Consider the following 144179-nt stretch of genomic DNA (forward strand, 5'->3'; position numbering starts at 1 on the left):
GTTACGCTAACTTCAAGCTGCACTAGCTTCAACTTGAACGTAGTTTTTTAAAACTCTTGTTCGTAGATGACTTACTCGGAATATCATACACCCTGAACAGTATCGAATCAGATGCGGGTAAATGTATTCGTGCAGCTAAATGTGGTATATATCATCAAATTGATCTTAAAGTCCGCCAGCCAAAATCAGTTCTCCAGTGCGATTTCCAATAGACTACACTCTATGGCTCGCACAGCTAGTGTAAGACCTAGGGATAATGCTGTGTTTCTAAGCTTAAATGCTCCTTATAAGGCAGTTGAAGCTCCTACAATTGCTAGGATTCTAGATGATGCTAGCAGGTTTGGGAGGCAAATATACTGCAAAAGACTGTAGACCTACTGCGGCTACAGCAGCCATTGAAGCCAACTTTGATCCAGAGATTGTTATGAAAATAGGACGTAGGAAAACCAGATCAGTTTTCTTGGATCACTATGTACATAGTAAAACACCCAACGACTACACGGACCAAATGTTGACCTCATGAGACAATTGGACAACTAGAACAGAATGAAACTCTCCACTTAGGCATTGTAATATTATTTAATGTATAAGTTCATTAAAGTTGTTTATTCACACGTATAGTGTTGAGTGACGTAAGTTTACAGAAACTGTAGTCACGCAACACAAAGGGCGTACTCATGTGACCCCAGCAGGTCACATGTTACTTCATATTCTTGCTTGGTGCTAAAGACTATACACACATTTAATATACAGTATTTTGTGAGTAATATATCATGTATTGGGGAGACGTGTTAACTAAGGATATAGGCATTCTAATATGATTTAATGTTAAAGTTCATTAAAGTTGTTTATTCACACGTATAGTGTTGCGTGACGTAAGTTTACAGAAACAAACTATAACAATACAACCCCACTGCACTGCTGCACCCCCAGCCACAGCCACACCACCACCACCACCCGCAAACCACCAGGGCAGGATTCTGCAATAATTTGCCTGATTCGGTGTCATTTAAATGTCTTCTATTTTCTGATTTATATATATTGAGTGGTCGCTACACTCTTAAATTTCACCAGATAATGTAGCGTTCATGACGATATCATAGACCGCCAACATTCCTTGGTAGGTTTCTTCTGCCGTTGGCAAAATTTGATCCTCTGGTAACAGGAATCCGTATTTACCAGTATCTCGTAGTTCGGGTGTAAATGTATATTTGATCCCAGCCGCACCATATCCCCAGTCTACGCTGATTCCGGCAGCTATATCTGTTAGAAATCGACAATATGATATTGATTCGCATTATAAGTTTAACTATACAGTGAGCGACAGAGCAGGGAAATTGCAAATTTCATAAAACATTTCTATGGATAATTTCTGTTTGTTATAAATGTCATGAAAGTTATATCTCTCTTGTATAACAAATATTTTGGATGCATAGGCAAAAAGTCTGAACGGAACGAACTGTGCCTACGGTATACAAATTACAGCGTTGTGAGGACGCATGCGCAGTCGCAACTATTGAGAAATATTGAATAGACAACATATGGCACTGGGCATTGATTGGGTATGTTATATTTAAGGAAAACAAACAAAAACAATATTTTTAAAAATACACCAACTCTGGCATATATACATGATGTGATAGGAACGACAATATCGTAATCTAACCGCACAAGTCATTGTATATATGTAGGGAAAATTGATTGTATTAAAATTTGTTTACGTACGTACGATAATATTAATATTGAAATACTTTTAAATTTGTTGTTCATGTCTGCCATGTGTGTCAGTGCTAACGTATTTTCTTGTTGTGGATTTGCCTGGTTACTTGTTTATGCATGTTGTTTGTTTGTGTGTTTGTTTGTTTGTTTGTTTGTTTGTTTGTTTGTTTGTTTGTTTGTTTGTTTGTTCATAAAGAACAATTAAGCCCCGGGTGCCTATGGATGAACACAGAATAATGAAATTAATCATTTCTTCAAGAGTTTAGGTCGAAGTAGACCGTGAATGAAATTTCAACTGTGTATACCTTGTTGCTTGATATCAGCTGGGTTCATATGACTTAACGGTTTCCCCGCCGACATATGAAATGTACCACAGCTATATAGAAACTTCTAACTTACATAACAAATCGGGAGTCGTTCCATATGTATATTCAGTACCGTACACTGCTCTGACAGCATCGGAAAATGCTTTACCAACCGCCATCTACGACGAAAAAAAGTAACATTTCAGTCAAACGTAAATTGGCTTAGTCCGTTAGTATAGAGAGGGTTTACAAAATTTAAAAGCCTCCCCGACAGTCTCCGTCTTGAATTTTATGTCACTGATTGTAATATGCTTCTGTATTGAGGGCATGTTGTATATGTTGCTATATTTCTTCTTAGGTATCCTTAGAATACGTTATCCTAATTACTGCAGTATACTTAGGCCAAAAAAATTGTTTGGTTCCATTAACCCGATCCAACCTAGTTTTTTGTCTTCCAAACCTACACTTTTTTACAAAAAAAAAATCGAAACAAATTGCAAAAGTCACGCGAGAAATAATGAGATTTGAAGACGTCATCACCTAACGCAAAAAACATATGGAAGGGCTCTAGAAAAACAACAGAAAACCTGAACCAGACCAGAAAATAGTTATAAAAAATTAAACAAATCAAAAAAAATTCCTACCTACCCACCCTATTTTGAAATTGGGCGTTATTGGAACCACACATTTTTTTTATTTGGCCTTAGCCATCACTTGTAATTGATAAACCTGGTATTCAGACACAATGTATAAATAATTCAATGATATTAGATTTAGAATACGTACGTGTAGTAAGACCTGATTAAAATCTGACGTGGTTAAAACGGCCCGATTTCGTTATTTACCTCTATTTCCTTCGTATATTGTCGTTTGTTTTCGACATTGTTGTTCCGAGAGACAATGTCTTCTTCCAAATAAACCGAGCCGTAATTATGAATCAGATTTTAATTTGATTGAATAGCAGACATAGACTTTAATTAAAATGTCGAGGAAACCCCTATTAGATGATCGAGTGTGCTAACAATTCCATTGTAAAAATTTTTTTTTTTTAAAGAAAAAGGGTGTGCAATGTTTGTTATTGTACCTACAATGACAAACAGTGTACACAATTTATTAATATTTTGCAATTTATTGGTTTACAAATAAGGACTTGGCATATCTTGTTTCACATTGATTTTTCAAGTTGGAAGCCATGCTAAAATTGTCTTATTAATGAAAAATCCAAAATTAAATACCAAATCCTCATCCATATGGCCACTTTCATAGAAGGGGCGACAATTCGGATATACTTACGTGGTCGTCATAATCTTTTGGGTGGTCATAAGTGTAACCCCATGGACCTAGCCACATCTGTGAATAGCTGTGGATATCCATGAAAAACTTAAAATCTTGAGTCTTTGATTTCTCGTTTACGAAATCGACAACTTGTTTTACTTCTATTTCAGAATGTGGAAATTCTCCGCGGTAAATGTAGGAACATGGATCACTGCTGGTACCGCCACCTATGTGTAAATTAAGGGAATGTGTTGGTTTTAATAGGCTATCTACTATATGCTTTATCATCCCTCTGCCGACCTTCTGTCGAATTTTTGTGTTCTTCCATTCACTTCCACAAATTTTCTCTCACCACTATCACTGATGTCTGACGACTTCCTTTATCTCTCTCTCTCTCTCTCTCTCTCTCTCTCTCTCTCTCTCTCTCTCTCTCTCTCTCTCTCTCTCTCTCTCTCTCTCTCTCTCTCTCTCTCTCTCTCTCTGTTTCGTTCTCCATTTCTGTCTGTCTCTCAGGCTGCCAGGCTGTCTGTCTGCCTGTCTGTCTGTTTATTTCTCTGTCGCTCTCCCTGTCGCTCTGTCTCTATCTGTTTCTTGGGCGCTCTCTCCCTCACCACTCTCACTCACTCATTCATTCATTCATTCATTCATTCATTCCAAGCATAGTTAACTGTATTCCAAGTCAAGCCTTACCTCCAAATTCGTAACCCCAATTTCTATTTGCATCTACTCCGTAGCAATCAGATTCAGAGTTCAAATTCACAGATCTTGTTTTTCGCCATAGTCGATACTATTGAAAGAAAACATTATCAAAATTGACCAACCTGCACCATGAGGAATATGATTTTAAACAAAATTAATGCATTTGTTAACTTTATTTATAATACATTCATTAATTTTGTTCATGAAGAATGCCTCTGATTGATACTAAAACTTATATTAGCATCAAGTTTAAAATAATTTGTTGACGTACCACATCCCAGGTATACTCGTATCCATCGGGGTTAAGTACCGGAAGAATATAGATATCAAACGTATCCAGAAGCCTGGTCACCAAGTCATTCTGACCGTAGTCTTGTAGCATCTGAAATAGCGTGCGGTAAAGACGAGCGGAGATGAGTAGAGCTTCCGTACGAAGGGAATGCCCACAGTATTGGACCTTCGTACGTAGTGAGAAGTTGCTTTTTTGAATGTGTAGTGAGGATGGGATTCATTAACCATACTAATGGTTTAGATTTAACATGTTGAACCATAGACAGTGCTCCACTGTCTATGGTTGAACAGGATACCAGTACTCTACTATTCTTTGTCAAAAATTGCAACCACCTGTGGCAGAGCTTCCAGTCTAAAGCTCAAATGTGTACGTGTGTATGGGGCTGTGGTTCAGTTTTAATACTGATTCATGTGCAATATCCAACCACACTGTCAGATCTTCGAACATAAAAATATAATATGAATCAACGGATTTCGGACTTCAACTGTGCACACATAGTACATTAAATAAAAGTAACATTTGGTTCGGAGAACCCCACATGTGGCATTATTCATTTTAATTTGGCTTATATACATGGTACATGCTTACTTTGTTGGTCATCCATATATTAGTGGCTGGTGAAATCCATTCTCTAGCATGTATACCACTGTGGATCCACATAGCGGGTTTATTGCTTTTACCGGTTGAATTACCAACCTAAAACAAGATTTAAGTTTTAAAAAAACATCGCAAACAACAAGCAACTTTTTGAAATTATTCGTTATCTCTCGATCGAATGTGTTCGATTTGACGAGTCTATTTTTGTGTATTGTACGTGTTGGGTATGAGTACCGTTTTTGATAGTTAAAGAGGTTTTCGATTGGTACGACCTTCCAATCGTACGAACGTCACAGACCATTCCGCACTAGTACATCACATCTCGTGTAACAACATAAATAAGTTTAATGGTTTCCGCCAGACATAACCATTAAACAAACTATACACAGCAATTTTGTCTGTCGATCGAACATAAGTCATACCTTTAATGCCCTCATTACTCGCTTCTCGAAGGATTTACCAAATATGAAATCTTCCGCCAAAGATGGATATCTGGCCGCCGTGTCTCGAACCCACTGGTCGATCTGTGTCACAAATGGAACATTTGAATTTGAGGATTTTTAGTCAAACAAGACAACTTCAAATATATGTTTTTCGTTTGTATGTACAATATTTAAGGCTGGAAGCCAACCTGTGAATGTCATTTACTTAATAATACGATAGATGAGTGAACGTGAAATTTAATAATGCCACAAAAAAGTGACCCTCGTTAGTCCACTTCAAACACTAAATTTAAGACGATCATTTCACAATACACTGAACTTCGGCAGCAATCTACACGGTGCACATCAGTTGATAAAGACTTCAAAAATACTGAATACCAATCGTCAAAAACAGTGTTGACGTACATTAACGATACCGAACTCTTAGAACTTGAACACCTACTCACTACTTTCTCATTTGTCATTTAAATATTATTTTTTTTTTTAAAACAAAAAAACAGGAAATACGGGAAACGATATTACGAATTATACAGCCCATAGTAAGCAATCATGTATTTAAGAAATATTTTTTAAAGGAATCACGACCTGGGAAGTGGGAAGATATTCTCACCTCAGCATAACGATGATACTTGGTATAAAATTCATCATTTGGGTCTGTTGTAAGTCCTTTAACCGTACCATCTCTAACATTAAACTGATTGTCAATCAGTGTCTGGACATCTTGAACCCAAATCTCGTGTTTCATCTCGTTCTTCTCCAATATCTCGCGAACTTCTGTGACGTCATCTGGTGTCACCATCAGATCAAACGGAAATTCCCAAAAGTCAAACTGAAAATTAAAAAGGACGTGTTAGGGTCAGATACGAGTATATGAAGATGGAATATACAGGTTTGGGGGCCAGACCACAGAAAATTATACAGCCATTGATCTGAAAAATAGCTTGGTAGTTGAATATTTTGTCATAATTACCAATAACACGTGACACTGTTAACGTTTGTCTAAACCTACAATACATTATTGCGCATGATTAGAATTTGATTACCATGATACTTTCTTCATGATTTAATCGCAATGGTAAATTGACCTTGCCCAAAATGTCATACTGGTACCCACTTTATAAGTGGTCGCACTTCATGCACTTATTTTCCGTTTCCCATACCCCAATCTAACCATTTTTCAAATATAGCGCCCTCTATTGACGGATCAAAAAGTGCCACCGGAGCGTCACCGTTTAAAGTGTCGGGAATCGTTGAGTGTCGACACATACTTCCCATCGTATCCTTCTAGCTTCAAATTTGTCATTTCTAAGGCATTCATCAGACTGTTAAAAAGTACTATTATGAATATTGACAGCATCACGAACATGTACACATACAATAATGTACCCTTGTCGGATCCCGTTTCCTTGTATAACCAACCGCGATCGCGACCAATCGCCACAGACCCATCACAAGCACTTTCACTAGTGTTACGCTTAGAAAACTAAAAGTAAGAGAGATTCATGCGTACGTCCAACGACAGCCTGTGTTTGGAATCCAGTCGTGTGCGATTTTTGTCTCTCGCCCCCCCCCCCCTCCCTACCAGGAAAAACTCCAATGTAGGAGAATAGGAAAAGTGAGAGACAAATCCACGACAGACACGACAGGCTAGCCAAATTACTGGCACTCATAAATGTCTTGGCATATACATCGTCCGATGGGTGTGTATCAATAACAGACACGCTACTACATGTATTAAAGTAGTAATGGACATTGCAGTCCGGACGCGTAATTCCAAATTTGCCACAATTTACAGTAATGGCGTAGCAGAGTGTGTAACTGCTAGGCGCTATTTTTGAACTACGTGCAGACATGTTTGATGTATATATAATATAATATTGACGTAAATCTTCGCATCATGCAATCATCCAACAATCAATGGTACGTTCCTTTATTCGTTTACATACGCGACGACAGTATTTGATTTCTAGGATCAAATAAACTTAGATTTGTTGTTCGTTAATTCATTTTCTAAAATCACAATGATCATGTATAGTTTATAACAATGTTATTAACATGTACACACAAGTCACCTATACAGCTATAAACCTGTCCATCTGGCTGTCTAATATGTAACAGTAGTAAATGACGTGTTAGTCAGCTATGAGTATGATCAATGTCAAGTCCAACACGGTTAACGATCATACTATTGAACTCAACGAGCAAAAGATATCCTTACCCTTCCAGAGTTTTCCAAATTTTCCATGGTTTTGAAATCCTTCTCCGACTGAACCTTGACTCTCCATACCTGATACCTGTCGTTAGATAATCAGTGAAATCACTATTCCAATAAATCAACTTATTTGCCAAGTCTCATGTTATTGACAACGTCAAGCTTAGATTATTATGATTATGGAAACAAACTTGATGTATTTATTTTACAAGCGAAGAGGAGCTTATTTACAAAACGTCTTCTTTGAACTTTGCATGTACAACTTCTTCTTTTGGCTACGGTTTGTTAAGACTAGACTGTAGTTTATAAAAACGAATTAATTTTGATGAACCTTGTTATAAAAATGAAATGTTCTCGGTCCCAAATAAAATTTTAAAATTACTCAGCTTACGTTACTTTCATTCATAGCCTTACGCTTCTACATATGCGGCCTAATATTCTCGAAGCTTTGTATGTTATATGTTGTTGATGTGATCACATCATAGTGAGTGTGTGTTGCAACAACTGTGATGACACATTCGTATGTATGTAATATATATGGTGGCCGTTTCGTACGCTGTAAATATGGGTAGAGTTTGTATAAGACACGTTACTGTTTTGCACGTTACGTAAACATACACACACATGTATGGAGTATTGTACATATAGAGACACGGTAAAATTTCACTCACCCATCAAGACGTCTTTTTGCCCCATCACATCGACTCAGCAACACACTTGCAAACACGAATACCAGTACATACTGGAGTGAATAGACGTTCATGTTTGATGTGACTATTACTTCACACGGTTGTGACTACCAGTATATGATGTCAAAACACCTGCACAATGTGCGTGATTGTGTCACGGTGACTCAACTTGTACTCGACTATCAGTGGGTCTTCGGAAGAAATCGATGATACTCGAAGGCAATCACAGTGTTCACTATTCAAATCAATGATAAATATGACTTTTGACCCCAATAATTATACAAATGTAGATATGGTAATTGGTGGCAAGCCGACATATATAGTGATACCATATGCATGTGTGGCGTTCCAAATCTCATACATAAGTCATTCATCAAACACATAATTACTGCATGCGAATTTTTAATCGTGCACCCAATAGATTTCAAGATATTAATAAATCGCAGTTGGCCTTCCATTTGAAAAAAAATGGAAATAGAATATAAGAGGCAATACAACAAATAATTAGTCTAAAATGTCATATACAATATACACATGACCAGTAGAGAGAGAGAGAGAGAGAGAGAGAGAGAGAGAGAGAGAGAGAGAGAGAGAGAGAGAGAGAGAGAGAGAGAGAGAGAGAGAGAGAGAGAGAGAGAGAGAGAGAGAGAGAGAGAGAGAGGGAGGGAGGGAGAGAGAGAGGGGGAGGGAGGGAGGGAGGGAGAGAGAGAAAGAGAGAGAGAGAGAGAGAGAAAGAAAGAGAGAGAGAGGGGGAGGGAGAGAGAGGTAAACAGACACACAGAGGCTGACAGACAGACAGACAGACAGACAGACAGACAGATAGACAGACAAACAGACAGACAGACAGACAGACAGACAGACAGACAGACAGACAGACAGACAGACAGGCAGAACGGAAGGGCGGACGGACGGACGGACGGACGGACGGATAAAGAATGGTGAAGATAGCAATATGTGACTACACGACACACCCTGCATACTATGGTCAAAGGCGATATCCGTTTTAATCACACACACATATATTTGCCCATCTTGAGACTTCAGCAATCGATGTAGCACAATCTATAGTTAATGATTGTGCTATTATGCTCATGGCACCGTTAAGATACTAGAGATATCGGCAGTCGTAACCAGGTTACAGAGTCAGCAGTGATTGTATCGTTTACACAATTATATAATCTAAATGTTCCCATGTTATGAAATTGTGTCCGGAAAACGATCTGGGAAGGAGTGCTGTCCCGATAACGTTGTGACTTTGAGTAAATAGTAGTAGTCTGGATGCCAACGTGGTTTCTGACTTCACGTGGAGGCTAGGTGTAAATGGTTATCGATACTGTGCAGGAACTACACTAAGTGAAGAGTGGCATTTTCACGATTTGCTGCATACGAAATGTTACATGTACTGTGGTATTTGTCTTCCTTATTGGCAGAATTCAAACTGATATTTTACATGGGCATATGTTATATAAGCGATAAGCTGAGTTCAAATGTATTACCTTCAATTCACCGACCATATTCACAGACATGTTAGTAACGTGTGTGGTAACAATGCTGGAAAACAATTTTACAGCGATGCCTTCGAAAGCATCATGCAGCAGCCATTGACAATTTAGTCGATCAGTTTACTTGCTGTATTGTCCCATCCAGGAGTAAAAACAACTTAATATAAGTTTAGTAACTCTAATCTAAAAAATGTAATTGTACCATTTTAATGACACAGGAAGATTTAGATAAGAAACTTCTTGAATTTTCCCGACCACGAATTTTTTCCTGACTATATACCATATCAAAATAGAAGTAAAGTTAAATGGCAGAATCGGAGCCATGTGTTGAAAAGCCTGACAAGTGGTATATCATTGTGTATTTTTGTCCCATCCCTCCTAAAATCACAGTCTAGAAGCTACCCGTCTGCTCACATGAAGAGAAGTCTTGAGATTGGAAGCCACGGATAGCCCCTAGATAGACTTTAAAAAGTACGATATACTACAGTAATTGATACAAGTAGGTTTTTTTTTAGGATTCTCATCTTTTGTTCAGTGACTTTATAATTAAATGATGTAGCCGCTGCTCAAAACCTCTCGAAATGAAACTTTAGGTTGATAATTGTACCAAGACCATGATATCCTCAAGAATTGATGACACAAACAATACTGCAATTTGATATTGATTGAAATATTCATTATTAAATAAGACTGCAGGTTTGACCCATTGTGTCCCCACACAACAATCAAAAGCTGATACAATGAAACAAGAATAGGTTTGTGAAGTAGTTGGTTTGATATATACTGGTACCCTTTGAGTTGTTGCTATAAATGTCGATGTCAACACACAAGTCGTCGTCATTGTCTTCCCCGCTACCAATGATTAAAACAACTTCATCAGGAATATATACACAGGTAGGTGAAGAGTTTTATGTGAGAATTTGTCCACTTTCAAAATGTCAACGGTCGGGATGTGTCTAATAACATGTTTCATATTACAATGAACAAGTTCACTACAATTTAAATTTCGCAGGTAAAATTTTCAGAACCTAATAGTAAACGTTTGTGTGTGTGTGTTTTAAAGTGATGACCAAAATACTTACTGTCTGTTCTGGTGAATATATTTGTACATTAATTTCTTTATAATCCAATATTCATTACATTTCAGTATGTCAAAGTTTTCTCGTACTCAACGTCATGAGAATAAATACTGTCAGAATGTAAAAAAAAATAGATTTAAAAATACTTTTTCGTAAAACTTCACTAGTTATAGCAACATATACACGTTGTCGCATTAATATCTGAAAATGTGAATGTGCTACGGGGGCAAAGATTAAGAGAATCAATCTGAGACTAGTCTAGTTAACGTTCCTATATAGTATCGTTGCGATTTATAAATTCAATCACTGTGTTTAGAAACCACCAGACTAATCTGAGTCGTATGAGATAATACCGATATTTTTGTGTCTGTCAAAACGACTGTTAATTGTTTTGGCTTACACATAAATACAGACCCTCACATGATAGCACATAAGTACTCATAAAAATGATAGATTTTATCTCACGACTATAAACAACATTGATAAACATATTGCCACACAGTCATACAGATACAACAAAATGTATCATTTTATGATATGTGTTATACTAGTGTCTGTGTTTTATTTATAACCTTAATATTGTAATTTGTATCTCGTTGTAACTGAGAGCTATGTAAAAAGGTATTGTGCTATAGCTAATCAATTCTGAATCAGTAAACCCACACCGTTTCCTTAGTTACTTGGAAGCTGTGTAAATTCTCATCTCATCTAAGCCGGTCAAATGTTCATAATCACTGTGTTCAAATCCACTGTTTTTTGTTATAGAGATTTGTTAGAGATTAACAAACTAAAGATGCCAGCAATGATGAGAGCGATTATGATCAGAGAATACGGTGGCCCAGAAGTGATGAAATTGGAACATGTAGAAATCCCAAAACCGAAGACTGGGCAGGTAAGCAGATAGGTAATAATGCACTTCACAAAGTTTTTTAAAAAAAATATTCATACTTAATTGTGAGTTCAAAAAATAAATTTAAAGGTTCAATGCCATCTTTGTTTACAAAGGAATTAGCAACCGTTATCATTGCCCACAGAGTTAACACAGTAAACGGTGGCCATGTTGGAAGCTAAAATTACGAAATTTTAATATCAATTTGACTACTATTTCAAAAAAAAATTCTAAATTTGTCCGTTGTACCCAGATACACGTTCTACATAAACGTTCAGGTTCCTTTTTCATTTTCATACATCCTATTCCACACACTGTTTTAGGTCCTAGTTCGCGTTATGGCGGCTGGTGTGAACGCCGTTGATATTAAACACATTTCGAAGACAATGCCAGAAGTGACCCTCCCGCTGCCTTTCACGCCGGGAATCGATTCGGCTGGCATTGTTGAAGATATTGGACCCGGTGTCAGTAAAGTGAAGGTAAGAGTACCATTAATTATAATGTGTGCTTCGATTGATGAGAGAGAGAGAGAGAGAGAGAGAGAGAGAGAGAGAGAGAGAGAGAGAGAGAGAGAGAGAGAGAGAGAGAGAGAGAGAGAGAGAGAGAGAGAGAGAGAGAGAGAGAGTGTGTGTGTGTGAGTGAGAGAGAGTGAGTGAGTGAGTGAGGAGGGATGGAGAGAGAACCTTACATAAATATTTTAGGGTAATTTTAAGCTGTATCTATAATCATTTTCAATACATTTGAGTAGACACTTAATATATTGCTAAAATGACAAACAATATATTTACTTTTCATGATACGTTTGTCATCAATCCACGTGACAATGTAATGTCCTAACTAGCATCGATAGATCAAACAGAATGCTAAAATGATCAGTGCATTGACATAGCGTTACAAAGTTCTTTACTGATTTAAACAACACTGTAGAGAATAGTTGAGTGGGAGTTATTTTAACAGTCAAATAAATGATTTTAATATGTGTTGCTAAAACAGTTAGATCTTGAAATGCGCTTTATTTCGTACAGTCACTTTAATTAAATGCACTTCAGCGAAAAAAAACCTACCCCTTACATTAACGAGAGAGGATGGGGGGGGGTGGCGGTTTGAAAGTGTTTACAATTTAAATATGAGGGCTAAAGCGTAGATGGACAACACTTTTTGACTTGTTTTCTGATAATGAATTCGAAAAATGTGTATGCGAACTACAAATTTAACTCTTTGACCTTGAAATACAACCACTAATCTTTATTAGACATAGTTGTTTTTTTCCAAATGTCAGTTGGATGGATAATTTTCTATGTACTGGCGGGAGAGTAAACGATTGAAAGTATGCCTGTTTTTTGAATGATATGTGCATAAAATTGGTAGAAAAAAAGATATTCAATTCAATCTGAATATTTTATGAATTTTTCGTGATTTAAAACATTGTGTGAATCAAGTTAAGAGTCGTTGAATGCATCGAAAATAGATTTATTATCGGGATGTGATGTCCAGACATGTCGTGAATATTGTTTGACATGTGCCATGTTTGTCCTTATTAAACAGAGTTTTGGAATTGTTTCACCTCATTCCCCACCGTTATTCCAGAACATAAAAAATAAATATGTTTGAACAAAAAGTGAACCAATTTAGGTGGTACTCGACCAAATATGTGTATACGTAGGTATGTGAGCAGACATTCTCTGCACAGAAAATGTGAATGAAATACGCAGTTTTCCTTTGTCAGTTTGCATTATGACAATATGTTTGCACAATTCAATAGACGGCGTGTTTAGCGACAAACAAATCTAGATTCCCAAATGAAATGAAAAAACTGATGGTTTCAACAATCACGTTATGTTATACAGGTATACAAAAAAAACATCCGGACCGGACACGTTTGCTATATACTAAACCATGTAAATTCTGATTTAAAGCTACATTTCCTGTGAGTGTTGCATATATACCTGTCATAATTTCGAAGGGACACACCAAAACGTATAAATAGGACATTACTATGGCATAATTTGGCAAGGTTTCATATTTAAACAAAATACAGACACTGATAGTACACATACATTTATCTCACAGGGAAACAAATAAACATCACTACCAAAGATCCCAAGTCAAAATGTATACCTTTATGAGACAATAAAACATTGCATGGAATCATCCAGCAATCCTACTGCGTTTCACAGTAATCTTAACGATAGTTCTATTTACAGCCTCTAGAAATTGCACATCTTTTAGCCTTTAATTTTTATCACTGACAGAAAGGTGACCGTGTTTATGCTACATACGCCGGACCAAACTCCCTCATAAACCAAAAACGACCTTACGCAGAGTTTGCCGTGTATTCCGAGTTTGCTGTGTTCCCACTCCCAGATAATATCACCTTTAAAGAGGGCGCTGTCCTAGGTATTCCATATTACACAGCATACGTCGGTCTCTTTTTGAGGTGAGTTGTTACCGACTGAAACCTTCCTTATCTGTTGTTTCCTCAACCAAATATTGCATGTCTACAAAAAATAAACTTCAAAATGACTGTATGTACCTCTTAATCCAGCGACTTGAATTGTCCCGGTCTTATTATCTCAAACCGTCCAAACTTGGCTTGGAAATATTAATAAGAACACAAGTCTCTGGGCTAGTCCCTCTTTTTATTTCAAATTGTCTATCAAATGTCTGCACAAAACTTGGCAGAGCACACAGACATGATGGGTAGCCCCCATATATGGCTATTGGTGACTTGTGAATACAGAAAGCTCTCTGAAAATTTGCCTCTTTTTCAGATGTCGCGCAAAACCAGGTGAAGTGTTTCTGATGCATGGTGGCAGTGGTGCTGTACGTATTATTACTGTCTTATTTGTGAAGTTTCTCCTGTATTGTTAAGTCTATAGCTTGCTCTGAGTCAGATGGATAAAGCCGAAAACAAGATCCTGTCAAATGATTTCCATTATTCACGAGCAAGTTTTCGACCTTGTTCACCACAATGTAACAAATAAGAGTTAGTAGCACCGTGAGGACTTTTTTGGCAAAAAATTATTTTTCATTTTTTTTTTTACATTTTGAATTTAACAACTCTGTATAGATTGCAACCTCTTTCATGACTGAAATACATAGTTGTGCGTATTTTATTTAATGACTACGTAATTGTATTTTAAGAAGGTTGAAATTAGTGATAAAATAAATTATGAGGCTAATAAAAAAAAATGTTTGGGTCCTGGTTACCCGACCCAACCTAGTTTTTTCCCGCCGACCCTAAACTTTTTTTATGTATTCGAGAAAAAATAATGAAATCGCGAAAATCGTGAAGTCTCGCAAAAAAATAGTGGATGCGGGAACTGACATCATAGACTATTCTTCCAATATGTAATGGCTGTATATCTGATGAGAAGAAACCAATAACACAGAGACCATACGGAAAACAATGGAAAACATACAACTACCTGAGCTAGACACTCACATATGAATATATATAATAAAATAAAAGTATCTACCTACCCCACCTATTAAAAAATTGGGCGTAATCGGAACCACACATTTCTTTTTGTTAGGCCTTATTGAATATAAAATTCCATTTTCATAGCTAGCTATAGCGACGAAGGGATGTATGCAGTCGGTGTCTGACTGTAAATACAACCTGTGTATCGTAATATTATTAACTTTACATTCCATATTACACGTATATTGTATCACAGATTGGCATAGCGGCAGTGCAATGGGCAAGATCTCGTGGACTGACAGTAATCGCTACGGCTGGTACAGAGGAGGGTCGGAAACTTGCTGAAGAAGTCGGCGCTCACCATGTTCTGAACCACAAGGACAAAAATCACATGCAAGAAATAATGGTAAGAAACTGATATGATACGGCAGTGGGCCATTAGTTGAATACGTTGTATTACTTTTATTAAGGAAATCATTTCCATGTGGACAAGTGGTTATTTTTGTATTAGGGCCTACAGTTTTAAAAAACACCTCATCAAATGTTGTCCTATGATTATTTGTTTTCCAATATCTTTTTTTAGCAATGTATACATCAGTCCTATATATAAATGTTCTTCTCTCATACATAGCTACAATATGGTGAAGCTGTGAGAAAGTAATGCGCCACGTGATATTTGTTGAAAGTGGTATGCCTGCACAGTGTTTATCATGTTTTTTCCTCGGGTGAAAATAATTACAGAACCTCGATTAAACTATTCAAATTTATGTTACTGTGCCTTAAAAATCGTCTGATAGCTGATAATAGCGGTTTCCTTGGCATTTTAGTATACGTATACTAAATTACGTCATTGAATTTTTATATATACTGTCTGAACTGCAGGTATAAGTTCTGTCATGACGTGATTGTTAATATTTAGAATATGTACTTATAGTGTGTAGCACCCTCAACGCTGATCACCTTATTCCTGCTTTTCAATCACATGTTGAGTGTTTCTAAAACTCATTGTCAGCAATCGAATTCTGAAATGTCTTACAACCTCAGACCCAGGGATCAAATAGTGTCACATTCATGGTCATGGTTATGTATGTGTCAGTCAGTCAGTAAATAAGTACAACTATTGACCATACCTTATATACAACATCCCCTCCAAAAAAAAATTAAATGTATAAACTCGATCAGCTTCAGCAAATGATGGTTAAGACTGTTATGAAAAGTAGAATACGAATCCCCCCCCCCAACATCAAACTAAAACAAACAACAACAAAAGTAAACGTATAGACATAGTTTGTGCACCTTTAATATAATCAAAATTATGCTAAATGTGTATGTCTTTGACCTTGACTCCTGTAGGAATTGACAGGTGGTCGTGGAGTCGATGTTATCCTAGAAATGGCACCAAGCATTAATCTGGCTATAGACTTAGAACTCGTTGCCCAGAATGGAAGAATAGGGGTAAGTACTCGAGTCTAATTATATTTATCATTGAGTTATATTTATTGAAATAAAAATAATAAGCTTAGAATGTTATATTGAGGCGAAGACGAGGTTGTTGACGCTACAATATATTATATACCATAACAATAAAACATTGTCAACTAAAAACAACAAAGTCAACAAAAAAAGAGAAGAGTAAAAAGTTTGGCAAAATATGACATTCTAATAGCAATATGGCTAATTACATGTAACATGTTCCCAAGATTGGAAGTAGATAAAATCTCAAATTTACCTGCATGCATACTATGCTCTGCTAGGAAGGTATTACTATATAACAACGGTGCATATACTTTTTTTCCACAGGTGATAGGAACTCCTGGGCCAATTGAAATAATGCCACAAAGAACGTATGCAAAAGAATCGTCCATAAATGGAGTTGGAACTATAGCCATAACAAAGGTATCACTTAGTATCTAATATGTTGGACTAAATTGTTGACATGTCGTACAGACAAAGACACACAGGCATGCATGCATGCACACACACACACGTGCGCGCGTGGGCGCACACACACACACACACACACACACACACACACACACACACACACACACATGGGTGTTGTGTGTGTTTGATCAATAAACCCTAATGGGTGGATATCAATTCTGTTATAGCAATATTATATGCCAAGGTTAACAAAGATTTCATTTTGCTATGGTTCATATTCATGAGTTGTATGCACTTTGTAATACAAAAAATGTTGTGTTCTTTGTTTTATCAGGAAGTCGTTAAAGAAATCTCCTCCTCCCTGTATGCTGGTCTGGAGTTAGGATTCATCAAACCAATTGTCGGTTTGGAATTTCCTCTTGAAAAAGCATCGGATGCTGTTCTAACGAGGAATACCAAACGTACTGGCGCCCTCGGACAATTCATTCTTACAACAAATTGAATTTTATCACATTTACTGGTAATGAAATAAATTTTGGAACATAGTACATGACAATAACAATTACATTATTTGTATGTTAGAGGTTTGAAGGATGTTTTTTTTTCATGTTTGGTTTATATTAATAGAAGTCCAGGTCAGGCTTAGGTCCGACAATATAAATCATGAATGGGTAAAGTCACACCTGAATCATACAGTACATTGGCTCAAGTGGTGTCGCATCAGATTGTGAGCTCTATTATGCAAAAACTAACGACTGATATTTGGATTTGGCCTCCCCAAGATGAATGTCAGATTGGATCAAAGTAAACCTGTATACATTAGTGTGTACTTTGCAATTGTATATTGCCCTCAACGTCAATACACAATTATTCTCTTGTTTTGCTCTGTGTAGTAATGTATCAGCGCAAGAGTATTTATATGTTGCAGTACTTTTATTCCTTGACACTGCGAATATAACTAATGTGTCTTAGATGGTGACATAAAAGAGGCTGTGGTTTACGAGGATGCAGTATTTCATTATTTTAATGTCCAGGACTCAGTATCGTACAGAACCTCTTCCTATCATCAAATTATTATTACGTGTTAGTTGAATATATGACTAGTGGGATTTGTCCACAATCTGATTAAAATCTGATGTGGTGAAAGCGGCTAGATGTCTTTATTTACCCCTATTTTCATTACTTTGTGTCGTTTGTTTTGTTCTGGGTGATAGCCATCTTCCCACCTGGAAGGAAAAAACGACAGAAAGCGATGGGAAAAAGAGGTAAAAAAAGACATCTAGCTGCTTTCACCACACCAGATTTTAATCAGATTGCATTTGTCCACTGTTAGACTGACATACAAAGTAAACTCAAATAATAATACATAACCATTTAGAGACTGGAGGTTAGGTATGGCTTTCATTATCAATATATATATATATACATTCACAGCCAACAGACCACACAATATGTACTACAAGAGATTTATACCTGAAATGTGTTGTTGGACAAAAGTTGATTTACAACTATTATGAGGAGGTGTGAGAAAATGAAATCTGATGACAAAGTCTACCGGAAAAAGCATACTAGATTTTTCTATTTCCTGAAATCTACTGTGCCTGACACATTGTATCACAAACATTACATTCTTTTCTTTGAAGTTCTGCTTTTGTCAGCTTTCATTTCTCTTTTCCGCTTCAGAGATTTCATCTCACTTCCCTTGACGTCACGCACATCCTTGTTTCCAAGTTTCTTCATTGTGCCACTGGATGCCGGAATGTGAGCTATCCTGGTAACACACCACCTCCATACATCATGACACATCTCATTGATAATTTCCTCACTTTGTTGACCCTTCACCTTTAACCCATGATCTCCACCATCAATCCATGTCATTTCATGTTCACAGGTCAGCTCATTTAAAACACTGTCAAATAAAGCTTTGGTGGCAAAAGAATCTTTTGTACCACTTAGAAATAAGGTGGGGGTTTTCAACTGTATGAGGATGTCTTTACGGAGATTAGATAATTTGCTTGGTGGATGCAGTGGATAGGAAAGACAAATTACTCCACATACAAAGTCTTTACTAGACATGACATTGGCTAGCATGACAGCTGCTCTAGCACCCATCGAACGACCTGAAATTGACAACATACACAAATTACGAATAGAAATTGACAATTTATACAAATTACGAATAGAAATGAACATCATATGCAAATTATGAATAGAAATTGACAAAACTGTAAATTATAAATAATAGAAATTAGCATATTTTGAGTCATACTAACAATGATCAGTTCTCGTAAACCCAAACCACAACCCATAATAGAAAACTTATGCATTTTGCAGGAGTTATAAAGACAATTTCAATGATAACAACAAACTTAAATACTGAACGACTTAGCCTAATCCATGATAACATAAGTTGTTGGTATTTGATGTAACAATCACTGGTTGGCTATGTTATAGCTGTTTAGTATACATCTGCTCTGATTTTGTCCAATAGTACTCCCAGACAAATACAGTTTAATTTCTAGTGTCTAATATTTGTTTAATTTTAGTAAATATACTACCAAGGTATTTCCCATTTATTTTTTGCACAGCTACAAAGTCAGCAATGAAACCATTTACAAATAAAGAAACAGATTGTATATTTTTCATTTCCTGGTCAGATATAAACAAATGGCTCACCTGCTACAAAACATCCTTTCAGTGTGTATTCTTTGCTTGTTTGTAAGAATTCCTGTTCAAAATAATGAAGAGCAACAAATGCATTAAACATTTCTGTATATAAATCACTTCAGTGTATGTCTGTGTTACTTATCATACACATATTTCACATGATAAACTACATCAATTTCTTTTAACTGCAAGGGTGTATTATGATTAGAACCAAAAAGTAGAGCTGTACAATGAAAACACTATAACTGTTGGATGTTATTCCCCAATATATTTCTTCTTTCAGCCAAGGAAAAATGAGTGAAGGGGCCTTTGTCACTATGAGTTACGAGACAAGTGATGACAACCCCTTCGGTCACGAGTATTTTAATTCCAGCTGAATGAAGAAAAATATTGGAGATAATTATACCACCACCAGTAATATCAAAGAAAAATCAGACAAAGCCATGGTAATTTTGAATGTTTTGACTCATATTTCGAACACAGCAGAACCAGTGCCGCAGACATGTGTTGTTGTGACATCAGTAGACATACATTGTCATGATGCAGAATGACAACAGTATGAATTCTATATTTTTGCTTTATGCATGGTATAATATATGGCATAACCCCCTTACCCACCTTCTCTCAACACATTTGACATAAATTTACAATCAGACACAGAACATATTTGTCACACAGCCTGTAAAGATCCACTCATCGGGGGCATTCCTATAATATCGACAACAACACCACAGTGCCCGTGAAACACAATCACAAATATTCTTTTACAACAAAATTTATCTTTACCACAACAGCTTTGTAAGCCAGCATTCTATTCTCAACCTTTGGTGATCGATATGTAAATCTTAGACATAGAAATCCCTTCTGTGTTAGATAATTGGACAATGCGATAAGGTGACTGTGGTCCATATTTCCACTGGCTCCATGTGTTAGAATGACAGCATAATCAGTCAATGTGTCAGAATTTGGACAGCACACTTTGGTCTGTATTTCTTTCTTTCCAAACGGAATGATTACCTGGTTTAAAATAGAAAATGAAATTAAAATGATAATTTTTTTTATGCCTTGTTTAATCTGACTTAGGGAGCGTGGCGGTAATGTTTATTTGTTCCAATTTGTTAATTTACATGTGTTCTAAAATATACAATAAAAAGATTACCTGAGGTGGTTTTAAACTGATTCATTAAAATCGGTTGAAATCAGTTTTAACCAGTGCACAGGGGGACGGAAGAATATTGAACAGGGGAATTGACTTCAATTTGATTTTGAACTAATTCACAATTCCATGTTGCAACCTGGGCTTATACTTGTGCATGCTTGTACATCCACATGTAGACTTATCTAAGCATTGTGAAAATATTCATCTTTTTCTTAATATCTTTTTCTTAATTTTCAATGACATCAAATAGCAGGTACAAATGCTGACATCACATCAGTGAATCTTTGTGATTTGTTTTCAAAAGATTATTTTTGACTGCGAGTAGAAATTTTCATTTATATGGTTATACCACCTGCATTAACAATAATGCTATAATATAACACTGGCTCTGATGTACAAGCTGTACTCATGTGACTAGTTGTCTGGTCACGAGTTTGACTGGAATTGTCATACCACTGTTGCTTAGTTGTTGCTCAATATTAATGTGAACCTTTAGCCTGTGTATATGGTCCGATAGCCAGCCATCATCAGTCCATCTAAAAGAAATCCCATATATCAGTCAATTGCATGACCTGCTTTTATTCACAATGAATTGCTCTGTTTTTGTTGAGTACACAGTGTCATATTTTATGTGACAGAGAAAGTGTTATCAAACTGAACACACCCCCTAAAAATCCTTCAAATTGTCAAAGTGTGTATACTAATCAAAGTACATCATTGGGTTGACGGTTCAAATACTTTGATGTTCTCATCTTAACCTTTGCTCTTGTTTCCCCCGGTGTTAAACAACCTTTAATATACAAAAACATAGTACAATCAAATTTTTAAAACAAAATTACAAATTCTCAAAAAACGAGTTTCCATAATAAAATATGAAAAATATCCTAAATGAGAAAAATAATTTTCCAGTCGGAAATACCTCATGATACTGTTACAATATTTTAGAAGATTTATTTACATGGGGAGCGATACAGAAAAAGTTGTCACATGACCTTATGCTAATTGCACGCACTTTATATATACTGTCACCTGTGTGTTTCCTTGCACACTTGTGAAATCTACAATCACAGGAACAACAATGGCTCGTCTTATTCTCCTGTTTCTTTTGGCTGTTTCTGTCTGCTGGGCATTCCCAAGCGACCCAGAAGTATTTGCGGAACCAACTGGGGGAGTAAATTGGGCTCTCATTGTTGCTGGCTCCAATACATGGGGGAACTACAGACATCAGGTAATATAGTTCTATGGACTTTCGGTTATACAATCAAATTTAACATGTGTCTCATTATTAAGCTTCATTATACAGTATGTGCACATGTGCTGTCCATTGGAATTAACATATTCTTTTATTTTATTTTTTTAGCAAACTTGACTTAAATTTTCTGTCACCAATAATTGATGATTGTTTGATTTCCATCTCTACATAAAATCCTTTGACCACACTATAGATATTAAAGTGACTACAATCGTTGGGTTTTCAAGAATTAAATAGATTTCCAAATTTTGACCTCCATGATGTTTGAAATTCTAGTCTTTCCATGGTCAGTGCAATCAATGTAAACAAAACAGATATAAGCATATATTTCTCAATGCTACGACGGTAATTTGTGTTTTCATTGTTGTTTCGTGTGGACTTTGTGATATTCACTGAAGATCAAACGAAAGATTGTACAGGTTTAACTACCCACAAACAGTTCGTAACAATACTACTAATAATAATGCTTAACCGCTGATAATTATTTAAAATACGGATTGCAATGCTATGAGTTTGGGGTCAATGAACGAGTTCTCTAAACAAGATATTGCATACAATTTAACCTGAAAATACAAACTCACTTCAGATATCTGCAAATCGTTCATTGTGACTGCAAGGTCGTGTTCCCTATATCGGATCATCCAAGGCCACAAGGTAACCCGTGATTATGATAGGAGATAGTGCACCTGCACTCATCATGTCAAGACGATCCTGCAGTTATATGCAAATATAAAGTGACCCACACGAGAAACGACAGGTCATTCAAGTCCATGAAATTTCTTCCGTGACTATAAACTATTAAAATATTTCATCCATATACGATAAATATATTAGTGTCATAAAAACGGCATTTTGTGCTAGGATTTCTAGCGTAATAATGCGACCAAGTTAGGTTTATCATCATCCCAGAGAAAGTTTTCTGTCACGTGATGGTATGTTAATTTACAGTATTTGTTAGCTGAGCAGCTGATCAGGTCGATCGCGGTCGTAGTCAGTGCAGTGTCATTGTACAACCGAGTGCCAGTGTACCATTCTGTACAACAATGGTGTATATACTTCTGCTAGCATTCCTCTCGCTATTTGGTAACACTTTTGCCTTTCCGGACCCAAAAGTGTTAGCAGAGCCATCAGCTGGCGATACCTGGGTCATAATTATTGCAGGATCGAACGGTTGGTACAACTATCGTCACCAGGTATGATGCAAAGCAGACACAGTCAATGAGTCACTATGTCGATTTTGTCAACAACTTTATTGTTCAAGTGTCACGAGATCAAAGGAAAGGAAAGTTTTGAGAGAAATCATTCAGTCATAAACGTCCAGCCTCTAGTAGTATTAGTGGTACCGTATAGTTCAATGGTCGATTGATATTTCCACTGATACAATTACAACGTGTCCTTCATCGTTTTATAGTCGCTCCGATTTTAGGTTTTAATTTTGTTGAGAATATTATTTTTTGGTTGAATAAGTTTTGGTTTCGATCTACGTCTGCTTGCTTCTGTTTTTTCGGCTACTTTCTCCCAATTTTCAAACAGGAAATAGATGATTGTGCGGGAAGAGTCGAGTCATGTGACACATCTTGTGTACATGATCAGATGTACATGATCTAACCGGGATGTACAGCCATATATAGGATCTAGGAATACATGGGTGATGGCTGATGTCTGCTGCAGTCTTAGTGACTACAATAACTCTCACCAATATTCAATGTAGCTATCGCAAACACAGCTCAGCGATGTAGACTACCTATTTCAATAGCAGCATGAGTTTGCAAAATGATGATTTGAAATTATTGTCCAACCTATGAGATATCTTTAATTAAGTATAAAGTTAGTTTCTCCCTAATCTAGTTCCTAGACACCATGTGCACAGTCTGGTCATCCAGACTAGTTTCTCCCTAAATACATCCATGATTTATCCTTGTATTTATTGAATTGATAAACACATATACAAGAAATTATCAATATTTACTTCCAGATCCTTAAACATCATGTGATGAAATGTCTGGTCGTACCTGAATAGTGTCATAGGGAAATACCTGATTTTTAAACATAAGTATAAAGTTAGTTTCATATTCAGAATCAGATTCACATTGGAGGACATTATGAGGCTAGTCTCATACTGCACCTCAGATTCAGCCTTAAATAGTCTCGTATATACGGAAATCACAATGACACCCAATGGAAGCTTTCAAGCAAGAAATAATCCCATAGGGACCTACAGGAAATGTCCCACTTCACTCTCACCATAAAATATTACTTCTACAGACTCTGCTTTTGAATAAGATTAAAAATCTTTTTATAGAGCAGGAATACAGTACATATACATTGGAATTAATCTGAATAGTGCACCTACCAACAAACACATCAGCTGAACTTTAAATTTGACATCTCTCAAATGTCTTGTGACAAGCTTTTATCTCTGATTTTCACTTCATATTTTCCCGTACAAGCTGAGGTGTCCCCTCTCCCGTCAAGTGAGTGTGTAGGGGGAACATTTCCTGTAGCCTCAACATTATTATATCTAGTTTGACTGATTTTGTTGAGGGGGGGGGGGGGGGGGGGGGTAATCATGATTTTTCGAATCTGGGTTGAATCTGAGGCTGAATATGAGATACTCATTCAAGTGTACAGGTAGGCCACTGCACTGTTGACCTTTTCCCCAACTACAAATTATGTAGAACTCATCATATTTATTAAACATAACATGCAAGTATGTTAATTCTTAGATGAGAGTTGCAATAGTTTGATGTGTTACTATTTTCCTAAATGTTAAATTGCTATCAAAGTTTTTCAAACAATATTCCTCAAGCTGATTATTTTACTAGATTTAACAGTAATGAGTACATGTATTCATGAGTGCATGACATCATGACGATCTGACCAATCAAAAACAGATGTTTCAAAACATAAGTTCTGTGGTAGTGTAAAAGCATGTTCTCCGTGTATATAATAACACCAGTGTGCCCTCTAATGATAGCCAAATTTTGTTGTTGCAAGTCAAAATGATAAAAAAAACTGAGGGCACACTGTCTAACACTCATCAGCAACTAGTTATTTCTGACCTTTCACTGTAAACAAAATAATTGACTTAGAAAGATGTCTGTTTAAATATGACTGTTTACTGGGCAATTCCCTTGAAACAGCAGTATTTTCTAACTTCATATTATTAAACAAGGCCTAATGGGTAATACAATTTACCATGGATTTATTTTAGTCAGATTTCTGGTGCATCTGTGATCTCTGGTGATTTAAGTTCACAAACAAAGTTGACTGCCAAGCTTGATGCCTCTGAGTCATGACAGTCAGACACCTGGTGAAGACTTGTCTGATATGTAATCCAATTTATGACTTACAAGTAGTTAAACTGTTATTACAAAACAAATAATGACTGACAGTTTTATTGTTGTAAATACTGATATGATGTAAAACAGAATCACTGTAGATCTGATAAAGTCAGTTATAAAATAATAGATTGTACAGAAGGGGAGGGGGGAGGGGCAGTGCAATCTCAATGTTTGAATAATATGATATTTTCAATCCAGACAGCCAAAGTCTATCGACTAAGTATCCTCCCCCACCTCACCTCACCTCCCTACTTGTTAGGTTGTGGACAGAGGAAGGTCAGATTAGCACACTACAAAGATAGTCATTATAGTTATAATATGTCATAAAAACTACTACAAGGAGAAGTACATATTAACCTACAAAAGTGGTCAGACATTCTGGTTCTATAAAAGTACTCCATATTTAGAAAAAGTTGAGCCATTTATTGCATTACACTTACAGCATCTCAGGAGTAACTTGTGAGCTAGCACCACAGACCCTTGTAAAATCTACAATTTATACACATAATTCAAAGACAACAATAATATCTATCTCGGTCTTGTTTGCTTAGGCAGTCTCATTTGTCCTCACCACAGCCTCTTTTAGTAACGACACTGTCCAAATCGCACCAGGTATCAATACCTCAAGAGGTATTGGTATTTTACAGTAGCACCGAAGATATATCTGCTCTGGTTTTGTGAGAATGGTCTCATGGCATTCATTGTAATAAGTATAAGGGGTGGATATTGACACCTAGAGCTATTGTCAACATATTTCACTTTTCATTGCTGTTTATAAGTGAATCCAGGCACCTGATAGTACTCCAAGGAAGATAACCAAAAGTTTTGATTACTTTAAGGGGTGGGGCAGGTCTACTCCCACCACTCTACTTTCAATGGATACCAATAAATCTAAAAGTGTCAGGATCACCTGATTGGAAAGAGTATGATGACCTTGGCAATTTGATGAGGGATTTACAGCAGTGTTGTATTTGGCAAATGTAATTTGTCTCACATCCATGACAATGTATGAGGTGTCCATCATAATTGATTTGAATAAAATTTTATCTGTCACTTTTAATTTTAAAACTTTGCTACAAATCGTACAGTTTACCTGCAATATTTTTTACAATTTTAAATGCAGTTTGGCAACTAACTTTCAAATAGTTGTAGCAGTTATGTGAAAATGTCACTGGCTTTGCCAGGTAATCTAGCCAGCTCACTGTACTGACATTTCGTCTCATTTAATTGATAATTTAACAACTACTACCTTAGTCAAAGTAAATGAAAAAAAAAAAGGGCATTTACAAACCCGTAAGGATTGCAAGAGAGTCTAAATTAATGTAAAAAGTTCCTTTTTTTCTGGTTTGTTTTATATATTCTTCATGAGGACTCTTGAGTGTTAGCCTGGAATCCATGCGGATTGGATTTTCTACATTTGTCTTACCAATCATGATTCCAGGCTATCAATCATTCATCCAATCTGCAAGGATTCCAGGCTATCTGAGTGGTAACTTTGAATTTCAAAGATGTGTGTACATGTATGTGTGTGTGTGTGTGTGTATGTGTGTGTGTGGGGGGGGGGGGGGGGGTAGCCATGAAGTGTTACCCTATTTATACATGTCTAATTATGTAACTGCCATGTAGTAATGATGAGTAAAGCTCAATAAATTCACTTTACACTTTCACTTTCTATTCTAAGCAAACATGTCAAGTATCGAAAATATGCATTCTGTGGTATGATTTGTAACATTTCAAGCGGGCAGTCTTAGCTATTACTGTTTTATGACGTGCTTTTGTTGTTCTCTGGACTAAGTGTCTGTAATAAAGTTTTAGAGGGCATACTGCCCCTTGTTACTTTACTTAAGTAGAAAACTCAGCATTGTACATATATTACATGAAAATCAAGGCTTGCAAAAGACTGACAATGGCAGTTTTAAAAAAGTTCAATCCCCTGGGGTCTCTTCTTAATGCCATTTTAGTTTACAGAATGCACTTTGTAGGTCACATCACCTGACCCTAATCTATTTCAGTCACAAGACATGTCATGTGATATTATCACCTGAGTGCACTCAGTGTGTATAGAAACTGACATCATTGTCATACTACTCAGCCTTGCAGACAAAAAACAACATGTCTGCCCATCTATCTGGTTTTAGGGGTCAACTATCTTATGTTGTGTCCTCCCAGACCTTGTATATTTGTTGATTTGTGATTAGATAAATCTTCAGTGTTACATTGTTCTCTTACATATATTGTGTATCATAGTTCAGTATTAAGGTTAAACATTTAGAATATATAAAAACTGTAAGGTAGAGGGAGTAATTAAAGAAGAAACATGATAGAAATTCTAGTTACTAGTCATTTCAAGTTTTTAAAAAATTCTGCCATGTTCATTTCAGCTATATTTAATTACTGATGCAGTACATTTGGTAAAATATAAGCTAACCCTGTGATACATTGTTTTAATTGATCAAGTTAAAATGAAGCACTTGGAGGCCAGTGGACAGTACACAGGAGAATTAAACTTGTATATATATTATATTTATTTTAAATTTGAAGTACAACATAGTTGAACTATGTGCAAACAATGAGTAGATTTTTATTCATTGTCCAAAATTCATTGAAAGATGAAGTTTTATTTAGCAAACCGTTTGCAGTTGTTAAATTAACCTGTGTGTGAAATTACACTGTGCTGATAACAACATAGTCTGGATGTGGTATTGAATCAGCTCTAACCCTGAAAGAGAGGATGAAGGATAGCACTAAACTCATAGTATTAGTAATAACACTAACAGCATTTTAGATGTATTACTTCATTCATAGTTTAGTGAAAAACACAAGTTAGATATGATTTTCTGTGTCTATTTCGTGATAGAAATTATTCCAAATATATATTTTATATTTACTGGTAGTCACAATTCATACAAATTTATATACGTCGCATTTGATGTTATTTTATGTCATGTATTTTGTAGGCGGATGCATGCCATGCTTACCAGATTGTCCATAAGAATGGTATTCCAGATGAGCGTGTGGTCGTTATGATGTATGATGACATCGCCAACAATCCAGAGTAAGTCACAAGTTCAAATACATGTACAGTATCAAGAGTACCCATTCCTAATATCTTACCTTCCTGTAGTTTGATGATGTAGCGACAGACATTGCCATATCTCACCCCATATGTGCTTTGCAAAATGAATTCAATATTTACCCTCTTTTTCATTGAACTATCACAGCCAGAAATTAAGTGCAAATTGTTGCTGGATTTTTGAATTTACCTGTTGCAACAGATAACATTAGTTGCATTCCTACAAACACGAGGACACTCAATGAGAGGGAAGGCACTCCACGATGTCAGTAAACAACCAATCACAAGGGGAAACATTTTCTGGTTTAATTCAACCACACTACATTATAGTCAGTAACTAGTAAGTGGTTGGACCCATCACTACTTGACTTCATAGCTGAATGTTGCATTTTTTAAACTTTTTTTTGTAAACTTGCCTACCAAACATTGTAATTTACCTACATACTTTTATCTTTTATCATCAAAATAAATAAAACATTATCAAAAATAATTGATATATTTAGAGGAATGCTTCCAGTGCCATGGGCAATTCAAAATAATTTTTTTAAAAATCATATCTTTAAGTAAACAATATTTTTTATTTCATGACAGGAACCCGACACCAAACATCATCATCAACAGACCTAATGGTACTGATGTGTATGGTGGCGTTGTCAAGGACTACACAGGAATGGTAAGTGATTGGTCTCAGTTTTTATGTAGCTACATTATAATTATTGATTTGTTTATCAAGGGGAATCAGGTATATCGCCCAGTCACTGGCACCCTTGAAAGTTCTTTGAAGTAAATGACACTTGTGTTGGTACATTGTGTTTTGATGACCTTGGAAGACTGGAGTGATAATCTGATAATCACATTTTAATATCTATATTTGTCATTCAGGGTTTACAGTGGAAGCAAGGCAATGGGTTTATTTTGAATATTATTTTCATGGTTTAGAGTCAATATGGTATACATTGTAGGTGTAGCTTTTAGGATCAGCTATTGTTGTTAATTTTTTTCTCACCCTAGATGCAAATGTATACATTTATTATATTCACGGAATATTACAGGTATATCAGTATAGAATTAGATGTAAAGTCATCTAATTTGTACAGTATATTACAAATCTGATATTGGAGCAGTTAGGTGTTGCATTTGATATTTGAAGTTATGAAACTTATCAAAACCAGAGATTGCATTTCACAAAATGACTAGTTACATTACCCCACATAATTTTGATTATTGTAATAAATGATTGACATTCGTTTGTGTTATTATGTCCGTAGGATGTTACTCCTGACAATTTCCTGAATATTTTGCAAGGCAATGCAGCAGCCATGCAGGGTATTGGCAGTGGAAAAGTTATTGCAAGGTTGGTAGAAATCCTTTGAAAAAAATGTATCCATAGATACAGTTAAAATGATAGGGATGTATCAAGTCACTGTCAGATAGATCGTAATAACTCGTCCTAACCTTTGGAGACTTAGTGATTACTCATAGATACCTATCACATCAGTGAATATAGATGGCCCTCACTGGACTTCTTGGGAGACAAGTGTTTATATACTTAAAGAACTATCCAGTATAAATAAAAATTATTATTATTTAAAATTATTATTATTTTACCTGAAACAGAAAAGAAAAATTTCAAGGTACACCCCTATAATGTTTTATTTATTTTGTACCATATCGTTTCAAAGCATTCTTACAAGTACTTTGACAAGTCTGGACTTTTTCGGCTGTGTAACATAATTTTCATATAATGACAAAAATTTTCCATTTCTGACTTTTTTGTAATTTATAGTGGTCCTAATGATCATGTATTTGTCAATTTCGTTGACCATGGAGCACCTGGTATTGTAGCTTTCCCAGCTGGTGGCGAGGTAAGTTAGATAGTACTTAATACATGTACATCATTATTATTATCTCATGGTTGACAATGCTTTGTTGTATCGCCATTAGTGGCATTGTTTATTTCTGAGCTGGCCAGAGCGGGAATTATTTTTTTAAGAGCGTTTTTTTGTCAGCTGACAATCTATTCTAGAAAATTTGTGTTCGGTCGAATCATGAATAACAAAAAATAAGTGAGGCCACACGTTTTGATGGCCAATCATGGTTCTACTAAATCCTGTAGTATTCCTCCGCTTATTATTTTGTGCTTCATAAAACCTACATCGATGTTATAATATTTCCACATTTTTTGTTCAAATAAAATCTTGTGAATTTGAAATTAAAGTGATATAGTATCAATGACATGAAAGTTGGAAAATAGACACACTAAACATGATGATATTGGCATTACTGTACATGCATCATTTATTTGATATTTCTATCTCATCAATTTCTTCCAGCTTCATGCAAATGATCTGAATAATGCCATACAAAGCATGTACCAACAGCAAAAGTACAGTAAGGTATGTATCAAACAATCTGTAGACTTTGGTTCATGAAAAAAACGTAAAATGACATACAACTTCCAAAACATTAACAGACATTTGTTACACACTGTCAGATGATGTGATTCCGTGAATATGCATTTTCCTTTTATTGTATAAGTTTGTCCACGGTCAAGTTGATATTGAATAAAAGGGTCAAATATCATTATTTATAAAGCCACAGTAGTGTTCAGAACAAAAAGAATGAAATACGATTTGAATATCTTTGTACACACTTTGACATCAGTCAGGTTAACTCATTATAACTCCTCTCATTTCAGATTGTCCTGTATTTTGAAGCCTGCGAGTCTGGTTCCATGTTTGAGAATTTGTTGCCAGCAAATATAAATGCCTTTGCAACTACTGCATCCAATGCAGAGGAGTCATCCTACGCCTGTTACTACGACGCAAAGAGACAGACTTACCTTGGAGATGTGTACAGTGTCATGTGGATGGAAGACTCTGATAAGGTATGTCATAGATGCTGATCAAACACCGCCCTCAGTGTTTTTGTCAAGGATGGGAAATAACTCAAGTCTGTCTATTTATCCTCACAACTTTTAAGGATACAAAACTATAAGAAATGCCAGATTATCTTCCCCCGATATCTTACACCAGAGTTTAAAAAAAATTCACTAAAACACTATTTTTTTTTTTCTGCTTGTACTTTTTGATAGGAGGACTTAACAACTTGGACACTTCAGCAACAATTCCAGATAGTCAAACAGGAGACTAATACAAGTCATGTCCAGGAGTATGGTGACCTCAGCATGGGTAGTCTGGCTGTCGACGAGTTCCAGGGAAATGTGAATTCTGTCAAAAAACCAGCCAAGATGTCATACAAACCAGTACCTGTAAGTGGAAAAAAAAATTGTTAATGTGAAGAAATACTGTCTTACTTATTTCTTTCTTGGTTAGGTTTAGTCATATTCATGTTTGTCAATGAATTTAAAATCTGTACATGATACTAGTATTTAGATGTTGGAAAAAATCGGTATATTCTATGAGCAGTATTTCGAGCACCAAGGTATTACTGCTATTAGTTGCAGTGTAACACAAAATCTGAGTGCTTTTGCCAACACACAAAGTCTTACTCTGAATAGCGCCCTCTAGTGACTATAGGAAAATGCTGATCGGAAAACCCAAAATCGGCTGTGTTTAACATTTTGTACGGTTTCGGTATTGACAGGTTTTGTCAAACTGTCCATTTGTGCTGGGCAATCTTTTGTTACATTTCATTATAATATTAATTAATATAGCAGTGAGACAGCACAAAAGAACTTTAATGGAAGTTTGTTGTAACTGCAACCACCAAAATGAACGTTTTCACTTAATGATGAATGATCTTTTGAAGGACACGACTAATTACTATCTTAATTCTCTGCCACTAGAGGGCGCTGTTTAAAAAAATCTCCCACACTGTTGGAAGTCATAATTTGATGATTTATACTTTTTGGAGGAATAGGAATTCATTTTCATGTTAATTTATTTCAGTCTTTGTTATCTTTTGACACATTTAATAGTTTGATGCTGTACCTGCACCAGACGTACCCATGGCAATCTTACAACATCGCCTATCAGCTTCAACAACTCCATCACAAAGACAAGAAATTGTCAAAGAAATGAGCAAGTTATTTCAGGTGGGAAGCTATTTTGTTTTTTTTCAAACATTATTTCTTTTGTAATCTGTAAACTAAAATACCTGAATATCTGAGTATGCTGATAAAATCAGCAAGTGACGGCTAAGTAATTTTCGATATGTAGCAAAACTGGTCCTGTAAGAATTTTTTCTTTTTAATGTTTACCATGTAGATGAGAGAATTGGTAACAGACACAGTGAGAGAAATTGTTGAAAGTTCTACCGAGAGCTCTGAACAAGCTGAGAGAATTATTAACACCAGGAAAACCAAACTACAGAGTCACTTTTGCTACAAGGCAGCTGTTAGACACTTTGCAGATCACTGCTTCAGTCTGAACACTGTAAGTATTGAAAGTTGAGGAGAGTAATGACTTGTGTAGAGTTTTAGACAAGTTACTGTATAAACTACTTGAATTAATGCAGTTCATATTAATAATATTAATTATGACAGCCAACTGTGTTTGTTCAGGCTGGTATTTGAGATATTGGTATATACCTGAATTCCTCTGAATGTTTTACTAAGGTTCACCATCAAAATTTACAGTACTGAAAGTATATGTACACTTTACAAAATCACCCCCGTGGTGGGGTTCCAAAACATTAACAAATACACCTCTGTCGTTGCTGATGAGAGGGTTAACAAAGATGTGGGATTCACTTCACTTGACTCTGCTGTAGTAAAAATTTTCATTTCATGATTAACAAAACTCTCATTGAATGTTGGTATTGGTTAACTGCAATCTGCACATTGCATTGTTGATCCATTTTGCTGTCACTTTCGGTTTGTTTTGTTGTGCGCTTTTGGTAAATTTAACTGACATCACACTACAGTCTATCCTGTCGTATATAATTGGGTACCTGGCTGGATGTTATGGTTATGTGAAGGATTACATTCTTGGCATATTAATACTGCGAAATCTGTTTGTTGCCAGTAGAGTTTAGAAAGTATATTGGGTAGTTGTAGTAGTAGTATATACCATTGTAGGACTATGACTGGTTTGATGATGTACAGGTTGTGGAAAAATACTCAAGGAGTCTTGAACTAATTAAATAATCATCACATTATACCTGTATGTATGCGGATGTGCATAAGCTGAACAATTTCTTCTTTAACCCCCAAATCAGAATGAATATCCACTGCGTCACTTGTACGTTTTTGTCAACATGTGTGAAGAGAAAGTTCCAATTTCAAGGTAGGGTTAATTTTCTCATTTATTGCAAATAAAAAAATTATGACTTTTATGTGTTATTTTATAGGACTGGTAATTGAGTCTGCAGTTTACTAAGCTAGGCACAATCTTAATATTGTTCTTTTATGTTGTACATTATACAAGCGGGTGATAGCAGTTATTCTGTTGTGCAATTCTAATCACCCTGTGATCAAGATAGTGTAAACATTGGAAGTCCCAAAAACAACATTGCAAGTTCATGGAACTCTAAATAAACTACTTTTCAGAGACACCTCTCTACCAGCACTATAATTAAACCAACATCCATTCAATAGCTTATCACTGTTGTATCAACATGTTACAATAATGGTTTTAGTTTGTGTCTATCTTAGTAAACCGAAGGCTCAATTGCTGGAGTAAATGTGTGAGTATTATCAATGAATCAAAGTCATTTTAAAACTTGACATGGATGACATAAAAACATCATGCTACTCACTTCATTGATACATTCTGAATTCTGAATCACTACAAGTATAAAAAAGACCACTATTTTCTTTTCCACAGCATGACAGAAGCTATGGACAAAGTGTGTGGTACACAACTGGTTCAGATTGCCAAAGGCATCAACTAAAAAAAACATCTTCAGTGTGACACACGGATAGAAAGGGTGCTTTCAGCATACAACCAATCAACTCCATAAACAGGCTGTTCTGAAATATCAACCCTTGACTTTTTAACCTTTCAACTATGAACTTTTACTAAAATTGAATCATACATATCATTAACAGAGTCAAATCTACAAGTCACATGTTAGAATGACAAGTACTCACAGGAGGAAGGTCAAAGTTCACCACTGTTCATGTCATTCCTTTATTTTATATTTATACTGGATAACCATATAACATATTGGTTTATAATCTTATTCATTTACAATGGTATTACATGTAACGGTTACCGTAATTAATTGCCAATATTCATTTTCTGTAAAATTTTATAAATGAAAAAAATAATCAAGTCACAACAAAAATGACATGCATTTAGTGATATGTTCATTATTTATCACAGGGAGCAGGAGAAATATATACAGATGTTTTTGACTAATTTTTATGTTCAATAAAGATGATACTGTAAATGTTAAGTGTAATTTATCCCCAATACCTGTTTGTGACAAGAAGATCCTCCCATCTACCATAACGAAAGCTAGAAGGCGATTGTATACAGAAGGGATTGGTGTATCGACGCAATTTACACCAAATGTGTATTCCTTGAAAATTGCAGTTGCAACTACAGACAACCATTGCGAATAAATTACACTTAATATTTATAAATATCATCTTTATTGAACATAAAAGTAGTTCAAAACGTGTAAATCTTCACATACTATATTTCTCCTGTTCCCTGTGATACAATCATGTCAACTTTGTGCCAGGTTTGATTCAAATCAGCTTTGTATGTGCATCAGCTGTGTAATAGCTACAATACTAGATAGATAGAGAGATGTATGCACTGATGGGCAAACCCACTTTCTACATGAGTTTGAAAAGATCACGATATGTTTTGCCCCAAAAAAGCCGGAAGACAATGTTTTAGATTAAAGATTTGATACTGTATAAAAAATATTTTTATACTCTGATAATTCAACATTTCGTATTAATATTTTCTGCAAATCAATAATTTTAAAGAGCATTTATATTGGCACTTCATGTACACAGATAAATACATAAATTTAATGATCTTTCTATAATGAACACAAGTATTTCTGTTTGTCTTTTTATACACTCAGACTTGCTTGCTGTCGATAATATTATTCAATTTGTGACATAACCCAGAAATAAATTGTAGATGTCAATGGTCAGTGTTTTTGTATCATTTAGTCAATATATTACAAATTAGATAAAAGTTATCAAAGAGATCATACAACTTTGAACAGTTTATTTACATCAAGAAGATATGGCTCAATTCTCTGTTTTCTGGAGGATGATGGGGCTAAGAGATTCGTACAGATTGTATGGGGGGGGGGGGGGGGGCTCTGTGACAAAAACATTAATGAAAATGTTTTCTCCGGCTTTCCACCCAGCAATAACTTCTACTTGTTTCAAAACAGCAACCATGCATGCAGTTCACCAGAGTAGTTATCTTAAAATGTAGTAACGGAATGGGACTATATGACGTAACCTATGAACAATCTCTCAGTTCTGTCATTTTCACCTACCTTGGATTATGCGTGCGTTGATGACATGTTGTAACTTGCATTTACAGATCTGAAGTATTACATGTCTCTCACTAACATGTGTTCTCTACACTTTTGTGTAACACTGTCATTGCTATCCTCTACTTTGACATGTACTTACAGGTAAGTGCAACAAAACATAACTGGAAAATTTGGGCATAACTTTTGACAAATATTATATACATATATCTGATTACATCAGTCCTCAACTACATAGCGTTATGGAATTTGGAAAAATCTGTTCTGTAGATTCATATCGACGATACTATATGTAACGACTTGGTCTTGCCTATAAATACAGTCTGGTTGGAAGGGTTATGTTTCTTAGAGTTGCTCCATTATCGTAAACCACAGCCTCTTTTACGACACCATCCAAGACGTACATATCTGGCTTGCGAGAATGACTTGCTCTCAGTGGTATTATACTGGGTTTGACATCACACGGGACTGTAGCATCTAGCAAATTTGGGTTTTATTATTGGGGCGGCCTGAGAAAACTTTAAAAAATGGGAAGATGACACTCCTGTTGATTCATCTTAGTAGGCAGTCCATTTCTATCTTGGAATCTATTGCATTTAAATTTAAGTGTCACTTGGCTCCACAATCTTTGCGAATTGTTAGTGTAAATGGTTTGTTCTAATTAGGGCACAACAGTATGTAATGTCAGAATAATCATCATCAAAACACCCATTGTTACACGGTATATGTTTAGCAATGATCTGCTATGACAGAAACTCACATTAAGAAAATTTTAGCAGTGTTGGTAAGATTTTAGTCGAGCCCAGATGATGCGGTTTCAGATGAAATGGTTTTAATTATTGTGAGTCATTTTGAATGGAGCAATCAAATATGATAGAATCAGAAATGGTGTGTGTGATTATAACCATCAGTAACTTGGCTTTGGATAGACTAAGATGTGTCGTGTCGTGTCGTTCCGTCCTTGCCCATTGACCGATAATGTGTGAGAGCACCCCATCACAGCGTATATTACAGCCTAGGCTTTGGAGGATCATGAAGTTGGAAGACTTAATTTATCTTCACATTCTACTACTTGTCAGTGTGGACAACTTTGTATCAAATTGTACTATAGTCCCGGTAGTAGCAGCCATCAATAAACGTAGGGCAAGTTTACAAGTTAACAATCCTTTGAGTGTACAGGAATTGGGAACAAGTAATCAGAGATAAAAAAACAACAACAGAGACACAGTTTCTGAGACAGTGACCTTTATATCAATATTCTTTTTTGACACAACATACAGCGCATTCTGTTAATGAGTTGAGCTGTGGAACAAAGTTTACAATTTGAATACAGAGGGGAACACATGGGAAGTCCACTTATTGCAAGACATGCATTAGATTAACACATCAAACCAGTGAAGAAATCAACATAAACACCACTGAACACAACAAGTATATCTCTTACATCAGACCCCCAATAAATTATGTGAATTCCCAACATATCTGTTCCCTCTTTTCAAAAACAACGTAAGATTCAGAAATATAATGTAATTATACACAATTCATCTGTCTCTATGATAACTGAAAAAAATTCATGAGAACATAGTTTTGTACATAAATTCCAGCACTATCTGACTGGATTACTTTTTTTGTCAAGAAAGTTGAGCACGAGCTGAGTTTATGCATTTTATGTGGGGTAATTTTTACTGCATTAAAAGGTAGGTACCTGTAATAATGTATACTCTCTAAAGCATACTCGTTATTGGCAAAACTAAAACCCAGTATTCAGGCATTACACATACATGATTTCATGACACAGTTCAGTAAAAGTTATACTGAAAAGTCACTGGATCATGCCATCAATTCAACTGTGAGTGTGAGATGTATTGACATTATTACCCGGCTGGTAGTTGAACCTTCGGTTTTCTACTATAGACACAAACTAAAACTATTTGTCACATGTTGGTAAAACAGTGATAAGCTATTGAATAGATGTTGGTTTCAGTAGGGAGGCATCTCGGAAAACTTTTAAGAGTTCCATGATCTTGCAGTGCTGCTTTGGGACTTCCAATGTTTACACTATGTTGATCACAGTGTGATTAGAATTGCACAACAGAGGAACTGCTATCACCCACTTGTGTAATCTACCGTATTGACGAACACAGTTTGCATGTATCTTAGTAAACCAAAGGCTCGATTATCATGTCATATTATACTAGAAAAGTTTAATTTAGGTTTTACGCAAGTATTTTAACCCATTAAAAATGCTTATAAACTCAGCTTGTGCCACTTTACTCCTTTCTGGACAAAATGAATGAAAATAAAATGGTGTATCTGCTACATATATAAAGACCAGTGAAATCACCAAGATCTCTGAAGTTCTTCACCCATCTTTGAAGTCTTTTCACCAGGACATTTGGCATTCTCTTATTTGCTTTTTATTTAAAATGATGTCTTTGTAACAAATGGAAGAGCATATTTGTTTTATATAGATGGGTTGAGCTTCGGTTTAAACAGCAGTACACAAAAAGTGAAACTGAAGTGTGTTGTTAATTTTACAGTTACTTCTAAACTCTTTAAAAAATGTGTGTATTAATTAATGAAGAAAAGCAACAAATTAATACCGCTTTGATTAATTTCAACGGTGATAAAATTATCTCTGTTAATGAGTTAGAAACTGAACGTCACTATACACAAAATCACTAGGTTGAGTCAACTGAAAAAAAAAGTTTGTTTGCCCATCCTGTGACTTCAATCGTTAAAACTGTTATCAATTTAAAAAAAAAAAAAATCCTGTATGTACCAGAACTAAACAAGTCTCCCCTTAATCTTTACCAAAAAAAAAAAAAAGTTTAATACATTTTAACAAAATTAAATGCAATGTTTTTTTTCAATTTCTGCATACATGATTTTTTTTAATTATTAATAATGCATACAAAACCAATAATTTACTCTCTTAAAATATACAAAAATGACAAAATATAGTTAATATGTACTATAGTAAAAAATACCAAAGCAATGGTTATTATAAGGGTTGACGTTTGTTATTACTTTTATAATATCCTATTTACTGGTCCAAGATAGAAAAAGAAAAGAAAAGAAGTAGTTTGGATGTAGATGGCACAGGAAATGTGTAAGTCAAAGGACAAAAAGTAGAAATAGAAAGGAACGTGGAGAGAGAGAGAACAAGTGCAGAGATATAGAGAATGGAATGCTGAGTAATAGACGCTATTGGCTGACATACAATATTTATGATATACAAGGGACTAAGTACGCTTTAAATTACAGACATTTAATATCCGCATGTAGTTTTCCTGCAATCAGGTTAAAATTTTGAGGCACACAAAAACATATAGTGGGTCTTTCCCTTTGGAGAGCACTCTGGGTAGGATTCTGGTGGTGGAATACATAGCTACCCCCCCCCCCACCCACCCACCCAACAGGTAAGGTAAGTCAGCCTTCAAGCATGCTTCACTTACAAAATACCTTACTCATACATATTTCTATCTGTGCTGCTACATTCACGCCCGCTGAATGCAGCTGCAAAGACTATCTTTTTTTGGCGTCGGTTTCACCATCCATGTTGCATTTTTGTTGTTGACATTTTTGCATGTTGCTCAGTCACGGTATTCAGTTTATATATAATGTTCTCTTTTCAAATAAATTATCATGAACCTATTCTGTACATCATAGTTTTTTCTTATCAATAACTTTTCAACGCCACTGCTAGTCTCTCCATCTTAATTGCATTGTTATGTAAATTGGGAGGTATGCGAAGCATGCTAGAAGTCTGAACAATACTCTTTTTTTCCCAAGGCTAAGCTATGGATGGAATAATGAAATTGATGAAACCAGCCTCTCTGTATCTATAAACTCTTATCTAGAGTATGATGATACTACAGTATGTAGTATAAGAGGGAAACCAAACTGTGACAATAATGCTTGCCTTTTACCAATCTATGTCATACACCAGAATTCATCCATAGAGGGCGCTATTTTGGGGAAAGTCCCGAGTTACACACGAAAACTACATATTTGACTGCTGGAATCACCTGACTATACATTTACACACTGGCTTTACATGTATATGAGTTGCTATCCTTATAAAGCTTTCAAAGTTAACTATAACATTGTTCTTTCTACTAGCCAAGCATTTCTGTGCTATGGTACTACCTATATATGCTGAAGAGTAGCGAAAGCCTTCTGTATAATCAAGCCCTACAATTTTATCCTCTTTACTGCGACACTGTATACATTAAACTTTGAAGACTCAGAAGAGCTCTACATGCTCACAAGATTACTTGCATTCGTTACAAATCTCAGTATTTCAGAGTTTTACCAGCTGACTGAATATTGCATAGCATGCATTACGACGGAGGGAGTAGTTTTAACAACTACACCATTTATTCACACAGCGGTGTAGATTACCGGTAGACATTTCACTACAACTAGATTTTGTCTGTACCAAGCTGTACAAAGGACACATCAAGCAAGCACGTTTTGTGATATGCTTACAAATCTAAAAACAGACTTCAACTGAGGTATATGTATTAACATACTACTTATTGAATTAGCATCGAACTTGAATATTAATTAAATCATGATGTAAATTTCCACATGATTCCGATACCTGGGGTGTTCTGCATACCAGTTAACATAATAGGTATCTTCGGTGTAAACAAATAACAAACAAACAAAAAGTGGACAATTCAAAACGTGTAATGTTGTACGACTAATTTTTATCGTCTCTTGATTTACAACTGGATGACAAAAGAACTCAATATAGTAATGATAAGTCTATACACAGGAGAATGCCCAAACCCAAAGCCTCTAAATAATGTACATACATAACACTGATGTAACACATCAGTTTTATTAAAACATGACAGTTTTTAGTAAGGTCAGTTTATATTGCAGTCTCATGTAATAATGGCAGTTATATAGGCCTTTCATGCAGTGTAAGTACATTTATACAAGTACAAATCGTTTTATCTTGGCACGGTCTAAATATTTCCAGTGCAGAGCACTGTTAAATAAGGGGGAAAAAAAGTCAAATTTGGCCAAAGACACTTCTCATCAACCCTCTCCCAAATAAAATACAGCCATTTTTTTCATATTTTTTTCCCATACATGGTATATGATTATACCATAACATCCCCAATCTAAGACAATAAGTGGCATGGAAAAGTTTAATATTGTTTTCTTTTTTTCCAAGCACATTTCACTTGTCTCACTTTGATGTAAGCTTTACACAACTTATAAGTTTTGTTGTGAAAATAATACAAGCACAGTATATACTCTACATCAATGAAACAACAATATGATATGTCCAAACTCCTTGTTACTCATTTCCTTCTCCTCTACAAACATTTTCTGTTTGCTGAGATTCACTGTTGTTGATTTTCACCCACACAGGTTTACTATATTGCAACTTCAGGTACACATTCTCTGGGGGTAGAATTGATTTCTAATTGGCATCAGATTTTGTCTCAAAGACTCAAATGTCTAGTCAGTGTTACTTTCCTCTGCCAATTTCCTCCCACTGGATAGTGTTTTAATAGCATGTTGCACATATCATAGCAAAATATTAGTAATCAATATTTTAAAAGTCACAACACAGCGAGCTCACAGGCGGCTGGGATGTATATAAATTAGAATTTCTTTCCCGCTTTCATTCCAACTCTTTCCCGGCTGTATTCCGGCTTTTTGCCATGTCCTAGACCTTGGGGACCAACGGGACGTTTCCTGTTCTTTCTCAATTTTGCCATGTCTTCACCAAAGACATCTCCAGTTCGTAAGGCAGAAATAAGGTCATCAAACTCTCCCTGGTCATTCTTGCCTCCACGGTTACCCTGTTTGCCTTGCTTGCTGGCTTTCCGCTGTCTCTCCTTTTCAAGTCTCTGTGAATGATTAACATTTACAGTTTTAGAGCTCATCTCACAGTAAGACAATAATCCCACACCAGCATTAACACTGTTTACATAGCTTCAACCTCAGATAGAAGTCAGTAATTTTTTTTTATATCTGCATAAATATGAGTCCATTCTGAAACACTTGGAACTTTAGAAACTTTCAATTTCTACAAGAGATATACTGTCCTTTACTTGTTTTGAGTTGGTACATGCCACTCACTTACAACAATAAACCATTTCTCACCTCCTGTTCAATCTTTTTCCTCTTCTCTTCTTCAGCCTTCTTCTTCTTGTAATTTTCATTGTCAAGCTTTGCCTCACTAAAAGATTGCAAGAAGACATCAAAGATACCAAAGAAGTCTTCAGGTGTGGTTTTCTGATCTTCTCCAAAATGCTTTAAAACTCTAGAATACTGGAAGGAGAGAAATGAAAAAAAAAGAGAGTTAATATCATAATGTGCGTTAATCATATGACAGAAACACTTGACGTTGTGAAAATAAAAGCAAATCGTTTGAACATCAGAGTAGTCCTGGTACAATCTAGTCTATCAGATATGTCATTTAGGGGGAACTCTCATCCCTTTGTAGTGGTGACTGATAGGTTGTGGTTGCCATGTTGGCACAATGTACCTTACAGTCTAAGAGCAATCCTGTGGATATCAATCTGAAAAGTGTAACTATGTGAATTTGATTGCTGTCACCAGGGAGAATAAGTAGTAATTTAAAGGGACAACTCAAAACTGTTGGAGCAAGTTGACTATGGAGACATGCAGATTACAGCTGATTACCTGACTGTCTTGGACATGTCACTTGCATAGCCCTACTAGCAAAGTACTGATACACAGAAATAACCCTGTCTGAGTTGCCCCCTTCATGTAGCCAAGCTCTACGAATGACACACTTACCCTATCTTTAGCATTCACCATTATATCTTCTAACTCAGAGAACCTAAGACTTGCTACTGTCAGGAAGTCACTCATCACTGACACAAATTTATCACCACGTGCACTAGACCTGTTTTTGTGAAAATCCAATTCCTACAGATAATAAACATAGAATTATACAGGTTAATATATAGAGAACATTAAAATGGTGTTGACCTACTCGATATCCATATTACATCTACTAGGTGCATAGGGTTTCAAAACATGGTTGGTGATTTAGATGGATATAATCACTCACTAATACAGCCACCCATTTTGACAGACAGACAGAGACAGACAGACTGACACACACATGCATACATGCAGACAGACAGAGACGGACAGCCAGCCAGACACAGACACAGACACACACAGACAAACAGACAGACAGAGAGACAGACAGAGAGACAGACAGACAGACAGACACACACACACACACACACACACACACACACACACACACACACACACACACACACACACACACACACACACACACACACAGCAATAACATTCACTAAAAAAAGTTACCACTGATGTGATACATCATTGGTGCCAGCCCCCTCTTCTGTCAATGCTTTCCTCACAGTATGAGTAACATGGCAATGTTGGTCAAATTATGAATCTATTAATAGCAATCTAGATTTTTTTTTTACCCTTTCGCATTCTTTGAGTCCACTTCTCATGACAGCTATTTCTTTTTCAAGTTCTGCATTGCTGTGGACAAAGAACAAATTTCAAAGTCACACAAATGTGTACAACAAATCTGAAAGCCGCGTACCTTACATTGGTCACACATAAAATAAAAAAATATTGGTCACATTTTAGTTGTTAATTTGGGTATTCAAATCTGTGTGTGAAAACATATCTACAAGTAACCTGTATCATCAATGAATTGTCCAGGTGGAAATGAAAACAACTGAGTAATGTGTTCACAGATTAATGATCCAGAATATGTAACTTTCCAAGTATCAACTTTGGGTTTAACGAGCTGTTGTTTGCCACATAATTTTGATGCAGAAATATTATTGAATGTGTCTGTCATTACATATAATGGACAGTGTCGTTTCACTGCAGATGATACAATTCATGATGTGTATGCTGGGGGGTCTAACCCTATTCCTGTCCCTGTCCAAGCCTGACCCCCCCCCCCCCCCCCCCCACTTTGATAAAATGGTTTATGTTCTACATTCATGCCAACTCTTACCTTACTCTAGCAGCTTCTCTAACATGAGGAATTTCATCTTCAAGTTTGTAAACATCTGGAAGCTGTGGACAATGGTTTAAAGACAAAACATCATTAAAATCGTGTCTCATCATCTTGTACATATAAATAAAGTTGTACAATCAAACTTCTACAAATCAAAACACCATTAAAAAATACCAAGCTCTCTCAGTTTTGTATTCAATATAATTCAGAGGATTGAAAATTCACATATTATTCACCTTCACAGTATAGCATTTCAATCACATGAATAATAAAACATAAATATCTGGTCTGTTACCATAACAATCAACACTCTGGAACACATTGTAATAACAAATATGGAGTAGACATTTGAATATAACAGTGCAAGGTCTGCAATTCAACACCCAAAGTTTACCCAAAGGCAATGATGTACTCATACTGAACCAATACACATTAGCGCCCTCACTTGGTCAAATGTCAAGTGCCTTTGTTTGAAAAAAAAGTTCGTGTATACAATGACAGGTAGAGGGCATGCTTACCTTCTTTTGTAAGGTTTCTAATATGTAATGTAAGAGTGTAATATTCCTATCTACACTGGACTTGGTATCTATAATCTTATTTAAACTAGATATTCTGAAGCCTGATGCATTGCCTCTTTGCCCACGGTTCATGTAATTGCCTATAGCCAGCACCACTTCCAGTAGTTTGCGTAACCGTTTACTCCTTTGAGTTTCTTTAGAAGCATGAAGTAAAGCTGATGGGGAAAAAATGTAAAAAAAAAAAAAAATGATGTCATATGGTTCATCTACACTTAAATGTTAAGTTTTTGAAACAAGAATGGTGGTATCAATACTGCTACACTGTATTCAATTTCATCTTTTGCAAAACTGAGTTACAATTGTCCCTTACAGTCTTAATTTCAGCTTGTTTCACTGGGAATTAGTGCAAGCTTCACCTGACCATACACCCTCCACATGTGGGTGGAGAGTCTATGGTCTGACATACACTAGATGACAAGTGTGAGAAATGTACCACAACAATGACTGTAGCCAAGCACATGGCTTCAAATTGCTATAGATTTGACTAATAAAACATAGAACTCAAAAGTCTTCTGATAATCTAAGTACATTTTATAGCAAAGTTTGATATGGAAAATGGAATATAGATATTTCTTCCGCCAAACAAAACACAAAAAGATTGGTTTTTGGAACATAAACAAGAAACCTTTGCAATGATGAAAAGCATCATATAAAAGTACATGAAATGAACAATAATTACTCGTCATATAGTATTCTCAGTATTTTCTTCATTCAGATGAGTAAAGGGATTTTTTTTTTTGAGGTTTTTTTTTGGCTGACCCTTACCTTCTACTTTGGGTTTACATTCATTCATTCTTTCGCCAAACTTCTTCTTGTAAAATAAAGATTTCAACCTCTGTTCATAATGAGTTATTCTGCAACGAACGAAAGAATCAATATTAGCCATAAAAGAACAACTCTTTTGAATATACACACTTTATGCAATTCTTAACTAGTATTTTTAATCAAAACACAACTGTAATAAGTTAGCAAAATGCATTCTTTATCAAACAAATCTGTTTTCCCGCAATATGAAACGCACTCTTTGAAGTTACGGTGTTCAGATCTTGGCTGTAATTATAATAGTTGTGCAAGATGACATGTAGATACTAAATGCTATATACACTTACTTGCTCATTTCATAGAGAAATCTGTCTGCCCTAGCCATCTGGTCTATATCATGCTTGTGTTCTTCTAACAGACTCACTTCTTCAGGCGTTGGTACAAACTTAAGTACCTACGTGGGTGTCAAAAAGTCACAATTGTTAGTCATTCAGAATGATTACGTTTACAGAGGTTAAACAACTTTTATGTAAACTCTGTAACACTGCATTCCTTACTATAACTATATACCATGGTTCCTGTAACAGCATACAGCCAAGCCATTAATTTGGGGCTTAAATAAAAGAAAAAATTCAAAATTCAGTACAACTGCACCATCCCTAATTTTGACTTCTTAAAACAAAGAAAAACTAAAACTGTTATTGCGGTGTGTAGTAGGTTACATAAATAAAAGATACTATATGTGCCTTGGTGATTAGATATAATATAATCATCCCGTCACCAAGTTCGTTTAAATGCTGGAAATCCTTGAAAATATACAACAGAAGGCTACACACATAAAACTGAATGACAATGTAAAGATGTCCATTGATAGATTCTATCAACATGCCGATTGGTTGTGTAACATGAAGCACTTACAAGACTTATCCTGATTGGCTATGTGACCTAACACACTCACAAGATTCACCCTGATTCGTTATTGACCAATAGCCTCTGCTACAAGTTTTATTCTCACAACATAATGCTGTCATATTGTCAATGAAAATGTATATATGTGTTTGATATTCCTCTAATTACGGTGGCCATCTACTTCCAAGACATAACACACGAGTTCTAATTACCTGTTCTAACATATCTTTTGTTAGATCTTCCTTCTGGTCCATGGTCATGACTGACTTTGATATTTCACTGTTGGTCATTTTTAATTTGGAAAGTAAAATGGTGCAATTTTGAGCCCTTCTGCCATCAATGACAGAGAGCTCTTTTGCTCTGGTTTTTATGATTGTCATTTCTTCATCATCTCCCTTGGCCCTCTGGAAGGCTGAAAACGTTTTATCAAAATCTTCCAGATCTATAACCTTCACTGCCTGCAATCAATGAAAGAAAACACATTGAAGTCAGCAAAATTGTCAAAACGTGTACATTAACCAACTGAAACTGATCACAGTTTACAATATTTGATACAATATTCCTCTCTACATGGTGTTTAGGAATGATGAGGTCTTGACAAAAATGATCAATCTCTTTGCTCCACACCTGCCTATGGTATAACCTAACACAGTACCTCTGTCTTCACTGCTAACGAAACTGAGATGTTAGTTGCTACTATGCCCTCTAGTGGCAGTGAGTGAACAAAGCCAGAGGTTCTAGCCAAAAGTTCTCCTAAATGCTTTCGTGTTTGCAGTTACATGAAATTGGATAAAAATAACCTTCAGATGATACACGTTAGTTTTTATTGTCGTTAAATGATAGTAATATTTGAATGTATATTTTGTATACTGATGCAGTTGGCATACAATCATTGGTATTTATGTATAAATGCATTTACCATGGAGAAATCTACAATCATATTCAGGAATTTGGACGATCCAAGGTAAGTTATATTGTGAAGGCTTGAGAGCAGACATCAAATAGAAATATGTTACGACTTACCACTGCATCATTCACTTCTTGCCAGACAGTACCTTGTACTTGCCCATCTGGTAATTTTGCCCAGTTGAAAGACTTGAGAGGATTAGAAGGTTTTGGCAAGTTTTTCCTTCTTTGTTGTGCGGCAGTGTCAATTGCTGTCATTCCTATTATGGGTGGTCCACCTGGGGGTGGTGGTGCTCCTGGGAATGGACAATAATAACAATACAGACTATCTCAGTATAATGATGATATATGAAGTGTTTATCTAAAGTCACACTTTTCAATGTGAATCATTTGTTGTACATAATATAGTCTATTACAATAAAGCACACATAAAGCAATGCCAAAAACATTTCAGATGAACTTAAATCTCTTTTCATACTGTCGTGTTTACCTTTTTAAGTATCCTTTCTGTATGATACAGACTAAATGAAAGCATGAGATTGTAAGTTCACAAAATAAGACCAAGGACCGAGTCTTACTAACCTGGTGGGGGTGGAACATTCATCATGGGAGGTGGTGGAGGGGGTGGTGGTCCACCCGACAATAGCATTGGTGGTGGAGGTGGTGGTGGTGGTGCTGAACCTCCCATAGATGGTGGTGGTGGCGGTGGTGGTATGCCACCACCTATTTGCACGTTACTTTCAGGTAATGGTCCACCTTTACTTGCCTGTGGACAGATTGAAGTAAAATACATGTACAAGAATGTCATGTTTGGTATTAGAAAAAGAACAGCACAGTTTGCACACAGACAACACTATGATAGTGTACTTTGCAACTAATACCAAGGCTATTTCATTTCTCTGCTTCACTGGCTTTCTTTCTCATTAAATTTGTCAGAGTTGATGCACGTAAAATATGTAACACTAATATTTTATTTGCATAAAGGTACAAATTAAAGCATCTTTTTGGATCTTTGAAAGCACAGTGCACAGGATTTATATGTATTGAATTTTGAAATACAATTGTCTCTGTACGTTTTCTTTTCCCTTCTTTTTTTTCCAGTCATGTGGATTGTCATTGTTGTCATATTCAAAAGATCTTTCATGAAGATGAAAATTGTCTTTATTATGTGATTATGTAACATGTGTGCACTTAACAGTTTGCTAGACATCATTTGACTTGGAAGAAAAGTATTCAAAAAAGCAGTCAGTTGCAGTCGACATCAAGACAAAATGTGTACTCACAGCTGCCCTGACATTAGAAAGTTCATTGGACAGCAACGAAATTTGTTGTTGAGCTTCTATGAGTGATGCTGTCTCCCTTTCTAACTTGGCCTTCATTTGGTTTAGTGCATTCATCAGTTCTTCCTAAAATGGGTGAACAAAAATTCAAAAGAAAGTTAGATACCCTACCACAGACAGACCATCAGGAGTGTTTGAATAGATGACAAAAATTGAGAATCGAAAAGATGGACTTGTAACAAGGTGGAGCTTGAAAAAGGTCTCTGATTCCACACACACTTGGTGAACTTGTGATAGTAAGGGGCTTACCTCCTAATCAGGAAATTACACAGGTTATGGATCGGAAGGAGAAGTCAAAGGGTAAATAAAGAAAGAGAAAACATATATGAGTTGAAGTGGGGGCATTAAAACCGTCACCATGGCCAACTTGTAATGTATGTAGGTTGTATTGGAAGAGGGAGAACAGTTACTCGTTATTTGAGGGAAAGATGTGTGCGCTTGTCACAGCTACAGCTAGGGTTGGTGATAGGATAGCCCAAAAACACACACACACACTCCCAAGGCATAACAGTGGTTACTTCAAATGTGACTGTAAGGAAGGCTCGTTAGATTCACACAGAAACAATCACACAAACACCATGTAAATGGTATTATCCACTATGTGAAAGCCAATCTGTTATTCACTGCAGATGAAAATGATGGATGAATGTCAGCACATGATCACATCAACGTGCAGAGTCTGTATAGTTATTAGCAAAAATGTGGATGAGTAGTTTATTATGGCTGTTAATTGCAGCTGTTAAAGTGATGATTGTTAGCACCAGTAAAGGAACATTGCATTCCTACATTGAATGGAGGGCATCATTCAATTACCACTACAAGAGACAACCAGCACACTACCAGCATTCATGATTATCTGAAACAAGTCCTGGCATTGACAAAACATAATGCAATGTACATGTGGACCAAGTTAAATGCAGGAACAGCATTCCGATTATAGTTTTGCAAATCATATACTTGTGTGTATGTATACATTGTCATAGCTAACAGCAGCTAAATGGGGATGACTATGGCATTATTTGTCAATTTTCTTTAATTTTTTTTTCCAAGAAGACCTGTTATGTTGCTAAATTCACTGAAATCCACAGGTCTAACATAACAAATGTAACTAAGGGAATATATAACATTTCTTTAGTCAAGTGATGGGTTGAATTTCCTCTATGTACGGGAAGCTCTCGTTAATCAAATTTGGTCTGCAATCCTGTGTGCATCAAAGACCACAACTTGTACTTCAACGAATTTCGTTCTAGTTATTGACAACAAACAATGCCATCCTCATCTGATACAAATACAAAATAAAAATGTAATCTTAACTTAGGCACTATGCTCTCAATGTAGCATACATGCATATTCTGTGCTTGATTTAATTTACTATTTATAAATAACAATTCTAGCTGCAATAGTGCACATGGCATTCAAGCAGATTCTACTACATTTGCATTTTTATATAATTATATTTCGGGCAAAATAAACAGAAATATTTTATTTGATCACTGACAGCGAATAAATTAAAACTGTTATATATACTGTTATAAGTTCCTCTTGACAAAGAATTTCAGAGCTATTAGTTTGATGCACATTTCATTACCAGTGATACGGATTTCACATTGTGGCCGTATGACTTACTTTAACACAGACACATTGCATACTAAGTGAAACAATTTGGATCATACCTTTTCTTCTGCTTTAGCTTCACATTCTCGTTCTTTTCTCTCCAAATGTTGTCTCATTTCTTCACGTTCTTTGAAGTAAAACATAGCAAAATGTACATGAAACGGTTCAACTTAGGAAATATCAACTATACATATTCCTTATTATCAGACTTGACATATGGAAATCACAAACGGTCTGTTTTTCTATCATTTCTACCATCAATAACACTAGAGACATTACATGTAGTAATTTGAATATAATGTATAGTTGGCTAGACAGTTACAGTATTTAAATTTATCATTACAGCCTACTCTTGCTTATTTTTTGACATTTCCAAGAATTTATACAATGAAATATGGTTTATAGAGATACTTCCATACTTTGTAAACTCATTAGACTAGAGAGGATATCATTGTAAACCATATTTTCATTACTAGAAAACTTTGCAATTTTATAGTCATCAGCTAGTTCTTAAAGACTAACTTGTACTAACTACCAGACTGCTACATTGTGTTCACATACAAGAAGACATTGTAGTCACTATTTATTTTTGCGTTCTTGGTTTTAGCGAAATTAGCGAAAATAAATCATAAGCAAAGATTTCCAGGTTTTTATAGTAATATTAAAATATGGTATAATTCCATTAATATTTTTACAGGCACAGGTTGAGTTAGAATCAAAATTTGGATGAGAAAAAAGTTGTCTGACATATTTACAGAAACAGTTGGTCCTCAACAAAAGAATAAATATTATTCAATCCTTATGAATCCCGTAATAAAACAGTAGTAATTCCAGACTGTGGGATTCAAATATTGGGGTTTAAGACTCATTCCAAGAGAAGTCTATTAGATAAAATCCTTTACTGTGAGTTTAATATCTTACCTTTTTCAAATTCTTCATTTTGTTTTCGCACAAGTTCATCTTCATTGGCCATATGTTCCATCATCTGTTTGACATTTAACTCTACAGGGGCTAAATCAGGATTCTCCCCATTCTCATACTGTAAGACGACTTCTTGTATTAGACGATCTATCATCACCCAATGGTGTGGATTTGTCTTCACTCCTGTAAATTTAGACAGTCAGTATTCAACGCAAGTACACATAAATATTGCAGATACATCCCTGTAAGCTTGGATAATGTAACTTTTAAAACTAAAATGAAGGAATCGACGCAATGTGAAACATTTTCTACCGAGTAGCAACTAACTATTATCAGGACATCATATTGTCAAAGTTATATATTCTTTGGTATATAAAAGAATGATTAGGAACCTATGAAATATGATCATTTGCCATATTTGTTTCACAAAAATCAACATGACTACAAAAATTCTGGAAAGTTAGAGTCTGATAATTTCATGGAAAGCTAGTCCTGTAATATCATGGACAGCTAGAATTCTATAATATCATAGACAGCTCGAATTCTATAACTTCATGGACAGCTAGAATTCTATAACCTCATGAATAGCTAGAATTCCATAACTTCATGGACAGCTAGAATTCTATAACTTCATGAATAAACAGAATTCTGTAAGCTCATAGAAAGCTTAAGTTCTACAATTTCATGAAAAGTTTAGAGAGCTGCAGTGTAAAATGCACATCAACTGGCCCTACCTGTACGTAGTACTTAAATTTGTAAATACAGTTCATAGTGCGTCAACTACACAGATTTGACCTATCTTACATGTACATCATACTCTCTTACAACAACTTACTTGGTAACAGTAGGAAATGTTGTAGAAGTGATAAGAGATGTGGGTAGGCAGTTGTGTGAGATAATTTCTTCCTAAGTAATTCAAACATACTGGTTGCACTGTGTGTATCTATATGAACCTACAATGGAAAAAAAGAATAAAACTATGGGTGTAAGTTTAACATTGATTAGAATATGGGTAATTATAATATTCATTATTGTGCTTACAGTTAGTCAAACCAAATTTAATGAGTGGAAGGGCCAAATGCTGGGAGGGTCTGTATGTCCTACTATATTGAAACCCATGCAGGTTTTTATCATATATCTTACAAAATATTAACATGTTCAAAAACGATAATATACAAATTTGAAGGGAAAATTAACCACTCTTTAGTTGAAATTGAGAGGTCAGTCCTGACTGTATCACCAAAAGGATTGATATGTACAATGTCCTCATTTGCTTACATCATTCACAAACCTACAGAGCACAAACAATGGGATCAAACAGCAAAGCTTTCTGGTCATACTTAAAATATGCCATTTTTACTAGGTAAAGGTGGTATGATAATGCAATTACGCCAACATTTCAAACTTCACAATTGTCATTATACTTCTTTTCAATACATCACCATACTTTGGTGACACCCCTTTCAATTACACCTGTGGTTATGAGTGGAGATCTTGCAGGGGCTTTATTTCATATCTTATCCATCTGTTTGGTGAATCCAATATGGGGAGCACAGAATTCTAGATAAACAATCACTTACTGTATCAAATCTTTTTGCTATTTCCCTCTCATCTTCATTTCGAACCATTTCAAAGAAATCTAAATGTCTGTAACATAAGACCACAAACTGTTTAGAACAAGGAGAAAGTGCCACATACAGTGGGACTTACATATTGCATATTTCAACATTTTTTAAAGAACAAAAAAAAAGGCAAATGCATTCAATAAAGGCAACTCACTCACTGTTTGAGTTGGCTACTAGTAGTTCACCATTAATCCCAGAGGAAAGGTAAGGGAATAAGAGAACAAATACACTCAGAGGTAAGGAATGAGTAGTCAGTTCAAACCAGCTGCCATACTGTACATGTCCACAGGCATGACATTTTTGGAAGCGAATGAAGTGAAATGTTGCGTTGCTTTTATTGAATGATCATGCAGTCTGCCACAGCAGCCATACGTATGACACTGTTAATGACAAGCAAACTGTACAACAGTGACCATATGAGCTATGAAATTTTGAGTTCAATTTCATTCCCTTTTTAAGCACACCAGCACGGAAACGGAAGAATTTTCCAGGCATTTGCAAAGCCAGGCATCAATGCAGATGGAAGTCATGTTTTTTGTCTTCTCTTCTTTTCTTTCTTTCTTTCTTTTTTTTTTTTTGAAATTTGGGTAATCTAAGGGTTCTACAAGTGAGTTTGAACAGGAGACATGGTTTCATGAGTTGCCAAATCAAGAATGCAGACTGCTAAAAAAAAACCAAAGAGATGCTAGCTACATAGAAGTATGTTCTATAACCTTTCAGGCATGAGGTACACAGACAATAAGTATGAATGGTGCTACTGGAAATCATATCATTGTTAAAGACATAAACATAAGTTACGCAAAACATACAAAATACCAAAAGTAAAACATTACATGTGTTTTCCTTTCTATCAGTCAGTGACCATACCTGTCAAGTGTAGCATTTTCATGTGTCCTCAGCTTATCAATGACTGGCTGTATACCAAGCATCAAAAACTCATATCTGAGATGAATTCTGAACTCTAAGTTATCCTGTATAACGAAACACACAAGTTATTAAATATCTGAATTCATTAGTCTGTTCGAAAATGAATTCAAATCTTGAGGTATAGAAGCCTTGTTCACATATACTTTCATTTTATGTATATTTTTAGAGTTTCCTTGAAATGGTGAGCCAAAGGTTCTTCTAATGCAAAAACGAAATTCCTGATTCACGAGTATATCTGACTGAAAAAGCTTTCCAAATAAAATTATCAACAGGGTATACATAATGTACTACAATGTAAAATGACAGACATACACTGGTACATAGTATATGCATATACTCATCGATGTAAGTAACCAAAGCCTTCTCAGTTCTATATTGGTAATTTATCACTGGCAATAAAAATAGAATTATCTGAGATCAGCCATGAGAGACGACTGCTCCAATCCTTACCTCTCCAGCACCGTATTTGAGAGCAGCGTTGATAAACGACATAATGGCAGTCTTGAGGTTGACTTCGTCACGGTATCTTCCAGTGCTTCTATCCAAATCGTTGATTATTGACTGAGACAAGACAAGAGGAAATATCCATTTAAAGTAAGTTAGATCCCACACAGGAAGTCATCAAGCATGCAGAGTTGAAACTCCTCATAAGGCTACCAGTTCCTTTTCTACCTAGAAGTGTATACTGCTGGATTTAACTGGACCCATCCCATTGAATCATTAGTCTGCCTTTGAACTATGCACACCTGATTTGACCTTTTGGGAAGATGCCATTTTTTGACTGCGATTTGACAATGTACATGATATATGACGGTCAATCTATTGATGTGTTTATTCCAAAATGTATCACTTCACTCTCACATTTTCAATTTTGCATTATCATAATTTTCATATTATCTTTACACTTTTCACATGGAGTTCTGCATGGTTGCAATTTGTTTATCACTCTCCAAACTTCAGTTTCTCCTGAAAACCATATCAATTCAGGGTTTGATCCCGTGATTTACCTGAAACCTGGTTCTCTCCGAGGCATATTTCTGATAGTGAGACATGGCCTCCAAGATCTTCTTGTGACCACCCGGTACGAGACATACTGCACCCAAGATTTCCAACACTGCCACTTTAGTTTTGATGTTTTCAGAGCTAAGGGATTGAGCAATGATGTTGATACCCTCTGGATGTGACAATACATGTTGGCGGCCATGCTATAGCAGACAAATAAGAAAATCATGTGAGATTTAGTGGAAAAACATACAGTTCATTACACGGCAGTTCACTGCACTCACATTCTGAAGTTTATTGTCATTGTGGTGGGGTTTGACAGACATCACAGGTGCTACGGATTTCGCTAAACGGTCTTGTTGTTGTAGGTCTTGTTGTTGTATACATGATCATATGCTGACAAGTCACCGTGATGGTCAGTCAGTCTGTGATGGTCGATCTGTCTGTGGTAAAGTGATTTATGATGCTATTGCTGATTACCTCTACTTTGACACTGTCTGAACTTCCTGAAAATACCTCCACAAGGTCAACAATGTTATTTTTAGTCAAGCAAGTTCAGATCAGTTCACAGTCAAAATTACAAACAACTACATACATGCACTTTGATTTCCTAACTCTAAAAAAATGACAGCAAAATGACAGCACATGTTATTCTCAAATAAGGCTCAGATAAATCTTGGACATAAAGCGACCCAGTCAAACAAAACAACAGAGAAATGTGTTTTAAATCTATGTTGCTTTGCGTTGGCATCTGTCTGGAAGCCTTGAGTGAGTCTCTAGAAACATCCACGACACTTGTGACCCATTTTTCCAGACAATGCGCATCACGGAAGCACATAACGACATACTGTAGCGTCTATTTCTGGTAACAATTCTGAGTTGTCTCTCTTTATAATTATTATATCTCATTTCGTCATTCACTTTTATCATTCCCAGACACCCACTCAAAACATTAATGTGGCACATCTAAATGAATGCTAGTGACCACAGAGACAATGACACTTAATTTGAAACTTCGGTCCAGAAACATGGTTCAAAGAAGATTATTAGACCAGAAAATTATTACTTTTTTCAATTTGATTTTTCACTTCTTCCTCATCACAGACAGACAGACAGACAGACAGACAGACAGACAGACAGACAGACAGACAGACAGACACACACACACACACACACACACACACACACACACACACAGACACACACACACACTTTAATATCACACTTTAAGAAGATGACTGGTATACTTCAGCTGCTGTGATTAATGAATGTTTTGAAAACATGTCAACATCGACAACTAGTAAATTCGTTGGTTTGTATACTGAAGCTCAGTCCTATTTCTAATAGTCACATGAGAAAAGGGAATATATACATTATACACATTTTTTGAGGTTTTTAATCAATGTTTAGAATCCCATTCACAGAGTGACGAGATGTGCAGGAATTCATTGCTACTGTGTCAGTTGTTTACAAAGTATATTTCCTTCAAAGATATCAACTGTGATATAGAGTATCAAAATAACATCAAGTCGAGAAAAAATGTTGAGTTTAAAATCCTCTTTCTGCTATTTCTTTGTATACAAGAAAATGCAAGTTGGGAAAATCAGGATTAACAAACAATTTGATAGTAATATACTGAAGTATAGTGTACAATCCAATGTACGTGTGTGTGTGTGTGTGTGTGTGTGCGCGTGCGCGTGTGTGTGTGCATGTGTGTGTGTGTAGTTGTCAGAGTTGTTCCTCTCAACATACTAGTTACAATTTTTTACCTTATTGTTTTTGTTGTAAATTGTTCTTTAACTTAATTGAAAAGATACATAATATGCAACCTAAACTCATTCCCACTGTGAATCTTTGTATAACTGTTTCCAAACTATATAAACACACACTGACAAGACAGCTGGCACTCTCAGATTCCCACCATATTTAACATTCCTACAATATAAGCCCATCAAAATACTACATTCACATTCACATCTCCAGACCACATACTCATGAATAATTCATTGCATATTTCCATCAGGCTAGTTATCCTTCATGTACGGTGCTAAAGACCGGAACAGAACAGAACACACCACTGTCACTGTGTCAGGCATAATTCAAGTTTCATGAATACTTTCTAGCCATGCCTCAATAATTCCTACATTACTCAAGTATCATATAGTACCCTTTTCTGATTAGTTGACTGATGGCCATCTGCCAGACATATCAACTGACGCCTGGTGACGATCACAGTACTATGAAATCTGAGCCATCAATATGGTATACGATACAAAAGTATGAATACTTTCATACTTGAACTATTTTCAATTGTTTTCACTGATCAAATAATTAGCTTTCATTTCTTATAATTAATCTTTCGCATTAATGCATACACAGTTACACCGTTTTATGTCCAATCACGAACTTCTTGAAGTTGAAGTAAAAATAGTTTAGTAAACTGACATACCGAAGACAATGTAAAAGTCTTCTAGAAATTATCAATGATTAATATTTCATTCTAATGCCTTCCCAGGTTAATTCACTTTTGTTTGTTTAAACAATAAGCTCCATACACTCCTTGCATTGTAATTTGAAAGCAATATTTTCAGTTATTTAGTGGTTTTTAGAACTTAGAGTGAGCCACTCAGATCTCAAGGTAGCACTGCCGATGAAACATCATATATAACATTGACAGACACCTCTTCAATGGATGAAAAAACAATTTACAGTATTATCACCCCCTCCCCCTAACTTTTAGAGAAAACGTATAGCACAAGTAAGTGCCACACCCACTTTTATGATGACCACTGACTTACACATAGTAGCAAAGTTATTCAAAATTAGGTACCCTGCTAAAGTTTTGATCTGTGGAAAATACCGATATATCTTATTTTTGTAATTGCGAGAAGTGGAAACAAGCCACAAGCGTGGCACATGCGATTGGTAAACACTCATAATAATACATCTTGCAAAAAATTGACAGAACTTACAGAATTGTTCATGAGGGCTTTGATACAGCCAATAATAGATGTGTGAATTGGACTCTCGATTGTATCATAATCCATTTTACTCAGAAAATTGAGTAGACAGGTCAGACCATCTAATTCAATGAACCGCATCACAAACCTACAAGTGAAACAAAAAAGAAACATTTCCTCAGGTAATTCTACTAGGCCTTAGTCACACTTTGTTTTCATACTCATCATATTTCAGAGTCTACTGCCCTCACTCGATGTGTAATTGTAAGTTTTTCAATATCTATGTTTGCTGTTTATTTTCATTTCCTGCCCCAGTGCTGCATACAGATGGAGTACATGGAAGTCGGGCATTGATTCTGATATAGTCCCTTTCCATTCTCCATCCTGCCAAGAGCTGTACAATACATCTCAACTACCCCAGCAGTGCCCAAACTCATACAATTAACAGGCACAGCAGTCAAATATTGGCAATCAATTGAATATTTACTTATTTGACTCAATAGTCCCCCTCTGATGACCGAAAGTCACCAAGTCAGAAATTTTCATGAAAGGAGTAAAGTAGATAGTCGATCAATCACGAATGTTTGACAGTTAGGTTTGATATTTTTTGTTGACAGTAGGAATACGCTTGTTACACAAGTTTTCGCATAGTCTAGTTCTATACGGTATCATTACGATATACACCTCCATTCCCATTAGAGACCACGTTGGCATCCAGACTTGGCAGGACAGTGAAGGGACAATGTTTCTAGTTTCCTATATGTGTTACGATCACTACAATCATCTCCATGTGGAGAGGCTAGTGATCACAGAGAACATCAACAGGTATAGGTTCTAGACTATGTCCCCCGACTTACTCCACTTGCAAGCATGACTATTCCTACCCCTAACAACACAGTACGAGATACAATCATTCATTGTTTTCTTCTCACCTCATTGGCTGTGTTCTCAGAGCTGTTTTCAAGCTATCAGCTAGCTTGGTACGAACTTCAATTTCTTCTTCATCTGGGGCAAATACTGTCAACTAGTGAAGAAATAAAAAACAAAATTTCAGAAATTTCAGAAAACTGAAAATAATGGGACTTACACAATGACGATAAAAATTTGAACCAAATATTATCAAGATCAAAATGAGATTTTAGAAACAAAGAACAGATGTTTTAAAAGTATGGTATCCAAATGTCAAGGTTCTTATTTGCTGCATACTTAGTACTACTACAGATTCCTTTGTATTACACACTGTAGATCATACATGTACATGTAAACTTACTGTTGACATTGAGTTCAGTCTATCTATGTAATAATCAGGCCAACTGGTTGAACTTGGGTCTTCTTGTTCCTACAAAGACAGAGAAATCAATACATGTAATCAATACACCAGGCTAAATTACATTTATTGCTGTCAATTTTTTTTTTAATTTCGCAAAATATTACTAGTATAATGACAATAGAAAGAAATATAAATAATAAGTGTGTGCACAATATTCAAGATGATCTGGAGTGCAAACTAAATTTGAACAAACATTTCCAAGAAGTGTGATTTATTTTTCATTTTTTCTTGGGGGAGGGGAACAACTTTGCTTACTGTATTTTAAAATGCACATATAAAAATAGTAATCTACTCTTAGGTCACTTAGTACCTTTGAGTCACTTCCAGAAGAGAGTTACCTTAATGTTCATGTACATGTTTACAAACTGACTTTAGCTACAGGTGTGTGTCAATTATTTTCTATACCATCCCCATGCTGAGAAGTGTCCTAGTTTATGAGTAACACTGACAGTTTCCATTGAATGTGTATATTACATGTAAACCATTTACTGCTCATTGCTTTTACCTCTTGGAAATATAATTTCCTCTGACAATAGCAACATCAACCTCACATGTTCCACTAAAATCACATGGTTATTTCTGCTCTTTGGATATTTCTAATGGACTGTTTTCCGCTGTCTTTGCCAATTTTTTTAAATGAAATATGTGACTTCACAAAACTCTTGGTCTAAAAACATACTGTATAGTTGAATACTAGATTCAAATGCGCACATATCCTGAGGAACAAGTTAGTTGTATTAAACTTAGCAACCTTGTGCAAGCGCTAAGCAACTCACAACTGAGCATGAATGGATACATTACACTGCTACGTGACAATCCACATGACTAATTTCTTACACTATTTCCTTCTGATAGGATAAGAATGTTTTGAGATACTGTTAGCAAATACTTGCAGGGTATTACTATTATACACCATGATGGTAACTTTTGTAAACTCTGAAATTCTTTGCATTCTGGAATTTAATAATTTATTATGGAATACAAACTTGAAAGTTTCAGTTGTAAAACAAATACATATTTTTTGGCTTGCTTTCTGATCATGATCATTCAAATTTCATTATCTGTTCTTTTTTTCTGTTTTGGATGTCGACACCCTATCCCCATCCATTGCAACACTCTGAACCATTCAGTGTTTTTTGTTTAAGGGTGGTAAGCAGGTGAAATCTACCCGAGTTCCCCTGTCATTTTACTGGGGTTCCCCATCAAATTCATGGTACAATGTATTGGAAACTATGCCAGTTTTACCATATTCTCCCTTTCTGATACCGAGGTTTCTCAACCATAGCAAATACACTGAACATACCCACAGACAGCACCACACTACACGGGTAATTGTGTAATGTATGTAACTCTTGTTGTTCATCCAATTTATAATAACAAAATGTACTTTTTTTCAGAGAGCATATTCTCTTTGTAACAAAGAGTAAGTGATAGATAGCCCACATAAAACCTCACTATTAAAATGAACAAGACTGAACTATTGAAGTTATGAATAACAAACGAATGTAATTACAAATCTATTTTCATATGAATTTTGCTAGTCTCTCTGAAAAACCATGTAATTTCCTGGATTTCCTTTCAGGTTTGCTTGCTTTTCAAACAAGTTCCTTTATCAATTAAATATGTCTGTAAGCATAAAATAGCACATGTCTGAAGTCACAAGCCCAATCAAAAATCCATTCATGGAGTTTCCCTCATTGGAATCAGCAATCCTTAACAATTTTCCCCCTGGAGAATACATTGTACATACATTTATCATTGTTCTAACTTTCCATTGAAGTGCATATCCTCTGATGCAGCCAGGCTGTGTACAGCTGCAACAGTCTTGTGTAATACCACAGACATAAATAAGTGCAGATCTGATGATAGGATGTGAATCTACTGTGCAGCTGGGTATGGTTTTCATTTATTTATCTTGACTTCTTGTCTAAATTAAAACCACTACTTCACTGGTATAGGGGCTTTACAAGATTTAGGCAAAAGTAACTCAATCTCCTCACAGATGTGAACACTGACTTCACTTCTTGTATCTATTACATCAGAACAGGAAGTCATCTCATATGGTCTGATCATGTGATATTAGATGAACTATTGACCTTGTGCATCATGTGTTTATTTCAAAATAAATATACTAGTGCACATTGAATACCATTGAGTATTGTAAAACAACAAACAAAACATCCTCGATTAAATCTTAGTCTTGTGTGCAAATACCTCTTTGGGCTAAAAATAATTTTTTTTCCAATCTGGAGATATTGTGATTCCACCAACCTTTTTCTTGCTGCAATAGATTTGCCATTTTTTCTCATCTGGTAAATTGAACATGGCTTCCCTGTGTGGGGCTGTCAAATCCAATTCATCCTGGAATAGATAGATGTAGGAGTTGGTGAATAAACAAGGTACAATGTTACATGTAAAACACTGATACCAGAAAAACAAAGACTAGTCCAGTGCTACCCTTTAATCAAATCTACAGATCTCACTTTAGAGATTAGAACCCATGTTGGCATCCAGACTAAACAAAAGACTGACTTCGGACAAAAAAGTAGTTTTTCAACTCTAGTTGTGATGCTCATAATATCGCAAAACACAGTAGTAACCATCTTTGATCCAAAAATTTGTTTGTATTATTTTTGTAGAAGAAAATCGAGCCCAGAGACGAGTCTTAGAGTTACAATCTTAAGAAGCTGGATTGATGTGGAAAGCTTCTTACAAGTTGCAATAGTAACACCAGGACAAGTCGCAGGACTAAAGGAAATCATATAGCGTCCATTCTTGCAAATAAATCTACCTGGAAATAATATTCTGTTGACAGTTATAGAGTAGCAGTGTGAATAAATAATTCATATCATAATTTATTCAATAAAATTATCAAGAAAGTAGATTTCACTTGATGCTCACAAATTTGAGAGAAAAGAAACTTCATTACCAGGCTTAACAGAACTTTGGTGGTTATACTTACAACCATATAATTCATGTAGGAAATGTCAACACTAATAAATAAATATGCTTTTATTACATATGATTAGTGCTTACTTAAGATTTCTAATGATTCCATTTTCACCCTTATTTAATTGGACACAAATCATGTTTAAGTTAAATGGGATGAAATAAGTTTGGAGCCAAATATTATATGCACAGTATCTGCAGTAAAGTCTGGTATGTCATTCACAGAAATGAGTATAAAAATTGAATTGATCAGTTGTGTCTGAAGTAGTGTGGATTGCTCATGTACATGTAAATACATGTATTCATGACAGTTATACATGTGTCCTACTTTCGTAACACATGGATATGGAGTTCGTATGACTCAAAGAAAAGATCTTGCACCACTTACCACAAGTTCTGCAAACTTGGCATTGAGTTCATCTGGTGGCGGCATTGGTGTGGCCAGCTCCACTGGTTGTAATGCAATGCCATTGTCCACACCATAGGTGATTTCGGGAACATCGTCCCCTCCACCAAAACAACCGCACCACCCACCTCGTCTTTTACGTGGCATGGTGACTTCACTGGATATTCTTCACATACAGTCTACATCTATTCTGTAATCATACAAAAGACTAACTATTAGTCATTTCATACAAAGTAAAAAGTGGTATAAAACATGTATACACAGTAGGAATCCTTTCATTGCAATTCACATGGTCAACAACAGTATCTGCTTGGATATCATGTCCCAAATACACAAAGTCAAAGCTTTAAGTTTTTGAAGTTGAACACACCAATACATATATTAATTATTATTAGCTGTCTGAGCTGCACACAATCAGCTGAGTCTTTCCGAAAAGATGACATCATCATACATGTATTACTACTACACTGCATTCATCCATATATCTACAAAGGTCATACGTAACTTGTAAGCCAACTCCTACACAACGCAGCCTGAATGCAATTCTAAGGTAATACATTTGTACCTTCTGCACACATATACAGGTACATTGTCTACTGTACTTTTGTGCATACATGTACATTTGTATGTCTAATTCAAAAAGAAATTGAGTTCTTATTCATAAAAATAAAAAAGAATGTGTACAATACATGTATACAGGTGAATCTACATGTATATGGAACCAGAGTTTGTTCATATATTACAAATACTTCAATCGAAAACAGAAAATAAACCTCAGATAACTACACATTACCTACAATCCAGATAAACATATGACGCTACGTACATTTTGTACCTACAGTAAATGATGTAAAGCATGAACGTACATGTAAAACCTTACTGCTTAGATATCGGCAGAAACCAGACAGAACTGTACAGTGTCTGCAGCTGTCCTAATCAACACACATGCAAAACTGAACAACATTGTATAAGCTTGTAACAGGAACTGAAAGCGTCTCCCATGATTTCCTGGTCTAATTCATGACAGAATATTACCACCACCTTTCTATTCTAAACAACTGCCTATCACATAAATTATCAGTTACCTGTATTTGAATACTGTGTCACATGGTCTCTATGATTCATCATGTAAGCACTACTTTGACAATGCAATAATTTATACTCTCATGGTGTGATTAGCTTGAAGCAATATCAACAACATGACGCCATAATATTACAAAATATTGGCTATTCTGAGAAATTTGCAATAAATAATAGCAAGTATTAAGGGTAGACTGTTACAATACATTCAAGTTTAAACCAATACTGTATATATCAAAATTAGCAGTAGACAGTTCATTATTTTCACAGAATTAAACATGAAGATATAGTGTCCTTCAACTACCTGATAATGATATGATGTATGTATATACATACATGTATATATATATATGGTAATACAATATACTTTGAGAGTAAAATTTCATCTCTAATTATATGTATTCATTCTCACAATCATTTTTTTCCTTGCATGTGGACACAGCTGTCAATAAGTGCCTGTGAAAAGTGGGCTTTCAACACAGCACATTGTGTACATGTACATGTACAACTTCAAGTGCATATACATGTACTTTGTTCAATATCACATACATGTATGCATACAGTAGTTGTATTTTCAGTAAAGTTATAAAACATGCATGTATAAAAGTGTTTTTGTTCATCAGCATTAAGTGGCTAAAACATACATTTACGTTGTACCTGAGTTCCAGTCTGAAACCTTGCAAGTACTACCATCACATGGTAAATACTATATCATCACACAGCCTGATTTAATACTACACAGAGGAGATTCTTTGTTAGCTGGTTGTTCTTCCTTGGAGAATACTGAGAGCTACACTAGTAGGAGGTACGACCAGCTAATGATGTATCTCAACAGTGCAGTAAACAGGCTATAACACATCATACAGTGAACTCAAATATAAACTGCACATACCATATATGTGAGTTCTATTTTAGATTTTACATGATGTGTACAGGTGTGAGGTGCTTATCACAAGGCCTTGACAGACTAAATCACTGTACCATAGCAACCATTTTCATATTTATCTACCTAGGCAATATCATCTCAAATGTAGTTTCTTCAAATAGTTTCACATGTATTTTGTACTTTAGATTAATCATGTCAAGATGTCAACATCCACTACAGCTATAACAATGCTTTGTTTGATATAAAAACAAAACAAAAAAGCAAAAATGGAAATACATGTACAATAAATGATCAGGCTATTTAGTTATAAATACATTTCTAGATATGACTACTATGACAGAAAAACAATGGTTTATTTTCCATGGCAAATACACATGTATCATTAAAATACCAACTTGCTGTTCTGAACTTTACACACGCATTCTTCAAGTCATTCCTTGCATTTACACATTTTGACTTTATAATGCGTACTGGCAAAATTGTTCAAAAGTGTTCATGATAAAGTTTCTATGGTGAGAAATACCAGCCAGTAATAGTTTTATTGTTTTATTTCTTTCAATTCTGATGTGGAACTGAAACACAAAAAATAAACAATAAGTTAAAACTTTTTTTCAAGTACTTCTAAGTCTGCACCCATTTTGACAACATATATTTGGTCTATTAAAACGTAAGGAATGTATCCTCCTACAGGTCGTGAACTGTTTGCTAAGATTTATACAAAACTCTATTAACGCAGATTCCACTAACTGACTTGCTTGACCTATGCTATTATTAAACATGTGCAATATAGTTGAACCGTAGAAAACAGGAACAAACTATAAATTATCTGTGTCCACTTATCCATGAAACAAAGTTTGATTGCTTTTTTCTTCCAGTTTTCTTTTACCTAGGTTACCTTGCGTGCCAATGGATTGGTCCAATGAACACATGTAAATTCAATACCGGATTTCCATGGTATACAGATAATGAATGATCATGACCAAGATAAATAAAAGACTGGTAATTTTGGTGACTCCCTAAAAATCACTCCCTGAATATTATTGGAAAGTGTTGGTTTTCATTATGCAATACTACATGTATACAGGCAACTTCTTAATACCACTATATGTTTGGCTTCACTTCCTTATTCTCTTGAAGTTGTACAGCTAGACTGTTCTTTTACACATTCCATTTCACATTCTAGTACCAATTGTAAGTGTGATGGTGAAAGTGTGAACAGTTTCCTAATATTTCACTGAATTAAACATTGTATAGATCTCTGAAGATCCAAATGGCTTCACTTCCTTATTTTCATAAACAGAACTTCATTCTACAAACTACATTGTATAGTAGTAAAAGTATGAGTAAGTGTGAATAGCTTCCTTTATTTTTTTTAACTGGATTAAACACTGCATATATTTCTGAAGATACAAATGTATGTATACAGCTACTTAAATATCTGTGAACAGCTCATGTTTTTAGCACCTTTTCTGTTACAAACAAATGCTCACGGGGAGGCAAAAATCCACACGTACATATAAACTGTTACCTAAAATGTGAGTCACACATCTTTCAGTGTTTGCCACACTCCTAATATCACTAAGTTAACACAGCATTGAAAACATCTGTACATTATAAATCTAGTAACACACAAAAGATTATAAATGTCAGTGACGATTGAAAGAAACTAAATGTAGAGTACAAGTAATGCTAAAACTATGTGACCACTCCATCAATGTGACCCAGCTGGCAGTTTGACAAAATAAAAAGTACATGGATGATGATCCCCTAGGAGTAAGTCTCTATCACATATGCCAAGGATACCAGTCTGCCCTTCACCTTACACGACCTCTGTAAATTATCTAAATCATTCCAATTCATTTCCATGGCCATATTCACTCAACATAATCATAATCACTGCGCTTGGTTGTGTTCGATACACATATGTAAATTGTAATTAATCTTCTTGACCAAATAGTAACACCAGGAACAAAATAACAACTACCTAAAATGTTAAATCCTTGTACAGGGTTACTATTGATAGTAACAACAATGTAACTCTGTCCGTTAGTTCACCTAAATGATAACAACCTATGATATCTAAAGATGAGTCACACATTTGAACAAAACTGCCATTATGTGTATTAAAGCAATTCAATTTACTACACAACAATCATGAAATGCATTTCAATATATACACATGCTGGTTCATTTCTTTATCATCTATAAAGAATTAAAGAGATCTTGGACGGCATGCTAAAATTTAAGTTATTCCTAGCCTACTGTGCAACTGAGCAAGTTCCAGAGAGAGAGACAGGAAACACCCTTTACTGTTAATATATACTGCAGAGTGGCATAATCAGTACTGAGCTCAGATGTTGAACCATTATTGTCTATTGTATGTTACAAGATACTTCAACAAAGCCTTTGTTGAATGCCCTACTCTTGTTTTCACAGTAAAAAAACACTGTATTCTTAGTCAAAAAAAAGGGAGATTAGTGATTACATGTTCCTGCTGAATAAGCAGGGTCCTTGTAATCATATGCATAGGCATATAACTGTGAAACCCTCTCAATTATACCAGGTCACCTACCGTGAATGTTCTGGAAATAACCACACAACACTAACAACCTGCAGTTGTCCTGACCATTCTTCCTTTTGAAAACAGGACGAACACACCAATAACAACTGACACTGGTGTACCATTAAAATGAGCACAAGTGGGATAAATAGCCCAATCCTTGTATTCAAATTAGCAATAACAATGCTCATTTAAATGCCCCACTTAGCTATAAATCAAAAGCAAGCAACCTCCCAACTAATTAATCATGGTCAAAATTCACCAACTCTCCATTGACAAACAGAGTGTGTAATATGATTGCACTAGTAGTACTACTATGAGAGTTTGAAATACATGAACCTGATTATACTTCAAAACAACACTTCAAGTTCAACTAAATACAATGAATTTCAAATGTATCATACATACCCAAAATAAATCTTGAGTACCTCAAGACATTCCTGTTATGAGGTGGAGGGGGCAGCTCACACAACAATTTCTCACCTGTGTCCATATAACATTTTTATGATTCCCAGTGACAGAATACTTATTTTTATCATCTCACCGAGGTACATGTACTTGTGCCCTATTGAACACAATAGCCTGTACATAAAAGCCCGCATACCTTCCTAAGGCTGCATTCCTTACAACTTACAAGCACAGAGACACAAAGATGATCTCATTCTCATGCATCTCAAGCTCCTATAAATTGTGACACAGGACTAACTCTGATATTGAATCTGTGGAACTCAATTCTTATTTCCTCCTTAGAACTACACACCGAAGAACCACTGCCAAGAGGCATTCAACCCTATTCAGAAATTCTATAGGTTGTAAACAACAAAACATGGTGCTACTTGTTGTGAAGTTTCCCTCATAAAAACCTGGGCTTCTCTCTCTAGCGTCATTTACAAGTTACACCTCAGAAGTCATTGTTTGGGAGTCCTTTAAAAGCAAATCCCTTTTACCTCCCCTACTGGTCTTTCATTGTTTGTAGCTACTGATGACTTCCATACGGCCACTTTAAAAAGAATATTTCACATCAAGAACACATGTGTATGTACTTGTTGGTGTATTTTAAACCTCTGGACAGAGCAGACCTCCTTGCTAATCTTTTGTACCCGTGGCACCAATCTGCCCTGTCTGACCACTGTAATCAACCCACTCCAGACATGGCAAACATTTAGTCAGTCTACCCAAGGGATTAGGTAATGATCTGCAGCAATTACTCAATAAACTGAAATTGCTTCTTGAACTCACTTTCCTTTCTTCTCCTCAACAAAAAACTTTTTTGGGGTGTAGGATTACAACTAGTACAATACTACAAAGAAAGTGAACACAACAAATTTGGTATGTATTGTGAAGAAATCCTAAAATAGATCATGAAAGATAAACAAGTGTTAAATTTCTTAGTATAGAAATGACCATTAGCGAAGTACTGAGTACATTGCAATTCAATATATTTTCATTATTTGTGACAATAACCCAACATCATCCATCAACAAAATTCAAAAACCCTGACTTCACTGCATTTAAAAATGTAGTGTTTTTCTATATGCAACAGAACACTGCTTGGATAACAATTTCTATATGGCGAGTCAATATTGACTGAGTTGAACTGATATGGTGCTCTGCTCTCATGATTCAGCATACAAGAGGTACACATGCACACTGATGTTACTCACTGTGATCTAGTACATTTGCCAATAACCATAGACCCAACACAAAATATTTTGTGTTGGGTCCATGTCTACACCTACATGTAGTCAGGAATTTACCAAACATGGGGACATAAACATACATGTATATACATGCAAATTATTAAACACAGTATCTATTGCAGATTACAACTCAACAAATGTATCATAGATAGATTTAATATACACACAACAACATGCACTACATTGTCTGAAACCTACATGTGTATTTTTTTGTACTCCAATTTTTCTTCAAATTCCATGTTATATAATTTATTTAGCCTTGCAAAAGCAGTTCATTGTAGTCTGATGACACTCTCAGTAGCAGCATACCTTTATATACTATAACAAATGATAAAACTATTTTGTTGCTTTTGTGCTACTAGAGATATACAAATAATACATACAGATAAAAAAAAAGACTGGAATTCAGAATTTGAAATAACAACTAACCCTACATGTATATAATCGTACACAATGAAGAAAATATTTGGGGCCAGGGCATTATACAAATAGTTGCCTTTTTAGTTTTATGCACACTTGAATTGATAGCTACACTTGAATCTACTAACTGTATAGTAATTTCCACAGTGAGTACCAGCCTTTTTATTTAATCACTGCATGACGAGATTGATCATACATTTAATGGCAATGTCTGCAATATGTGCTGGTACATGAAGGACAAATGCAAGTGTATCATCTACATATGCATAGCACATAAATAAATGGCAATCATATTTATCAATCAACCATGCACAAGCTAAGTTGAACAAAAAATATAGAATATAAGCTGGTCGTTCTATGTCACAACAACAACGCATGTCTGTGTCATGACAACGTGTGTCTATCTGCCATCAATTTTTTTGATTTTTCTTTCATATTACTGGCACTGGTATAATAGTGTCATTCTCCAATATTTTCTTCCATTCAGTTGAAAAATATGAGTGACCTAAGGGTTGTCACTACTCATCTAGCAACTGGTAATGACAAAGGCCCCTTAGGCCACTCATATTTTCCTAGGCTGAACAAAGACAAATATTGGGGTATAACATCTAAGTATTGGCAATACACTGACTGAAAAAAATAATGCCATATGATATTATACATGTATGTCAGATTCAAGTATAAAATTATTCAAATACTGGACTGACTGTAGCCAGCTGATGCAGCTATATGCAAAATAGTCCACCACTAGCAAGCTAAATGGGTGTTTGCAATAATTAGCACAGTTGTTATTACAATCCTACTGGGAACATAATTAATTATGCAAACAGTTCATTGGTGTCAACAACACACACCAAAAAACTCACTCTTTGTGAATGAAAAATATCAATACAAAATCAGCCACTATATAAATGTATTATCCTTTACAGCATATTTGAAAGGACATAAGTTGCACAAGTGAAAACACTAATATGTTTCAAAATTCCATCTTTGAGGTCTAGACAGGAAACATTTTACCAGTTTTGATCATTTATTTTATGATTGATAATCGTTTTGTATTATGAAAATCTACATGGGTGCATGCTCACATACTATAGATTAGTACATGTGTTCCAAAATACATGCATGGCATCGATAATAACTTAAAGTTTTCAATTAAAACATCATTATCACACTGTGGGCATTATGGCAGAGGATAAAAAAATTGAGCATTGTTCTCTGACAACCGATTTCTTTGCAATCATAATTACATAAGTCTAAAATATTCAATTTCTCTGTAATTACATAATCATGTGCATATAATCACATCTCATCTTGGATAATGATTAGTGTAGGGTTCGTGCACCCTCAGAAGGATCCATATCAATGACAGATATTGCAGATAGATAGAGCAGATCTTGACATGGGTCATGAAATGTAAACCTGTGTTCTCTGGTTAACTACTACTATGTCTGTGATGGCCCACTCACATGAAAAGAATGATGAGAGTAATGAATGCATGCTGACTCTCAAAAGATTGATATCATCTGATCACATGCAGTCCCTCAAGGAAACTCATCAACAAATTTACACAATTACCTTCTCTGCTGACCAGATTCAGTTAAAGCCATCCTTGTATGAATGTGTCCTACCAAGCTGTGTGGATTTACATAAACATGAAACTGAAACTCTACACTTGAGAGTAGGCTGTTTCATATTTGACTGGCAGATGGCTTTCCTGCCTTATGATAGCCCAAATACATAAATCATACCTCATAATCTACATGACAAAAAGAAATTATGCAAAGGACAAATGGACTGATTAGCTTCACTGGGCATTACTGTCATTAGACATCATTAGTTGCTAATGTAAACACTGTCAGACTTTCTGGATGATTTCTGATAAGATATATAAACACAATGTAACTCATGAAATTGAATACAGTGACATAATTTAACTAGCAACAAAGAATATTCCTGTAATAGTGTTTTCTACATCTACTTCTCCAACTTCACTCATGCTGTATATACATGTAAAGTACAACAATATGTTTATCAAAAAAAAAAAAAAAAAAAACAGTTGGAGGCTGTCCAAAGCTGACATTCAAAATGTACATGTATTTAATTTTCAATTCCTCTTAACAAAACTCAAGAAACCCAAACAAGTAATTATCTTTGGATAGAATATCATCAACATATACATGCAAATATCGTAAATCGTGTGGCATCCGAAAACAAGTTAACCCAATGACCATTCTAAAATTCCAAGCTACATTATAACACAAAGAGAACTCTTTGGTACATGAAAGTTAATATACAATGAATCCACAAATGAACTGGTACGAGTGTTGTATGAGCAGATATTAACCAGAATTTTCAATTATTATTATAGACTATATCTAGTATTTGACATCAAAATGGAAATTGAGACTATGTTTTGTATTTAATTAATTATTGAGTGTATTATGTTCACTGTACATTGTGATTGTAATGCAAGTGCTGCCTTGCAGACATACAAAACAGGCATAGAAGCCAGACCAAGACTTTCACCTATAATGTATACATACAAAAGGCTACTCTATACAGATCTGTGATTCCTCTAAGTCTTCATGCTCCATTGAATTCTGTACATTTTCTGACTGCCTTGCCTAAACAATTATTCAACACTTACAATGTCTAAGTAATTAACACATGTGGAGAACTATTAGCAAAATAGTATCATGTTTCCTCAGGACCAATCAGAACTTGGATTAGAGAAAATATTTACTAAATATTTATCATGCATTGCTACTGATAACATTGATATTTTGGGACTTCTAAATTGCAATTTAGTGATGAAACCTTGTCTGATTCAAAACCTCTTTTACACATGAATCAACCAACAACAACCATGAAGTGCACTAGTGCTGCTATGCATAATTACGTGTACATACATCCTGTGTTGTTCAGGGTGGCTCTTCAAGGAGCATTTGGAATGTCACCTGGTTGATTATGCCAGAAAATGTCAATATTTTTGAGTTAGCCTTTGTATACAAGTGTATGACATGTAGAGGTAGAGGGTGGAGGAGAATGTTGTGGAGACAATCTGATGCTTTACATGACTGTCCTTCAAGTACTTCAGTTACTGTCTGATTCTGACATGTAACTTACTACTGCAGCTTAATCCACCACATGTGCTCCACACCCACAAGAATGCTTATTGAATAATCTTATCAACATCTCAGCTTTCCATAATATACTTTTGTGTTATGTTACTGTACATGAAAATTTTAATAAGCTTACACAGCTTTTCTTGCTGTAAATATTACATGGCCAACACATGACATGGGAGAGAAATTCCAAAACTACTTAACTTACATTTGTAGTAATGAACCTTGTTTGTTTGACAGAAATAACAGAACACAACTACAGTGCAATGTTGCCAGCAACCAATGCTCCTTCTATCACAAGTGCCTGCCCTCTGGCAATGTTGGCAAGTAAAATCAACAAAGACCATATCGTCCAGTGCACAGTCATCTATGTATCAGATAATTGCACTGTTGGATTTACTTACATGTATATCAAGAAATGCAAGAGACAATAATATCAGATAAATCATATCCCCAAAATACACCAGTACAAAATTAATGTAGCTGTTGTAACAACCACAAATGTGCATGTTACATCTACAGTAACTCCCATGTAGATCTGACCATAGACAGTGGAGAAGATCTGACCATTGAGTCATATTAGTAAATGTTCTGCCAACAATTTTTCACGAAAAAAAACTGAAATTGACTTGTACACGCAATTCATAAAATGGGGTTTAGAAAGTGATTTCAATTTCAACAAGAGGGTGCTACATTTGTACCTCAGCAATAACAAGAGAGCTTGGCATCATTTTTACACCTACTTTCTTCTGAGATAACACTATTTACAAATAGCACTGTAGGTATTGCGATGACTAATCCCACTTTCAGACAAATGAACCAAAAAAATTTAATAAGAAATAATTGATAATGGATAATATTTAGTCTCCACGGAAAATGAATAAGAATTACAAATAATAACCCTGTCAATACACGAAGAACAGTGAATAGGTCACAAAAGCTAGAATTAAACTGGAAGCTGACTTGATACTACTAGTACCATAACTGTGTCTTATAGATGGTGTTTAGTAGGTTTGCTAGTACAATCATAAGTCCTGTGTTACAGATGTGATCTCCATTGTGGATTACACTACAAGTATGTCCTATCACATTCCTTGAACAATACTGTTATTGTCTCCAAAATTGTTTAAGAATTTAATTGTTCTAATTATAAAATTAGCCCATGGGACACACTCCAACACTGTGGTCTTCAACTTATAGTCAATGCACTCACTCTGTTTGACAGATCTGGAGCAATGAACAACTTATCTCAGTGGGGCTACCACTGAGTCTGAGAACATCCAGACAGGTTCCTGCTGATGACTGATCTTAAAATACTCAGTTTTATCATTTCTTCCTCTCAAAGTGTTTACAGAGAAAACAAACCAAGCCTCTTTATTATATGGGGGCCAAAACACACAGGAACACTTAATCCAGCATACTATTAGCAACCATACTGAGAAACTTGGAGAGAGTAGTTTTAGACAAAGTGTCACTTCCTGAAACTAATACCCTAGTCAGTATTTATCACTGTTTGCTCATCAAGATGATTGTTTCCTCTCCTATTAAAGTATAGTACAGTTACAGTCTTGACACAGACTACCTTACATGTAAAAATCAACGAAATCAAACCACATAACGGATCACCCTGTGTTTCATGGAAAAATATCATCACAACCATATAAAGGAAATGTGTATTCTTTACTAGTATGTTGAACCAAACCATTCAAGCAAAAGTCAACAATATCTTCATAACATGTAGCAATGTTCCTTCTTCAGTGTACACTGTTTACTACTTGTAAACTTACAAACTCAGACTGACTGTTGATTTATATAGTTTAGTGGAAACTTCAAATGTATCAAGGAGTAGGTATGTACAGATGGATAAAAAAGAAAGAAAGGCAAGACAGGCCCAAAATACCAAAACAATACTAATGACATTACCAAAAACAAGAAACCCCTATCATGTCCACAATCTACCGTTATTTCTCTGATGAATTCTGAAATGGGAAAATCCAGAATACCATGACAGTAACGGTGCCGTGCATAATTTGCACCTGTTCAATTCTGTTTAATAACAAGCTCATAGTTAAAATAACAATGTCATTTTACATCTGAAAGTTCTATTCATAAAATACCAACATTTGAGAATGAAACTATTTTTCAATAGATTTTTTTTTGTTGAATGGACTTCGACTTTCTAAAAAAAGTGAATTTCACATTTAGGAGAGTGTCCTACATTCTAAGAATTTGTTTAATTTCATGGAATCAATAATGGACAACATTCTTTTTTGTGCCCATTCCTACTTTACAACAGTCAACTTTCGAAAAAATGTAAATGACATTTTTTGAAAACATTAAAACGGTATCCATTCAATCTGAAAGGGAGTGTTACAATGATATGTACGGTAATCACACTGCAGTACGGTACAGTCTTGTCCGCTCTCACACACGGCATGAATGTGGCGTCTGTTGCCTGGAATATATTACAGTTGTTGATTCGTGAGCAAATAAAGCACTATTGAGCTGATCCAATATCTACATGAACAGCCATCATCAAATCTTGTTGAAAGTGATAGCGGCTGACATCATCACAATCCAAATGTCGGTCGATCGCGAGCAAATCGGATCGATAGCACACCCTTTGCAATATTTGTATGAAAACAGCGAGAGATTCACAAGAAAGAGTAACGTTTTCAGGTTATATGTAGTATAAAACATAACAAAATAAATTTAGAATACTGCATGCTACGTACGTAAGAGTTACTTACCAGGTTTTAGGTCATTTCACGAGTAAGTACAGAAAACACAAGTCCGAAAAGCTTCCCTTCAGGTAATTAGCATAATAAACCGGAAGCTGGAACAGACTATTTCCGCCTCTTTTCGGGTAACTTCGGTGTTAGTGTTCTGGTTCGTACACGTGAGGGAAAAATGAAATATCTTTTTAAATTTTCCTCAATACTACGTATTCAAGTCATGGGAATAAAATATAGATTGCTATTGATGTGAATGCGTCAGCCAAATAGGAAGGAAATACTCTTCCGGCAAATTCGAAAATCTTCCGAAGATGACATCATTTTATTTATAATGTAGATTCTGCGCATGCGGGAAATATTTTAGGACATTCAAAATGGCGTCCTCTAGAGATAGTTGTTGTTATGTTGCAAGTTTGTATTTTACGTGAAAGGGCGATTTATGAGCACTTCACCTCAATATTCTACACCTAAGAGCGTTTAAAAATGGTAAAGCAAGGTATCAAAATATTCTGTCGCATAAAACCCACGAAGGCAAAGACTGGGGTATGTATTAACTGAATAATGATCTTCAAGTTATAGCGGTTTCAACTTTCATGACAGGACATGACCATGTTTACAAATAATACATTGCACAATTTTTTATTTCATTCGATTGTCTCCGATACACCATTCAGTAACTGCTTCTTTTTAATAACATTACTATGCCCACCAACTAATTTTACAGGGAGATTATTTTCTCGTCTCAATAATGTATTTCCAAATTCCAGTGTCTTGAGTCAATGACAGTGAGACTGTCCATCATAAAACATAACTTCATAAGTCATACCATAAATTTGTTAAGTACATGCCACACATAAATTGCGTGGAACAGTCGTGACTGACTGTGCTATATGTTGGTATGCTTTTTTGTCATTCAGCAGTATTCCAATGGTAACTTCAGAGTAAATGTACAAATATGATATCAATCACTGAATCACTCAATCTTTATTGTACATGTACATACACACACTACATCAGAGAGTGTGGTATGGTACAAACCTTGAAAAACAAAATGAAATATCCAGGGGTCATAATTGATAATCATAAAAAATATACAAATTCAACTTGCTGTATGGAGCTACTGGAGGGGTCAGCATATGTACATGTATGCTGTCTTTGCAGGATGTGTACAATGTACTTTATTACCCTACATCATGTTATGGGAAGTATTTTTTACTAGTTTGTAGACAAAATTTAATTTTAAAGAAAAGAAAATAACCATTCACTGATTCAGTATTGGAATTAGTGGTGAATTTTAACAGTTGACGTGACAACCAGAATTATCCCTGTTACATACATGCATGCATATATCTGCACTGCTGCATATAACTGGAATGAAGAGAAGTCTTCCAAGGCCTGATTATTGATATCATCAGTGACATATTTAGACACTTCACACCGATACATATTCATATACCCCACATTGCATTGACACATAAAAAAAACATTGCAACTCTACCTAAACATATAATATATAAAGTTTGATGGATATCTCATATGTTAGATTTTTTACCATTTTTCAGTTGTATGACACAGAGGAAGAAGATGCTACAGGTGCTGAAAGGCTTACATTCGTGGTCCCAAAAGATTTAGCTGATGGTTTTATCAATAATAAAAAAGAGCAGTATAAATTCAAATTTGAAAAAGTCTTTGAGCAGCAGACAAAGCAGGATGAAATATTTGAGCATGTAGCACAAGACGTGATTGACAAGTGAGTACAACATGTGATGGATTGACGGAACTGTACTGACAATATTAAAAGCTAGCTAAGCTATGACTTCACTCCTAGGTTTTTTCAATAACTCGTCATTTTGGCACCTGACCATTTCAGCCCTAGATGTTTCGGTCTCACCCCTAGACTTTTCAGCACCACTACCCAAGACGTTTCGGCACTGTACCCAAGAGAGTTTGGGTTAGTGCTAGTTTATGAAAGAAGAACCACAACATTTAATTAGTGGTGCCGATTGTCTTGGGTAGAGGTGCTGAAATGTCTATGGCAGAAATGTCTAGAAAATGTTTTGTCAGCTTTGTGTCATGGCTATATGTATAAAGGGACATGGGCCATCTTGAGGCATTATTTTTATCTAAATTTCATAGGCATACTGGTACATAAAAGTTAAAACCCATCGTGTAATGTATCATATTCATGTTGATTTTTGTTCTGAAAAGAGAGAATATAATTCAACAGGTCTATTATACATTGTTCATTTATTCTATGATCCTGAGGTCGGTAGCAATATTTGTTTGCACCCAAAAAGTACCTCCTCGTATCATTTATTTGGTTCGGCAGACTTAGTGTGTTATGCTATAGATAATATGGTTACAGGTTATGATCAGACATCTTTTAGAAAATACAATTACATGTAATTCTTCACATGAAACAAAATGTCTCTCAGAAAAATGTTCAGATCAGGTGTATGTTTCTTTACTTTGGTGTTGTATGATGGATATTTTCTTCACAATTTTACATCACTGGCAAGAGAACAAGAATGTTTGACGAGACAATAGTTTTGTTTATATTAATTATTGTAAATTCATAAATTGAATATCAGAATTAATTTGATAGTACTGGGCACTCATATCATTTATCTTTCTATTTTTCAGTTGCTTGTTAGGATATAATGGAACTATATTTGCATATGGTCAGGTATGTCTTCTATGATGTAATGTAATGTATGGATATTTGATTTATTTATATATTTATTTGTGTGTGTGAATGTGTGTGCGTGTGTCGTATAATGTACCATGTGGTAATTAAGTAAAAGGATTACCCCCCCCCCCCCCCCAGTTATTTTCAACTGTGAATTTGTATTTAATTTTCAAAGTAAACAGTGTTATTGCTGTATTCGCATGCTGAACATGTGGCATGGTAGTGCTGTGGTGTAAGTTTGCAAGGTTTTTACCTAATTTATGTGATCATGCAATTCAATGTTTTCATTGTAAGAAGTAAAAAGGTAAAATCTTAACTAATGTACCTATGTTTTTGAGTCATTTGGTTCTGCATCTAAAAAAAACCATCACTTTAACGTTGTCCATGTCAGTCATATTAACAAAGCTCTCCAGGTCTATCACTTTGTTTCTGAAGCAACCTCAACAAAACAAAAAGACTAAAATCAGGAATCCTGTAGAACTTCTTTCTTGAATTTTGTGACAATAGATATTACTGAATTGTAAATTTGATTTTTTTAAAAATGTTATTACAGACTGGAAGTGGAAAAACCTTTACAATAACTGGTGGCGCTGAACGTTATATAGACAGAGGTATCATTCCAAGGACTTTGTCTTACCTGTTTCAGCATTATGAAAAAGTAAGTGTAATTTACAAATATGCCGTATTCTGGTTACCAACCATTTTGCATGTACAGTAAGGATTGCAGAGGACACCCTAGATTTGACAAAGTTAGGGCTCTTGCCACTGATCATATCACAGTACACAAAACTGAACAAAATGCATGTAAAAGAACTCTGTAGTGGTTATGCATGTTTTTGATTACTAGTAGTCGCTAATAAAATTGTATACCAGGTAAGACATGGATAATGAGTGGTGACTTCATGTCTGCTGTCAGTACACTACAATGCTCAACTATTCCAGCCTTCACTTCTACCTAAAACAGCTTGCAAACAGCACTCCTAGTGGCCAAACCAGGAAACCTTTCATCTGTCTAAAAACCAGAATTATCCAATATGATGTTTAGTACTAAGTAATAGAGTAACTTGATCCACTGAAGAGTACATTTATGTAAGTTTTTGATAAATAAAAGATGGATACCCCTTAAAGGAGAAAAATGTTTGTAATAAGAAATATTATCTCACAGAAGTGTACACAAATGTATTTTATTTTATCTTGTACTACAATAAATATATGAATACTCACACCACACATACACGCAAAAGTGTAACCTTCTGAATATTCTATTCATTCTGTGGTCATATGACAGCAGCATGTGTCTACGCAATTCTCGCTATCTGCAATACAATTGTATGCTTCGCTAAGGCGTCAAATGGAACGCAGTCTCGCTACCGCGCTTGCATTTGTCGACACCTACACTTCTGGTTGCCTATATCAATACACGTGAATGTTTCTTCCAAACAGTTTGATTTGTAACAAATAAGATAAACGCAAGTTTTAAGCTCATATAATTATGGAGGTGGGAAATTTAAATATGTACAGTATCTTTCCAGAGCAAAATTACAAGAGATGTCTACAACTGAAAATGGGAAAGAAACATTCCTTTGTATTAGCATAGCCGACCGGAAGTGTAGTTGTCGACATTAGAATGCGTTGTCACGCATCTTCGTTCCATTTGACTCCACAGTGATGTGTAGAATTGTATTGCAGGTAGCGAGAATTGGTGCTCAAACATGTGTAAAAATGTTCATAGACACCAGTATTTTCCCCCAATTTTTCAGTTGATTATACTTACGCAGGTATAACAATTCTCCAATATATTTTTTTCACATTCAGCCTGAAAATATACATGATCATGACTCGTAGTGTCAAAGGCTCCTTTGGTCACTCATATTTTCCTTGGCGTAAAGAAGAAAATTACTTAGGGAATAATATCGATAATTGTGTTTTTGTGTACTTTATTGTATTATCAGAATTCAGAGAATATATTCACTACGCATGTGTCCTATCTTGAGCTTTACAATGAAAGTGGATATGATTTGCTGGATCCCAGGCATGAAGCCACAAAACTTGAAGATCTACCGTAAGTTATACTTTTCTTCAATATACATGTAAAGATTGAGTGTAGTTCCTTTTCTCCTAAAGGTTTTTTTTCCTGCAATGCTGTAACAGTTGTACAGGTTGAATTCATAAATTGGTACTCATGGAGATGATAAGACACAAGCTTGTACTGTAGTTTACAAATAAAACAAAAGAATATGATGTTTTGTCTGGTGAGGGCGCTAGATACTGGACAATCAGATTTTTGTCACATAATAAGCACAAGTACACAAGGGTCAAAAATGGCCTTAAAAAGTAGTGTGTGCACTTAAACAGCATTAGGTTAACTTGTTAAAGCTGCACTAGCTGCAACTTGCATGGTTACTTTGTAAAAAGAACTGTTCTGTTATTAGATATATATAGACTTATTCATAATATCATACACCCTGAACAGTGTTAAATCACCTGATGGGAAACATATTTCTGTAGCTGTACATACTGTATGTTACTACAATAATCAAATCAAGCTGATTTTTTGGTCCCCACCCTGTTTTGTATGAACCTATATCTACTGCATAATTGTACATGTATTGTGGGCCCTCATCAAATACATAGGGGTATTATTTGTTGACGTGTTACTGCGATGCATCATATGCAATAATATGGAATGTCAGTAACACATCAACAAATGATTAGCATTATGTAGTCGATGAGGACCCACAATTATTCGGTAGATATTGGTACATACAAAACAGCTTATAGCGATGCTCCCAGGACTGGTGAGAGAGTCTTATGCAAACTGTACCAGACACAAAGTACAGTGAAGATTCGTTAAATGTGGCCATATATGAATTATGAAAATGGATTTCTTGAAAGGGGATGAAAGAGTCCAAGAGATCTGTCGAAAGCTGACAAAATGCCTCTATTCAATATTTTCTTGCAACTTTGTGTTGAAATTTCCAGGAAAGTGTCACTTATGGAGGACAGTGATCAAAATATTCACCTGAAGAATTTATCAATTCATCCAGCCAATAATGAGGAAGATGCACTAAATTTACTATTTCTTGGTGACACAAACAGAATGATAGCTGAAGTAAGTTGTCTCTCGATACAAAGACTGAATTAAAAGTAATTGTGTTAAGTGATTTTTACAAATTGTAGAATGTTGCATCATCTAAGCTTTCATTAAAAGTGGCAATATGGGTGAGGATTGGGGTATTTATTTTAGATTTTTAATTTATAAACAATTTGATCATGGCTTCCAAGAAAGAGCAAACAAATTGTTTTCTGGTTAGTTTACCAGGAAAGTGATACATAATATGAAAGAAGTAGTTGTAAAAACTTACCCAACTTTCACAGACATAATTTTTGGGTACACCCAGAAATATTCATTGGCGTCAGGATTATAGAGAAACAAACTGTTATTATAATTTTGATCAGGTTTGATAATGTCATATTTTTTGATATTCTCCCTTCACACACAGACACCAATGAATCAAGCATCCACTAGATCACATTGTATATTTACAATTCACATATCGGCCAGAGAACCAGGATCTGCTACGATAAGAAGAGCTAAACTTCATCTTGTAGATTTAGCTGGGTAAGTTTGAAAATCAAGTCATGTTTTGCTATAGTTTATACCATACTGATATTCTACACATGAGATAATATTATTCCCCTATATTTTTCTTCGTTCAGCTCAGGAAATTATAAGTGACCTAAGGGGCCTTGTCACTAAGAGTCACTAAACAATTAGTGACAAAATCTTCGGTCACATCAAAGACCCTCCACCAAGTCTGTGGTCACAAGTATTTCCTAGCTGAATGAAGAAAAAATTTTAGGATTGTACCTCCTGTTGTATAATTTATGAAAAAACAGGAAAAATAATGGGCAATTTTGAATGACTCATTTTTCAAGAACCACAGAACCAGTGATGTAGACACAATTGTTGTGATGTAGAATGACCAAGCTGTATATTCCATATTTTTGGTTCAGCGACAATAATTTGCTTGTGGTGTAATATCTTTTGTTTGATTTCTGGTAATTGCACACTGTTGTAAAATTTTGCTACGATTTAATACTGATCTTTGTTCTCTCCCTCTTTGACTTTTTCAGTTCTGAAAGAGTTCACAAGACAGGGGTAGGGGGAACACTTCTAGCTGAGGCAAAGTACATTAATTTATCACTACACTTCTTAGAACAGGTAAGTTACAACTACTCCTCCAAGCAGTTTCATCTGTAAAATAACTTTTCAGTTGCCTTCACATTTCTTAGTCTCTATGTTTCTAAATGCTTGTTACCAGTAGATTATACACAGGGACAAATAATCATGTATATGTCCCATACTCTTGGTTACCCAGACTCTCACCACTGAGGGCGCCACTACGAGACTCCCCAGACGAGAGTCTGGGGGAAATATAATCAAATTTTTTTCACACTGAAATCACGCAGTACATTTCTTTAAAGTCATGAAGAATGGGCCCTGTCTTTGTAATTAAGCATCTGGGTAACTGAGACCATATGTCCTAATGTAAGGTGCATTATACTTATTTTCAATATGATACATAAACAGTATTTCAGCTGCTTCAGAGTCATGAGTACAACACAGAGGACCAAGTGCTTGCAGTTGTCATCCATGTGCTGTAGACTTCAAAGATTAAATAGTATTCTACATATTCAGCAGTTCATCATTTGTCCTATTGTTCTACAGGTAATCATAGCATTGTCAGAGAAATCAAGGCAGCATATACCATACAGGAATTCTATGATGACATCTGTACTGAGAGACAGTCTTGGTGGTAATTGTATGACCACTATGATTGCTACGTGCTCTGTAGAGAAGAAAAACATTGATGTAAGTATCACTTTGATCTATTTGAAGATTTCCGTACTGTATTTAAAGGGACACAAGCTGAGCTTAACTTTTTTTGTGGGTATTTTTTGCCATGTATTAAAAAAGTCACCTGTAGTATTCTACAAAGTGTACTTGACCATCACTTTGTATTGGCAGAACTCAAACGTGTTATTCAGGCATTACTCGCTTTCATCCCACAAAATGATGATTTGACTGTATGTAGAAGGCTTTCTAATACAACCCGTGCAATTTGTTCTTCAGGAGTCCATTTCTAGTTGTCGCTTTGCACAACGAGTTGCCATGGTTAAGAATGATGCCTCAATGAATGAAGAGGTAGACCCTAAATTGGTAAGTACATGTCTTTTTATGAAGTAATGTCAAACTGCTTACGCTAAACCATTGTGTTGGGCCATGACAGATCATTGTAAATTCTTAGACTAGTACAGTATGTATATACAGCCCTACTGTTGTCAGTCACAGGAGTGTCTTTCTAAAAAATAGTATGTACCAACAAGTCCTACTATAGTACATATAATTTTCAACATGTGGAATTATCACCATGCTCAATCACAAGAGGTGAAATATTACAAGGAAAAAGTGAAATAAAACCAGTTAGACTCGGCTCTGCAACTTTGTTATAAAAGAGAGAAATAAAAAAGGGGATTCTGTCACTTTGGCAGGGGGTAGCAGTTCATGGATCATGTTTACCAATACATACATTGTATGTACATGTACGTACCTCATACTTGATACTATATGAGCATTTTGTTGATATTGCCCTGGGGTGTTTGTCAACAAGGATAGGATATCTGCTGTACATGGTATATGTACCCATACATATGTACTATGTATACTTTGATGCTTTGGTGACTGCCAACAAGAGAAATTTCCTGTACACGTGATAAAAATCTTCTACTGTGGTCATTTACAGATGATCCAGAGGTTGAAGCGAGAGGTTCAGGAATTAAAAGATCAACTGAATCTTGCATCAGGAGAACAAAGTTCTGAAGACTTAACAGATAAAGATATAGAAAGGTTTGTCATGGTAATTTCTACAAAATGGAGCACCTGAACCTGTCCAATTTCATCTTGTCATATTAAAAAAACAGTTTGTTGAATGTTCCCAGTCAGTATTTCTTCCCATATTATTTGCATATGATGTCAGATAAGTTGCCAGTAAATAAACACCTCAATATATGGGAAGGATTTTAGAAAAAAACAAACGAAAAGACTTAATATTGACGTAATTTAATTTGTTAAAACTGCTATGCTAAGGATTATTCTCTACCCAACAACAATTCAAGGATTTAGGCTAGATATTGTAAATAGGCATAAACAATTGATTGACATGGAATTGTATGAGCGTTTATCAATTTTTATATTACCTTTAATTTCATACTGACTTGTATGAAATTACACAAGTTAAAGGAATATTTAAGAGCTAGACGTTAAAAGGAAAGTCATGAAATTTTGCATTCCAAGAATTCCATGATGCTTGTTAGCTTTGTGACTGTTCAATTAATATAGCTGTACAGAGACACATATTATGTAGTAATTCTTATTGTTTTCTTGCCATCTACTGACAGACTTAATGAACTTATTAAATACTACTTAGAAGATACAGACGTGGAATCTACATTAAATCTTGGTGCTGATATGAGAAAAATCAATTTTGCTTTTAGAGTAATGAAGGTAAGTGACGAGCTGGTAGTTATAGTACAGTATTGGATTTAACAGAACACAAGCTTCAGTTATTTTGTCCTCCACTTTGTGAATAGACTTTAGCCTCAAAAGAATTCTGTTAAATCTATTAAATGGACGAGTTTTGGAAGTTTTTTTTGCAGTGTGTTTTCATGGAAAGGACATTACCTTTGAGCATCACTGTTACACATTGCTCAAATTTTATTATGTTTATCAACAAACAAAGATGAAAACCCAACTCCTCGCAAGTCATTTCAGAGCTTTGGTTAATCCTGTATTTTCCCAGCTTATAATTGTTTGTGTATGAAGAAATAATCCCTGCTAGAAAGAGGTATTAAGGACTTGGTCTTATGAAGGAGCCGTCCTATTTTTGAGACCAAATCAAGATTTTGGTGATTTCATTTCCACTGCACTTTAACACAGCCACACTTGTATTACCAAAAATGGGTTCACAAGTAAACATAAAATCTTAAGCCTGGCAGCAGGTGCATTACTGATTGAAGCAGTTACCAGTTGATAAACAGGTGCATAGTGATGATTTGACAAGTGTGTGAACAGTTTCATTGTTTGTTTATAAGTTTGCAGACACTTTGAATGATTGAAAACTGTCCTGTTAGCGGGAAATTTATAATTCGCAGTTCTGGAATAGAATCTTGTTTGAATTCATATTTTTCTGTCTTATCCTAGGGCATGATACTAGACAGGAAGCCAGCACAAAACACATCCAATAGGCCCCAAGAAAGAGAAGAGGAAGAAGAAAAGGAGGAGTTATCTTTTGTTCCCACGCCAACAGATAATAAAGATGTCAAGAAGTTAAAAGAGATCATCAAACAACGAGACAATGAAATTAGTATCTTTATTATGTGGGAAAAATTGACAATGTCAGTGGTTTATGATCCTGCATTTCATTCAAAGACGTCATGAATTCTGGCTATTTTTTGTGGCCGATGCTTGATCCAGTTTTTTTTCCTTCCACAAGACACCTATTGTTCTGTTGGTTTAGAAAATAAATGAAACATTACAGAAAATAAATGAAAAGAAAAAGGATTGGGCATTTTCACATTTCAGGTTTTGACAACCTTGTACAACAATTGATTGGTGTATTGAGCCTAGCAGTGCTTATAAAAAAGAAGTTACTTTGCAGAACAAAATTTCATGTGATACAGATTGTATGAAATTCATTAAATGTATGTGAATATAATATGGCTGTGATTTGAAAATTGTTAGTTTAACAGTTCACAAACACATTGACAAATTTATCAGTAAAATAGAACAAGTTGATTAGCAGGTTTGTCCTCCCTTTCCCTCTGGAAGGAAAAGTCCAGTTAGGCTTATTACTATGTTACGTATACTTGTATTGAATACTGCTATCACCTTACATCATATGATTGTGGGTGATAAATAGCCTTTGGTAACTCACTCAACTTTGAAATCTTGTAAAGAAGCCCTATTGCACTTGATATGTGTTTGGCCATTTTTGAGCATTTACAGGAAAACGTCTGGTGATGACGTCACATTTACCATTATCTCTTTGTCATGACAAAGTTGATAAAGTCTTGATCCTTAACTCAAACCACTCAGATATATTAGTGAATATGTTAAAGAAAGAAAAGAAACGAGCCCAGGATGCAGTAAACCAACTCGAGAGCAGTGGCCGACCTGTACACAGTTCAAGCGGGAACGAGATGCCAAACGGACACGCCAGACCACATTCCAGATCACGACATAGATCAGTGGAATTATCACACTCACACTCACAAAATCAAGAACAAAGTGATAGATCAAGGATTCCTGACCAAAGTAGAAATCAGGAAAGCACGTCAAGACATCAACCACAGATGAAAGATAGTAAACGAAGGATACTGGGTAATAACAGCTTTACTCACTCTCCTGTTGTAGTACAAGTACTTTGTAACTTTGTCCAGTTTGGATATCTTTTTTTATCAAATCTATACATTGTCAAGTACTACATGTATACATAATTTCAAAAGTGAACTTGCAACGTTCACTTATAAATTCATTTTGGACAGATTTCTGGTACTCTTAAATCTAAAAATAATGAAATCAGAACTGTATGCCCAAATTGATTTGAATTGAAATCATACCCGTGTATGTTTGTCAGAAACCTGTTACAGATAATGGTATTATGTACTTTATTAATGCAAATCCAAAATCAGAAATTCAATATGGTCCCGACTGCAGTGCCCTGCTTTTCTCTAGTGTTTAAGTACAGAGAAACCTGCATTATTGAATGTGGAAGGGTCAAACTGAATCACACCTTCCTGACCTACATACCTTATTGATTTAATCAAATCCAACTTCAGCTGGGTAGGTTTGAATTCAGACTATGAGGCACGTAAACCTAAAGTAACTGTTCATCTACCAACAACCAATAAGTTTTGATTCATTAAGATTTGAGATGTTTTTTGTTTTTCCCACAATCTGATTTGAAAAGAAAACTTTCTTCACATATTATATTTATTCTCATTTTCATGTTCTCTTTTCTTGTTTTCAAAGGTGATATGACAGTAGGAAGGCAAGAAGCCTTTGAGATATTCCGTAGAGATTACACCCAAAATATGACAATAGAAGACAACAAACACCTTCTAAAACAAAGATATAGTGAAGCTAAATCACTTGGTCAACAAGTCAACGAGTCAAGACTTAGAATTAGTAAGTACATTGTATTTAATATACCGATTACAACCCATAACACCAAAGTAAAATGTTTTCTGTATGTACCACAATCATTTATAGCACCCATATCAAGTGTAAAAGTATACTATTTCATAAACTAATTGACCACATTAGAAATCCCACATGCTAGGCTTGTAAATACATATAAGCCAATTGAAACAATAATACTTTTACACTTAACACGTGGTTGACAAAAATAGATTATTGTAAAATCAAAACATTAAAGTCACTCTATGTAATCCTCAGCACGGCTGACAGCATAGTAGCTTTTATTTTTAAAATGTTAGTACACATGCTAAATTGTGTCATTGAATTATACATGCGTGCATATTATGACTAAATACCAGGTTGTCAGTTCTTCTAATTTGAAGGTAGCGGTTATGTACAGTGTATGCTTACAGTAGTGTACTACAAATACCATTTATTTTGATATATTTAAATTAACCACATAAAACTTGCCTTGTACCTCCTGAAGACAGTTTGAATGTTTATTACAATCACATCTGAATACATCTGTTTTGATTCCTTTCTTCAGATCAACTAAAAACTCATATAGAACACCACAGAATGCAACAAGCAATGCAAGGTAAGTGAATCCTACAATCTGTACCTTAAAAAATCATCACTGTACTTGAAACTTCAGCACCACAAAGTGATCAATATATCTCAGCTATAAATGACAGGGTGCACACTCTTAGCTAATGTTGTCTGGAAATAATTGTCCAATGTATGTCTAACATTGAATGTTTGTTATAGTTACATTGTATTTCTACTTTGAACAGATGTAATCAAATTTTTAGGTATTTATATTATCTCTTAGAAGTTAGATGCAACTTAGTTAAGGGAAAAAACACAGAAAAGTCTTTCTCTATTCATTCATTGATGGCACAATTAGCTAATCAGTATCCCACCAAGATACAGCACAAAAGTTTTGCTTCCTGTATACTTAAACAAGTGAAGTAAGCTTGGAGACAAACTTTGATGCCAAGAGTAGTAATATATCATTCTTCTTTTGTATGACTGTACCTCATTCATGATTTGGCCATGCTATACTATAAAAGAGAAGAGCAGTCTATTCACTTACGTTTAAACTTTAAGCCTTTGTGCATAACAGGGACATTTCACGTCCTTATTGTAGGTCATTCAGGTCACCACAGCAATCTTTCATTGGTGTAATAGTTGTCTAATTTACCCACTAGGACTTGGTACTGGTGATGACGGTGAACCAGATGAAGTGGAACAACAACTCAGACATGAAATTGAACTTGAAAAAGCACAGTAAGTAGTTTGTCACTTCATACTTTCTCATTGCATTGCAACATAAAATGCATGGTTAGATGGAGCATACAACTCAATTTATAGGGTGGAGGGGGCAGAGTACTTATTGCTGTATATTACAAGGTACATTGTACATGTAGTAGTGTCCTGTGTGGAGTATAAGTCTTGTTATTGACAGGTCTTAACCATTGTATTTAGGCCCACGATTCAATGACGTACTGGTATTTTGGCATTTCTATTGTAAAATGTCTATGAAACCTGTATCATGCAATCAACATTCTTAACAAGACTCGTCTTTTGCAAGGGCATTATTGACAACCCTACTGGGTTACTTTTCAGACCTTTGAACATTACTATGCAGTAGAGTTAGATGCTAAATTGTGTAAATGTTTTTGATTTATCGATTGATTCAGTAGTGCTAACAATGCAAAAATGTTGACAATTTTAACACTATTGAGGACATGCATCAACTTTGATAAAAATTAAAATATACTAGAGTAGTCTAGCTGTCAGTGAGAAAGAAAGCTCTTAAACTTAAAACTTATGCCACAGAATATGAAAGATGTTAACAACACCTCTCGTCTGTTGCTTGGATAGATATAAACAAACTTTTAATCATCTAAGGAGCATGAAAACAGAAATAGAACATTTACAACATTTACTGGAGAAATCAAGACTACAACTTCAGAAAGACTTTGAACTCTGGTGGGCAGAAGAATCTGCAAGATTACAGGTTAGTGTTGTAACAACAAAAGTTTTGTTGAATTTGAATAATCAGATATTAGAAACTCTCCCCCTCCCCTCTCTCTCCCCCCCCCTCTCTCTCTCTCTCTCTCTCTCTCTCTCTCTCTCTCTCTCTCTCTCTCTCTCTCTCTCTCTCTCTCTCTCTCTCTCTCTCTCTCTCTCTCTCTCTCTCTCTCTCTCTCTCTCTCTCTCTCTCTCTCTCTCTCTCTCTCTCTCTCTCTCTCTCTCTCTCTCTCTCTCTCTCTCTCTCTCTCTCTCTCTCTCTCTCTCTCTCTCTCTCTCTCTCTCTCTCTCTCTCTCTCTCTCTTTTGAAAGAAGTGAATATAAATAGCTTGATGCAATTTCATAGTTATGACCATGGCAGTATGCTAATCTAAATTTCTGCCATTTTCATTTTGTAGAAATTGTACAGATTGACTTACATCTGTTATTGCTATCTTAACTTCCTTGCATTGATCCAAATATTGTGCATGTGGTCACACAACAGATCCTTTACAGTAGATTTTTATTTTCTATTTGTTAAATAGAACTGTTTTGTAGTATTTTTAGTTTAGCGCTATTTAATTTGAATGTGAGTGGTGTGACTTGATCCTCATTCCCTTTCAGACACACCATCAACAGACTCAAAAAATCCATGATCATCCCCCTCCCCGAGAGCCATCAAGTGCTTGGAGAACACCTCCTGTTTCTCCTCTGAAACCCCAGGGTAGTGATAGTAACCATGGCAACATACCAAATCCGTATGCTAATCATCCTGGTGCTAGACACCTCCATGGGGATGGAGATCTGAGGAAAGGTGCTCCACTTCCACCAACCGGACGACACAGTGCATCAGGGAGTCGCTACCCACCTGGTCAGACAGGAGGTGGATATGATGGCTATAATACACAGGACACAAGGAGAGCCAGGTATGAGAGATGGAATATATTATTTAAATTCATAATTAATTACACAAGCAATGATCCCATCATGTGTGCCAGTATAATTACTGACTTGCTTTTGTGGAAATGCTTACTGCTGGTATTTTCACTGTGGTGCAATACTGAAAACAATACTGAAAACATTATTACATGCTTTATGAAAATGAGCATGTTCTTGTCGCATAAACACCAAATCACATGAACGCTCAGTTACATGTTTATGAAATTTGGCAGTTTCAGATAAACGAACAGAAACCTGCACTGTCATTCACTCTTTACAATGTAAAGTATGGATGCACAGAGCATTGCCAGCATTCATATCAATACTGTTCAAGTACACCACACTGGCACCCATGTATCATAGGATTCTGCTATGTTATCACTCTGTCCAAGGTTTGTAGTACATATACAGGGTTTCTAAAAACACATGAATGATATGTGATAGACATATAAATGTACAAAAGTGTACATCAGTGCTCCACATACAAATATGCAAAATCCTAGCAAGCTATATTTACTTTATTTTTTTTAATCAACTGAATCATAACCTTCTTCATTACATATCCTACTATAAGCATTTAGCGAAGTACCTAAAGTTGTTTCCAAAACAGACACATTAAAGTTGTGCATTTTGTTTAGTTAACCACCCAGACATATTTGATCATTGCTGATGTCTACATATTCCTTTGTTACTGCAGGGCATCTGTCGACAACAGCCATAGAAGTTCCAGTATACCCCTTACAGGAGACACCAAAACTGATGCTGATATCATGGCGTTTATCGCAGCTAGACAAAATCTTGTACATCAAAGAGGTAATGTCCTTCTAACTTCAACAGTCAGAAATGATACCTATAGATACATCCCTCAAGACTGACACTCTCAGAACGTTTTACATGCCTAAGCTCTGATGACGAAAATGATAATGCCTTATTTGTTGGTGACAGAGTTATCAATATTAATGGCATGAGTCTATAGGAAGGAAACAAATTGTTGTAGTGATTTTTTTGTGCATTTGTGTAATTCCTATTGCCAAGAACCTTATGAAATCCAAACAACATCAAATGTTGCATTTTCAGTTTAGAAACTCATTGTTATTTCACTGTTCCTTTTCAAAATCACTCTGTTATGATGAGCTTTGTTTCTTCTTCATGTCCCATTTTGGTGACCAGATAATAATCAGTACAATTAGTGACGATGTTCACAGCACAATCGGTGATTTGATTTGTTTCATTTTCTTTATGTCATTAGGTCAAGGTCCCAGGTAACAGAAGATGGAACACAGAGTCCTGCTGATCGATTTTACACACTGTAATTTGATAAATTTTAAGTTGTAAATAAGTCACACAAAATCAGTTGATAGCAAACATTTTATATCGGCCAATGTATTTAAATTGTCAGACCTGAACTTGAACTTACCATTTTGAAAGGACCTGTCATTATCTGTTTTTGCTATGTATACTCAAAAGATGTCTTATTTTTGAAAAATTCTTTGTTGTCCAAAAAAAAGGAATTGTTTCTGGTCAGGGCATTTTGTCTAAAGTCAATGACGCGACTTTTTTTTTCATAATCTCAACAAACCTGATACTCAATCTACTATTTTATGACAGTTACTGTTCTTTTTATTTTAGTACTTTAGAGCAAGTGTTTATGTGGGGCAGATGTCATTTGCTTGTTCTGTTCATGATTGGCTTTACAGTTGTCTTCACTGAAGTAGGGAGGGCTATTTGTGTGTTTCCCCATGGATCTGCAGACTGCATGGCTGGACATACATGGATAAAAAGGCCGATGCAAGGGTGTTTAAGTGATGCATGTGCTGACCAGAAATAATTCTTTTTTTTTTGGCCTTACTGTAAATACATCTGAAGTTTTCAGTACATGAAACACTACTTTTACCTACATGTATGCAGCCTTTGTCACAAGACAAATTGAAGAGAAATTGAATATGAATTCATCTACGTGTACTGTTTGTGCAATCCAAAGATTTGACAGATACAGAATGTAGGCCAGGAATTGATAACAGTTGTACAGCAAAGTATTCTTATCACTTATCAACTTTGACTTGAGTACAGATTCTGGTGTCGTAGGACTTCATTCTCAGTCAGAGATCGCAATGCCTTGCACTAGTTGTAATGATGAAACTGAAGGAAACTAGAGAAATCTTGAGATCTGCTGAGAGATCGTGAGCACAGAGTCATGTACATTTGGTTTGTAAGACTCTGTTCTTAGTCAGAGATCACAAATGCATTACACTATCTGGTCACCAGCTACTTCTGTACTCACTTCTAAGTTTTAATGATAGAAATGAAGGAAAAGAAGAGATATCTGTCCATTTGTGTACCAAGTACTTACTATCAATACATTTGTATATTTAATGGCAACTACTTGACTGTATAAACTGCATATATGACAGCTCAAGGGCATGTCTACATAGTTTCTGCAACTTTTATTTATATTTGCCCTTTAATTTGATTTTTTGATTAATTTTTTCTATTAAAAGAGTGGAATGATAACATGTATTATGTTGAAGGAGAAAAAGATCACATAAACTCCTCCAAGGGCAGAACTAACATATAATCGAAAACTCTTCCAAACAAATTATGGATTACAAGTACATAATAATGCAAGAGAAGTAAAGTACATATTATTCCACCTATGCAAGATTGTTCTTTATTCAGCTGAGGAAGTTACAGTAAACCTAGATATTTTCACTACCAGAAAATTTTGCAATTTTACAGTCTTCAGCAAGTTCTTAAAGACTAATTTTCACTAATTACCATACTGGTACCCTGTGGTCATGTACAAAAATATATTTTCGCTACTACATATTTTTGTGTTCTTGTTTTGGAGCGAAGAATAAGTTTTAAATGAACATTTCCGGGTTTACAGTATAAGTGACACAGTGGGCCTTGTCACTATGAGTCAAAGATGTGGATTAACAAAATCCCCCATGTCATGAGTATTTTCCAACTCAGTTAAGTAAATTATTGCACAAATAATGTAATTATACCTGCGCAAACTTGAAAGTAATGCCAAAATCTGAACATTTTGACTCTCGTATTTCAAGTATCACTGAAAACATTGATATGATGTAGAATGACTTGAAAATAAATCCCTCCTTTCTGTATTTGAGCGCAAACAACTTAGGTAGTGCTCAAGATAATGAAAATTTACACAAACCTTTTTGATAAAGAAAACTTTTCCATTGTACATTGTATAACTGGAGATCATAAAGACTCCCATAGATCTTGGCTGTAAAATTTCCCATCATGTTATGTTAAACAAAGTTTTGTACATATTAAAGTAAACATAGTGAAGTTTTTATTCATATACACAATTATTGTCGATTAGTCTTTCATTATCTTCATGGGTCTACAGTACAAAATAAGCCCCACCCACTATGGTTACTCTGTTGCTATAATAAGAGAACTAACTTGCATATTCAGAATCTTGAATGGCGCATTCTGGGAAATGTATCATTCAACTGGTATTATTGATACAATTATTGTAACCATCAATCTTTCAAACTGTTTGCAACCACAGACAATCTAAATCTCAAACTACCATGACCCTTTACCTGGAGAGAAGGCACTTCTTCAGGTCACTTCTCACAAAGTAATTACTGCAACTGCCATACTCCTTTGCTTCTGGGTAAGGATTGCCAGCTGCCTATTGTCACACGAGTGGAGTCCATCATCACAATTACAAATGAAATACTTCAGAAGCAAGAGTTGAATTTTATACTACTATGGCAATTGAGGTGTCATTGTACTAAGACTCAAACTAAACTATCGTTGCAATATGTTGATGTAAGTTATTGAAAGGATGTCAACTTGGTTTAATTATACTCATGGGTGTTATTTCTTATGGAATCTGTAATCTTCTAGTCCGAGAGTACATTTTTGAGGACTTCTAATGTTTGAATTATTTTGTTTACAGGGTGATTAGATTCACACAAAAAGAGGCACCCTAATCACTCGTGTACTCTACCAAATCAAACACCAGACAGTTTAGTTTGTGTCTATCTCAGTAAGTTGAGATCTCGATTACCAGAGTAGTATTTATAATCCCACGTCATTTACTAACATAAGTACAATTCTATCCTTAACTATGTGTTTATGGGGGGGGTGGGGTGTTCCCAATGATGTCCATATGCTGCAAATATTTACTCTGGTCATCTTTTTGATCTCATGCATATATCAAAACGTTAAGGTTTCCTTTGGTCATATGAAAACAAGAGTTAACTAAAGTTACAGAATGCCCCGGTAAGGGGCGCTATGTAACTAATTAGACAGAATCCTTTATTGTCAAATGTGCCAATGCAGCAAAAAGTAGCACAAGAAATCAACCAATCTGGTCTTGAGTAATATCATCACTAGAGACTTAATGTTCTACTGTATATTGACTCTTTTGTATGCCACCTGAAATTTTGGACTGTGGTCCAAACAGTAGTAAAGTTAAAATGCTTAAAGAAAAAAAAAAACAGGAAGAGAATTATCATTTTTTTTGTAGCTTTATTGGATACACCAAGATCTAAATTGTTGTGGTTGAAGACTGTCACTTATTAGCTTGTTGGAAAATGAACACTACTGACACAAATGAACCCATAATCCAAGTTGCTTTTGACGCCTGACTGTGAACACGGTTGCCATATTGAAGATCACTAGCTGAAACTGATCAAGTGGCTGTGATGATCATAGTACACATTTTCTTATTTGCCATTGCTTTGGCAGTACACTTGCAATATGCATATCACCAATGAACATCGACATAGCTGTCTCAAGGATCCCAGTCTCATGGGTAATCAGTATATCATAAGATTTCAAAGTTTGTTTTGTGTTCATCTGAGCTGAAAGTGGGCTGCGTATCATTTTATTCAGCAAACAAGGCATCAAACAACGATTTGTGTAACATGTCCTGTCTAATCTTCTGCATGCGTTCTTTACATTCTTCACAATATTCAGGTTCAGTCCTGGCCTCTTCCACATCAATGGGTGTTATCCTATTTTTCATTTTTCTCGTGTACCACCATTTTTTGATCTCGTATCCTACTTTCTGAACGAACCACTCAACACACATTTTCCAGTAATGTGAGCAACAGCTTATAAATTGGAACATAAGGCTTATGCCGATGATGAGAATCACTAAGTTTAGTGTGAAATACATGTTGCCAAGATGATGACCGAGACGTTTGATGTAGACGGTTACGGGTAGAGTTGCAGATACCAAGTCACCAAATCCTACTGTTGTGAAGGAAACAATCGAGTAGTAGACAGAGTTGAAATAAGACCACCCTTCTGCTTTAACGTACAGGGCTGCTGAAGCTAAAACCGTCACACAAGTCAATACAAAGCTGTGTCTAACAATTGCACCTGTAGAAACAAAAATATGAAACAAAAAAATTAGTCAATACAGAAACTGAATGCCTCCTACAAGTGCATTTTAAAAACCCAACGAACCATTTATATTAACACTCTGTCTATAAAATGAACAAATATATTCTAATTAGCCATAAACTTCCGTGTTTGATCTTATGCATTAACTATACTATGTTACATGTTAGTATTCATTATATAAAATGGCAGCCTTAGTCAATCATGCTGACAAGACATCAAATTAACGCTGTGTCATGATATCAATTTATCCAAAAAGTAAGTTTACATATTAAAATGATATTTGAAATTTGGGGATCCACATACCACTCGCATCTAACCAGCACCCTTACCTCAAAAAAAAAAAAAAAAAAAAAAAAAATGGCAGCCCGAGCTATAACTTTCAGTCGTCTTACCTATACAAGATGTTACACTCATTTGCTCAGTTATGTATTCTTGATATATTCAATTCATGCAGAGTAGATACTTTTCATGTATGTTCTGATCGAGAGTTTATAATTTAATTGTACTTTACCTGCTCATCACTATATAGTACTCATCACCAAAACAAAGGCAATTTTTATTTCCAAAAGTGTTCACATCGAAGAGAAAATTTGCAATATCATATACTGTTACCATATATTCTGGAACAATTTACCATTCAATGTCACGTCAAAACCATCCAGGAATATTCCATCAGCTCCTTAGAAATAACTGTTTGAATCCTCGTCAGTTTACATTTTATGTTTACATTAAATTTTCCTTCCCCCTCCCCTTTTTTTGTGATGTTTTTCTTGTCCACAGACCCCACCCCACTCCTTTAACACCATCCTCTACATATTTTTGTAAGTGTATCTTATGCAATGTAATAACGAAATCCTGATGTCTACAGCTTGATAGTATTTCTCATGTCCTTTTACCATTCAATGAATGTCTTTCAATACATTCAAAAACTGTATACATAAAGATTGCAAAAATAAAAAATTGTGAGAAATTGCTAGCGAGACAGTAACTTTGAGAAAATGAATTGAGAGACTTGCATGTACATCTATCTCATCAGACTTACAATATATTGACAGCCATATTTTAGTTAAGATACTTGGAAAAGACACCGTGTCAATTGAAACTCCTAGCATGTCTTGTTCAATATCTGTTTCCAAACAGTACTTGCAATGTAGTACTGGATCATGTAGTGGCCAAACTATACTATCTATGGTCTGTCTTTCTGTGGTCAGATCATAAAATCTTAAAATGTATCCTCCAATTTTTACCAATATGTACCCATAAATTCAGTTAACTATATGAGAACATTAAATATGAAAGTTTGATTTACTAGCTTTGAGGTTCAATTATTGAATAGTAATTAGTGCTACCTTTACTTATCTAAGAAATAAACAATGTATTGTCTACATTACCATCACTGGGAATGTAATTTTGGAGCACTTTCTGGTGCAAATTGTAGTTATTTTCTACAACGGAGGGTTGAGAGTCTTCTTCATGTTCCAAGTTCCCCTGTTGTTCACCATCAGCTGCAGTAGATATCGGTGCAGTAGTCACTGGCTCAGTCTCAGTATTTGTTGTTGGCACCTCAGCGTCCTCACAGTCAGATACTAGAGGAAAAAATTTATCTGCTTTTAGTAGAGTATCACACTCAGTGAAATGATGTCTATATGAATAAAACTGTCAACTTATTGAGCAAATTATTACTTGACCTAGAAGATGGAGGTCAAGGTCAACGCTGAGCGACCTGAAAGACTACTTGAACTGTGTCCCTAGGGTAACTTTACAGGTTAAACCTGCACTAACTGTTACTGCATGAATACATCACTCATCAGGGTGTACAATATTACGAGTGAGCAAGTCATTATATCTAAGAGAGACACTCTCAAAAAACTGTTCCAGTGAGTTGCACTTAGTACAATTCACAATTGACCTTGCTATTTAACCCTTTGAACCCCAGGCCCCTGAGAGGGTATAATGTAGGTTTAAGTATCATGTTACATAACACCTGGCGTCCAAACTGACCAAGGATGACCCAAGAAAACTATCAGCGTGTTCATTCTAAGCCGGCCACCGACCAGTTTGTCCGGTCGGCTATTCAGCTGCTAAAAATTTACAAATTACATGTACATGCTAAATTGGCTTTGTACTTTGATTATTTCAAATTTCTAAGAAGAGCCTTAAAAATGAACTCTCTATTTCCGTTAATAACGAAATATAGACGATCTGAATCGATCGCACTCAATTATGTTATCGTACTCGCCGGGAATATCGAGTTTTTGCGTTGCCGAGTTGACGTACGGGTGCGTATCTCTTCTCGATTGAGCACGAGTGTGAATCGAACATTACCGAACAATGAGAAACAATGAGAAATGGAACGGAGGCATTGGCTTCCGATTGTTTCCGAAGCTTACCGAAAATCCGAAGATCGGCACTTAAAATGGCGTCGTCCAAGAAACGTAAAGTACATCTCGTAAATATCCTCGAAAATTTTGGTTTTTCAAAGACAGGTCGAACTAAGTTTGGTAGGTTGAGTTGCAACACTGTTCAGAGTGTAGGAATTTTCATTTAATTGTATAATTTGAGTAACAAATCGCACAAATGACAGGATTTCTGATCGTGATCATGATATATGACTTGAAAGTACTATAAAGAAAGTACCAATCATGATGAAAATGTAGAACGATATTTAGATTGTATAAATAGTGGATACTTTATAAAAGTTTAGATAACGATATTTAGATCGTCTAAATAGTGGATACTTTATCAAAGTTTAGATAACGATATTTAGATCGTCTAGATATAAAATGTAGAGCGATATTTAGATCGTATAAATAGTGGATACTTTATAAAAGTTTAGATAACGATATTTAGATCGTCTAAATATAAAATGTAGACCGATATTTAGATCGTATAAATAGTGGATACTTTATAAAAGTTTAGATAACGATATTTAGATCGTCTAAATATAAAATGTACAGCGATATTTAGATCGTATAAATAGTGGATACTTTATAAAAGTTTAGATAACGATATTTAGATCGTCTAAATAGAAAATGTAGAGCGATATTTAGATCGTATAAATAGTGGATACTTTATAAAAGTTTAGATAACGATATTTAGATCGTATAAATATAAAAAGTAGAGCGATATTTAGATCGTAATAAATAATCGATAGTTTATAAAGTTTAGATAACGATATTTAGATTGTCTAAATATAAAAAGTAGAGCGATATTTAGATCGTATAAATAGTGGATACTTTATAAAAGTTTAGATAACGATATTTAGATCGTATAAATATAAAAAGTAGAGCGATATTTAGATCGTATAAATAGTCGATAGTTTATAAAGTTTAGATAACGATATTTAGATTGTCTTAGATTGTCTAAATATAAAATGTAGAGCGATATTTAGATCGTATAAATAGTCGATAGTTTATAAAGTTTAGATAACGATATTTAGATTGTATAAATAGTCCATAGTTTATAAAGTTTAGATAACGATATTTAGATCGTCTAAATGTAAAATGTAGAGCGATATTTAGATCGTATAAATAGTGGATACTTTATAAAAGTTTAGATAACGATATTTAGATCGTCTAAATATAAAATGTAGAACGATATTTAGATCGTATAAATAGTGGATACTTTATAAAAGTTTAGATAACGATATTTAGATCGTATAAATATAAAAAGTAGAGCGATATTTAGATCGTAATAAATAATCGATAGTTTATAAAGTTTAGATAACGATATTTAGATTGTCTAAATATAAAAAGTAGAGCGATATTTAGATCGTATAAATAGTGGATACTTTATAAAAGTTTAGATAACGATATTTAGATCGTATAAATATAAAAAGTAGAGCGATATTTAGATCGTATAAATAGTCGATAGTTTATAAAGTTTAGATAACGATATTTAGATTGTCTTAGATTGTCTAAATATAAAATGTAGAGCGATATTTAGATCGTATAAATAGTCGATAGTTTATAAAGTTTAGATAACGATATTTAGATTGTATAAATAGTCCATAGTTTATAAAGTTTAGATAACGATATTTAGATCGTCTAAATGTAAAATGTAGAGCGATATTTAGATCGTATAAATAGTGGATACTTTATAAAAGTTTAGATAACGATATTTAGATCGTCTAAATATAAAATGAAGAGCGATATTTAGATCGTATAAATAGTCGATAGTTTATAAAGTTTAGATAACGATATTTAGATCGTCTAAATATAAAATGTAGAACGATATTTAGATCATATAAATAGTGGATAGTTTATAAAGTTTAGATAACGATATTTAGATTGTCTAAATGTAAAATGTAGAGCGATATTTAGATCGTATAAATAGTGAATACTTTATAAAAGTTTAGATAACGATATAGATTGTCTAAATAGTGGATGGTTTATAAAATTTAGATAACGATATTTATATCGTCTAAATATAAAATGTAAAACGATATTTAGATCGTCTAAATAGTGGATGGTTTATAAAGTTTAGATAACGATATTTAGATTGTCTAAATGTAAAATGTAGAGCGATATTTAGATCGTATAAATAGTGAATACTTTATAAAAGTTTAGATAACGATATAGATTGTCTAAATAGTGGATGGTTTATAAAATTTAGATAACGATATTTAGATCGTCTAAATATAAAATGTAGAACGATATTTAGATCGTCTAAATAGTGGATGGTTTATAAAGTTTAGATAACGATATTTAGATCGTCTAAATATAAAATGTAAAACGATATTTAGATCGTATATATATTATGGCCTGATAGTTTATAAATTTTTAGATTTAGAGTTAGATCATAATGGTTAGATCACACTTAGCTTTCTAATTTCTAACTTAAAAAGTTTAGATTTAGATTTAGACACTTCTAATTTATCTTTCTAAACTTCTAGCTAAACTTTCTAAACTGGCTACTACACAATTCCGCACCTTGCTGCAGTATACTTAACATTTTAGAAGCGTCATGTCATCTCATCGTGGACGTATACAGAATCAAAAATATAAATTAGATCAAAGGCAAATTAAGTTCAAAATGACATTTTAAGATACACAAATATTTGCATATTAAAAGGAAACGCTCATTTGTAACATTCTGAATGCCAGTATTTATAAGATCACAAATTTTACATCGATGCCAAAACCATGATTCTCATTACAAAAAAACAAACAACGATAATTTGACATTCACAGGTTCAATGTGAAACCGTACGACGTGGAGAAAAGACAGTGAAAAAACTACATCACGTATTTAAAAATGGGGGGGGGGGGTACGATCGTACAACGGTCGTGGGGGAAAGAGTGCAAAAATATTTCTTCATCACTGTCCCACGGTCGTGGAGAAAAGACAGTAAAGAAATACATCCCACGACCATACGACCGGTCGTGGAGAAAAGACAGTGAAAAAATACATGCCACGACCATACATACGACCGGTCGTGGAGAAAAGTCATTGGAAAAAATACATGCCACGACCATACGACCGGTCGTAGAGAAAAGACGGTAAAAAAAATACATGCCACGACCATACGACTGGTCGTGGAGAAAAGTAATTGGAAAAAATACACGCCACGACCACACGACTGGTCGTGGAGAAAAGACGGTAAAAAAAATACATGCCACGAACAACATACGACCGGTCGTGGAGAAGATAAAATAAATTTATTGTCCGGGGTCAAACGAACATCCGGTTATTTATTACTGTAGTCCTATGTATTATATGATACTTAACATCCACGACCGAAATCTGGTCGTACGATCGGTCGTGTAGCGTAGGCATTGAAAACAGTGGTTCATTTTGGGCCGCATATGATCATGATAATGTAGTTTGACAGATCGCAACATATTGGCTGTTTAAGTTTAACTAAGTTCTAGTTCAGCGTCACACGAAGGCGATCATTTAAGCACATGTGATTATGATGGTTATTTTCCTATTCAATCCTGTCGGAGTTTATAAATAGATGACAGAAGTGTTGTTTTTGAATATTGATGACGCTGATATCTCTAAACTTGTTTACATACTACATGTACAAAGGCGTACATGTACGTGAGCTTTGAATTTTAATTTAGAATGTTTTAATGGTTTAACTGATGATGTATTTATAACCATTTCTGTGAATTAATTTTTTGTTGACAACTTCGATAAATTTATGGATCAACAGATCTTGAATATGAAAATCTTTTGACTGTTTTTGGCGACGTTTCATTTTTCTGGTAAAGTGCATACATAATTACATTGAAAGTAATGTTAAGTTTAAAGTAATACTAATAAAGTTACCTTTTTGAAATCTCGTTTTGGAGCAACTATGTATCACTACTACATAACATGGAGTGAGCAGTTCTATTGTATGAAGTTTGAAAGTGTGTACTTATATTTTTGAAATTCTAAACCAACATTATTTAACTAAATGCAGACAGCAATGAATGGTTGTGCACTACTCGTTTTAAAAATCCATGATCCTTAATAACTAATTACAAAATAATTGAGATGTACAGCAGTGTAGATAGAACATCTGTTCACGTTTGGGAGAATGATCAGTGAAAAGTTCTTGTAGGGTGATTAAAAGTACATAACATCCTCTTTCAGAACTTATTTGTAGATAAAGAAGAGACCAATAATCTAAGACTAGTACATGTACAGTACAAGTAGTTAGTCAGTTACCAGTCAGTCACCAGTCAGTCAGCCATCATGTAGTACAACTGAAGGAGTCAGTCAGTCAGTCACCAGTCACTCAGCCATCAAGTAGTACATGTACATTACAAGGAGTCAGTCAGTCACTTAAGTCAGTTACCAGTCAGTTCAGTCACCAGTTAGTAAGTTACCAGTCAGTCAGTCAGTCAGTCAGTCACCAGTTAGTCAGTCACCAGTTAGTCAGTCATCAATTAGTCAGCCAGGTATACCAGTGTTGATATCTAAACAACACAAGCATGAATGTCCTTTTACACCTGATGTTGCTCGGCAAACGATACAGAATGCCTTTGTTAATAGAAGTGACTCAGATCACCACTACATTGTTCACAACCAATATGATTCTGATTACAACAGTGACTATGATTCAGAATGATTCTCATTTCAAGTAGGTAATTGTAGTCCCATTTTAAAGCAATTTCTATGAACTCTGAAAGTGCACAAAATGCCTTAAAATTGAGTTGAATTTCAAAAACATTCTTACTCAGGGAGGGGGGACACCCTCAATGTTACAAGCCTGTGGAATAATATGGAAATATTACATAATATGTAAAGATTTAGAAATATAATTTTGATTTTCACCCAGTATAATATCTGGTAAACATATGGAAACTCGCTACTTTTGCATGGAATTCAAAGAGTGAAAGTACCATATTGCAGGATTGCTTGAGTCCAAACTGACCAATGATGATCTAATAAAACAATATATTTTTGGACTGACATAACAAAATAATCCCAAAGATATGCAAATTCCAGTCAAGTGACCTCATTAAATATTCAAAATGGCCACTGCAATAACGTTTTTGAATTTTTCACACATTCTTCAATTCGTATTAGAGAAGCATACAAAATTCTTCATTTTTCATTGCAATTTGTTGTTCAATGTCATAAGCATGCAGAATTTTATGCAAATATTTTATAATATGTACATATTTGGGCACAGAATATTTGTTTATAGTCATGTACAGGGTAAACATGGTAATTTGATACATTGGCATGAAATTCAAAGAGTGAAAATTGTCATTTTACAGGAGTCTTAAGGTCAAAGGTCAGCAACTGACTTCAACACTTCATGAATTAAAGTGATGAGTATATCAACCCTATAGTGTTTGATATTTGTGCCTGGTTTTGTTGAAATTGAGTCATGGATATCGTAGATATAGCTGCCAATGAACAGATACAAACACTGTTACACTGGTAACAGTTCATTCCCATAGCCCTGCACTCATATGCAGGGAGGGTTGGGGAGGTAAATATTAATGGAAATTAGTGAAAAGCTAAGTGACTGAGGCCACAAAGACAACTTTGAAGAAATAGTTACAAGGAGACTGGAAATTGCAAAAATCTGTCTTAAATTGTACCAAACTTAGATAGAGTAGTGGTACTTACGACGAGTGGATGAATTTCCTGGATGACTTTGTCCACCAAATCTTGTTTCTTGTATAATGGTAATAGTTGCTGGAGCTGTAAGAACATCCACATGCACATTGCTTTGTGGTAGTTTTGGAAGACTTGCACTTCTTGAATGATGATCATTAGGAGCAGCTGCAGCTGCAGCAGCACCAACACTGAAAGTGACTGCCTCGGAACTGGGTGTTAGTTGTTCGAATTGATTAGTTTGGATAGTATTCTGAGTAGGAGACACTCCTGGGATTACTCTGACAGCAGATCCTGATCTTCCTTGTGTCCATGAAAACTTGGCACCATCTACTGTGGAAATAAATTGATCAAGTGGTCTGCAAGTAAACTTAATGAAATACACAATGTCACCTCTAGTCTGTGCATGTGTCTGTCTGTACCCTGTCCATGTTGTATATTCAAATGGCATGCATTAATAGTTTGATTCCAGGGCTTGGTCAATATTTTGTCCGATTTTTCTTCAGTTAAGAAAGAAATGCGGTCAAATTTTGGTAAGAATAGAAAAGCAGCGCTAGACACCAATTTCTTATTCATATGGTCACGTTAATAAACTGTTTCAATTCATTTCTCACATGGGAACATGATATCCAATATTGTTGACAGATTCTTTACATTTGCTACTATGTTGCTTTTCATACTTTGGACAGTAATGGTTAAATATTACCTTCACGATTGGCTTCACTCTTATTCACTGAATGTTGACTATCATTGATGTTAACAGCGCCACCACTGGAAGTGACAGCCTTTGGAGTAGGTGCTGGTCGTTGTAAGTTATTAGTTTCCACTGCATTCCGAGTAAGAGCTGACGCTCCAGGGGGGATTACTCGGACAGCAGATCCTGGTCTTCTTTGTATGGCATCGACTACTATGGAGGTAAATTGATCATACACTAGATTTCAGGTTACAAACTAAAGTGACATTTTAAAAAAATAGTGTCAATGGCATTGCAGCACAACTGGAAAAGTATGAACATTGAAAATTTATCTTTTCAGAGTTTAATAGGATTGAACAAGTTCAGTTGAGCTAAAAAAAAAGTATGATGCCACCTCAATTCAGACTTACACACAGTCTCCATTTGGAGTCCTTTTTATAAATATAAATTATACATAGCATCAGTCATGTAACACTCTGTATATTATAGTTATCCTCAATAGAAGGGGTTTCACAATAACATTGCATATTGTTTATTTTACAAAAGACAGCTGAAAGCATTATGCTCACTATACCCACTAACTTCAGCAAATCAATCTGACATGTATTGTAATTTAGGAAAAAGTGCAGATACTTAAGAGTGAAACCGAGAATTTCTAAATTTCCCGACACAACTTATATGACACCATTTTTAATGGCATTTTACCATTGTCCTTCAATTATGAGAGAAAACATTGTCAAATTTTGGTAAGAATAGAAAAGCAGCGCTAGACACCCATTTCTTATTCATATGGTCACGTTAATAAACTGTTTCAATTCATTTCTCACATAGAACATGATGTCCAATATCATTAACAGATTCTTTACATTTGCTACTATGTTGCTATCCATATTTTGGACAATAATGGCTAAATATTACCTTCTTGATTGGCTTCACTCTTATTCACTGAATGTTGACTATCATTGATGTTAACAGCACCACCACTGGGAGTGACAGCCTTCAGAGTAGGTGCTGGTCGTTGTAAGTTATTAGTTTCCACTGCATTCCGAGTAAGAGCTGACGCTCCGGGAGGGATTACTCGGACAGCAGATCCTGGTCTTCTTTGTATGGCATCGACTACTATGGAGGTAAATTGATCATACACTAGATTTCAGGTTACAAACTAAAGTGACATTTTAAAAAAATAGTGTCAATGGCATTGCAGCACAACTGCAAAAGTATGAACATTGAAAATTTATCTTTTCAGAGTTTGATAGGATTGAACAAGTTCAGTTGAGCTAAAAAAAAAAAAAGTATGATGCCACCTCAATTCAGACTTACATACAGTCTCCATTTGGAGTCCTTTTTATAAATATAAATTATACATATCATCAGTCATGTAACACTCTGTATATTATAGTTATCCTCAATAGAAGGGGTTTCACAATAACATTGCATATTGTTTATTTTACAAAAGACAGCTGAAAGCATTATGCTCACCAGTGAGCCCTCTAAGCCAATTTGATGCACCACTGATGAACACAATATCTAGTGACGCACCAAAATTTGATGTTCCCCTATCTCTTTCTATGTGGTGACTCACAAGAAATGCCAGTTTTTCTCAGTTTGACCCACAACAACAAAATTTGGCTATCATTAGAGGGCACACTGATGATCACTCTACCCACTGACTTCAGCAAATCAATCTGACATGTATTGTAATTTAGAAAGAAGTGCAGATACTGAGAGTGAAGCCGAGAAATTGTAAATTTCCTGACACAACTTATGTGACACCATTTTTAATGCCTGACACTTTTACACTGTCCTTCAGTTAAGAAAGAAAACATTCAATTTGTCAAATTTTGGTAAGAATAGAAAAGCATCGCTAGACACCAATTTCTCATCCATATGCATAATAGTAAATACTGTTTCAATTCATTTCTCACATGGAACATGATGTCCAATATTGTTGACAGATTTTCTTTACATTTGCTACTATGTTGCTATTCATATTTTGGACAATAATGGCTAAATATTACCTTCTTGATTGGCTTCACTCTTATTCACTGAATGTTGACTATCATTGATGTTAACAGCGCCACCACTGGCAGTGACAGCCTTCGGAGTAGGTGCTGGTCGTTGTAAGTTATTAGTTTCCACTGCATTCTGAGTAAGAGCTGACGCTCCGGTGGGGATTACTCGGACAGCAGATCCTGGTCTTCTTTGTATGGCATCGACTACTATGGAGGTAAATTGATCATACACTAGATTTTAGATTACAAAGTAAAGTGACATTTTTAAAAAATAGTGTTAATGGCATTGCAGCACAACTGGAAAAGTATGAACATTGAAATTTTTATTGTTTCAGAGTTTGATAGGATTGAACAAGTTCAGTTAAGCTAAAAAAAAGTATGGTGCCACCTAAATTCAGACTTACACACAGTCTCCATTTGGAGTTTTTTTTTAAATATAAATTATACATAGCATCAGTCATGTATTAAACACTCTGTATAGGATCATTATCCTCAATAGAAGGGGGGAGGGTTTCACAATAACATTGCATGTTGCACAGCTGAAAGCACTATGCTTACCAGTGAGCCCTCTATTAGCCAATTTGACGCGCCACTGATGCACACAATATCTAGTGACGCACCAAAATTTGACGTTCCCCTATCTCTTTCTATGTGGTGACTTACAAGAAATGTCAGTTTTTCTCAGTTTGACCCACAACAACAAAATTTGGCTATCATTAGCAGGCACACTGATGATCACTCTACCCACTGACTTCAGCAAATCAATCTGACATGTATTGTAATTTAGGAAGAAGTGCAGATACTTAGAGTGAAGCCGAGAAATTGTAAATTTCCTGACACAACTTATATGACACCATTTTTAATGCCTGACACTTTTACTACTATCCTTCAGTTAAGAAAGAAAACATTGTCAAATTTTGGTAAGAATACAAAAGCATTGCTAGACACCAATTTCTCATCCATATACATCATAGTAATACTGTTTCAATTCATTTCTCACATGGAACATGATGTCCAATATTGTTGACAGATTCTTTACATTTGCTACTATGTTGCTATTCATATTTTGGACAATAATGGCTGAATATTACCTTCTTGATTGGCTTCACTCTTATTCACTGAATGTTGACTATCATTGATGTTAACAGTGCCACCACTGGGAGTGACAGCCTTCGGAGTAGGTGCTGGTCGTTGTAGGTTATTAGTTTCCACTGCATTCTGAGTAAGAGCTGACGCTCTGGGGGGGATTACTCGGACAGCAGATCCTGGTCTTCTTTGTATGGCATCGACTACTATGGAGGTAAATTGATCATACACTAGATTTCAGGTTACAAAGTAAAAAGACATTTTTAAAAATTAGCGTCAATGCATGGTGTACTTGCACAACTGAAAAAGTATGATGCCATCTCAATTCAGACTTACACACAGTCTCCATTTGGAGTCCTTTTTATAAATATAAATTATACATAGCATCAGTCATGTAACACTCTGTATAGTATAGTTATCCTCAATAGAAGGGGTTTCACAATAACATTGCATATTGTTTATTTTACAAAAGACAGTTGAAAGCATTATGCTCACTATACCCACAAACTTCAGCAAATCAATCTGACATGTATTGTAATTTAGGAAAAAGTGCAGCTACTTAAAGTGAAACTAAGAAATTCTAAATTTCTTGACACAACTTATATGACACCATTATTAATGGCATTTTACCATTGTCCTTCAGTTATGAGAGAAAACACTGTCAAATTTTGGTAAGAATAGAAAAGCAGAGCTAGACACCCATTTCTTATTCATATGGTCATGTTAATAAACAGTTTCAATTCATTTCTCACATGGGAACATGATGTCCAATATCATTAACAGATTCTTTACATTTGCTACTATGTTGCTATTCATATTTTGGACAATAATGGCTAAATATTACCTTCTTTATTGGCTTCACTCTTATTCACTGAATGTTGACTATCATTGATGTTAACAGCGCCACCACTGGAAGTGACAGCCTTCGGAGTAGGTGCTGGTCGTTGTAAGTTATTAGTTTCCACTGCATTCCGAGTAAGAGCTGACGCTCTGGGGGGGATTACTCGGACAGCAGATCCTGGTCTTCTTTGTATGGTATCGACTACTATGGAGGTAAATTGATCATACACTAGATTTTAGATTACAAAGTAAAGTGACATTTTTAAAAAATAGTGTCAATGGCATTGCAGCACAACTGGAAAAGTATGAACATTGAAATTTTTATCGTTTCAGAGTTTGATAGGATTGAACAAGTTCAGTTAAGCTAAAAAAAAAAAGTATGATGCCACCTCAATTCAGACTTACACACAGTATCCATTTGGAGTTTTTTTTTAAATATAAATTATACATAGCATCAGTCATGTATTAAACACTCTGTATAAGATCGTTATCCTCAATAGAAGGGGGGTTTCACAATAACATTGCATGTTGTTATTTTACAAAAGACAGCTGAAAGCATTATGCTCACCAGTGAGCCCTCTATTAGCCAATTTGACGCGCCACTGATGCACACAATATCTAGTGACGCACCAAAATTTGATGTTTCCCTATCTCTTTCTATGTGGTGACTCACAAGAAATGCCAGTTTTTCTCAGTTTGCCCCACGACAAAGTTTGGCTATCATTAGAGGGCACACTAATGATCACTCTACCCACTGACTTCAGTAAATCAATATGACATGTATTGTAATTTAGGAAGAAGTGCAGATACTTAGAGTGAAGCTGAGAAATTGTAAATTTCCTAACACAACTTTTATGACACCATTTCTAATGCCTGACACTTTTACCACTGTCCTTCAGTTAAGAAAGAAAACATTGCCACATTTTAGTAAGAATAGAAAAGCATCGCTAGACACCCATTCCTCATTCATATGGTCATGTTAATGGACTGTTTCAATTCATTTCTCACATAGAACATGATGTCCAATATTGTTGACAGATTCTTTACATTTGCTACTATGTTGCTATTCAAACTTTGGACAATAATGGCTAAATATTACCTTCTCGATTGGCTTCACTCTTATTCACTGAATGTTGACTATCATTGATGTTAACAGCGCCACCACTGGAAGTGACAGCCTTCGGAGTAGGTGCTGGTCGTTGTAAGTTATTAGTTTCCACTGCATTCCGAGTAAGAGCTGACGCTCCGGGGGGGATTACTCGGACAGCAGATCCTGGTCTTCTTTGTATGGCATCGATTACTATTGAGGTAAATTGATCATACACTAGATTTCAGGTTACAAAGTAAAAAGACATTTTTAAAAATTAGCGTCAATGCATGGTGTACTTGCACAACTGAAAAAGTATGATGCCACCTCAATTCAGACTTACATACAGTCTCCATTTGGAGTCCTTTTTATAAATATAAATTATAAATAGCATCAGTCATGTAACACTCTGTATATTATACTTATCATCAATAGAAGGGGGGTTTCACAATAACATTGCATATTGTTTATTTTACAAAAGACAGCTGAAAGCATTATGCTCACCAGTGAGCCCTCTATTAGCCAATTTGACGCGCCACTGATGCACACAATATCTAGTGACGCACCAAAATTTGATGTTTCCCTACCTCTTTCTATGTGGTGACTCACAAGAAATGCCAGTTTTTCTCAGTTTGCCCCACGACAAAGTTTGGCTATCATTAGAGGGCACACTAATGATCACTCTACCCACTGACTTCAGTAAATCAATCTGACATGTATTGTAATTTAGGAAGAAGTGCAGATACTTAGAGTGAAGCTGAGAAATTGTAAATTTCCTAACACAACTTTTATGACACCATTTTTAATGCCTGACACTTTTACCACTGTCCTTCAGTTAAGAAAGAAAACATTGCCACATTTTAGTAAGAATAGAAAAGCATCGCTAGACACCCATTCCTCATTCATATGGTCATGTTAATGGACTGTTTCAATTCATTTCTCACATAGAACATGATGTCCAATATTGTTGACAGATTCTTTACATTTGCTACTATGTTGCTATTCATACTTTGGACAATAATGGCTAAATATTACCTTCTCGATTGGCTTCACTCTTATTCACTGAATGTTGACTATCATTGATGTTAACAGCGCCACCACTGGGAGTGACAGCCTTCGGAGTAGGTGCTGGTCGTTGTAAGTTATTAGTTTCCACTGCATTCCGAGTAAGAGCTGACGCTCCGGGGGGGATTACTCGGACAGCAGATCCTGGTCTTCTTTGTATGGCGTCGACTACTATTGAGGTAAATTGATCATACACTAGATTTCAGGTTACAAAGTAAAAAGACATTTTTAAAAATTAGCGTCAATGCATGGTGTACTTGCACAACTGAAAAAGTATGATGCCATCTCAATTCAGACTTACATACAGTCTCCATTTGGAGTCCTTTTTATAAATATAAATTATACATAGCATCAGTCATGTAACACTCTGTATATTATACTTATCCTCAATAGAAGGGGGGTTTCACAATAACATTGCATATTGTTTATTTTACAAAAGACAGCTGAAAGCATTATGCTCACTATACCCACTAACTTCAGCAAATCAATCTGACATGTATTGTAATTTAGGAATAAAAAACGAGAAATTGTAAATTTCCTGACACAACTAATATGACAACATTTTTAATGCCTGACACTTTTACCACTGTCCTTCAGTTAAGAGAGAAAACATTGTCAAATTTTGGTAAGAATAGAAAAGCAGTGCTAGACACCAATTTCTCATTCATATGCATCATATTAAAACTGTTTCAATTCATTTCTCACATGGAACATGATGTCCAATATTGTTGACTGATTCTTTACATTTGCTACTATGTTGCTATTCATATTTTGGACAATAATGGCTAAATATTACCTTCTTCATCGGCTTCACTCTTATTCACTGAATATTGACTATCATTGATGTTAACAGCGCCACCACTGGGAGTGACAGCCTTCGGAGTAGGTGCTGGTCGTTGTATGTTATTAGTTTCCACTGCATTCTGAGTAAGAGACGCTCCTGAGATGATACTGACAGCAGATCCTGTAATTGACTCCATCAATTCCACACTGTTATTTTCTTGACTGCATGTTGCTACTGTCTCGTTCTCTTTGTGTGATATTGTATCATTGACTCTACCTGAACTAGTAGTGGCCATTAGCACATTTTCAAAGTCATCAGTTCCCATTTCCTGTGAGTGGTGGTCTACCTCACCAGACCTTGGTGGTCCACAGACTGACTTCTTCAAATAGCAAAATATTTTCTTAGCTAGTATTTCAGACAAATGTACTAACATGGTAATCTGTTCCGCCACAAGAGGACATAAAGCAAATGCAAAGGGTAGTCCAATAAGTAGAATTGCAGTAAGAAATACCTTACCTCCTATGGTTAATGGTGCTGACATTCCATAACCTGAGTGAGAAACAGAGACAGAAAAAGACAGACAAAAAGAGAGAGGAAAAGAGACCGTAAGAGAGAGAGAGAGAGAGAGAGAGAGAGAGAGAGAGAGAGAGAGTAAAAAAAGTAAAATGTAAACAATAAAGAAAAGATGCCGAGTTGTATAATTGATGTAACTTATTATTTAACAAGTCACTCTCATTTGCATATTAATCAATTAATTTTAGAAATTTGGTATTTTGTAATATTAGGATTGCAAGCGTCCAACTTCATATAATTTAGCACGTACACTGAGGATGAAATATCACATGTCTTTCATAAACATTGTTGATGTAGCCTTTTTTTTACATAAGCATCTGCATATTATAATTATGAATTTTGGAAATTGGACTCCTGTCATTGCCTGTTCAGATACACAGTTACGGCAGCACTGTTCACATACACACAGTTACAGCAGCACTGTTCACATACACACAGTTACAGCAGCACTGCACCAGCATATATAAAGTTAAAACAGAATACTTTCAAGCTACCAAGTTTGCTTATTACACACTGTTCATAGTTTTATCAAATGTAAGAAACACACATTTGGTAGGGTGATAGAATTCAGTTGTAACATTAACCCAGTGCAGTAATGGCATAACTGTGTGTGTGTCTGAATATAGGGTATCTGAATAGAATAATACTAATAACAAAAGGAATAGTAATTATTTAACATTGTGAAAATTCTCTATACAGACTGACTACCCAAACTGGTGATCTTGAAATGTATGTTATTCAAGCACGTTTCATTTAGTTGTTTGTAAATTTTTCTGCAAAATGTGCAACTTTCTTTTTTTTCTTAATCATAATTTTGTTACACACTATTCAAATGTCATTGTTATATTAAATGTTATAAACCAATATTACTGATCTGGGATTTCACAAAATGTGGAACATCCAAGCATACAAATGAAATCAGAGTTGTGTCTAAATTTTTTGTACAGTGCAATGATGAAGGAACAACAACTGAATCACTGATGGCTTTCAATAAGGGATTTTACATCTCGTTGTATATCTCATGAGATATACAGATATGCCTAGCAACAACCATTGTCAAACATGTGATCGTGGTTAAACTTTTGCCTTGATCATGTGTGATGATGTTTAGAACAATAGTGTTGCTGAAGTGCATAGCACCCATTTTTACTTGCGATAACTGACACAGACTGTTTGCAATTTTTTGCCAGCATCAAGTTCGCAACACACTACAAGTTTTTTGCCACAATTGTTGAACGCAATCAACCCGCATGACATCATTTCTATTTGCAGTGCCCAACAAATTTCACTGCATTGCTGCTTTAGTGATATTTCAAGGTGCCTTTTCAAATGACATGATATTACTCCTGACTCCTTCAGAGACCATATTATGGCGGATGTAATTTTCAGGACAATATCATAAGCTGTAGCACACTCTCTTTGTGATTGGCTGTCGTCGGTAAAAGTGCTCTGGTAAAATCAAGTCAGTGGTTGATTGCCGGCCAAAAAAAAATTGCTTAACACTGGGCCGGTAGCTATCATAAGTAAGGATTTCTATAGTGTGCTATCCACTTTGACATTTTCTACTTGACCAACGTCAAGTGGTTGCTATGGATGCAATGGCTTACATGACAGTGTGGTCTCTTAAGATCTGCCACGAGATGAAAAACGGCTTATCAAAATTTGGTTCTCATATGATCTTCATGGATCTATAGTGAAAAAGGAACCACATAAAAAATAAACAAATGTACAAGTGTTTAAACTCACCAGTTGTTGTTAAAAGGGTAATCACAAAGTGAATTGAACCAGCGAAAGTCCACTTTGGTGCACGACTCAAATATACCTGTTTGTCACATGCTTGAATACTAGATTTCACCAAATCTGTTAATGTGGAATTGGAAAATCCAAAACGTTCCATCAAATGGTTCTTGAGGTCATACATGTGTTGGCCTCCTACTTGATCATCTGTGTGGCCTTCTAGATATTGGAATACGACAGCTCCAACACAAATCCAGACAAGCAGATCGAATAAGTGTAAAAATGTGGAAATCTTCTCAGTTGACTTCCGTGACAGATGGAATTCACCTTTGCAACCTTCATGAACACCTTGTCTGAAAAGGGGATAAAGTAAAATTAATTAATGGCTAATAATACAGGGAGCAAATTAAGCCAACAAGTCTTCTGCTTTTGGAGTGGGTGGCCGGGACACAAAAATAACCCTCCCTTCTTCAGTGACGACAACTGCACAGCCAGTCATTAACAAGCAAATGATATCTACCCCACATACACACAAAGTACTACATGAAAAGAACAGTAACTGCCATAAATAGTAGATTGAGTGACAGGTTTGTTGAGAATTTTTAAAAAATCATGTCATCACATCACTTTAAACTCTTTTTTTTATACCATACTGTGCATAGCAAACTTTACCCCCATCCCCACCCCAACCCATCTCTCAACACACACACACACACACACACACACACACATGTACATTGAAGTGTACATGATACTGTGTAAATCAGCTTACGCCTTTCACAAGTAACAAATAATGTTTTCATATTTTGGAACTTAACATTTACATTGGCATATCAAAATGTATTTATTTTACTACTTTTGCAATTGGAGGTCTTGTTTTATTAATTTCACACACTAAACTACAATGCATTGTTATATTAACATGTTGATATAACCTTGGTTAACTTACACTCACAGTAGAGTGGTGTTTCTGATGACTTGCATGATCTTGCAGTTCACATAATGTGTAAATGTTTGAAGGATCAAAAATGTACTTCAGACATTTACACTATCTTACAAGTAATTACATGGTGATTTGCTTTGTACAAAAGGGGCACTGCCATCACCCACTTGTGTAATCTACCACACCCATGGAGGTATAATTGCCAGAGTAGTAATTAAATTGCGACGTGTTGTCATTGACAACAATGAGCTAACAAAATAAATAAACGCTAATTATTATGCTTACATTAATTGTCCATGAGTCTTGCCACAACCACAGTCCACCCTATCTTCACATGCAACTGGTGACAGTGTTGGATATCCGGATCCGCCTGATATTTTACTGACGATAGCCTTTTCTGTGGCGAGCATAGCCTGTTTACACTTCTTTGACCCGTAAGCAATCCAAAGGATGGCAAGCGAGGAACCCAAGAAAGTCCCGATATTGTTCATAGCATGATAGAAATTCTCTCCTGCACCGTAATCATCTTTCACCAATGGGACGAGGTCTCCAAATCCAACCGTGGTGTACGATGTCAGGGTATAATAAATTGACACCACCATCCCCCAACCTTCCTTTACTGCATACAGTATTGCGGAGATTACTGCGTAAAGTAGAAACACACCGAATGGAAGCAAGACAGCTCCAGTTACAGGACCCTTGGTGTCTGTGCTGTTCGTCTCCGAATCCTCTGTTCCTCGCCATTTCCGATACCTCCGTTTGATTCTCGCTAATACCTTATCCAAGAAGGCTATGTAGGAGGACAAGAAGGAAGACAGAAATGCAAACACCAGAACTATTCCAATAATCGAATGTAAGTTGCAAAACAAACGCCCTTCATATATTTGAGGAGCTGTCCGCCCAAGTCCTGTAAATGAAATATAGAAATATAATTATATTGGTTTCACTACTTGTACGTACCAAAGACCAGCCCGAAGTTCTGATTCATGGATTTGGTGAACTTCTATCGACTTTATCTGAAGACGAGAAATAAAATGTGTATGCTTCATCTTCATGCCGTGTCGGTCCGGTCGCGACCATAGCATTGTGTACTTGCGCGCGATATATGTCATTGTACTTTCGGAAATGACATGGTGCATTACCATTTTCACATGGGGTAGAGCATGTGGAGAGGGTGACGCATAATATTGTAAACGCGATGTGTGAGACAATGCAGGTAGGCTATTACATCGAGCAATAGAGCTACAATAATTGTAGCGTTAGTTTTGATTTTGAGTTAGTTTGTTGTCGTCGTTGTTGTTGTTGTTGTTGTTGTTGTTGTTGTTGTTGTTGTTGTTGTTGTTGTTGTTGTTTTGATTTTTTGAGCAGCTGCTTTTTTTTGAGGAGTTTTCCTCCCAGGTTTTAAACGCAAAACGAGTTACTTTAATGTTACGTTTATATCCCGGAACGGAGAAAAATTGAAAACAAATAATATAAAATTAAACCTATCACAAGTATTGCAGCTATGACCAATGTTAATTTTCTAAAGTACAATGGATTTGTATTATACACCAGTTGCAGTGTCAATACATTCGAGTTCTATCATGAGTAGTACTATTATGCAGTGAGAAGGAACAAGATTCATTGTGTAAAAAAAATGAAAACAAAATCATACAAGAATTACTTACCGATTGTGAATGCGTTTTGCATGGAAAAGAAAAAGGCGCCCTGAAAGTCCCAGTGGACATGTTTCTCGCCTGATATTTCCATATGATTACACAAGTTTTCAAACGTTGTGATAATATGGAAACGGTCCTCTTCCGACAATGAATACTCGTCTGCAAGTTTGTCGTATACATTTGACAATTTTTCCCGGTGTTTTCGTTCTCCAGCACTTTCCACTGTGAAGAAGATGATAGCTAACATTACTATGAAGATAGCCGTTCCAGTGGACGAGAACACGAAACGGCCGATATTCCTCAATGGCGGAGGGGAGTAGTCACGTCTGAGTGAGCGTGTATGACTATTTGTCGACGACATTAGTCATAAAATGCCAGAACTACTTTTGAATATCCACTACAATTATGCCATGTAAGTTGTACGATGTTAACATACATCCCAATTGAACATCGCGTCGTTGGCTAAAAGTTACTATTTGTCGACGACATTATTCGTAAAACAACTTTTGAATATCGGACTCCGGCTTTGGTAAGTTGTACAATATTGACATACATCACAATTTGAAACGTCATTGGATAAAAGTCACTGTGACGTCACAGACCGTCAGAGCGCGGAGGCTCATGGGAAAAAATATTCTGAGGTTTACGCCCTCTAGCGATAGACTTCACCATATTATACATTGACTGTCTTACGTTCAGATTCTATCATGCCAGGACCTTGTACTAGTAAATGTACTCAAGTACGTCACACGCATATATGATACCAATGTTACTCAAAATAGACATACACTTCTGTAACTCATGAGTGACTCTGATTTCAAAATATATACAGGTATTTTCTTATATATTTATATAATTCAGTCCACGGAAGAAGTCAATCGAATCCAGACGAAATATCTGGACAAGGCGACAATTCCTGCTCGTGATAAAATAACCAATATATATATATATATCTTGAAACCAATCTCCTTCGAGATTTTCTCTTGGTTACATTGTAAACCAGTCAGCTAAATAAATGGACACTCCTGATAACATATTTAGACTAAGAATAATTGTATTAAGCTTATCTCTTTTATTTTCTCTGTAGAAAAAAAAACCCTGAAATATACAACTTGGGGAACTTGTATACCTAAGTGCACCAATGAAATTCATAAAATTAAAAATATTGTTGGGTCTATAGCTATACTGGCAAATCCAGGAAATCCATCTCAAAATGACGTTTGTTGCCTTCTAAAGTTCCACTGAGCGGCTCTCGTTCCTTTCAATCAGTACACGTAAGTCAACGGCTGATTCAAGGTGTCAAATTGTGAATTACTCAACCACATACATACATACATACATACATACATACATACATACATACATACATACATACATACATTTTCCCCTCATGGCACTTTTAGACCATTTTGGATTCTAAAATAGCTTCTAGGGTTTTTCCCGTAATTTTGACCTTTATCAAAATTTCGTACAGTGACCACTGTTATTTTCCTGGCTTCCTGACAGAGTTTTCTTGAACCCAATTCAGTATGGCCCACTGATTTCACATTTTAATTTTAAAAGAACAATCTCTAGACCAAATTTATCATAAGAAATGCACGTTATTGTTCGGATATACAAACACTTTCTATACATGAAATCAAACATATATACAAATTTACATAATGCGTAATTCCAACCAGCGAGTTCAACGATTGAAAATGTTCACAAATTGACAGTGACAGTATTTCAGGTTGTAATGACATGATATTCGATTAAATCGTATGAAAAAGTTCGGTTGTTGGTGAGAAAAGTGAAGTGGATTGCTTGTCTGAGCTGAAGGGTTCATTATTGTTGTAGAGGATATAGGCTGCGAACTGAGCTGTGTAGTAACTTGTACCGCAGCTCGGTACGTTGTTCACATTGTCATCAAAATGTACTGGGTGCGAAGTTGCAGTAAGCGTGTCCCTCTCTCTGTCATTCATTGTGTATTCATTGCACTGATGATGGTTTGCTGCTGAACTTATCGACGGAAGCGATGGTGAATTTGGTGACGGGGGCGACCATGAACTTGGCGATGGAAACGTGGATGGACTCGGCGAAGTATGTAACGGTGAATTTAGCGATGGAATGATTATCGATGAACATAACGGTGAAACTGGCGACGGAAGCGGTGAAACTGGCGGTGGAAGTAACGGTTGCGAAAGAGATGACGACGACGACGAAAATCTACAGGGGTTACCCGGAAATTCAAACACCGATGAAGGTGTGTGTGTTGTTATGTTTGAAGACGCCTCACCAGGTAACGTATTCTGGTCACCTGGTATACTATGGGAGGATATTACACGTGATGCAGTACATGTGTTTTCGGAACGGTTTGGCTTGGGTAGAATTGATGGCAGGGTTGATGTAACGTTAGTTGTGACGGGTTTCGTGTGTTCCTCGATCGTGTTGCTTGCAGGGGTACTCTTCTTACTTTCTAGTGCCTTCTTTCGTTCACGTGTACGGCGATTCTGGAACCAAACCTAAAAAAAAGTAGACAAAACCACAAATTGGTATTTCTTGTAAACATTCCAATCAACTAAACACATTGAAAAATTAACGGAAACCCAGTACGCGTATATCACATTAAAAGATTTCAATAAATACAGGACCTGTTATCATCAGCAAAACCATGATTAGATGTAATATATGAACAACAAGAGACAACATACCATTACTGTGTGTTCTGAAAGTTCGGCAAAATCGGCTATCTCTTTACGAAGTAATGGATCTAGGTAGTTTGTACGTTTGGTGAAGACTTCTTCTAGAATGTGTAACTGTGCTACATTGAAAGTGGTTCGCTGACGTTGAGGGCGAGCTGGGATACATGATCGAGTGAAACGTACTTTGTCTTCTTTCCTGTAAGAGTCTATAGCGGGGAAAGTAGAATTGTATAGGTTAATGACGACGTATCAAATGATGTACGTAGCAGCTTGATACATTAAAAAAAACACTGCTTTAAGGACGGAGAGAAAGAAATAATGTTCTGCTCCCCATGTTTGCTGAATGTCGACCACTCATTGGTTCGTATCATGGATCTATATTTTATTGATAATTTATCCATGGTTGCATTAATCAATAGGGAGATAATTGCGGAAGAAAATCAACATATGAGTTTCCAAGAGCCACGTGATTTCCACATAGATAGAGAGGTTTAGCACGTATGTACGTGTGTTCTGTGCGCATACCGTTCATAGTCACGTGATTCGAAGGCAACCCACGCGTTCTGTACAGACGTTGCTATGCGTAAAGCTATGTTAAACTTATCAACATGTCAGCTGTAAATTAAATACAGAAGCTGTTAATGTTATCATTGAAGGCGTGATTTTTTTTTCGCGAAATTTGGTTAGACGAGCGAAAATGAAGTTGAGCAATCGCGTTTCGGCACCACTTTCTCTGTACACTGGACGTCCGTTTCCCCTTAGCCATGGATGTATTAGTGAGATCCGTGTAACTTCGTTACCAGTTAACACACTAACCTAACCCTAACCGAAACCGAAACGTCCAGGGTACCGATAAAGTGGTGCCGAAATGACTGGGACCGAAATGGTCAGGTGCCTTAATGACCAGTTACCGACCCTGATAAAAACACAACTTACGAGTACTCTCTCGTACGCGCACGCGGTCAAATTTGTATCTAACCCTTTCTATTCATTCGGTAATTGACTTATATCTTTATCTTTTACTTTTACTTAACGAAATTGCGACAGGAAACTCAATTGGCAAAGCTACTAGTATTCAAAAAAGTCACAGTACACAACTCAATCAATCATATTATGAAGTGACCACATGATGTTTACGCCTTACCTGTTTTCGAGTTACAAGTTGTAATCGATGAGATTGAATTGTTTCCACGCCACTGATCAGAAGCAGGTGACTTGTCCATCTTATAATTATACTACTTGACGATGTTGTAGGTTGATGATGAGACTTGTTTGATGACCAAAGCAATAGCAAATAGTAGAGTTTACGGAAGACGACAGAAACACTTTTCTGTTTGACTACAACGCAACTTACAGTGCATGTGATAGCAGAGCCAGGTTTCCGTCCTATTTATTTGGTACCCACACTTTCAAGTTTGCCGCCTTGTTTCTGATAGGAGCGGTTCTGTAAATAGTACCCCTTTTGAAACCCGGTTGGTCAGTACTAAATGTGTGACACGCGCTACGTACTCTAAAGAACAATAATAGCGAAGGTGCATTCGGTCCTTCATCACAAAACAAAAGGAGGTGATAATTGTATGATTGACAGGTGTGTCGAGACGTTACTGACTATAGGAAGTAACTTCGCCCTGGCTGAAGAGATCATCCTGTCGGTCTTACAACATTAAAGTGAGAAACTGTTGTAGACTTAATTAATTATTATGTACGTGTGAAACGTGTAGTTAATTGGTATTGAACTTGATCGCATCGAGAAGACAAGGTATCGCAATGCCGAGTACTTGTTCATGTTCAAGTTCAAAAACAAACATCAGGAAAATGGCAAATCGTGGACCCTTCTCCCGGTAACAGTATACTGTATTCCATTTGAAGAGAAAGGAAACAAAACGTTTAAAAAACGTTACTTAAATGAAGGACCAAATCATATATCCATATCTGCAGCAAGGTCGTATAAACACTGTCTGAAGGTAATAAGCACTCAGGAGTCATGACGTTTCAATCCTCGTCTAGTCCACACGTATATATACCAAGTCCGAAGGCAATAATGGACCATTGTTAGAACAAAGAAGGTGAAACCGAGTTTAAATTTCTTGGTAATCGCGCAAAATGTTTCAAAAAGTTTGTGATTTGAAATTATCAAACTACAGAACCCAAAGTTCATAAAAACATAAGCTTATTCATTTCCTCGATTGGTGTTTCCCTTCAACTCGTGTGGTACGAAAGTTTACCATGACAAAAAACGTAATGGCCATTCTGTTGTGACGGAAGGGAAAGTGGTTTCTACACACATTGGCTTTTTGTGCAAATTGTCATGAACATGTATACTTATAGCTGACATTTTTTTCTCGGAACTGTAGCCAACATTTTCAATCCTATTTATTGCCCTAGATGATCTTAGAGTAAGCATATACAGCATCTAACTTCACTGATTCACAGACGAGTACGGGCGCGACGTCGGGGAGGAGGTGAACGATATGGTCTAAACTTTTCACTTGTCACTAATATAAAGCATACTCACGTGATAGCCAAATATGCGTATGCACATAACGCATAAATAAATACAGTACAATGATATGAATACTTTAATCTGTAAGGTTTATGAGTTAGTGACACACATGAAAACGTCTTCGTGTTCATTAGATATGTTTGTACATATTACAAGTGTACCTGTAGTGTTGGGTGGGATGGCAATGAACTAGGTAGATTCTGTAAACTTGGCTCCATCATAGAGAATGTGCCTCCCCCACCCACCCACTGTCTATGATTCCATATACGATATCTTTCTTGTCTACCTCAAAATGAACACATTGCGCTTTTAGACCACAGTTTCTATAGAGATAACAACTGACCTAGGGTAAAATTTTGGGGGCAATATCGGTATCCAGCATGCTGGTTACTTTTAGGTGACATCGGCGCCGAGTATTCACAGAGATATCCTCAACGGTGTATACCATCGACACGTTGTACATATACATGTAAAACGGTCGGTTGCAGTCAACTTGATCAAAGGAAAGGTGGTCTACCGCTAGAAGTGAACATCAGGAAATCGCAGCAACTAAGGAGACAAAGTGACAATAGAGGCAGCTTCAGAAGTTCTTCACTCCAACAAATCAAAGTGGCCGGTCCGTTTTGACACACATCACTCTCCCATGACAAGTGTCGACCGCTCAGATAGAGTGATTGACACCTTACAACTGGCGGTAACGGAATGATAAAAGAAATGACTGCGTAATGTACGGGAATGTTCCATCTATTTGTGTACAAATAAAAGGAAAACTTATCACCTATATTGGACATAAGTCGGCAATGAGGCTATTAACTCGAAAGAAAATGTGTGATCAATCTAAAGAAGTGTAATAAAGAATAAAAAGGGTCGACATGTCTTAATTAAGCAGAAAAACAATAACTGGTATCTTCTTTGAAGTTTTACGGATATACCCATCAACCTTAACAAACAATACAGAGGGACAATTAGCACCTTGTATGATTGACAGGCAGAACGGCACTTTTCTGGTGAAAGGAAGTGGGTTGCCCTGTCTGAAGAAATCAGCAGACTAAATAGGTCCAACTAAGCTCAGATCACCAATGTGTTGAGAACAGAAAGGATCAACATAGTTTAATTGGGAATGGACTGTGTTCAAAATGTAGTGTTTTCGCAAAGTGTTGGAGCTATATGGAACATGATACCACATATAAGTCTTGATACTTGTCTGTGATGATACCTTATAATTCCATAAACGTGATTCTAAAGACCCAGAAATATGATAGTTTTATTTTAATGTTCATATTTTACCGACAAGAAATGATATATTTACTCAAGGATATAGTCACCTGCAATATAATTTCATCGTTTATATCATTTGTTGAGCGACATCGCAGCCAGTGGTGACACGCGACAGTAAACTAGTCTATCTCCCCGTTGTATACGTCCACAAACAGAAAGAAGTTTCTGTCTGAGAAGTTTTACATTCGTTCTGTACTATTTCTTTATGTTTGACAGTGGTCGGTAGATCAACGATTGTTGGCAAAAACCAAGAGACGACAGCGCGCCCATTAGGATTACACTCAAAGAAACACACAGAGACAATTGAACAACGAAAGTTGTAATGTAGTAAAATGTGTAGAACGATACAGTTGGTGAATCATAAATCCAAGTGTGACATTTAGGGTACGTACGTTTTTGACACGTAGTTTTTGTCGACTGCTCAGATAGAGTGATCGACGCCTTACAGCTGGCGGTAACAATAGTAAACAAAAGGAAGACTTGCCACCTATCGGATATAAGTCGGCAATGTGGCTAACTAAAAGAAGAAAGAAGTATGACCCTCCTAAATCCATTTATGTCTTTGCGCCTCGATGACCAATTTGATTGAACATCAATGTAGCTTGAATGACCCCAAACTTTGCTACAACTGCCGCCACCAGACCATTCACTACTTTCCCTGTTTGTAACAGGTTCCGTTCGTCAATGGTCTGATGTCGGCAGTTGTAGTTCCTTTTTAAGCATTACGGCATTGGGTTGCTTGTTCCTCATTTTATTACGGAGAGGCGTCAAACTATCGTGTTCCCTGGGTGTTCGATGGATAAAGAACAAAATGTCACGTTGGAAAAGTTGATTGAAACTGTTTTTACCAGTTCCGTGTTACTACAATGTATCAGAGCTGTAATGTATCACTATTGCTAATTGGCGTAAACTCTGTAGATTGTGGTATACCAACGTACATAATTTCACACCTTCACTGCTGTAAGGGAAAATACATTTGTGTCAAAAAGGGGTCCCATGTAAGACTTTCCTCTCCACGATATCAGCAATACCACTATAACAGTTGTTACTCATATTTAAAAGAGCATTGCAGACGGACTGGGACTCTACACAACCACCGATTATCGTCAGTTCTCACATTTTGTTGGGTCTTAGCGGGGTATAATGATTCTTTTACGAGAATCTAAAATATAAAGTTGATATCAATTATGAACACCATCTGTTACATCTTAAACAGTGATAGGGAACTACCAAAACATTAATCACCGTTTCATCCATTATGTACCACACTCTTCCTTGCGTTACGGCGTGGTTTTCTGTATTGTCATTGACATTATACATACTCCACCCATGTCAAACAAGAAACACACACACACACACACACACACACACACATACATACATACACACACACATCATGCTAACAAGACAGTCTTAAAGTAAGTAGCTTGGACTATATATAATAAACCTACTTTTATTAATTTGGAAGAAAGACACATTCTATGAAATAAAAGAGATTTGTTTTCAATTTCAAGGAAAATCCTTTCTGAATTACACTGCACTGATAGAATTTAAAAAGCATATTCGTCAACAACATTTTTTTAACTTTATGTAATATGTAAAATGTAAATATCTAATTACAAGTGGACAACTCTAGTGTTCTAAACACCCTCATGCTATCATTGGCGACGATGAACACCGATTGTGATCCGCTGTGAGTCCTGGGTGAAACCATTGCCGGTAGATACTGGACAAATCTGAAAATGTCCGTAATACTTGGAAGGGTTGTGAATGTACGGTGTTTCAGTAGATCTGTGTTTTGACGCCGTTGGAACCACTTCCATATATCGCGACGAAGAAAACGAGGGTTCGAGGGTTGGTGGCGAAGATGAGCTGTCGACGTGTTCGTTGGTAAAAAGTTCTGGTGAGAGGTCAAATGGCTGTAGCGTAGGAGGTGATGGTGAGTTCTGTGAAGCGAATCTGCATGGGTTGCCAGGAAACCGGAAGGATGATGGTGATGATGTTCTACGGTAGCTTGAATCTGGAAAACTCCGCTGATTGACTGGTCGCGGGACTGACGAAACGTTGTTGAGTTGTTCTTGTTGACGTCCCCCTTGACATCGACGACAGCGACGATGCTTGAACCATGTCTATAAAAAAGAAAGAGAAATATGATGATTGCGTTTCACTGAAGCCCTTGAATCGAATAACATAATTAACGTAACTAATAGGTAAACCAATTAATGGACTGTACCATCCAAAATTTCGAGAATTTCTAACCACTATACATGTGGACACCACGGGTAAAGAGATTGTTAGCTAGGGTGTAATTCGACATCCCTTACTCTCAGGTTAGAAAAAAATTTCATTCTGTATTGTCCACTTCCCTCAAACCCGTCAGAAATATTTAAATTTTGGTCATAAAACTTTATTTAAGTTTAGTCATAAAACTTTAATTGTTGTCCCTGAATCAAATACGATATCTTACCGAAATAGTATAACTTGGAAGACCAATAATACAGGAAAGCCTTCTCAGAAGTCGACGACTCGGACGTGTTATATGTCGAGTAAATACTTCATCCAACACACGTGTCTGGAGACCGTCTAAAGATGTTGGATAAGTGCAATGATTGTGTTGCGATGACTTCTTTTCAGGATCGGCCGGCGCTTCTTCCGTACTACTATTACTATGACTATTACTTTGAGAGTCTACAGCGTGTGCTTGGTGGTGCTGTTCTGGAGACCGTGTACATGGCAGTTCAGTCGGGGATACAGACTGTCGATTGGTGCTACGACTGAACAACTCTGGTACCATACTGGCTAACGGACAGTTTTCAAACCGTTCAGGGTTGAAGTAAACTTCCAAGGCACTTATCATATTGTAACTGGTCGCCATCGTTACGATCTGCAAGACCTCAGAATCGAAAGTGATCCTTCTTCGACCCGTACTCCCCCTTTTAAAACATTCGTCTTTTAAAATGTTTTCATCAAGTTTTGTACTTAACATGTCATTAAGCTTTGGCGGAAAAGAGAAATCGTTGGAATAGTTTTGATCTTGGCGACAGTATTTACAAGTGATGAAGAGCGGCATGGGTTAATGTTATAGGTGTGAATTAGGTAGTCTGTGTACATGTGTCAACGACAATGAGTCCTTTAAGGTGGGGGCGATGTAATGGAATCGGTCTTTACAGTCACCCGCCCATTGTTATATGCGAACATGGTTGCTAATCACATGAATTGAGAAATGATTGACGAATGGTCAACATTCTCTGGAGGGGTTGCCTCTGTGATTATGTGCAAGTGAAATCACACTGAGAAAAACCATTGTGACATTGTACATATGCAAACAAAAGTGCAAAGCATGATCCCTCTCACACATATCAGAGAATTGTGTACAAAAGAATGTGACTCTTCAATTGCCTTGGAAATTTGAAGGTGGGTGTAATATGCTCCAAACACAGCGGGATAACCATTTACTACATGAACTGGTTTAACTTGCTAGTATTATATACAAACGAACAAATTAAACTCAAAGTTGCACTAGCTGCAACTGGACTATTATTTTTTTTGCTGAGACCACACAGATATGATTAAAGCAACAATTACAATTGTTTTACTAGACTGTCAACAGTCGTCTTGACTTTTTTTGTAATTTATTTGTAACACTATTGTTGCCGCTGAAATTAATATAGTTAAACATGGTGTGCGCAGGACATTGCATGAAGTGAAGACGTTTATTTAACGTCTATTAAACTCAGATGCCGAGTTAACCACTAGGGGGCGTTTGAGGAGATAGTAAAGACGCTAGATTATATTTTATGTGTTTGAATCCTCAGTGAGTAGCGCGCGTTCTGTATGTGCATTTAATTGTGCATGCTGACTATTAGATTGTATGTTATAGGTTATGTATTTGCACACAACTAGTATTTAAATACAGACTATGGTTTACCACAAGTCAACCTTTTCAGATACAAAAATAGCCGGTAATGATAATCTGCGATTAGATGATAAATGATGACAAACATGTACACTGCTATTGGGCATGATCGTTAATGTACGTATGCTATACAGGTCAAGGAGAGTATTTTGCACCGGGTTAATCATAGCATGTTGTCTTGTACGTTTGAAATTATTTGGTGAAATATGAAATATAACTATGCTTTTTGTACTTTACTTACCCCCTCCCCATTCATTACAGCTGCTGAATATTCAAACTGACAAAGTATGACCACTCCTCAATGTCTTACTAAGTATTGTATTACTCATATTATATATATATTATATATATATATATATGTGTGTGTGTGTGTGTGTGTGTGTGTGTGTGTGTGCGCGCGCGCGCGCGTGTGTGTGTGTGTGTATGTGTGTGTGTGTGTGTACGTGTGTGTGTGTGTGTGAGTAGCAGGTGTCTGGTACCACTGGGCAATATTTTGTATGTATACCACGGATACTGGTATGCATGGATAGTACAGATACATAAGAGGTTGAAAAACACCGGGCTGCTGGTAAATTGGTGTTGCCGAGTTTTTTTTCCAACGGTAGAGTTGTGGCCGTGGTGTTCACTGCAATAGCGACGTCGTCATTTGCTGGTTGTGAGGTAACACATGGTTCGTTGGCAGTACTTGGCTTTTTTATTTGATAACGTGTACGATCAGGATATCAACAGGACTTTTCTTGTGCTTGCCCACAACAGACGCTGCAGTTAAGTTACTAGTTTCTGTGTTGATGATCGATTGAAAAGTTTCAAATGCGATATCAAGCTTGGGCGGTACTTTATTACGATAATGCTTTTTCAAAACCGCTAAATCATCGTCGACCACTAAAAAGTCTTGTTATGTCGTTCTAAAGAATCCAATATATATTTATCTAGGTTGGATCGAATTAGATACGAATCAACTTTATTTTTCCTCCTTACCAAAATTAATTATATGCATTTTAGTGTTCGTACATATATGCTATTAATTTTGTGACCCCCCCCCCCCAGACTGAACATAACGGGAAGTAAACTCATTTTATACTTAATAATGAAGTTAATTCAATTTACACCCGTACAGCCATGAATGCACTAGTAGTCGCCATTCTCTGTATGCTGACAAAAAATGAGTTTTCAGATTTCACCTTTCAAAAGTATTTCGTGTTAATAAATTTCAAGCATAGAATTACATGAGTGTGATTTGATTTATAAAAGCTATAGAATGATCGATGTGTATGAAACCGTGTGCAATACAGTAGACAAGTTGTATACATTATATTTATTTATCATCGTCAAATTCTAGTTGTGCACTTTGATTTTTATCGCCGATCCCATGTTGACGTGAACGCGGTTCAAACAACAAGAAAAGACGTTGTTGCTATCTTTGGATGATTGTGTTACTAAATCGAAATCCGTTGTGTGTGTGTGTGTGTGTGTGTGTGTGTGTGTGTGTGTGTGTGTGTGTGTGTGTGTGTGTGTGTGTGTGTGTGTGTGTGTGTGTATATATATGACCGCTCCCGAGGTTTGGGTTAAGTTCAAATAAATCAAGAGCAGGTTATTTATTCCAAGACTCCCCCTTTCAGACTATCTTTGCACCAAATAAACCTTTTGTGCCACCCCACCACCCCACCACCCCACCACTCCCATCCTCAGCATCCCTTGTCGTAAATTCTCTTCATTCCTCTACAAACGTGTGCAGTGATCCTCCGCAAAAAAAGTGGCTACTCCTGCGAAATTCACTCTGTATGTCAAGCGAAATAAAATCTGCAGGACCCATGGTATCAATTTCATATGGCAGTGTCGTATGTACGTCTTCTGGATACGAGTATCACATTGTGAAGTACAAGTGGACTTTCTATTGCTTATACCTAAAAGTTGAATACACAACTCGATGCAATTGGTATTAGAGAAGGTAGTCGTAAGAATGTGAGCAATTATAGAAATTGCCGTCACTGAGTAGTTGAGAAGTAATAGTTAAACTTTAAGTAGCTGCATCTCAGATTCACGGGAATGAGATCATATTGAAAAAAAGAGAGATTTAAATCCTGTATAGTATTGGAAGGAATTAGGACATACGTAAAATACGGCTTAGGCTGTCAGGTTAAGACGCTTTATATGATGTTGATGGGGGTTATGGGTTATTACTAAATGAGTTTTGATCACCTACTTATTGAGAATCTCCAGCGTAAGAAACCATTAGCAAAGGGAAAATGGCATTGTTGATACTGATAAGTACGACGGTATTATATTATTGCTGATGACGTGTCTTCGTGTGACAACATTTTTGAAAATTACCGCTATTTATAACACGTTACATGTAGAACAACACTCAGTAACTGTTTTTACATTTCTTTGACATAAAATTGCCACTAAAAGCCTTTCTTCCCGGAATTGCGGATTTAATGCAAGATGATTCAAACCCATGCAGTGCTCACGTACTGTATGATAATGTGTTTTTTTTCCCTTTGTGGTCGGTTAGTGTAGAACCAAAACTATATAGCTGTTGTTATAGAACATGTTAGATCAACGGAATTGCTTTTGGGCCCGGCTATGGCAATTACTTGTCTAGTCATACATCGTTTTAACACTGCACTGTAGTAAAATAATGCCGATAATTACACACATACTACATCCTGGTATGCAGTTTATTGGCCAGAATAGTGTAACATGGATGGTTATGTAAATTTGTCGGTTGAAATTGTTGTTTTCGTTTCATTGTCTTGTTTGTACTTTCTCTTTTGTGTGGTATGTACTGTTTTAATGAGTGGTAACAGGACCCAGGGTGGAAATCAGCTGTCGTTGTTTCCTGGCCAATCTTGCTAAATTTTACTACTACCACCACCACCACTACTACGACCACAACCACAACCACCTCCACCACCACCACCACCACTACTACTACTACTACTACTACTACTACTACTACTACTACTACTACTACTACTACTACTACTACTACCACCACCACCACCACCACCACCACTACTACAACAACTACTACTACTACTACTACTACGACTACTACCACAACCACAACCACAACCACCACCATCACCACTACCGCTTCACAAAATCTGAATTTCAAAACAGAGATGCTATTTTAGAACCGCACTGAAGCTTGACAAATTTCTAACGGGTTCAATCGAATGATTAGGAATCGAAACCTCACAAGTCATGAGAATTTCAAAAGGTTAGAGTGAAGTCTGTATTGTGGTTGCTACACTGCATGACATTAGTAGGAAAACGAGCTGAATAGAAGTAATATTTAAGAAGCCGGAAAGTGCATTACGTCCGTCATTTGCAATGACATAATGGGGCATGACATTTTCATTGCACCAAAATACGTGTAATAGGACAGTTACCTATAATGTCAGAGATTTTATTGAGAGTAACTGTTATATTAGATGGGTCAGAACGACTTTATGTGAAATTATACACATGACATTTGATATGTGAAATTGGAATAATCGTCATGCAGTATTGTAGTACGCTTATAGTTTGACCCTTGATTTTACGAAGTCACAGAAATAATACGAACGTTAGCATAGCTCATTACTATGGCCTCTGTAAACTATAGACCTTAAGGGCAGAGTAAAAGTGACTACAGTTTTCTCCGAACACCCAGGTTTTGTCATGGTTTTAGTCACGACGTGAACCTTCATAACGAAATTTTGATCATTATACCATGCACAAAGCGTGTCTACGTCACTGGTTCTGTCGTGTTCAAAATACGAGTCAAAACCTTCAAAATTGCCACTTCTTTCCCTGATTATAATTAGTATATTACTGGCGCTGGTATAAATTAAGTTATTCTCCAATATTTGTCTTCATTCAGCCAGACAATACTCGTGACCTAAGGTTTGTCACTACTCGTCTAGTGACTCGTAGTGAAAAGGCCCCTTGGATCACTCGTATTATTCTTGGCTGAACAAAGGAAATATTGGGGAATAACATCTAATTACTTCTTACATTGCTTGTCTACACTACATTGATTAACTGTAATATTGTTATTGTTATTATTATTATTATTATTATTATTATTATTATTATTATTATTATTATTATTATTATTATTATTTATTATTATTATTATTATTATTATTATTATTATTATTGTTGTTGTTGTTATTATTATTATTATTATTATTATTATTATTATTTTTAAATAGTACATTGTTACAGTATGGCATTACTATTATTTGTCATGTATATTTCTTATTGATATTTCTATTATTGTTGTTGTTATTGTTATAAGCTTCATTAGCACAGACATAACCTACACACCCTTTCAACAACAACAAAAAACCATTTCAGTGACCATTTCAAAACTAAAAAAATACACTTAAAATGTAGTCTTCATATCTTTAAGATCTTTTCCTCGTGAAAACCTTAGAGCATGCTAATATGTCATATTGTAACTTTTAACAAACAAATCTTGATTATCGATACATTAAGTTTGGTTACCATGGTGACCATGGAATTCACTTTTGAAAATGCCATTGGCAAGGCATTTCCAGAATCCGAGGAATACATGAAACCTTTGAATAACTATGAGGTAGGGAAGCACAAAAAGCAATTTTCTTACTTTTGTCATTTTCGTTGCCATGGTATCAATATGAAATCCGTTTCTAATGGTGCATTTCGATTCATCACTCAAAGTAACATACGTATACATGCTATTTTTACATCAGTGCCATAAACTTTAGCTAGATTAGTGAATTTCATATTATATATTTGTATAACACAATAATTATGTTTACCATGGCAACCGTTTCATGTCATGCTGACCATGGGGTTATGGTCTGGATGAATGTATTACGTATATATGGGTACTAGTTATGAAATATACAGTGGAAACGTTTAGCCCCCTTGTTTCCATGGTAATCATAATTTCGAGTCATAAGATTTGTTATGCTATTATCGTATGTACAATGTAATTTTACGTGCCAGTGTGCCTATTGCCATTTCATCGTTATTGTTACCTAATTATGGGTGATTATTTACTGTATTTTTAGCATAAATGTAACTGAATATATACTGTCGTTAATGATGATTATTATCATTATTAGAACCATTATCATAATTAGCATAACTATCATTAATACTATTATCATTATCAACAATAATGACCACAATTTGGCTGTGAAGGTCCAGATCATGTGACTAAAATCATGAAATTGATAAAATAGTAGTGACATTTAACTTAACCAAAGTTCATGAAATTGATGTTGAAGAAATAACATTATAATGCTGTATCATGAGGTTATTACCCGATATCATGAGGTCATTACTCGATATCATGAGGTTATTACTTGATATATCATGAGGTCATTACCCGATATCATGAGGTTATTACCTGATATATCATGAGGTCATTACCCGATATCATGAGGTTATTACCTGATATATCATGAGGTCATTACCCGATATCATGAGGTTATAACCTGATATATCATGAGGTCATTACTCGATATCATGAGGTTATTACCTGATATATCATGAGGTCATTACCCGATATCATGAGGTTATTACCCGATATCATGAGGTTATTACCTGATATATCATGAGGTCATTACCCGATATCATGAGGTTATTACCTGATATATCATGAGGTCATTACTCGATATCATGAGGTTATTACCTGATATATCATGAGGTCATTACCCTATATCATGAGGTTATTACCTGATATATCATGAGGTCATTACCCGATATCATGAGGTTATTACCTGATATCATGAGGTAATTACCCGATATCACCTCTTCGTTCGCCATATCATCGAAGGTGCCGTTTCCGCAACGTGATACGAGCGGTGATGTGACGAACGAAGCGGTACCATTGGGTAATAACCGATTTATCATATGACTATGCCCATGAATTGAAAGAGAATAGACTGTCACGTCATATATATCTCTTGACTACCATATCGACAAGTCATTGGTCAGACTCCCCCCCCCCCTCCCCACATTGAATATGCAGTACAATATTTGAACCTACGTACGAAAGCTTTCTTAGGAAACCACACTTCATTAAGGACACTGAGTTAATAGAAAAAATGCAGAGAAGAGCAGCAAAATTGATACCAGAACTTAACCACCTTAGCTATGAAATTAGACTAAAATTACTTAAATTGACAACATTGGAAGAAAGAAGAACAAGAGGTGATCTTATTCAAGTATTTAGGTTCATCAAACTAACTGACAAAGTTAAACCAGATAAACTGTTCACACTTAGTCAACATCACAGGACAAGAAGACATTCACTTAAACTGACAAAATCAAACTTTCAACTGGACTGTAGGAAAGTCTTGTTTACTCAACGGATCATATCTGAATGGAACAAGCTACCTGAACACAGTCAAAATGAAACTGTATCGCCTTTCAAAATAAGACTTGACAGTAACTATATGGACACTGAGGGATTCTATAAGCCTAAAGGCTTCCTTCCCTGTACTGTTTGGCCATGATTTCACAACAATCAAAATAAATCAGGATAAATCAAGACAGTATTATGCCACTGTACAGCACCCATCCGTATTTGTTCCTCAGGTGATTGTCTTAATATCTAACTGCTCGTCTCCTGAAGTCACCTACACACCGCAGTCAGCTAAAGTTCCAAAAACAGGGTAAGACTAATTTTTGGCAATCTGTTTATGTTCAATGTCATATATGGATTGTTAATTATTTTTCTGCAATCTTTTCATTCCAAGCATGCTGGTTTCTACTGGGAAAAAGTCTGAATTCTATCTGTATCGGGACTATATCGAAAAAATAAATAACTCTGAGAGTCCTAATAAAACAAATCAGGTGGTTCCGATTACCCTCAATTTTAGATTTAATAGATTTTTTATTTTATTTTTTTTTTCTGTGTGAGTGTCTAGTTCAGGATTTCCATTGTTTTCCAAATGGTCTCTGTGTTGTTTATTTCTTCTTATAAGATGTACAGCCATTACAGATTGGAAGAACAGTTTTATTTTTTCTTTTCAAGTTGATGTCAGTTGCCGCATCCACTATTTCTCATGAGACTTCACAATTTTTGCGATTTTATTTTTTTTCTTGAATACGTAAAAAAACGTTTAGGGTTGGCTAGTGAAAAGCTAGGTGGGGTCGGGTAACCAGAACCAAACAATAATTTTTTTAGGCCTGAAGGGGTTGCATTTTACCAGTTTATGGCTCCTGGTCCTAACTTATGCCTTTTGTAGAAATTATATTTAAAAGATGAAGTAGGCGGCAAAAGGCAAGGCAACTGATGAATATTCAATATTCACCAAGAGGCAAATTCAATAGAATGTATGGCCAAAGAGCTTTTTCTGTTTGCGCTCCTGCTTTGTGGAACCTTTTGCCCCTAGAAATTCGCACCGCCGAAACGGTTGATTGTTTTAAACGCAGTTTGAAGACACATCTTTTTGTGCAATATTTCTGTTAAACTCACATTTTACAGGTACATTCATGATATTTTCCCAAGGCTTTTAATATTCGATCTTATTCGTAATTGGACATGAATTCTGTTTTAATTTTTTGCACTTCGACTATTTTTGATATGTTCTTACCTCGATCTCTTTTTTATCAGTATTGATTGCATTTTAATTCCCTTTGTTTCATGAACATTAATCATGTGTGTTTTTTTGTTTTTGTGTTTTACTTTGTTGTGTACAATGCACTGAGACGTGTGCGTTCTTTAAGAATTAAAATAATAATAATTTGTTCTTACTAGGGATCAACTATTCCATATTTATGAGATAAAACGACTCTCTTTTTACATATTAAATGCCTTTTCCGGGATGGGATTCCCCTTTAACCATATTAAAGAAAACAATGACCTGTTAATTAACATATTTTTCACGTTAACTTTCCATTTGTTCATACACAAGTTCTCTTCTTCCACTTTTGATTGAGAAACATACACATTTCCATTTATGTCTGAAAGAAAACAAAGGCAATCTTAACGATATAAAAAGCATTTACTAGTACTAGACACACGAATATCTGTTTATATGTCACATTAGTCTAATGTGACACAGAAATATTCGTTTATCTTTAAATGTCAAAACCCGCAAGTATAAGGCAAAACATCTTACTAGGAAGATTTCAATGAAGCCATTGTGTCCATAGCAACACGTCGAGAAAACTGCGAAGTGAAATCTATAAAATACTATTGATAACATGGCAGAGGCATTTCTTGTGATGCAAGTACTGACGGTATAGTAGCTGTATTCTTAATAGTATATTGAACGTTGGTTTAAAGGGGCACAAACTGCGTATTTGGGTGTAGTGTTTTGCTACATATTAAAAAAGGTACTCGCAGTATTGTAGTACTTACTGAAGCACACTGGACCACCAATTACAATGAAGTGAACTCAAACCTGGTATTAAGATATAAATTAAAAACGATCCGATGACGTAATTTATCATACGTAGCAAAAATATTCAGGAAATCCCTATTAAATCAACTATATTCTAACAATGCCATAAGACAGTTAGAGCAGACGTGCATCGACATTAGCGTTATACTGTAATATGGTTTTATTTAAGTAGTTTTCGCTCGAGGAAAAAGGTTATCAACTCAGTTTGTATCACTTTAACGTTTAAGTGTAGCCCAGGTAAACTCACTTACCTGTAGACAATATCGTGTTATGGTCTGGAAGTATTATCTCTAAGTTCCCTGCTTTCATGACAACCTTTCTCGCTATACATGATAAATCATTCTGTAGTTTTGTGTCATTTGTCTGTCTGTCTGTCTGTCTGTCTGTCTGTCTGTCTGTCTGTCTGTCTGTCTGTCTGTCTGTCTGTCTGTCTGTCTGTCTCTTTCTCTCTCTATGTTCGGTATTCTTGCTGTTCTGCTGAATTTTGTCGAAAGAGGTGATACAAACATTTAATTGTGAGTCGACTAGTCATGGCCCCTCGGGTTAAGATAGTAATGGTTTCGTATGACACAAAGAGTCATTCACGAATGTGGTTATAATCTGAGGCTGGTTGTAGTAAATGTAATTGTATTCGAAGGAAATCTAATAAGACGTTCAGGCTATGAATGATGAAGTGAGAGACTCAAATCATATTGCCTAAACTAGATTTCGAAGATCACACTTTCAAGGTTTTTACTTTTAGATTGCCCTTTCTCGACTTGGAAATTCACATCCTTGTTACCTTCCGTAAGGGAAATGTCTGTCTGTCTGTCTGTCTGTCTGTCTGTCTGTCTGTCTGTCTGTCTGTCTGTCTGTCTGTCTGTCTGTTTGTTTTTGTGTCTGCTTTTGTGTTTGTTTGTTTGTTTGTTTGTTTGTTTGTTTGTTTGTTTGTTTGTTTGTGTGTTTGTTTGTCATCATTTTCTCAAAACTGCTCGCTCACACAAACAAAATTTAGTACAAAGTTTCTTTAGGGTAACTGGTTACGTTTTGGCATGAATATCAATGAACTATTTGCATAAATAACAATCCTCAATAGGTACGCAATATCTTGACATTGCATGCTTCAAATTTCATGTGTATGCGTTGATAACAACAGAGCGCATGCTTCTGTGAAGTTTGTAACCCGGAAGAGTAATGTGCATAATTAATTATTTTCCGTATTTGTACAATATCTTTTGAACGCGAGCTTCAAATTTCGTGTGATTTGGTACATGATATAAATACGGGATAACATTTGTAGCAAAAAAAAAAATCCCACAAAGCTTGTTGATGTAGCTTTTAAATCTAATAAGTGATTTGTCCTATCTATAATTTTTTTTTTTAAATCTGGTGATTAACTTGCATAATGAATACATTTTGGAAATTTAGGCATTGCCAGCTGCAAATCTAGAATAATCTGGGATATTCAGTTGTGATAACAACACTCATGTGTCCTATCACACTTGTTTGTAGCATTTAATTTTAACGAATCATTTGCACGATTAATGATTTTCGGTAATCAGGCAGTATTTGAAGAATGCGATCTTGCAATATCATATAATTTGGTACATATACTGAATGATGGTAACAGAGTAGCCGGTTGATGTAGTTTTTTACGATTATGTGATCTACCACGTATGTGATTGCTAAGAATTTTCCAATCTGAAGATGTGTGAAGGAACTAATCGAAAGGCATTAGGGAAGGGATTCAGTTTACACCTGGTAGCCAGAAATGATTATTCTGAATGATCGACACAGGAAATCTCCGATCTAGAGTCAATGACGCCTAGTGGCTTTACATTTTCTCTGAATAGTGTGTAACTAGACACGAACATTTTGTGATTTCCCAAGGTGTATTTTATTTTCATAACAGTGATAGAAGATGAAACGTTTCTTTGTCTGATCCTATTTTAAAATGTACTGAACTATAACTATAGCTAACCCATCCACTTTCCAGATGCGCACACGCGTCATCATTTGTACACACGTTTCATGCATCTAAATATAAAGTCGCACATCTCGATCTCTCAAAAAAAGAACCCAGATTAAGTATTCATTTTATCTTATTTTATTTTATTTTACGTTCTACATCATTTACATATTATATATATATATATATATATATATATATATATATATATATATATATATATATATATATATATATACATACATACGACTTGCATGTATTCACTGTTGGAAGACGAACTGGAACTCTGTATGTGGTTGTCGCTCGTATATCTGTACCGTCCCCGGCGTCGATCGCCTGCACAAATAACAATAAGTCGCCCATGCCGAACGTTAATATTTTCCCTAGCTTGGGGAAATAAATGAATAACATATCCAAAAGCACTAGAATTGTCCGATGTTTACGTAAACCATCACCTCAGAGCGGCTCAGCATAAGTCTACAGCGTCGTTCCTTGTCCTATGGTCTTAAGTTGAACGAATTTAATTTCAGACCGTTCACATATGAACTTCCTACTGTAAAAACTTAGCAAAACTACATATACAACTGCCGACATCAGAGCGTGGACGAAAGGGACCTGTTACAAACACGGAACGTACACACTTGACACAGCATGTTGGAAGCACAGGGACTTGTATTACATTTCACAGTTGTATGACCACTTTACATAATAGTTCACGTTAACAAACAGATTTCCACTTCCCCTGGCATTTCTTGTACACATAAAAATGCCATAAAACTGTTCTTATCAAACCATGGTGTGTAATACATGTCACTGTTGTTTCAACATGCTGAGCCAAGTGTTATTAATGAAATTGAGTTGTTTACTTTCCCTGTCTGTAACAGGTTCCGTTCGTCCACGTTCTGATGTCAGTAGTTGTATACGCCGCACAGTATTAAACTATTCATCGTTAAATATAAATTAGTAACATTATCATTGACGTCATATCCATCGTCGCAAACCACTGCCTCTTTTACGGCACCATCCAAAAGAGTCTCGTTATTTCGCAGTGTATCGCGGAAGAACTATCAGATCTGGTTTTCGAGAATGCTTCATATCGTGAGATCGTCCCCCGCGCAGTTGAAGGAATCACATATTGAAATTCAACAGATATTCAGGTTCTGGGGCCGATCTATACGTACCCACACTTCATTTCGATTCCAAAGTGCAGTACCGTTTTTTTAAAAGTTACGTTGCAAAATTCAATATACTGGTATAATATAATTCACCCCTGGGAATGGCATAACTCATAAACAATCGGATGACGTAATTTATCACACGTACAGAAATATTCCAGAAATCCCTTCTATGCAATAAACTATATTCTAACAATTTGAATGCTACAAGACATGCATCGACATTATCGACATTAGCATTACACTGGAATGGGATTTTATCTAAGTAGATTCACTTGAGGAAAATGCTTATCAACTTAGCTTGTGTCGCTTTAGTTAACTGAGGAAGCTTAGTAGCGTTTCCCGTACTTGACCGACATAATATTAGCACTCCGCGTCGTTTTTTAACAGACAGCTAGAGTTGGCAACTTGTCCGGCAATTTGTAGTTTTTGATGACAATGTCTATCTGACAAATACGAATGCATATGACACGGGTACCGGTTGTTACATGTGAGAAACCTTCAGAGTAACGTCATTCAAGACATGCGCAATGAGATTTAACTGATGCAAACGCGCTGTCTCGGAACTGTAAGCGCCCGAGCAATACGTCTCTTTCGACGCTCTTAATGAAAACATGATGCTCTTCGTAACGTCTCTTTGTTTACTGGCAGCAACCGTTTCTTCAGTTGTTACAGGTAAGTTTTGAAAGCGTTTTGGACAAACATAAGTTGGTTAGCAATTATTTTACCATAGAATTTCTGTTCTGTTTGAATGCTACAATTGTAAACGTTCCGAACATAGTTCCAATTCCAAAAGGTGCATCGAGTGAATCAAGTTTGACAGTTCTAGTATGTTACACTATCAAACAAGTAAATCTTTTCTTTCATTCTGAAGTTCATGAGTACTTCTTCCCGTCATGTGTATTCAACAAAGTCGCACACCGTCGGTTTTTTTTGCAAAATATTTCAGGTCGAGTTTAGATACTAGATACTATCTCTTGATACTATCTCTTGCAATTTGTCTGCATAGCTACAGTTAGGAAATGTACACAATTTACGGTTAAACAAATGGTGTAGCTCCTCTCACCCTCTTTTCTTTAAAAAATGTTAAGCCCCGCCAAATGAAACTCAAGCATTATTTTAGCCACCCCTTCTGTCACCTACACTACAGTGGAGATATAAAATTATATGGTACAATGATGCGTTAAAATAATAGTGATAGCCAACTACAATAAACAGTCCAAACAAGATTACTTTACGAAAGATGTGGATTTCACATGCATAAGGAGAAGTCTCTAATTAGCTCTAACCTCACAGGGAGGTACTTAGCCAACCACCTTCCATCTTGTTTTGGGAGAAAGACAATCACCTTGATTGCTACTGATTGGAAGGAGACAACTCCAAGGGTGGAAAAAAATTGAAAATAAGACAGTGTAGGATGCTATTTAGAGGCATAAAATATCAAACCATGGACATTGTTTAAAGTTTTACAATGCTTGGATATGGTAATAAAATACCAGAATTGAAACAATTATCTGGAAGTGTATTTTGTTGTGGCAAAGCTGAAAGATATTTTGCGGGTGTGCACTTGGTAAATGACTTCTCCTGAAGTAAAATTTGAATTCAAAAATACCCCGAGCAAAACATTTCAAGACTTTCAGACTTTTAATGGCTCAATGACTGCTCAGCCCACTCCCATGGTCATAAACTTTTGCCCAGTTCTTTTTAGTGCACATTGGATATGCAACAGCTTAATTTAATCTCAATTCATGCTGGTATGCATCTTCAGAGCCAAATAAACCACTGTATAAGATGTTATATAATTTGGAATAGACTCTCATGTATATTGTTACATGTACTATTCAGAAAATAGAAAGAAATATCCTTAATTTTGAAGCAAAGTGTGCATTTACTGACATGTGATGCCCGCAATGAGGATATATTGCCCATTACCAAAAAGAATATATGGGTAGGTTGAACAGCCTTTTCATTTTTTTCTGGCCTAATGTCATATCTTTCAAATTATTTGCCGAAAATATGTCACATTCAAAGTAAAAAACAACAACTTTTAAATAAAAAAAATGCAAGGTGCTTTCTCAAATAAGTAACACAACAAAATAATCCTTTTCTTTACCCAACTCCCAAAACTTTTATGGCCCTCCTTTATGTCAGAACTCAGTGAATTCTCCTTGTCATTATCATTATAATGGAAATAAATGAAGTTTGGATTTTGATGTCGGAAGTACACCTCTGTTTACAAATTCAGGGCCATTCTTTCCATAGCAAATTGTCGCTTCAAAATGAATTGCGGAATAACGCTAGTGTCAGTATAATGAGATAATTACATCAAACAACATTTTAACCAAAGACAACGTCGAAAACAATTGAAAGTGGATCTTCAAAGAGTGGATCTTAAACTGCGTACTTCGTTTAATAGTTTTTCAGGGCCACCAAATATTCCAAAAAGATCTGCCGTTTTATCAGTAAATGTTTTAATATAAGGAACAAGATGTAAATGTGATTGCGCACATCTTTGGGGTCACTGGATGCAGCAGGTGACCTCGCGTTGATTTGGAGTTTCACTCTCTGACATTATTGCGACTTGCTATCTTCAAATAAAGGAGACTTTCAAGACTACTGTTACTCGTGGAAAATGCACAGTGCATGTGCGCACTTCTTTTGTACTTTCGTACACAAAGAATTTTTAATTTGCTACACTGCAAAAAGCTACAATTTTTAACTAGACACGTGTTTATTCAACGTTTAAGCCAGCGTACAATAGAGATATAAGATACATGTACGTTGTACATATTAGCAAGGAGTCAGTGTAAAGTCACTTTTGACTTTAGTGAACCATCAATTTAAATCGTGAGTGCTAGGAATCGTCACGTAAATAACGATTTTAATGACATCGCTATGTATTCAAAAAGTAGTTTTTTTCTTTCTTTTTTCCTAAAAATCTCAAGTGTGTGTGTGTGTGTGGGGGGGGGTGTGGCTGCCCCCCCCCCCCCCCGCGCAGGCTACTGTACTGAATACTGGGCTGTCGTCGTTTTTCAAGTACAGATGAATAACGTTTATATGATTACAAGTACTATGATCTTATTACCCACTGACGTCATTAAGTTGTTCCACATTTTCTACAGACGTGCTGCACACAAAGGAAGTTTTTCCCCCTCAAAAGTTTCTATGGCAAGGTTGGAATAACAACGTAGCAATTAAATTTCTTCGGCAAACAACCTTGCTGCACATGTACGAAGTGTGTCTTTCTGTATCAGTTATAGCCACCTTAGTCGTTCAAAGATGGAGAACGCAATGTTGTAGAAAGCACGAAGATAGCTTGTCACATTATTATTAAAAGGCATAGTTCTTAGTTCTGTTAATATGATATGTATGCTACGCCTAGGTAAGTGGCTGACAACACTCCCTTTACGGGTGTATTGCCATTACAAAGACGTCCTTTCAAAGGTTGTTGATTTTTTGGGTGTTTTTATGACCATATAGGTTTTTTTCTCGATATTATTTGTTTAAAGCGTGTTCGCATTGCACCAGAGTAGAGGTTGACTTTGTCAAGGGGTTTACCGAGAAGGGAAAGGTTAATATAGGTGGATGTGGTGTATTTGGAAAGATTAGTATCGTCAGCAAATAGTTTTGTTTTTTATCTCTGTAGTATTAGACACATTTAGCTCTAAGAAATTTACAGTACACCACGTTGCGAACATTTATATATTAAAGAAATTTATATATTAAAGAAAACAAGCTATATGCCGAGGCCTCAAGACACAGATAATTCAACTTTTCCTTTGTTGAGTCTTATTGTAATTTTTGTTAGAACCCTTAGATATATTGAGGTAGTCTCTATGTACCTGTACGATTAACTGTGAATGCCTTCGAATTCATTCATCTGTAATTTGCTCTGTATTTTTAAATTTTGAAAACGTTGGCTGTGACTTCCTATATGTACGCCGGTCATCCCCTTTACAGTACGATAAGAAAAACACCATGCTGCGTCACTGATGGCGACCTCATGAGCGTGTATCTTGAGCGAAAAATTACCGTTTAATTCTGAAGTTTGGGAACTTTGATAAAGCACTGGTTCAAAGTTTCCTTTTAACTTTTGAGGTATCATTTCTAAGTCATTCAGAATGTTAAAGTACATACAAAGTAGGAATGAAAGTATCACCAACATGTACACATGCACTGACATTTAAAAAAAAAACCACACTTTTTTCTTGTAAGGTTTAACTGATCAATCGATAAGGTGATGACAAACATAGAGTTAAGTATTTCAGTGCGCTATGACAGTTACTTTTACATTATTATTTTAACGAGACTGGTTTTGTGGGCACTGCCCCCAACTCCTAACAACCATATTGTCAGGATAGGTACATACTATAAGAATGAATCAAGACCAAAGGTGGTTTTACTTAACAGTTAAAGGGTATTTCGTCAACATTTCTCTTTAACAAAATACAAAAATAAAACTACATATATTGCAGAAAATACGTTTCACAAGCAAAACAGCAATAGTGAATGTGGGCATTTTGAATCACCTTTAATAAAACGATGCATTTTGTTGAGTGTACCATCTCACCTTATCATTCACACTGTCCGTAAATGTTGTTGTTAAAATATGATGGTGATGGTAGCAGTGATGATGAAGATGATGATGAAGATGATGATGATGATGATGATGATGATGATGAATGATGATGATGATGATGATGATGGTGATGATGATGATGATGATGATGATGATGATGATGATGATGATGATGATGATGATGATGATGATGGTGATGATGATGATGATGATGATGGTGGTGGTGGTGGTGGTGGTGGTGGTGGTGGTGGTGGTGATTTAGTTTTGAATGTCATAATTAATGATTTTCAGTAATCTTAAGAACACATTTCAAAGGCAGTATAATTTGGCACGAACACCAACCATAACAAAGTACACATATCCTATAAAGTTTGTTAGCATAGTTTTTTAATTTTAATGAGTAATTTGTGTAATTAATTATTTTCAATAATTAGGCTATATTTTAAGAATACAAGCTTAAAATGTCATATTATTTGGTATATCTCACCCATAATAATGCACACATGTCCCCATGAATTTCGTTGTCATAGCGGTTAGTTTTAACGAATCATTTGTACAAATGAATGATTTTCGGCAATTAGGCCGTGTCTGAAATATGCAAACTGCAAATTTCATATAATTTTGTCTTTTAAATGTAGTTTTTAGTTGTAATGTGTAAGTTGCATAAAGTATCATTTTTTTTAATAATTAGGCACTATCTTTAGAATACAATATTTAAATTTCAGATAATTTAGTATATGCATTGAAAGAAGTACATGAGCCTTTTAAAGATTGTTGATGTAACTTTATAATTTTAATTGTCTATTTGCATATTTATTGATTTTTCGAATTACCTCAGTGGAACGACAGTTTGTGTTCGTCACAGATTGATTTCGAGTTGAATTTTCTGACCTGCTATTTCGTCTTGTTTCTTATTTCCTTAAACCATACGTTTTTTTTTGAGAATTGTAATTACAGCTCGTACATGGAGTAGATGTATTATGTATCGATGGTTCTCATCTTATTACCGCCGTGCTTTGAGGCAGACTTAAAATTTATAATGATACTTTCCCTGGAGTTTTCTTTTTCTTTTTTTTCCGAAGTCACACCTGTGAGGTTTAAAGATTTAACACTGTTATAATGAAAGCGCAGCGTAGTATGTGAGATAGTATCAATCATATTACAGCTATAGTTATCGACGCGTGTGCAAATTTAAAATACCCCTACGGTGTTTTACATACAATATGAAGAAGTTCAGCATTGAAGCAAAGTAAGGCACATTCGGTATTAAATTTCAAACGTTCACCACTTAAATTTTTCAATTATGATTCACTGAACTGATAAAATCAGAATTGCCTTTTGAAAAAAAAAAGTTACACTCTGCTCAATAGCTGAACAAATTGAACCAAATCCAAACTGAATATGTTCCATAAAGGCAAAGACTTTACACTTTCTGTCCCTACACACATTAATTTTTAGAATGCTAAATTCTAGCCTATATATATTAAAACATGATGTACCCTTTAAATGTCAAATTAATTTGACTAAAGTATATGGAATTTGAAGCTTGCATACTTAAGATACCGAAAATCATTAATTATTCAAATGACTCATTAAGATAGCTGAATTTTTATAGACCATGTGCACTTTGTTATCAAACACTGTATGTACCGAGGTAAATGAAATTTGAAGCTTGCATTTCTCAAGCTATTGCCTAATTAAATAAATATCATAATTATGCAAATGACCGATACAATTAAAAACTACATCAGCAAACTATATTAACCATGCGGGCTTCTTTATTATCATCCATGTATGTACCAAATTATAAAAAAATGTATCAAATTTGAAGTTTGTGTATTCTTAATATAAAGCATAATTACCGTAAATCATGCAAACAACACATACAAACTAATGGCTACATCAACAAGCTTTACAGGACACGTGGCCTTTGTCAAGGTTGATGTATCTACCAAATATTATGGAATTTAAAGAGTGCATTTTAAGGAGATAGCCTAATTACTGAAATTTGTTAATTACCAAAATTACTTACTAGAGTTACAGGCAACACCAACTAACTTCATAAGACACATGCACTCTGTTAATATCAACGTATTTACAAAATTAAATGAAATTATAAGTTTACACTTTTAAGAGGAGGCCAAATTATTTTTGA

The 144179-nt window shown here is 35.6% G+C and overlaps 6 protein-coding genes across 6 annotated transcripts; 3 read left to right on the forward strand and 3 right to left on the reverse strand.

Moving 5' to 3' along the window:
* Positions 1–1011: 1011 nt before the first annotated feature.
* On the reverse strand, positions 1012–8448 carry LOC144452006 (carboxypeptidase B-like). The gene is made up of 10 exons (XM_078142986.1): positions 8214–8448; positions 7549–7624; positions 5941–6159; positions 5310–5411; positions 4879–4986; positions 4270–4380; positions 3990–4086; positions 3318–3526; positions 2119–2203; positions 1012–1263 (listed from the first exon to the last, which is right to left on the reverse strand). The coding sequence occupies exons 1-10, from the start codon at positions 8303–8305 to the stop codon at positions 1061–1063; spliced, it is 1302 nt and encodes a 433-aa protein (XP_077999112.1). The 5' UTR covers positions 8306–8448; the 3' UTR covers positions 1012–1060.
* A 3157-nt stretch (positions 8449–11605) lies between these two features.
* LOC144444747 (quinone oxidoreductase-like) lies at positions 11606–17511 on the forward strand. The gene is made up of 8 exons (XM_078134274.1): positions 11606–11704; positions 12025–12180; positions 13954–14138; positions 14473–14524; positions 15382–15531; positions 16479–16580; positions 16926–17021; positions 17344–17511. The coding sequence occupies exons 1-8, from the start codon at positions 11606–11608 to the stop codon at positions 17509–17511; spliced, it is 1008 nt and encodes a 335-aa protein (XP_077990400.1).
* Positions 17512–17768: 257 nt separating this feature from the next.
* Positions 17769–22803, reverse strand: LOC144447289 (testis-expressed protein 30-like). The gene is made up of 4 exons (XM_078137213.1): positions 22669–22803; positions 20463–20693; positions 19686–19737; positions 17769–19129 (listed from the first exon to the last, which is right to left on the reverse strand). The coding sequence occupies exons 1-4, from the start codon at positions 22726–22728 to the stop codon at positions 18633–18635; spliced, it is 840 nt and encodes a 279-aa protein (XP_077993339.1). The 5' UTR covers positions 22729–22803; the 3' UTR covers positions 17769–18632.
* A 247-nt stretch (positions 22804–23050) lies between these two features.
* On the forward strand, positions 23051–35567 carry LOC144447278 (legumain-like). The gene is made up of 12 exons (XM_078137205.1): positions 23051–23280; positions 28389–28486; positions 29096–29177; positions 29773–29858; positions 30291–30369; positions 30838–30900; positions 31203–31391; positions 31599–31775; positions 32445–32561; positions 32734–32901; positions 33686–33753; positions 34294–35567. The coding sequence occupies exons 1-12, from the start codon at positions 23131–23133 to the stop codon at positions 34358–34360; spliced, it is 1344 nt and encodes a 447-aa protein (XP_077993331.1). The 5' UTR covers positions 23051–23130; the 3' UTR covers positions 34361–35567.
* Positions 35568–39354: 3787 nt separating this feature from the next.
* LOC144453622 (disheveled-associated activator of morphogenesis 2-like) lies at positions 39355–74916 on the reverse strand. The gene is made up of 25 exons (XM_078144943.1): positions 74715–74916; positions 62173–62380; positions 61107–61196; positions 58776–58844; positions 58438–58529; positions 57518–57653; positions 54551–54748; positions 53994–54104; positions 53484–53587; positions 52572–52638; positions 51827–51944; positions 50992–51174; positions 50130–50197; positions 48400–48522; positions 47699–47882; positions 47234–47412; positions 46423–46668; positions 45649–45755; positions 45305–45393; positions 44480–44694; positions 43959–44020; positions 43408–43468; positions 42734–42865; positions 42074–42241; positions 39355–41817 (listed from the first exon to the last, which is right to left on the reverse strand). The coding sequence occupies exons 2-25, from the start codon at positions 62335–62337 to the stop codon at positions 41569–41571; spliced, it is 3216 nt and encodes a 1071-aa protein (XP_078001069.1). The 5' UTR covers positions 62338–62380; positions 74715–74916; the 3' UTR covers positions 39355–41568.
* Positions 74917–75080: 164 nt separating this feature from the next.
* Positions 75081–93449, forward strand: LOC144447818 (kinesin-like protein KIF6). The gene is made up of 21 exons (XM_078137911.1): positions 75081–75242; positions 76262–76449; positions 77343–77385; positions 77942–78046; positions 79341–79450; positions 80371–80500; positions 80892–81010; positions 81526–81613; positions 82121–82264; positions 82526–82612; positions 83196–83299; positions 83851–83956; positions 84653–84815; positions 85547–85831; positions 86483–86638; positions 87198–87248; positions 87862–87940; positions 88538–88673; positions 89291–89592; positions 90303–90418; positions 90855–93449. The coding sequence occupies exons 1-21, from the start codon at positions 75183–75185 to the stop codon at positions 90869–90871; spliced, it is 2589 nt and encodes an 862-aa protein (XP_077994037.1). The 5' UTR covers positions 75081–75182; the 3' UTR covers positions 90872–93449.
* Positions 93450–144179: the final 50730 nt, after the last annotated feature.

Source organism: Glandiceps talaboti, chromosome 2 (genome assembly GCF_964340395.1).
Source record: "Glandiceps talaboti chromosome 2, keGlaTala1.1, whole genome shotgun sequence".
In the NCBI taxonomy this organism is placed as follows: Eukaryota; Metazoa; Hemichordata; class Enteropneusta; family Spengelidae; genus Glandiceps; species Glandiceps talaboti.

Coding starts and splice junctions, on each gene's coding strand:
- LOC144447818 (XM_078137911.1), top strand. CDS start 75,183: ATGGTAAAGCAAGGTATCAAAATATTCTGTCGCATAAAACCCACGAAG. Junction 81,011..81,525: donor CATCTTGTAGATTTAGCTGG/GTAAGTTTGAAA, acceptor TGACTTTTTCAG/TTCTGAAAGAGTTCACAAGA. Junction 88,674..89,290: donor AAGAATCTGCAAGATTACAG/GTTAGTGTTGTA, acceptor ATTCCCTTTCAG/ACACACCATCAACAGACTCA.
- LOC144444747 (XM_078134274.1), top strand. CDS start 11,606: ATGCCAGCAATGATGAGAGCGATTATGATCAGAGAATACGGTGGCCCA. Junction 11,705..12,024: donor CAAAACCGAAGACTGGGCAG/GTAAGCAGATAG, acceptor ACACTGTTTTAG/GTCCTAGTTCGCGTTATGGC. Junction 16,581..16,925: donor CCCAGAATGGAAGAATAGGG/GTAAGTACTCGA, acceptor TTTTTTCCACAG/GTGATAGGAACTCCTGGGCC.
- LOC144452006 (XM_078142986.1), bottom strand. CDS start 8,305: ATGAACGTCTATTCACTCCAGTATGTACTGGTATTCGTGTTTGCAAGT. Junction 4,987..5,309: donor GAGTAATGAGGGCATTAAAG/GTATGACTTATG, acceptor ATCTTGTTTTAG/GTTGGTAATTCAACCGGTAA. Junction 2,204..3,317: donor CAAAAGATTATGACGACCAC/GTAAGTATATCC, acceptor TTTTCGTCGTAG/ATGGCGGTTGGTAAAGCATT.
- LOC144447278 (XM_078137205.1), top strand. CDS start 23,131: ATGGTGTATATACTTCTGCTAGCATTCCTCTCGCTATTTGGTAACACT. Junction 29,178..29,772: donor TCAAGGACTACACAGGAATG/GTAAGTGATTGG, acceptor TTATGTCCGTAG/GATGTTACTCCTGACAATTT. Junction 29,859..30,290: donor AGTGGAAAAGTTATTGCAAG/GTTGGTAGAAAT, acceptor TGTAATTTATAG/TGGTCCTAATGATCATGTAT.
- LOC144447289 (XM_078137213.1), bottom strand. CDS start 22,728: ATGATCCGATATAGGGAACACGACCTTGCAGTCACAATGAACGATTTG. Junction 20,694..22,668: donor ACGATTTGCAGATATCTGAA/GTGAGTTTGTAT, acceptor ATTTTAAACCAG/GTAATCATTCCGTTTGGAAA. Junction 19,738..20,462: donor TGGCTTACAAAGCTGTTGTG/GTAAAGATAAAT, acceptor TATTTTGAACAG/GAATTCTTACAAACAAGCAA.
- LOC144453622 (XM_078144943.1), bottom strand. CDS start 62,337: ATGCCACGTAAAAGACGAGGTGGGTGGTGCGGTTGTTTTGGTGGAGGG. Junction 58,530..58,775: donor GACTGAACTCAATGTCAACA/GTAAGTTTACAT, acceptor TTTCTTCACTAG/TTGACAGTATTTGCCCCAGA. Junction 51,175..51,826: donor ACATTTCCTACTGTTACCAA/GTAAGTTGTTGT, acceptor CTAAATTTACAG/GAGTGAAGACAAATCCACAC.